A 116,529-nucleotide genomic window follows, 5' to 3' on the forward strand; every position below is an offset into this window, starting at 1 on the left:
GACTAGGGGCTCTACAGTGAAATAAAACAATAACTAACAGAAACAGCGGAAGACAAGGCATATTGACATTAGAGAGAGGCATGTGTTGCCGAGTGATCATAGGGTCTAATGAGCAGCAATAGGTGAGTCTGAAAGCTGTTCGGTAGTCACCACTATGCGTGGCGAGCGGGAGGCACGGCATTCAGAAAGCTAGCAGGTCGGGGATAGCAGAAGGGTCTTTGGTGACAACGCAATGGAAAAGCCTGTTGAAACCACATCGGACGATTACGTCGGCAGACCAGTCGTGATCGATCGGCGGGGCTCCGTGTCGGCAATAAATGGTCCAGGCCAATTGGCAAAAGAGGAATTGTAGCCCACAAATTAGCGGGTATACCTCTTTGGCTAGCCGGGAGATGGGCCTAGCTCAAGGCTAACTGGTGCTTGCTTCGGGACAGAGGCGTTAGCCAGCGGTAGCCACTCGATTGCAGCTAGCTAGCTGCGATGATCCTGGGTAATGGCCCAGAGCTTGAGGCAGGACTCCGGTGATGTGGTGGAGAAAAGCAGTCCGATATCACGCTTTGCAGACTGGCAGGTATCGACCGAGCTAAAGCTGGCTGGTGACCAAGCTAAAGGTGAAGTCTGCCAGCCATGGCTAACAGTGATTACTAGTTAGTAGCTAGTTAGCTGGCAAGCTGCTGATGGAGGTTCCAGTTATAACGTATAAAAATAGCAGATCCGTACCACATTGGGAGGGGAGTTTTGCAGGAAAGTATATTTAGATAATTGAGAATGTTTGGGATGGTCTTGTTTGACGTGTACGGCAGCGGTTTCCAGTTCCTGCCAATATCCAGCAACATCACACAGCCAAAATCAACAGCCTGATCGACTCTATGCGAAGGAGATGAGGGAAATGGTAGTCACACAAGATACTGACTGGTTTTCTGATCCATGCCCCTACCTTTTTTTAAGGTATCTGTGACAAACAGACCTAATTATTTATTTAAATTGACTGATTTCCTTATATGAACTGTAACTCGGTAAAATCTTTGTTGCATGTTGTGTTTATATTTTTGCTCAGTAAAGTTGGATCGGTACTTGAGGGCTGAGTCCATGATAATTCTGTGGAGCAGACCTAGCTGAATTTATAATACTATTTTTTCCACAGATAGCCAGCATAGCTGCTTAAAATGTTGAACCACCAGATGAGCGTGAGGGGTAGTTTAAGTACAATACTTACAAGCTGGTTTTGGCTGGTCTGTAGCTTATACTTGAGATGTTTGGGGTTGCTGGTGAACCATGATGTGCAGGCATAATCAAAGTGACACTGGACTAGCGCACTTGCCAGAGTCCTTAGGGTATATATAGCTAGGTTTCCATCCAATGGTGACAGATTTGCATGCGAATATTCAAAAATCTGCATAAAGATAATACCCACTCTGGTATTGGCACGTGCGCTCGAGCCAACAGCTTGCAGATACAGTGTGGGTATAACCTACATGATGAGATTATTATGGACACTTTGTCCATAATAATCTCATCATGGACACTTTTGTTCATAATAATCTCATCATGTAGGTTATACCCACACTGTATCAGCGAGATCATTTTTATTTGTAAAACGGCAGCCATCGATCATCATGTCACCAGAATAAGACTCTCAATATTTATTGAAAGGAGCATCAAGCTCATCACCATGCACTTTCAACACCCTGTGAAGTTCATCATAATTTATTTAATCAAGCCTAATAAACAGCATGCTTTAACATGATGTTGTGACATGTTTTATCCAACATGTACAGTTAAAGTCGGAAGTTTACATACACCTTAGCAAAAATACATTTAAACTCAGTTTTTCACAATTCCTGACATTTAATCCTAGTTAAATTCCCTGCTTTAGGTCAGTTATGATCACCACTTTATTTTAAGAATGTGAAATATCAGAATAGTAGAGAATGATTTATTTCAGCTTTCATTTCTTTCATCACAATCGTAGTGGGTCAGAAGTTTACATACACTCAATTAGTATTTGGTAGCATTGCCTTTAAATTGTTTAACTTCGGTCAAACGTTTTGGGTAGCCTTCCACAAGCTTCCCACAATAAGTTGGTTGAATTGTGGCCCATTCCTCCTGACAAAGCTGGTGTAACTGAGTCAGGTTTGTAGGCCTCCTTGCTCACACACGCTTTTTCAGTTCTATTTTCATTTCATCAGACGAGAGGACATTTCTCCAAAAAGTACAATCTTTGTCCCCATGTGCAGTTGCAAACCGTAGTCTGGCTTTTTTATGGTGGTTTTGGAGCAGTGGCTTCTTCCTTGCTGAGCGGCCTTTATATATAGATACTTTTGTACCTGTTTCCTCCAGCATCTTCACAAGGTCATTTGCTGTTGTTCTGGGATTCTTTTGCACTTTTCGCACCAAAGTACGTTCATCTCTAGGGGACAGAACGTGTCTCCTTCCTGAGCAGTATGATGGCTGTGTGGTCCCATGGTGTTTATACTTGCGTACTATTGTTTGTACGGATGAACGTGGTACCTTCAGGCGTTTGGAAATTGCTCCCAAGGATGAACCAGACTTGTGGAGGTCTACACATTTTTTTCTGAGGTCTCGACTGATTTCTTTTGATTTTCCCATGATGTCAAGCAAAGAGGCACTGAGTTTGAAGGTAGGCCTTGAAATAACCTCCAGAGGTACACCTCCAATTGACTCAAATTATGTAAATTAGCCTAACAGAAGCTTCTAAAGCCATGACATAATTTTCTGTAATTTTCCAAGCTTTTTAAAGGCACAGTCAATTTAGTGTATGTAAACTTCTGACCCACTGGAATTGTGATACAGTGAATTATAAGTGTAATAATCTGTCTGTAAACGATTGTTGGAAAAATTACTTGTGTCATGCACAAAGTAGATGCCCTAACCGACTTGCCAAAACTATAGTTTGTTAACAAGACATTTTTAGAGTGGTTGAAAAATGAGTTTTAATGACTCCAACCTAAGTGTATGTAAACTTCCGACTTCAACTGTATTTTCCTCACATAGAAAGGTTGGATGGAACCCTGGTTAATGTCAAGCCATTTTGAGGACGCTGGAATTATATTTTGGACAAATGTTCACATGCCTATAGGAGACTTATAGTACATTTTAAAAGTTAAATGGCGCTTGGATTGGAGAGGAAGCAGAGCACATCTCAGTATCAAAAGTAAAAACACTGCCAGATTGACCTGCTACTGTGCCTTTCTAGACCTTATGAACTGTCGAGAGTAGACCACAACTGATCCAAATGGAATTAAACATTCAAATCACAGGGATTACTCATTGTTATTCATGACATTTTCACTGCAGCCTAGAGTAGAATGTTGTACTCCCTTGAAAATAATAAGGCAATTGTTCATTGTATTGTTGTAGGCTAGTCTAGGTAGGGTTATTGTATTGTCCCTAAACAAGATATTCTATGGGAGCTTTTTGAGCTGCATGTCTCATGTCTTCAATGTTCTTTCATGCGCAATGCTGCACCTGGGCTTTCCACTGCCTATCAGCTATTCCTATTTGTTCTTGTGGATTCATATTGAAAATGTATGCAGCTTTTAATTTATTTTATTTAACCCTTATTTTACCAGGTAGGTTGACTGAGAACACATTCTCATTTACAGCAATGACCTGGGGAATAGTTACAGGGGAGAGGAAGGGGGATGAATGAGCCAATTGTAAGCTGGGGATGATTAGGTAACCAGGATGGTATGAGGGACAGATTGGGAATTTAGCCAGGACACCAGGGTTAACACCCCTACTCTTACAATATGTGCCATGGGATCTTTAGTGACCACAGAGAGTCAGGACACCTGTTTAACATCCCATCCGAAAGACGGCACCCCTACACACAGGGAAATGTCTCCAATCACTGCCCTGGGGCATTGGGATATTTTATTTTAGACCAGAGGAAAGAGTGCCTCCTACTGGCTGTCCAACACTACTTCCCAGCAGCATCTGGTCTCCCATCCAGGAACTGACCAGGACCACCCTGCTGAGCTTCAGAAGCAAGCTAGCAGTGGGATGAAGCAACTGCAGATTGGCCGATGTGGTTTGATTGCTAGTTAGCCTATTGCAGATCTGGACAAATGATCCATCTACCACTTCCGTCATTATGAATGGTGGATAGAGGGCAGGATAGACAGAATTGACACTATATTGACCTGTGGTATTGTGAAAGTTAGCAGTCGGAAAAGTGTGGCGCATAAGGGAAGTACCAAAACACCTTGATATAGGAGAGGCGCATGCAAGCTGATGCGTAAATTCAGCTAGGATGCAAGAAATTATATAGTAAAACCTGCAAAAGAGTGAATGTAACCAGGGGGAAAAAATGTAATACCCTCCCGTGCACAATAAAAAAAAACACACAACCTTGCCGAAAGCAACAATAAAAAGTTTGCCATCCCTTCCCCCCAGTAAATGTCGAACTGTCCCTAATTTGTAAATGAGCTTCATATCACCTATCATAACCCAAACACATTAATCCTGTTTTTGTTGTCATAAACAAACAATCCATCTCATGTAGAGAAACATGTGTGTTTTTACCTAGCCAACTGTGTTTAGATCAAAGAATACTTCAAGAGAGAGAACTTCGAAGAAGGAAATTCTAACGTGTACCGAATTTGAGACTCACTAGTCTAAACCATTGTAACCCGGATGTTAATACTGCGTAGTGTACCGGATGTTCTTTCATTTTAGCTGAGAAACGAAAATGGGCATGCTAATTGTTAGCCTCGTGAAAGAGTGTGAAATTATACACCATAATTGTGTTTTCTGATCTTGAAGGAGCTAGTTAAGCGTTCAACCAAAAACGTTAAGTAAGTATCTACGGTATTTCCAGTTAAATTACTTTGAATCAAGGTATTAACTCAAGGAAACGTAGCTAAGGTAAGCATCAATAGTCAGGTAACGTTATCTACTTTGCTAAAGTTAGCCAACTAGCATAAGCGACCTAGTCCTTGTTAGCTAACTAGCTTTTTTGAAAAACTAGTTAGTTACTGGTGGTGTCGTTTATTTTATGACTAAACATTTTTGTAGTATTTTGTTGTGTGTAACTGAAATATTTAGCTAACTAACTAGTTTATCTAAATTGAAACTAGTTGACGTAGCTAACTTTAGCTAGCTACGTTTTCACAATAACAAGCTGCTTATTTGTAGCAAGGTGGCTAGCCAGTTAGCTGCGTGGTTTAGCCAGCTAGCTAGGGTTAGCTAGCCATTTAGGGTTAGCGACAGTCAACAATGTCATCATGTAGGTAGCTAGTTAGTAATCTAGCGTTCGCTAGCTGGTCATTACTGTTTACAACAAGCTACGCTAACTTCCCGACTGTTGTGATTAGTTAACAGTAGTTTAGTTGAGGAACGCCTCAATCTAGCCAGTTCTCCGAGGCGGAGTTGAGTATTGATAACTGGTAGCGCAATTATCAACATTGGGTCACCATCAGTCGATACTTGAAAACATGTCAATTCTGAAAACGCTTACATATACCTATGTTTGTCCTGTACAACTGCAGTCCTTCCGCGGGGTAACAGTTACTGACATTCATACTTTTAATAAAAACTTTGATTCCCAACCTTTTTCGGTACATTTTGCTCTGCCCAGGGTACCCTTGAAGTACCCCCTCGTGTGCACTTTACCAATGGTCTCATGAGTCTTCAAGTACCCCTAGGTGGCCTAGTACCCCTGGTTGGGAAACACTGGAAAACAACAGGCGACGTTTCCCTCATTTTGTGTTGCTCAACTGGAGACCTAGCGGCCGTGACTGACGTACTACATACGCTGATATTCAATTGGCACAAGGGCATTCCCGCTGAGTTGAACTCCAGGGAAAATTCTGTATTTGCGTTCAATAATAAAAATACATAAATCAAATATTTCAACACATAGTTACAGGTAAGCGTTTTTCAGTTAGACATTCCAGCGTGTCTTTTGCAGTCACTTTGCGTTTATGAAAATATACATTTCATAAGGATGTGGTAGCCTAAACCTACTGGTGATGTTAAAACTAAAATGTACAAGGTAATTTCGTCAAAGTTGTGAGGCTCATCAGTTGCTTATTCAACATATTTGCAACCACTTCACTCAATCCCGTTTTAAGTCTCCCTTCCCAGCAGTTATCCATTCCCTGAGACGAACCAGAAATATTCCCAGATTTTCAAAAAACAGCCAAACTGTGGTCTCTCATTTCTGCATCACCAAATTTAGCGCGAGGCAAAAGAGTAGGCTAGGTGCGCTTCAATTGCTCGTTCAGTGCAGCAGACTGCAGTGGTGCAGCGCTTCCGATGTACCACTTTAGTAAAAGCTGAATCAGTCTTCGAAGATATCAATGATTAATTAGTATTTTACGTAACCAAATATAATAGTATAACGTTGCTGTTACACCTAAAACACCACAATGTCTAAAGAGATTTTAGGATGATAGGCTAAATGTAAAAACATTTTAATAATAAATCTCATGCGGCCACAGTGCGAGCTACTAGGCAGACTTCTTTGATTGAAACAGAATACCAGAAGGGTATATAGTTTAACACCATCTGCTCTAATGTATTCACGAAACAGCAATTCAAGAACATCTAAATCTATATTCCCAATGAAACTGATTGAGATCAAATGATTAGAATGCAGACACATTTTTTTACATTTCACTGGTAAAACCAGAATTATCATTCAAGATTGACATTGATCATGCCATGGTCTATTTTGAAATTTGTTATGCCCAATTTGGTGTTTGAGGGTAGCCTATTAAAAATAGAAATTGTGGGCATATGCACAGGTTGCAATTGAAGGATGCATTTTTATGCATATTCTATAAATATATTCAATAAGCTACATTTGTTGGTACAACCTTTAAGAAATTATGATGAAGCCATTAACATTTGGCAGGGGTGTGCTACCAAATGTTTGTATTTATGTAAGCTCACACTGTCCTGCAAAATCATCCTGTTGTCCCGCATTTGTGTATTTTAAATGTGGTTACTTTAGGTGTGAATAGTGTTTTGTCCATCCTTTTCTTGTAGGAAAGCAGTTGAAGTATTCAGACACAACACAGAAGTTGTTGGGATCGTCCACTCCTAACACAGTGATGACCTCACAGCAGCATTCCCTCCCCAATGCAAACGTCAACCCTCCCATCCTCGTCCCCCAGAACTCATTAGCTCACCAGGGTAGGCCTCACATTCATCCAAACCAGCTGGACTCTACTCAGAGTAGTGCTGCGGCGCACCCTGCCTCCCACACAGGTCTGATGGGTGGTGTGGGTTCCTCGTCGGTGGGGACCTCCAGCGGAGTGGCAGTGAATAGGGGCACGTTGGCCTCCTGCACTAACTCTGCCTCCTCAAGGACGCCCTCGTCAGGACGCTTTGAACCCTGGCCCGAGGAGGCCGTAGACAATGCTTACGGCTTGTACTCACTGCACCGCATGTTCGACATAGTGGGAGCCCAGCTCACGCACCGCGACGTGCGAGTGCTCTCATTCCTGTTCGTGGATGTTATTGACGAGTATGAGCGCGGTGGCATCAGGAGTGGCCGGGACTTCCTGCTAGCTCTGGAGCGCCAGGGGCGATGTGATGAGACCAACTTCAGACACGTCCTGCAGCTGCTTCGCATCATCACACGGCACGACCTGCTGCCCTACGTCACACTCAGGAAGAGACAGACCGGTAAGTGTTGGTTTCCTTCTCAAACTTTGCCTTTTTCAGGCCCACTGTCATTTTATTAAAAATATGAAAGACCAAACTACATGTAATGGTGTTGAGACAGAGAAACGTAGATTCCCGATCTGCAAAATGTTATGTTGTCAATCTCCTAAATGTTATTCCGATTTTTTTTTTTCCCCTCCACTTCTCGCCATCTTGAAAACACACTTTCTAGTCCCTTAGTTAATAATTGAGAGTTTACATTAAATTTGAAATTAAAATTGAAGTACACTGCTCAAAAAAATAAAGGGAACACTTAAACAACACAATGTAACTCCAAGTCAATCACACTTCTGTGAAATCAAACTGTCCACTTAGGAAGCAACACTGATTGATAATACATTTCACATGCTGTTGTGCAAATGGAATAGACAACAGGTGGAAATTATAGGCAATTAGCAAGACACCCCCAATAAAGGAGTGGTTCTGCAGGTGGGGACCACAGACCACTTCTCAGCTCCTATGCTTCCTGGCTGATGTTTTGGTCACTTTTGAATGCTGGCGGTGCTTTCACTCTAGTGGTAGCATGAGATGGAGTCTACAACCCACACAAGAGGCTCAGGTAGTGCAGCTCATCCAGGATGGCACATCAATGCGAGCTGTGGCAAGAAGGTTTGCTGTGTCTGTCAGCGTAGTGTTCAGAGTATGGAGGCGCTACCAGGAGACAGGCCAGTACATCAGGAGACGTGGAGGAGGCCGTAGGAGGGCAACAACACAGCAGCAGGACCGCTACCTCCGCCTTTGTGCAAGGAGGAGCAGGAGAAGCACTGCCAGAGCCCTGCAAAATGACCTCCAGCAGGCCACAAATGTGCATGTGTCTGCTCAAACGGTCAGAAACAGACTCCTTGAGGGTGGTATGAGGGCCCGACGTCCACAGGTGGGGCTTGTGCTTACAGCCCAACACCGTGCAGGACGTTTGGCATTTGCCAGAGAACACCAAGATTGGCATATTCGCCACTGGCGCCCTGTGCTCTTCACAGATGAAAGCAGGTTCACACTGAGCACGTGACAGACGTGACAGAGTCTGGAGACGCCGTGGAGAACGTTCTGCTGCCTGCAACATCCTCCAGCATGACCGGTTTGGCGGTGGGTCAGTCATGGTGTGGGGTGGCATTTCTTTGGGGGGCTGCACAGCCCTCCATGTGCTCGCCAGAGGTAGCCTGACTGCCATTAGGTACCGAGATGAGATCCTCAGACCCCTTGTGAGACCATATGCTGGTGCGGTTGGCCCTGGGTTCCTCCTAATGCAAGACAATGCTAGACCTCATGTGGCTGGAGTGTGTCAGCAGTTCCTGCAAGAGGAAGGCATTGATGCTATGGACTGGCCCGCCCGTTCCCCAGACCTGAATCCAATTGAGCACATCTGGGACATCATGTCTCGCTCCATCCACCAACGCCACGTTGCACCACACTGTCCAGGAGTTGGCGGATGCTTTAGTCCAGGTCTGGGAGGAGATCCCTCAGGAGACCATCCGCCACCTCATTAGGAGCATGCCCAGGCGTTGTAGGGAGGTCATACAGGCACGTGGAGGCCACACACACTACCGAGCCTCATTTTGACTTGTTTTAAGGACATTGCATCAAAGTTGGATCAGCCTGTAGTGTGGTTTTCCACTTTAATTTTGAGTGTGACTCCAAATCCAGTCCTCCATGGGTTGATAAATTGGATTTCCATTGATTATTTTTGTGATTTTGTTGTCAGCACATTCAACTATGTAAAGAAAAAAGTATTTAATAAGATTACTTCATTCATTCAGATCTAGGATGTGTTATTTTAGTGTTCCCTTTATTTTTTTGAGCAGTATATTTTAAGTCACTAACCAAAAGCCTTCATGTGCTTTACCTTTCAGTGTGCCCAGACCCAGTGGATAAGTACCTGGAAGAGACGTCGGTGCGTTATGTGTCCCCCAGAAGAGGAGGAGAGGGCAGGGAGGCTGCACCCCACAGAAGGACAGGTGAGTTTGGCTCTGCATGTATACAGCTACATACTTCAGTATACTGTATGTAGTCTGTGGACACTGCTTCAAATGAGTGGATTTGGCTATTTCAGCTACACCCGTTGCTGACAGGTGTATAAAATTGAGCACACAGCATGCAAACGCCATAGAAAAACATTGGTAGTGGAATGGCCTTACTGAAGAGCTCAGTGACTTTCAATGTGGCACCATCATAGGATGTCACTTTTCCAACAAGTGAGTTAGTCAAATTTCTGCCCTGGTAGAGCTGCCCTGGTCAACTGTAAGTGTTGTTATTGTGAAGTGGTAACGTCTAGGAGCAACAAGGGCTCAGCTGCGAAGTGGTAGACCACAAAAGCTCACCGACTGGGACCGCGAAGTGCTGAAGCATGTAAAAGTTCTGTCCTCAGTTGCAACACTCCCTGCCGAGTTAAAAACTACCTCTGGAAGCAACGTCAGCACAAGAAGTGTTCGTCAGGAGCTTCATGAAATGGGTTTCCATGGCTGTGCAGCCGCACACACGCCTAAGATCACTATGCGCAACACCAAGTGTCGTCTGGAGTGGTAGCTCTCCACCATTTGACTTTAGAGCAGTAGAAACGCGTTCTCTGAAGTAAAGAATCGCTTCACCATCTGGCAGTCTGACGGACTAATCTGGGTTTGCAGATGCCAGGATAATGCTACCTGCCCCAATGCACAGTGCCAACTGTAAAGTTTGGTGGAGGAAGAATAATGGTCTGAGGCAGTTCATGTTTCTGGCTCGGTCCCTTAGTTCTAGTGAAGGGAAATCTTAAAGCTACAATGACATTCTTTGTGGCAAAAGTTTGGGAAGCCCTTTCCTGTTTTCAGCATGACAATACCCCTGTGCACAAAGCAAGGTCCATATAGAAATGGTTTGTTGAGATCGGTGTGGAAGAACTTGACTGGCCTGCACAGAGGCCTGACCCCAACCCCATCGAACACCTTTGTGATGAATTGGAACACCGACTGCGAGCCAGGCCTAATCGCCCAACATCAGTGCCTGACCTCACTAATGCTCTTGTGGCTGAATGAAGGCAAGTCCCCGCAGCAATGTTCCAACAGCTAGTGGAAAGCATTCCCAGAAGAGTGGAGGCTTTTACAACAGCAAATGGGGGGGGGGGTGCAATTCCATATTATTGCCCTTGATTTTGGAATAACATGTTTGACGAGCAGGTGTCCACATACTTTTGGTGATGTAGTGTATGTGTGTTGGGGGAATTAATAGAATTGTTGGAAATAGTGACATATTTACATCTGTAAATGTCTTTGCCCCCCCCCCCCCCCCCACTCCACTAACAGGTCCCCAGCCTGTGATCTGCTGTTCTCCATCGGGGACCCAGGTGGGCCCTTCCCGCACCAAGCCAGGCCCCCCATTACCCAGCCGCAAAAGAAAGAGGGCCTACGCCACAGGAGACTGCAGGGAAAAGCAAACCTGTGGTAAGGGCATTTTGAGTGTGTATGAAAGCACGAAGAAAAATAATTCTTAAGTAACTTTATGCTTTCAAAGGTTGTATCTACTTTTTGTCAGTTATTTCATGACAATGAATGACAAAGGACTTGGCTAAAGCACATGCATACAGATCTGCGCCAAATTATACAGACGCTGATTAAAAATGAAAGATTGCGGCATGATTCATTGACAGTATAATTTCCAATAGACGGCACACCTCTTCCTCTGTGTCACCCCTCCCCTTGCTCTTCCCTATTCACCCCACAACCCTGCAGACATCCGCCTACGAGTGCGCGCTGAGTACTGCCAACATGAATCAGCTCTTCTGGGAAACGTTTTCTCCAACAAGCAGGAGGCTCTGGAGAGGCAGTTTGAGAGGTTCAACCAGGCAAACACTATCCTCAAGTCCCGGGACCTGGGCTCCATCATCTGCGACATCAAGTTCTCAGAGCTCACCTACCTAGATGCTTTTTGGCGGGACTACATCAACGGCTCCCTGCTGGAGGCCCTGAAGGGCGTCTTCATCACAGACTCACTCAAACAGGCGGTGGGCCATGAGGCCATCAAACTCCTGGTCAATGTGGATGAGGAGGACTATCAGGCTGGCCGCCGCAAGCTGCTCCGGAACCTGGTCACAGGAGTGGGGGCAGGGTCTGCAGCTGAAGCCGCAGCCGCACTTGGAGGGAGCAGAGAGACTCCATCCTAGAAACGCATGCGTCTGCTGCTTTTAGCAGAGGGGGAACCCGTGTCCCAAATAAGAGAACTTGACTTCATGGTGAGGACAGGAGCAACAAAAGTGAAAAGGCTGTTCTGTTTCAGGAAGAAGTGTGAGGGAGAATGCTGGGTGCCCTGCCCTTTCATCTATGAAGGGAATGTGAAATAAAAGTGAGCCAAAGCAAGTGAGTCAGCAGATGTGGAACACAGACTGAAGAGAAGTGTTTTGAAAGTTGAAGGGTTTTGTTCTTTCTGCTGGAAGGACAATGCTAATATTTTCTGCTGGAAGGACAATGCTAAAATGTTCTATTTGTAACTTGTGAGTTGACTATAAAATCAGATTTTACATTTTCTTTTGGTATCACACATCTCTTTCCCAAAAAGTGTTCATGAAATGTCCCCTTGTAGACTATTACTTCACATGGCTATAAACAGGCAAGTCACTGTTGGGACATTTTGCATTTTGTTTATTGCCAGGCTAGGACAAAATCCTTGTAAGCCAGAGACATTACCATCATATAATTATTTGGTAGTAAATAAGTCTGAATTTTTCTCAAACTGCTGGTAGCTTGTTGTCAAATGAACAAATATTGTGAACCAAATCAACAAGAATGATTCACAATATTTGTTCATTTGACAACAAGGTACCAGCACTTTGAGAAGGAAAAAAATATTAACCTTACCGAGAGGTGTCAGAAGTGCTTGAAAATTGTTTCAACACAAACATACATTCAACAACGTATAGAATGCAGTTATATATATATATTTTTTTAAATGGTAAGTCATGTTGAAGTCATTTTGCTCCCTAAATACTGTATCTGGGCAATTCCACGGTAGCAGTAACACAGACTCCGGTGTTTCACTTTAAAATGTATGCCAAACAAAAACCTATGATTGCAAAGTTAAACAAACCATACAACTCTATGCACAATAACTTGTTTTAAACATTTCCACAGAATATTGCATATGCCAAGTTTGGTAACCGAATGACAGCATAAACCGTCATTCTGTTACCAAGCTTTGCATTGGCACTGTTCTGTGTTTTTGTAACATTTTCAGTAGGAATTGTAAAAATATGCATAGAGTTGTAAGGTTTGATTGCAAAGTTAATCATTTGGTTTTTGTTTAACGTACATTTAAAAAGTCTCAGTAGCTTTGTTTCCATCAACTTGTCAAGTGAATTATATATTTTGTTCTGTCGACATTTACAAAGTTTGCATAGAAAATTGTTGCGACAATTGCCTGCTATGGTGCATTTCCATTTAACTGTTGTGTGTAAAAAAAAAAAAACAGCTGGGCGTAATGACGGCACATGGAGGAAAAAAGCCTGAAAGTGTTGAATAAAAATGAAATGGGTGAAGTGTTTCCATTATCCATTTAGGCAAATTGCGCGTGAGTAAATTGGCGACAGCCTGTATGCCCTCCCCGCCATCTGTTTCATGTCTCAGGTAGACCAAGTTATCTGGATACAATGCAATAGTTGACTAGTATTTGCCGTAGTCTTTGTTATATTTATATATTTTTTGGGGTACATTTGACCCCTTTTTCATAATATCCAATTGGGAGTTAGTCTTGCACCGTCGCTGCAACTCCCGTACGGACTTGGGAGAGGTGACGGTCCAGAGCCCTGCATCCCCTGAAACACAACCCTGCCAAGCCGCACTGCTCGCTTAACCAGCCGCACCAGTGTGTTGGCGGAAACACAGTCCAGCTGACGACCGCAGTCAGTGTGCATGCGCCCGGCCCGCCACAAGGAGTCGCTAGAGCGTGATGGGACAAGGATATCCCGCCGGCCTAACCTGGACGACGCTGGGCCAATTGTGAGCCGCCTCATGGGTCTCCTGGTTGCCTTCGACAGCCTGGGATCGAACCCAGGTCTGTAGTAATGCCTCTAGCGATGCAGTGCTTTAGACCGCTGTGCAAATCGAGAGGTCTTATTTGCCATATTCATGGTCCGTGCCATGGTGACTCCTGTAGATCTGTAATAATTGGATGGTGAAACTTGCATCCAGCCAACCAGAAAAGCAGGGCGAAGCAATTCAGGGAATTTTTATAATTGAAAAATAGATTTAGCAAGCAGTAGGCATTTACAATGAAATGTGGAGTGGAGCTATATAGTTACGTGATAGCACATGCCCGCATACATTCAAAATTATTCGGCAATCATAATTTATTTGAAAAACGTTCTATAATGTGTCGCAACAAATAAAGTTAGACGACAGAAAAATCCACCCATGTCGAACGGATAATAATTCTCATATCTGCCGTTTCCATTACACGTGGCACATTCTTTTGATGTGACATTGCAATGTAAACCTGCCTCGTGTCACTTTTACCGTACTGTGGAATTGCCCGTCTACTCTCCCGTATAAAACATTGTTAAATTGTATTCAGCCATGGCTCAGATTTCTTACTGATTTGTATGTCAATATTTGCATTTAATTTGAAAAAATGCTACATTTATTCTTTCTTTAAGCAATTGTTTTATTATCGTTATATTTGTGAGAGGTGAAACCGCTCTCTTCTAAATCCACAAATCCACTGCCTCTGTTAAACAGTGTATACTGTGTACATCTGTTACGTTGAACGGATGTTCACTATCCAGAAGATTCCTCCCACATGAAAAGGTAATATAGTTAAATCTAGAGTGAAGTATCTGTAATTTTTGTATTCCCCTCATTTTTTAATTTGTTGGTAAATGAATGTTATAGCCTACAAGATGAGCATTTTTCACACTTTTGCAGAGCAGCAATTAATTTTTTTTATGGAAGATGAAACCACTATCAAAAATCACTCTTGATTTTAACTCTAGTTAATAAAATGATCAGTGACATTCCCCTTTATATGGTCATTTAATAAAATAGCTAGTCCTAATTGGTGCTAAAATCTAATCTTGGTACATAAAAGGTTCTGTCTGGTAGTTTGAAGTAAGAACGCCAGACATTAAATTAGGATTGTTTAGCAATATGACACATGCCATCTTTAATTTTAGTATCAGTTTTACTGCTACCTTTTCTTGCTTTTAATAGGAGAAAAAAAACATTTAAAAGGAATTCTAACCAAATTATCTTTAGATAGTTGTATAAAAACGTCCCCTCGGCCAACTGAAGTTATTGAGGAGTTTGCCATACCAACCCTTGGGCACATGTCAGAAAAGGACACACCACACTTTAAAGCCACTGTTACGATGGGATATGTTTTCCTAATGGAATATAGCAAAGTTGCAAAGTGGTATCTATTGTACACAGTGTATAAAAAAATTAGGAACACCTTCCTTATATTGAGTTGCACCCCCTTTTGCCCTCAGAAGAGTCTCAATTCGTCGGGCATGGACTCTACAAGGTGTCAAGCGTTCCACAGGGATGCTGGCCCATGTTGACCCCAGTGCTTCCCACAGTTGTGTCAAATTGGCTGGATGTCCTTTGGGTGGTGGACCATTGTTGATACACACGGAAAACTGTTGTGTGAAAAACCCAGCAGCGTTGCAGTTCTTGGCACCTACTGCCATACCTCATTCAAAGGCATGTCTTGGTATGTCTTGCCCATTCACGCTCTGAATGTCACACATACACAATCTATGTCTCAATTATTTCAAGGCTTAAAAATCCTTCTTTACTCTGTCTCCACCTCTTCATCTACACTGATTGAAGTGGATTTAACAGGTGACATCAATACGGGATCATAGTTTTCAGCAGTATTCACCTGGTCAGTATGTCATGGAAGGAGCAGGTGTTCCTAATTTTTTGTACACTCAGTATATAGGTTCTATATTCGTTTTTAAACATCTGACTTAAGATAGATTGCATGTCTGATCATGATCCCCGGAAACTTGAGACAACTTTTGTAACCTGTAGATAATTCGTTAGGTTATATTTAATTTGCTTTGCAACTTTTTTAATGCATTTTTCTTGCGTAGTGCAAGCAAATGGGACTGTTCTTAAATTGGAGAGATGTGTATTGTCAATACCATACAGCTGATGGGCACTTTATTTTTTAACTGTTTAAAATATTTAGCTGTACCACACAAACATTAGTCAACTCCACCACTCAGAAATCTAGGACATAAAAGCAAAAAATGCATCACATTGTTGTGTCGACCATTTTATTTTGTAATTATTTTGTGTTGACCAAGAAAGAGATTGTGGTATTATGTGAGTATGAACATGGTTATAGGTGATTGGTACATTTTAATGTCTGTAAAAAAATAAATAAAAAAGTTATTTAAAAATCTATAAAGATGTTTGTTGTATTAGCAATATTGTGACATTGACAAAATTGCATTGATTTAACATTTGCTAAACTGCTGTTTTTATTTTATTACAAGAAAAAGAGTGATTGATTAATCATCTATAGTCTCATTTTGATCAAAAGTTTCATGCCCATTTGTCTTGTAGTGGATTTCAATTGCACCAGATAATTTGAATGTACTGTCGAATGTAAAACAAATTCTTCAGAAATTACTCCAGTTTTTCCTTTTTCTTTTGGCAAAGAGCCCTGCCTAAAACCTTGCAAGTCATTAGCGTTAGTAACAGGACAGAGACTACAACAGTCAGGAGAAGTACCAGCACATCCACATTGTGGTAAGCATACCAGGGCATCTTGTAGGACTCAGTGCGCAAGTGTGCTGCACCCTTGTGTCTCATAGCAAATTCTAGCCAGAAGATGGCGTTGTCCATTGGTTTGAGCGGTGTATCATGGTGGAGTTTTGACATCCTGCGCATATTGTCTCTATAGGGCTTACTCTCGTCCAGGATGTCTGTCAGTGTCTGTGTCATAGGTTCCACCTTTAGGGCCGTCACCTCGAGAACCTTCGCCACACCCCTGGTCTGTAGACGCAGCATGTTGTCAAACTGGTCAAAGATGAGAGGAAGGCCTAACATGGGAACCCCATGGTAGATGGCCTCATAGATCCCATTGGTGCCCCCATGTGTCACAAAGGCTCTTGTTTTGGGATGGCCCAGTAGGTCGTTCTGAGGCAGCCAGTTCACCAACAGTGTGTTGTTGCCTAGAGTAGAGGGCTTCTCTCCCGTGTGTCTCCACACCACCTTCTGAGGCAGGAGGGCGAAGGCAGCTGCAATGACCTCTGAGATCTCCGGTAGGAGGCTACCCAGCAGACTCCCCAAAGACATGACCACGACCCCATGTTCCCCCGAGCTCTGCATAAATGCCTCTAACTCTGCGGGCAAAGGCTTAGAAGGCTTACACTGGAAGCCCCCCATGTAGACCACGTTGGGCATGGTGGGGCGTGGGAACTCGAACACAAAGTCCACTCTCATCAGCCATAGGTCAGCCCCCTGAATGAGAGAATAGATGTTGGTGTTTGGATCGATGAATTTGTTGATCACACCCTGGTATAAGGGTCTTGTTATGCCATAATCAATATAAAGAGCGATTCCATAATGCAAGAAGTTTTTCAGTTTGTTGGCAAAGCTCATTTTATCTGTGACCAGTGACCCGATAGTTGGTATGTAAGAAAGGGGCGAAGGTGCAATTGCAAAGTGTCCCTCTGCATTAGTGATCCAACGAACGTTAAGCACAATAGGAAGACCCAAGTAATTCCCTAATACAACTCCTCCTGCAAATCCAGGATCAGTCAACATTAAATCAAAGTTGGCTGCCTTTAGCTTCTCCATTAATTGTTTGTCCTCCATGGCTAAGAGGGCCATTTCAGCACTGCCGCGATGGGCCTCCTCCAGCAAATTAATAGTCTCCTTCTGTAGCTCAATGAAGGACAAAATGGAGCGCTCTCGTGTCCATATCTCCAGGCTCCTCTTCAGGAAGTATGCCATGTACTGTGGGTCCTCCAGGTTGCTGGCCCCGGGCACCGGCACTGTGACGGAGGAGTAGTGGGGGGCGTGTTCAGGGACGTACCAGCTGGTGGACGAGCGGACCACCGTTAAAGAGTGCCCCCGCTGGTGCAGCTCTCGCAGGAGGATGTCCATGTTGAGCCAATGGCTGCCGTCCACAGGGTACACCAGGATGTTGCCAGCATGGCTCTGAGCTGGGAACACCCACAGGAGACAGGTCAGGAGGAAGAGAGCAGGATGTGGAGGGAAGCAAAGTGGGGCTGCAACGGTGACTAGCATGGTTTGTCTGGAGAGGACAAAGAATGTAACAAATAATGTTGCTTTCTGTGTTTGAACAGTCAAAGTGTTTTCATCCACCCCCCCTCCCACCACACACACACACACACATTAAGTAATGTGACTAGTTGTTTACTATCTCTAACATGAATTCAATGCATTGGTTGCATATGTTCTTTTATCTTTTAGCTACATTGGTAACAGACTGCCATTGATAAAAAGATAAATCAGTGCGATACTGCAACTTTAAGATTGCCCAGCAGAAGAGGATATGAAGCAAGCTAGGCAGATATGTTGGTAAGTGAGGCCATTATTGATAATAAATAGTGGTTAGGCCAGACAAAATTGATTCATTGTTTAACGGATTTAACCACCCAGAAAATTGAGGCAAGCGGGGGAAAAAAAAAAACTTTAAGTGGATAAGGAATAACTTTACCACATTGTCCTAGGCACTTGTGCAGGCTCTAGGCCTAATGTGAGCTTCAAGAGTTATATTATTCCATGGGAAAACCTACACTATTTTTCTTAAAAAGAATGCAGATGTTACAATGTTGTTATAACCATGAGAAATGAAACACAATGGGAAGTATAACTTGTAACAGTTTCTTTATTCCTGATTATAAAAAGTGCAATCCAATCTCATAATTGAATGTGATGTATAGGGCAATAGAGTAAACTATTTCAAAAAATCTAATTGCAGAATGATTGACAATAAATGTGTAATAAAATAAATGTTTATGTATAATAAGTTAATTACCTGAATGCATCTCTATAGCCTATAGGCGTTAACAAAATATTCATACAAATATGATTAGGCCTGTCATAGACTAGGTCTTGTAGAAAGAGGGTCAATCAAGTTAGGTCTGCCAAATTAATGTAGCAATGTAAAAAAAATACACATATCCAGCCGTAGAGTATAACCTATCATCATCAAAATACATTTTTTTGTTTATAACATGCACAATTAGAAGCATCAGTCTATATAGAGCAAGCTTGACTAAATTCGAGCCCAGTAACTTTGCTCAACGCATCCTCCTTCGATTGTCTCGTCTGGCTGCCACGAAAAGGCCCCACCTTGGAGACCGTAGATCACATCATTGTGGATCTGCGCAAAGCGTGTGTGCACTTCAAACGCGTTCCGTCTTGGTGTTATCGGTTGACCTACTACTACTGGTAGTACCGGTAAAATTTAAGTTATGAATCGCAAATCACCATACAGCTAACACACTTAGATTTCATCAATCAATTTGACTTCAATTTGGTTGTCCAAAATACTATCAGTCCAAAATACTATCAGCTTGCACTGCGTCTTTGCTGATGAATACCCTGATCTCTGGCCAGTCAATTGGTTCAATGACATTGTTGTTTCGTCTATTAATCACTTCTAATATATCTGAAAATGATGCATTAACCATGCATTTAACCGGCTGTTTGTTTATAATGAGGGACGTCCCACGTTTAACCTGGACACATAAATAGTAGGCATTTTGCGCTGGCTTCAACCAGTTGCATTTACTTCAATACAACACCTAGGAAGCTCATGGTTCTCACCCCCTTCCATAGACTTACACAGTAATTATGACAACTTCCGGAGGACTTCCTCCAACCTATCAGATCTCTTGCAGCATGAACTGACATGTTGTCCCCTCAGTCAAAGGACCAGAGAACGAATCTAGTACTGAAAGCATAAGCTACAGTAGTTGACTCAAAGAGAGAGAAAGACAATAGTTGAACAGTTTTGAACAAATTAATTTCTTCCAAAATGAAAGACAAGAAGGAGAGAGAGATTATTATTATTTTTTCACTTTAAGTTTCACTTACTTAGCTAGCAAATGCAGCTAGTGAGTTTAGCCTACTCAAGCACCCTGCTCAAACAGAGGGATGCTATGTTAGCTAGCTGGAAATGACTATCCAACACAACACTGGAACTCCTCCAAGTCAAGGTAAGCTTTTGGTTTGACTAATTTATTGCCACTGGGGCCCGCCGGTGTAAGTGCTAAACTACTTACTGACTACACTAACGTTACTGCATGATCATAGCGGGTTTACTAATGCATTAGTTGTATTAGCTATGTTGACTATGACGTTACTTTAGCTAATATGGTGACAACGATGTAGGATGTGTGTAGAGGTTAAGATATGGTTTGGCTTGGAAAGGTTTTTTGCCTGGTCACGTACAACTGATGTGTTGTGGGTTGAAATCCACAAGCAAAGGGAAAAGGTGAGAGGAGGAGAGCGCATAGATGCGAGAAGGAATACAACATGGCTGCTATGAAAGTGAACTGTGTTTACACGTGATCAGGGGTGCATTCATTCCGCTGATTCTGTTGAAAAACTTTTCTTTAACAGAAGCAAATGGAACAAAACAGGAATATACATACCTACATTTGTCCAATAGTAACTCTGGTTTGCAACTGTTGGACTAATGATTACACCCTAGATCAGCTAGATGCAGGCAAGAGTGTGCAAGGCAGTATTGAATGTGTCACTGTCTGTCCATGTGTCACTGTCTGTCGCCTCAACATTTTCTCTCAACCTGTGTGCACCTACGTTGTAAACTTTCATTCATAGGCTAGGTTGTAGAAACTTCATGATGGGTATTGAGAAAATGTGAGTATCATGTAGTAGCCTTAATCTATCGTAGTTAAATTGAACTGGGTGAATGGAATATGAATGACAGTCATCCAATATGCTGTAATAGAAATAAGGCCATGCTCATGAAAAATATATATTGTCCTCCCTCATCTTAAACTGCACTGACTGCCACTGTTGTAGTCATGGTGTACACTTGAACCGAAGTTGGATCCCTCCCTTCACCTGACACCAACCTTTGTGTGAGCCACAATGGACATGGCCAAACAAGTTTTTACAAGATAATGGACTTTTATGTGATGATATACACTGCACATAGATATCTCATTCAGTGTAATCAGAATTTAGTTGTTTGAGGGAGGGGAGAACAATGTGCTCATAAATGTGAAGCTCTTTAGGCTTGAGGATGTTATGTATAGGTACCAGTAGACCTTTCTGTTACTCATTTGCAGAAAATCCTAACATTTTGCATCCACTTGTGTAACATAACTTTCCCTGAACCCAAAGTAAGGGCGGCTCTGCAAAAAGCAGGGGTTGGACCACATTTATTTTAAGTTATTTGATACAGTATTATGGATATTATTTTTCAAAGAACAGAATGTAACACACACACATACTATACCAAAATATAAGGCCACATCTTACCTTGGGTAGGAAGATATGATGAGCACCTTGTTGAAAGTGGCCCCAAAGAGCCCCTTTAAGTAAAAGAGTACTTTGAAATAGGGATGAATATCTCCAAGGCAAAGAAAAATGCAATCCTATCAGTGGCTGTTTCTTCGCTACTGCTCAACACAGTTTTTCAGAGACTACTACACCAAACATATATGCCGCACTTTGACACACCACAGGAAAAGTACAAATGAACTTTGACCCAGATTTCTGACATTGTCTGGGCCATAGCCAAAGGAGAGAAGTTGTGCCTGATCTGAAGCATGTGTTCTGGAATACAATGCCTGCCCCAAAAACAGATTATGTACAATTCATTCACAATGACTCAGCCTCTCATAATCCAAAAACAATGTGATCGTGAAAAGTGCAAGATATGAGATTTATTCCCATGCAAGCATATTCATTCATAATTAAATATTGTTTCAAAACCAATAGTAAGAGCATTAGCAGTTATATGATCTCTAAAGGGGAATTATATATCTAACACGCAATTTGCGCATCACCAGTTAGAAAACAACTTTGCATAGAGCTTTTTATGACGGGTTTGAACTGAGTTATTGCGGGTGGCGTAATTATATACACTGCTCAAAAAAATAAAGGGAACACTAAAATAACACATCCTAGATCTGAATGAATGAAATAATCTTATTAAATACTTTTTTCTTTACATAGTTGAATGTGCTGACAACAAAATCACACAAAAATAATCAATGGAAATCCAATTTATCAACCCATGGAGGTCTGGATTTGGAGTCACACTCAAAATTAAAGTGGAAAACCACACTACAGGCTGATCCAACTTTGATGTAATGTCCTTAAAACAAGTCAAAATGAGGCTCAGTAGTGTGTGTGGCCTCCACGTGCCTGTATGACCTCCCTACAACGCCTGGGCATGCTCCTGATGAGGTGGCGGATGGTCTCCTGACGGATCTCCTCCCAGACCTGGACTAAAGCATCCGCCAACTCCTGGACAGTCTGTGGTGCAACGTGGCGTTGGTGGATGGAGCGAGACATGATGTCCAAGATGTGCTCAATTGGATTCAGGTCTGGGGAACGGGTGGGCCAGTCCATAGCATCAATGCCTTCCTCTTGCAGGAACTGCTGACACACTCCAGCCACATGAGGTCTAGCATTGTCTTGCATTAGGAGGAACCCAGGGCCAACCGCACCAGCATATGGTCTCACAAGGGGTCTGAGGATCTCATCTCGGTACCTAATGGCAGTCAGGCTACCTCTGGCGAGCACATGGAGGGCTGTGCGGCCCCCCAAAGAAATGCCATGACTGACCCACCGCCAAACCGGTCATCCACAACGTTCTCCACGGCGTCTCCAGACTCTGTCACGTCTGTCACATGCTCAGTGTGAACCTGCTTTCATCTGTGAAGAGCACAGGGCACCAGTGGCGAATATGCCAATCTTGGTGTTCTCTGGCAAATGCCAAACGTCCTGCACGGTGTTGGGCTGTAAGCACAAGCCCCACCTGTGGACGTCGGGCCCTCATACCACCCTCATGGAGTCTGTTTCTGACCGTTTGAGCAGACACATGCACATTTGTGGCCTGCTGGAGGTCATTTTGCAGGGCTCTGGCAGTGCTCCTCCTGCTCCTCCTTGCACAAAGGCGGAGGTAGAGGTCCTGCTGCTGGGTTGTTGCCCTCCTACGGCCTCCTCCACGTTTCCTGATGTACTGGCCTGTCTCCTGGTAGTGCCTCCATGCTCTGGACACTACGCTGACAGACACAGCAAACCTTCTTGCCACAGCTCGCATTGATGTGCCATCCTGGATGAGCTGCACTACCTGAGCCACTTGTGTGGGTTGTAGACTCCGTCTCATGCTACCACTAGAGTGAAAGCACCGCCAGCATTCAAAAGTGACCAAAACATCAGCCAGGAAGCATAGGAACTGAGAAGTGGTCTGTGGTCACCACCTGCAGAACCACTCCTTTATTGGGGGTGTCTTGCTAATTGCCTATAATTTCCACCTTTTGTCTATTCCATTTGCACAACAGCATGTGAAATGTATTGTCAATCAGTGTTGCTTCCTAAGTGGACAGTTTGATTTCACAGAAGTGTGATTGACTTGGAGTTACATTGTGTTGTTTAAGTGTTCCCTTTATTTTTTTGAGCAGTGTATATTTATTTAGTGTTTTCCCCCTGCTTTATTCTCTCATTTACATAATGCATGTGCATGAATCCTAATTTAGAATTGGGTCCTTAGTGAAAAGGGAGTTTCCTTTTAAGGTGTAACCTTTTGAGATTTTGACCCCACCCCACTATCTATCATGAAACAGGTCTACCCCTCAAGGAATTGAAAGTGGGAAGAGGAAAGCACCTTGAACATACTCATTTGGCTCTGAAACAACCATTTTCCAATTAAATTCATTATTCTTTCCAAAGCTTGTATTCTGTTTTGATAAACAGTGTGTTAGTCTTATTCCCAGAGAAGTAGCCATCATGTGGTTTCTTCAAATAGTAATCTTCACGGGTGTTATATAACGTGTGTTCAGTGATAAATAAATGCCACCTTTTGTTAGATATCAGTTTTTTTCTTTGTCGGAATCAGGTGGCACACAACAATAGGTAACAAAATCTGTCTATAAAAAGGTTCATACATGACAATACACTCATTCTCAATGTTGATCATGACTCTTACACCCAAGCGCAAGTGGTACCTAGCATTTGTGATAGCAGGTGAGCAAATTGTATTTTAACAATACCATTTATTAATATTTATGTTAACTATTTATGAATGTGTTTGTCCCATATGAGCAAATAGTGTGTTTCACAAAATACTTAATGCAAAATTCATATTTTGTGTACTACATGTATACAAAGGGCTCTAAGATTTCATGTAGTAGTTTTGTGCATAGGTTCTCAGCAAATAAAAATGTATATAATATTATTGGGTTAATCCACAATAGTGACTCTACTCACGAACATTTCCATTGTATAAATATCCTATTGCTTTGCGAAAGTTCAGAAACAGCACTGTGAGGTACAGTGAGGGAAAAAAGTATTTGATCGCCTGCTGATTTTGTACGTTTGCCCACTGACAAAGAAATGACCAGTCTATAATTTTAATGGTAGGTTTATTTGAACAGTGAAAGACAGAATAACAACAAAAATATCCAGAAAAATGCATGTCAAAAAATTTATAAAATGACTTGCATTTTAATGAGGGAAATAAGTATTTGACCCCTCTGCAAAACAACCGGCTGTCATAGGGTGGCGCACAATTGGCCCAGCCTCGTCCGGGTAAGGGGAGGGTTTGGCTGGGGGGTCTTTACTTGGCTCATTGCGCTCTTGTGGTGGGCCAGGTGCCTGCAGGCTGACCCCGGTCATCAGTTGAACAGTGTTTCCTCCGACTCATTGGTGCGGCTGGCTTCCGGGTTAAGAAGCGTGGTTTGGTGGGACATGTTTTGGAGGACGCATGACTCAACCGTTTTCTCCCCGAGCCCTTTGGGGAGTTGAAGCGATGCGACAAGATTGAAAAAGGGGGTAAAATACTAAAACAATTGAAGAGGGCAGTCCATTAGCGCAGACAAAGGATATCAAGGATCTGGAAGGATTCTGTATAGAGTAATGGCATAAGATCCCTCCCGGTGTGTTCTCCAACTCATTAACCATTTTAGAAAAAGGGTCAGTGCAGTTATCCTCCCAGAGTGAGGTATTGAAAGGTATTGACCTTTTGAGAGAAAAAAAGTATTACTTGTTCAACAAACTCTCTTTCCCTGAGCAGTTTTATTAGTATAAAATAATATAATTTCAAAGAAACAATATAGCTCAGTATCTTAGTTATTTATTTTATATAGTCATTTTTGCTCATCTTTATCAAGGTTGTCAACAATTTTGGAACCCACTGTATGTAACCTTAAAAAGTGCTATATAATAAATAAATCTAACTGTGTTTTAAATTAGCTAAAGGTTGCAGTGGCTGTGTTAAAGAAAACTGAAACATGGATTACTTTCACGATCGTCGTAATGATTGGACCAAGGCGCAGCGTGAGTAGCATTCCACATTATAAAATGATTAGCATTTTAATGAGGGAAATAAGTATTTGACCCCTCTGCAAAACATGACTTAGTACTTGATGGCAAAACCCATGTTGGCAATCACAGAGGTCAGACGTTTCTTGTAGTTGGCCACCAGGTTTGCACACATCTCAGGAGGGATTTTGTCCCACTCCTCTTTGCAGATCTTCTCCAAGTCATTAAGGTTTCGAGGCTGACGTTTGGCAACTCAAACCTTCAGCTCCCTCCACAGATTTTTTATGGGATTAAGGTCTGGAGACTGGCTAGGCCACTCCAGGACTTTAATGTGTTTCTTCTTGAGCCACTCCTTTGTTGCCTTGGCCGTGTGTTTTGGGTCATTGTCATGCTGGAATACCCAGCCACGACCCATTTTCAATGCCCAGGCTGAGAGAAGGAGGTTCTCACCCAAGATTTGACGGTACATGGCCCCGTCCATCGTCCCTTTGATGCAGTGAAGTTGTCCTGTCCCCTTAGCAGAAAAACACCCACAAAGCATAATGTTTCCACCTCCATGTTTGACGGTGGAGATGGTGTTCTTGGGGTCATAGGCAGCATTCCTCCTCCTCCAAACACAGCGAGTTGAGTTGATGTCAAAGAGCTCCATTTTGGTCTCATCTGACCACAACACTTTCACCAGCTGTCCTCTGAGTCATTCAGATGTTCATTGGCAAACTTCAGACGGGCATGTATATGTATTCTTGAGCAGAGGGAACTTGTGGGCACTGCAGGATTTCAGTCCTTCACGGTGTTGTGTGTTACCAATTGTTTTCTTGGTGACTATGGTCCCAGCTGCCTTGAGATCATTGATAAGATCCTCCCGTGTAGTTCTGGGCTGATTCCTCACCGTTCTCATGATCATTGCAACTCCACGAGGTGAGATCTTGCATGGAGCCCCAGGCCGAGGGATATTGACAGTTCTTTTGTGTTTCTTCCATTTGCGAATAATCGCACCAAATGTTGTCACCTTCTCACCAAGCTGCTTGGCGATGGTCTTGTAGCCCATTCCAGCCTTGTGTAGGTCTACAATCTTGTCCTTGACATCCCTGGAGAGCTCTTTGGTCTTGGCCATGGTGGAGAGTTTGGAATCTGATTGATTGATTGCGTCTGTGGACAGGTGTATTTTTTACAGGTAACAAGCTGCGGTTAGGAGCACTCCCTTTAAGAGTGTGCGCCTAATCTCAGCTTGTTACCTGTATAAAAGACACCTGGGAGCCAGAAATCTTTCTGATTGAGAGGGGGTCAAATACTTATTTCCCTCATTAAAATGCAAATCAATTTCTAACATTTTTGACATGCGTTTTTCTGGATATTTTTGTTGTTATTCTGTCTCTCACTGTTCAAATAAACCTACCATTAAAATTATAGACTGATCCTTTCTTTGTCAGTGGGAAAACGTACAAAATCAGCAGGAGATCAAATACTTTTTTCCCCCACTGTATATGATTACTAATATCCTGGTCTACTTTGCTTTCCAATTAATCTGTTAACTAAAAGCAAATGAGAACTGAAACACGTCTGTGTCCATCTCTTATCAACTCACACAGACACAGGACTTTTGACATAGCAATACAATATATCATCTTTACCTCATTGTATGTTTATCATTATTTTCCACTCATGTAGTTGTTTGCACCAATGAAGGAGCATCTCGAGTTCTAGATAGAAGTAAGTATAGTGAAGCAGACTTGTAATTCTTTCTGTTATTAAGTTTAATCTTAATAGAAATACAAAATTATATGTACAGTGCCTTGCAGAAGTATTCACCCCCCTTGGCGTTTTTCCTATTTTGTTGCATTACAACCTGTAATTTAAATTGATTTTTATTTAGATTTCATGAATTGGACATACTGTACACAAAATAGTCCAAATTGGTGAAGTGAAATGAAAAAAATAACTTGTTTCAAAAAATTACCTTCAGAAGACACATAATTAGTTAAATAAAGTCCACCTGTGTGCAATCTGTGTCACATGATCTGTCACATGATCTCAGTATATATACACCAGTTCTGAAAGGCCCCAGAGTCTGCAACACCACTAAGCAAAGGGCACCACCAAGCAAGCGGCACCATGAAGACCAAGGAGCTCTCCAAACAGGTTAGGGTCAAAGTTGTGCAGAAGTACAGATCAGGGTTGGGTTATAAAAAAAATATCTGAAACTTTGAACATCCCACGGAGCACCGTAAAATCCATTATTAAAAAATGGAAAGAGTATGGCACCACAACAAACCTGCCAAGAGAGGGCCGCCCACCAAAACTCACGGACCATGCAAGGAAAGCATTAATCAAAGAGGCAACAAAGAGACCAAAGATGCTCCACAGCGGAGATTGGAGTATCTGTCCATAAGACCAATTTAAGTCGTACACTCCACAGAGCTGGGCTTTATGGAAGAGTGGCCAGAAAAAAGCCATTGCTTAAAATAATAATAAGCAAACCCATTTGGTGTTCGCAAAAAGGCATGTGGGAGACTCCCCAAACATATGGAAGAAGGTACTCTGGTTAAATGAGACTAAATTTTGAGCTTTTGGCCATAAAGGAAAACGCAACGGAATGATGGATGGTGCTAAATACAGGGAAATTCTTGAGGGAAACCTGTTTCAGTCTTCAAGAGATTTGAGACTGGGACGGAGGTTCACCTTCCAGCAGAACAATGACCCTAAGCATACTGCTAAATCAACACTCGCATATTTTAAAGGGAAGCATTTAAATGTCTTGGAATGGCCTAGTCAAAGCCCAGACCTCAATCCAATTGAGAATCTGTGGTTTGACTTAAAGATTGCTGTACAGCAGCGGATCCCATCCAACTTGAAGGAGCTGAAGTAGTTTTGCCTTGAAGAATGAGCAAAATCCCAGTGGCTAGATGTGCCAAGCATGTAGAGACATACCCCAAGAGACTTACAGCTGTAATTGATGCAATAGGTGGCTCTGCAAAGTATTGACTTTCGCTCAAGTTTTCAGTTTTTTTGTCTTATTTCTTGTTTGTTTCACAATAAAAAATATTTTGCATCTTTGAAGTGGTAGGCATGTTGTGTAAATCAAATTACACAAACCCCACAAAAATCTATTCTAATTCCAAGGCAACAAAATAGGAAAAATGCCAAGGGGGGTGAATACTTTCGCCAAGCCACTGTCGTTCCATGATGGCAATCGTACACTGTAGTTCCTATATATGTTACTATCATATAAATACCCAGTCACTTAATGTGGGACTTAACAAAACAATTATTTTCCAGCCTCCACAGTCAGTGCTGGAGGAGTACGTTTAGTGGATGGCCCAAACAACTGCTCTGGCAGGGTGGAGGTGTATTATGCAGGCCAGTGGGGTACAGTGTGTGATGATGACTGGGACCTTCTGGATGCCAAGGTAGTGTGTAGAGCGCTGGACTGTGGGGTGGCGCTGGAGGCCCTGGACCAGGCTCACTTTGGCCAAGGCAGGGGGGAGATCTGGCTAGATGATGTGGAATGTTCTGGGAATGAAGAGGCACTGCTTGGCTGCAGCTCAGATGGACTGGGGTCACACAACTGTCGACATTCTGAGGATGCAGCAGCAATATGTGAGGGGCAGTCAGGTAAGTGTGTGGTTGAATTTTCTTAGAAGATTTATCTAAACTGCCAATACCAGCCAGGGGCTTGTGTAATGCTACCATTTCTCCTCTCTCTCTCTCTCTCTCTCTCTCTTTCTCTCTCCCTCTCTCGCTCTCACTCTCTCAGGTCCATCCCCTTCAGATTTCCATTGTGAGTAATTAAAAAATGATTCCCCAATGGGCACAGACATCAATTCAACATCTATTTCACGTTGGTTTAACGCAATTTCATTGTAATGATGTGGAAACAATGTTGATTTAAACAGTGTGTTCCCAGTAGGTCTTTACTTTATGTTTCAATTGCAGAAAACCTCACTATATGCAAAGAAATTATGGTCACATCAGATATCCTGTATATTCACACGTCATGAGAAGAAACCCCTTACTGCAAGGATATATCGACAGATTTTTCACCTTGTCAACTCAGGAATGAGAACCACCAACGCTATTACCGGCTTGGCTACCTACCGCCTTTGACCTTTGACAATGGCAGGTGCTGTCTATCTCTTCAGCAGTAGTTGAAGAGGAAAGATTCAAATCTAATTTATTGGTCACATACACGTGTTTAGCAGGCCGCTAAGCAAGGAAGAAGCCACTGATCCAAAACCGCCATAAAAAAGCCAGACTACGGTTTGCAACTGCACATGGGGATAAAGATCGTACTTTTTAGAGATATGTCCTCTGGTCTGATGAAACAAAAATAGAACTGTTTGGCCATAATGACCATCGTTATGTTTGGAGGAAAAAGGGGGAGGCTTGCAAGCCGAAGAACACCATCCCAACCGTGAAGCACGGGGGGTGGCAGCATCATGTTGTGGGGGTGCTTTGCTGCAGGAGGGACTGGTGCGCTTCACAAAATAGATGTTATCATGAGGGAGGAAAATTATGTAGATATACTGAAGCAACATCTCAAGACATCAGTCAGGAAGTTAAAGCTTGGTCGCAAATGGGTCTTCCAAATGGACAATGACCCCAAGCATACTTCCAAAGTTGTGGCAAAATGGCTTAAGGACAACAAAGTCAAGGTATTGGAGTGGCCATCACAAAGCCCTGACATCAATCCTATAGACAGTTTGTGAGCAAAACTAAAAAAGCATGTGCGAGCAAGGAGGCCTACAAATCTGACTCAGTTACACCAGCTCTGTCAGGAGGAATGGGCCAAAATTCACCCAACTTATTGTGGGAAGCTTGTGGAAGGCTACCCGAAATGTTTGACCCAAGTTAAACAATTTAAAGGCAATGCTACCAAATACGAATTGAGTGTATGTAAACTTATGACCCATTGGGAATGTGATGAAAGAAATAATAGCTGAAATAAATCGTTCTCTCTACTATTATTCTGGCATTTCACATTCTTAAACTAAAGTGGTGATCCTAACTGACCTAAGACATGGACTTTTTACTAGGATTAAGTGTCAGGAATTGTGAAAAACTGAGTTTAAATGTATTTAGCCAAGGTGTATGTAAACTACTGACTTCAACTGTATATGTCAGAGTGGCATTGGACTAAGATACAGTGACATAGTATGGAATACAGTATATACATATGAGATGAGTAATGCAAGATACGGAGATATTATTTAAGTGGCTAGTGTTTCACACCTCAAATGTGCTAGTGATGGCTGTTTAGCAGTCTTATGGCCTTGAGATAGAGGCTGTTTCAGTCTCTTGGTCCCAGCTTTGATGCACCTGTACTGACCTCACCTTCTGGATAATTTTGGGGTGAACAGGCAGTGGCTCGGGTGGTTGATGTCCTTGATGATCTTTTTGGCCTTCCTATGGCATCGGTGCTGTAGGTGTCCAGGTGGGCGGGAAGTTTCTCCCGGTAATGCGTTAGGCAGACCGCACCACCCTCTGGAGAGCTTTGCGGTTGTGGGCCGTGCAGTTGCCCTACCAGGCGGTGAATAAGCCCGACAGAATGCTCTCAATTGCACATCTGTAAAAGTTTGTGAGGGTTTTAGGTGTTAAGACAAATTTCTTCAGCCTCCTGAGCTTGAAGCGGCGCTGTTGCGCTTTCTTCACCACACTGTCTGTGTGGGTGGACTATTTCAGTTTGTCAGTGATGTGTACGCCGAAGAACTTGAAACATTCCACCTTCTCCACTGCGGTCCCGTTGATGTGGATAGGGGGGTGCTCCCTCTGCTGTTTCCTGAAGTCCCCGATCATCTCTTTAGTTTTGTTGACGTTGAGTGAGAGGTTCTTTTCCTGGCACCACACTTCCAGAGCCCTTACCTCCTCCCTGTAGGCTGTCTCATCGCTGTTAGTAGTCAAGCCTATTACTGTTGTGTCGTCTGCAAACTTAATGATCGAGTTGGAGTGCATGGCCACGCAGACATGGGTGAACAGGGAGTACAGGAGGGGGCTGAGCACCCACCTTTATGGGGCCCCAGTGTTGAGGATCAGTGAAGAGGAGGTGTTGTTTCCTACCTTCACCACCTGGTTCAGACCCATGGCCTCGAGCTTGATGATGAGTTTGGAGGGTAATATAGTGTTGAATGCTGAGCTATAGTCAATGAACTGCATTCTTACATAGTTATGCCTCTTGTCCCGATGGGACAGGACAGTATGCAGTGTGGTGGCGATTGCCATCTTGAAGCATGTAGGGACAAGAGACTAGGATAGGGAGAGATTGAATATATCTGTAAACACACCAGCCAGCTGGCCTGCGCATGCTTTGAGGACGCGGCTAGGGATACCATCTGGGCCGGCAGCCTTGCGAGGGTTAACATGCTTAAATGTCCTACTCGTGTCGGTCATGGAGCAAGAGAGCCCACAGTCCTTGATAGTGGGCCGCATCGGTGTCACTGTATTATCCTCAAAGAATCGAAGAAGGTGTTCAGCCTGTCCGGAAGCAAGACGTCGGTGTTCCTGGTTTTCTTTTTATAATCTGTGATTGTCTGTAGACCCTGCCACATACGTCTTGTGTGTGAGATGTTGAACTGGGTCTCAACTTTGTCCCTTTACCGATGTTTAGCCTGCTTGATTGCTTTGCAGAGCGAATAACTACGCTGTTTGTATTCTGCCACATTCCCAGTCACCTTGCCATGGTTAAATGCGGTTCTTTGCACTTTCAATTTTGCGCGAATGCTCCCTTCTATCCACGGTTTCTGGTTGGGGTAGGTTTTAATAGTCACAGTGGGTACAACATCTCCTATGCACTTCCTGATAAACTCATCCACCGTATCGTTATATGTGTCGATATTATTTTCTGACGCTACTCTGAACATATCCCAGTCCGCGTGATCAAAACAATCATGAAGCATGGATTCCGATTGGTCAGACCAGCGTTGAATAGTCCTCACGATGGGTGCTTCCTGTTTGAGTTTCTGCCTGTAGGAGAAAGATGTAATCGTGGTCTGATTTGCCGAATGGAGGGCGGGGGAGGGCCTTATATGCATTCTGGAAGGTAGTATAGTAATGTTCGAGAGTTTTAGCAGCGCGAGTACAACAATCAATATGTTGATAGAATTTCAGGAGCCTTTTCCTCAAATTTGCTTTTGTTAAAATACACCGCTACAATAAATGCAGCCGCAGGATATGTGGTTTCCAGTTTACATAAAGTCCAGTGAAGTTCTTTGAGGGCCGTCGTGGTATCAGCTTGAGGGGGGATATAGACCACTGTGGCTACTCTTGAGGAAAATTATCTCGGGAGATAGTACCGTCAGCATTTGATTGTGAGATATTCTAGGTCGGGTGAACAGAAGGACTTGAGTTCATGTATGTTATCACGGTTACACCATAAGTCGTTAGTTATGAAACATATACCGCCACCCTTCTGCTTCCCGGAGAGATGTTTGTTCCTGTCGGTGCAATGTACTGAGAACTCAACTGGCTTTACGGAGTCAGACAGTATGTCCCGAGAGAGCCATGTTTCTGTGAAGCAGAGTGTGTTACAATCCCTGGTGTCTCCCGCCTTGAGCTCATCAACTTTATTATCCAGAGATTGGACATTAGCGAGTAAAATACTCAGGAGCGGTGGGAGGTGTGCAGAAGACCGCCTCGAGTACCTTAATTACTCTGGGGAGAGCAAACAAAGGATCTGCTCCATGCAAGTCGTAATCCTGGTCGTAATGCTGGAAGTTCTGGTGAGTTACCGCCGCTCTAATATCCAATAGTTCTTCCCGGCTGTATGTAATGACACAAAATAATTCCTGAGCTAATAATGTAAAAAATAGTACATAAACAAACAAAATGCTGCAGAGTTTCCAAAGAGCTAGTCGCGATGCTGCCATCTCCGTCGGCACCATCATAACACCATACCATACTCTCTCTCTCTCTCTCTCTCTCTCTCTCTCTCTCTCTCTCTCTCTCTCTCAGGTACGTACCCTTCAGATTCAGATTCCCATTGTGAGTAATCTACAAATTATTCCTTACTTTGTTTCAGTTGCAAAACAAGTCATAATATGTATTTGTAAAACAAAAAGTCGGTGCCCGTTACGCGTTTCTCCCTTTCCCTTCCTCTTAACTCAAACAGCTGACTTGACAGTGCGCCTAGTTGATGGTCCCAACCGCTGCTCTGGCAGGGTGGAGGTCTACCAGGATGGGAGTTGGGGGACAGTCTGTGATGATAACTGGGCTTTGCTAGATGCCCAAGTTGTATGTAGGGAGCTGAGCTGTGGACCAGCCACAGAGGCTCCTCACCAGGCTCACTTTGGTGAGGGGAGTGGCTCAATCCTATTGGATGATGTGGCGTGCATGGGAAGTGAGGGATCTTTACTGGAATGCAGCTCAGGAGGGATAGGAAACCATGACTGTGGCCATGATGAAGATGCCAGTGTAACTTGCATGATGGGTAAGTCTCAGTCTACAAATACAGTAGACAAAAATAGTTTATGTTCAGATGAATTAAGGATAATTTGAGACCTGTTTTTCACAATATCTCACTCTCATTGTCAATGTCCCTTCTCCATATTTTCCTATTTTCATAACTTCCAATTCAAGAACAAGAAGACCCATTTAGAAACAGTAAGATCAATTCCATACAACTATATTATAAGTGTGTCATGGGGGGCAGGGTGTGTGATGACTGGGACGTGAGCGCTGCTGACAGCTCCACTGTATGTGGGCAATTTTTTTATTTTATTTAACTAGGCAAGTCAGTTAAGAACAAATTCTTATTTACAATGACGGCCTACCTTGGCCAAACCTGGACGACGCTGGGCCAATTGTGCACCGCCCTATGGGACTCCCTGTCACGACTCCTACCGAAGGTGGCCCCCCCTCCTGCTCGGGTGGCGCTTGGCGGTCGTCGTCACCGGCCTACTAGCTGCCACTGATTCCCTTTTTGTTTTGCCCCCTTTTCGTTATTAGGTGCACCTGTTCTTAGTTGGGCTGATTAGCGGGCTTTATTAGCCAGTAGGCCCGCCTGCTCTTTGTGCGGGATTATTTTCATTGTATGCTGTGCGTGGTTACACGCTGTTTGTTGCACATTTTCAGTGGTGCGTATGTTTGCGCAAGCTGTGTTTTGTCCCTTGTGTTTGGGGCACTTTGTTTTGTAGAGCTAATACCCTGAATCGCTGTTTTCCTGCACTTGATTCCTCGTCAGCAAACACCCATGCCTTACACTCCCAATCACAGCCGGATGTGATACAGCCTGGGTTTGATCCAGGCACTGCATCTCTTGCACTGAGATACAGTGCCTTAGACCTCTGTGCCACTTGGGAGCCCTTAGGATGGCACCGGATGGGCCGGGTTTGGTATGGGAGGTGGTATTCCCATTCTGCTGGAAAACATAGCCTGTGTTGGAACAGAGGACTCTCTCTTTGACTGCCTCTCTGATGTGATAGGTCAGTACAACACAATGCATTCTGAGGATGCGAGTGTGGTCTGCTCAGGTGAGATTAAATAGGAAGTTCCGTATTCAATTGTTAGATGGTTCCTGACCCTGAAAGTAGTTTATGGGCCAGGATAAATTGTAATTCATGGTTCAGTTTTCTTTTAACAGCCATGCCAAACTTCAGGTAATTTAAGGCACAGGTAGGTTTATTTATATATATTGCACTTTTCATGGTTATATGCTGTGGGGTCTGAATTTATTGACACCCTTGATAAAGATGAGCAAAAATGACTGTATAAAATAAATAATTAAAATACTGAACTAAATTGTGTGCTCAGAAAAATTGGGAAATTATATTATTTATACTAATAAAATTGCTTAGAGAAAGCGATTTTGTTTAACAAGTAATATTTTTTTCTCTCAAAAAGGTAGGGGTCAAAATTATTGACACCCCTGTTTTCAATACCTTTCAATGCCTCACCTTGCGAGGATAACAGCACTGAACCTTTTTCTAAAATGGTTAATGAGTTGGAGAACACATTGGGAGGGATCTTAGACCAATCACCATACAGAATCCTTCCAGATCCTCAATATCCTTCATCTGAGCTTATGGCCTGCCCTCTTCCATTCAAACCACAGGTTTCCAATGGCTTTCAAATCTGGAGACTGAAATGTTGATTTTGTGGCCAATAAACAATTTCTTTGTGGATTTTTATGTGTGTTTGAGATCATTGTCTTGCTGGAAGATCCACTTGCGTCCTGGTAGAGGCAACCAGGTTTTTGTCTTAAATGTACTGGTATTGGGTAAAGTTCCTGATGTCATTGACCTTAACAAGGGCCCCAGGACTAGTGGAAGCAAAATAGCTCCATAACATAAAAAATACACTACCATATTTTACAATAAGTTTGGGCTTCCTTTCTGCTCATGCATTTTCATTTCGACGCCAAACCCCACCACTGGCGTGCATGTCCGAAGAGCTTTATTTTCATGTAATCCAACAAATATTAACACCTGGAGTTTGCTAAACGACATTGGCACTTTGATAAGAACCGGTGCTTTGGTCAGATGACATGAAAATAGAGCTCTTTGGCCACACACCAGTGGTGGGGTTTGGCGTCAAAATGAAAATGCATGAGCAGAAAGGAAGCCCAAACTTATTGTAAAATATGGTTGTGTATTTTTTATGTTATGGGGCTATTTTGCTTCCACTAGTCTTGGGGCCCTTGTTAAGGTCAATGGCAAATAATCCTGCAGCAATAGGAAATGTGAATTATTATGTGCATTATACTTAATTTTCATTTTTGTACAAATTGTTACATATTTCGTAACGGCAAATCAAGTCTGAAATTTCAAAGTGAAAATTGCAAACTTCAGAAGCCTTCTTAAACCTCAAATAAACTACAAGTTCTAAATTGCCTGCATTGCAGGAAAGTTCTCCTACAACAGGGTGATCAAATTAAGATCCTTTTCCATCTACAAAGTTTTCAACTCAACGACAGTCCCACACCCTGTCATGTTCACAGTTCTACCTGTCATTTATAGATGGTATTTCCAGAGTGCGTCTGGTCAACGGTCCCAACAACTGCTCTGGTAGAGTGGAGGTGTTCGACTCTGGCCAGTGGGGTACAGTGTGTGATGATGACTGGGATCAGAGGGATGCTCAGGTGATGTGCAGAGAGTTGGGCTGTGGAGAAGCACTTGAGGCCTTTGGATCTGCCAGGTTTGGAAAGGGCAGTGGCTCCATCTCTCTGGATGACTTGGCCTGTTCTGGCTCTGAAGACACTTTGCTGCAGTGTCCCCACAGTGGCCTGGGTAACCATGACTGTGGCCACCATGAAGATGCAGGAGTCACCTGCACTGGTAAGATAAATGTTTGTGGCAGGAAGTTTATACATCATTATATTGTATATGTTGGTAATAGTAGTGTTACACTGTAAAAACCAAATTCTACAAGAGGTATTTCTGTAGACATCCAGCCAATAAACTCCCTGTGGACCATCTTATTCTCTTTTTGCAGTATTGGCTCGATCTAATATGGTATCTTACTTTATTAACGGGCTCAAAACCATGTATAAAAAAAACCTAGCGCCATATTCACTAATGATGTCCTTTAAAAATAATTCCTTCAGTGTAGAGGAACCAGTCAAGTTTGCAGTATTTTATCTTTGCTTTTTGCAATGTTTATAAAGCTATTGTATATGCAAAGAAAAACAAAATGCAAAATGCAAAATTGATGAAACATGCACTCACCTCAGTATTGTTTGTTAACCCAATTGTTACTTAATAAAGCAGAACAGGGATGCACCTAATCTCTAATCAAACCACTTAGTAAATGGAGTTAACAGTTATCTTTGTTTACAGGTCCTACAGAGAACAACAGCATTTTCAGAGTGCGTCTTGTCAATGGTCCAAACAACTGCTCTGGTAGAGTAGAGGTGTTTCACTCTGGCCAGTGGGGTACAGTGTGTGATGATGACTGGGACCTGCTGGATGCCAAGGTAGTGTGTAGAGCACTGGGCTGTGGGGTGGCACTGGAGGCCCCGGACCAGGCTCACTTTGGCCAAGGCAGGGGGGAGATCTGGCTAAAGGATGTGCAATGTTCTGGGAATGAAGGGTCACTGCTTGGCTGCAGCTCAGATGGACTGAGGTCACACAACTGTGGACATTCTGAGGATGCAGCAGTGATATGTCAGGGGCAGTCAGGTAAGTGAATGGTTGAATTTTCTCAGACAACTTATTTAAACTACCAACACCAACCAGGGGCTTGTGTAATGCCACCATTTTTTCCTCCCTCTCTCTTTCTCTCTCTCTCTCAGGTCCATCCCCTTCAGATTTCCATTGTGAGTCATCTAAAAATGAATTACCACTGGGCACAGACGTCAATTCAACATCTATTTCACATTGGTTCAACGTAGTTTCATTGTAATGATGTGGAAACAATGTTGATTTAAACAGTGTGTTCCCAGTGGGTCTTTACTTTATGTTTCAATTGCAGAAAACCTCACTATATGCAAAGAAATTATGATTCACATGTAATGTGAAGAAACCCCTAACTGACATAACCAGTTTGCCTCAGTGCAGTTTGTGGTCACTTATCACCATAAATCTGAGCATTGTTTATGGTAGGTATATTTTAGGTTCGAATAAGAGATTTACATTTACATTTTAGTCATTTAGCAGACACTCTTATCCAGAGAGACTTACAGGCGCAATTAGGGTTAAATGCCTAGCTCAAGGGCACATGAACAGATTTTTCACTTAGTCGGCTCGGAGATTCAAACCAGAGACCTTTCGGTTACTGGCCCAAAGCTCTTAACTGCTAGGCTACCTGTCTCCTTTGACCTGGGGCCTGTAATTCAGCTGGCAGGTGCTGTCTGTCTCTCAAGCAATAGTTGAAAGGGAAATATTTAACACCATACGACATTCTCTCTCTCTCCCTCTTTCTCTCTCTCCGTCTCTCAGGTCCATCCCCTTCAGATTCAGATTCCCATTGTGAGTAATCAAAAAATTATTTCTTACTTTATGTTTCAGTTGCAAAATGAGTCATAATATATATTTGTAAAAAAAAAGTTAGAGCCCATTACACGTTTCTCCCTTTCCCTTCCTCTTAACTCAAACAGCTGACTTGACAGTGCGCCTAGTTGATGGTCCCAACCGCTGCTCTGGCAGGGTGGAGGTCTACCAGGATGGGAGTTGGGGGACAGTCTGTGATGATAACTGGGCTTTGCTAGATGCCCAAGTTGTATGTAGGGAGCTGAGCTGTGGACCAGCCACAGAGGCTCCTCACCAGGCTCACTTTGGTGAGGGGAGTGGCTCAATCCTATTGGATGATGTGGCGTGCATGGGAAGTGAGGGATCTTTACTGGAATGCAGCTCAGGAGGGATAGGAAACCATGACTGTGGCCATGATGAAGATGCTAGTGTAACTTGCATGATGGGTAAGTCTCAGTCTACAATTACAGTAGACAAAAATAGTTTATGTTCAAATGAATTAAGGATAATTTAATACCTGCTTTTCACAATATCTCACTCTCATTGTCAATATTCCTTCTCCATATTTTCCTATTTTCATAACCTTCAATTCAAGACCAAGAAGACCCATTTAAAAACAGTAAGATCAATTCCATACAACTATATTATACGTGTATTATGGGGGGCAGTGGGGTACGGTGTGTGATGATAACTGGGACATGAGCGCTGCTGAAGTGGTCTGCAGACTGCTCCGCTGTATGTGGGCTATACAGTGGGGGGAAAAGTATTTGATCCCCTGCTGATTTTGTACGTTTGCCCACTGACAAAGAAAGGATCAGTCTATAATTTTAATGGTAGGTTTATTTGAACAGTGAGAGACAGAATAACAACAAAAAAATCCAGAAAAACCCATGTCAAAAATGTTAGAAATTGATTTACATTTTAATGAGGGAAATAAGTATTTGACCCCCTCTCAATCAGAAAGAATTCTGGCTCCCAGGTGTCTTTTATACAGGTAACAAGCTGAGATTAGGAGCACACTCTTAAAGGGAGTGCTCCTAACCGCAGCTAGTTACCTGTAAAAAAGACACCTGTCCACAGACGCAATCAATCAATCAGATTCCAAACTCTCCACCATGGCCAAAACCAAAGAGCTCTCCAAGGATGTCAGGGACAAGATTGTAGACCTACACAAGGCTGGAATGGGCTACAAGACCATTGCCAAGCAGCTTGGTGAGAAGATGACAACAGTTAGTGCGATTATTCGCAAATGGAAGAAACACAAAAGAACTGTCAATATCCCTCGGCCTGGGGCTCCATGCAAGATCTCACCTCGTGGAGTTGCAATGATCATGAGAACGGTGAGGAATCAGCCCAGAACTACACGGGAGGATCTTATCAATGATCTCAAGGCAGCTGGGACCATAGTCACCAAGAAAACAATTGGTAACACACAACACCGTGAAGGACTGAAATCCTGCAGTGCCCACAAGTTCCCTCTGCTCAAGAATATATATACATGCCCGTCTGAAGTTTGCCAATGAACATCTGAATGACTCAGAGGACAGCTGGTGAAAGTGTTGTGGTCAGATGAGACCAAAATGGAGCTCTTTGACATCAACTCAACTCGCTGTGTTTGGAGGAGGAGGAATGCTGCCTATGACCCCAAGAACACCATCTCCACCGTCAAACATGGAGGTGGAAACATTATGCTTTGTGGGTGTTTTTCTGCTAAGGGGACAGGACAACTTCACTGCATCAAAGGGACGATGGACGGGGCCATGTACCGTCAAATCTTGGGTGAGAACCTCCTTCTCTCAGCCTGGGCATTGAAAATGGGTCGTGGCTGGGTATTCCAGCATGACAATGACCCAAAACACACGGCCAAGGCAACAAAGGAGTGGCTCAAGAAGAAACACATTAAAGTCCTGGAGTGGCCTAGCCAGTCTCCAGACCTTAATCCCATAAAAAATCTGTGGAGGGAGCTGAAGGTTTGAGTTGCCAAACGTCAGCCTCGAAACCTTAATGACTTGGAGAAGATCTGCAAAGAGGAGTGGGACAAAATCCCTCCTGAGATGTGTGCAAACCTGGTGGCCAACTACAAGAAACGTCTGACCTCTGTGATTGCCAACATGGGTTTTGCCATCAAGTACTAAGTCATGTTTTGCAGAGGGGTCAAATACTTATTTCCCTCATTAAAATGCTAATCATTTTATAATGTGGAATGCTACTCACGCTGCGCCTTGGTCCAATCATTACGACGATTGTGAAAGTAATCCATGTTTCAGTTTTCTTTAACACAGCCACTGCAACCTTTAGCTAATTTAAAACACAGTTAGATTTATTTATTATATAGCACTTTTTAAGGTTACATACAGTGGGTTCCAAAATTGTTGACAACCTTGATAAAGATGAGCAAAAATGACTATATAAAATAAATAACTAAGATACTGAGCTATATTGTTTCTTTGAAATTATATTATTTTATACTAATAAAACTGCTCAGGGAAAGAGATTTTGTTGAACAAGTAATACTTTTTTTCTCTCAAAAGGTCAATACCTTTCAATACCTCACTCTGGGAGGATAACTGCACTGACCCTTTTTCTAAAATGGTTAATGAGTTGGAGAACACACCGGGAGGGATCTTATGCCATTACTCTATACAGAATCCTTCCAGATCCTTGATATCCTTTGTCTGCGCTAATGGACTGCCCTCTTCAATTGTTTTAGTATTTTACCCCCTTTTTCAATCTTGTCGCATCGCTTCAACTCCCCAAAGGGCTCGGGGAGAAAACGGTTGAGTCATGCGTCCTCCAAAACATGTCCCACCAAACCACGCTCTTAACCCGGAAGCCAGCCGCACCAATGAGTCGGAGGAAACACTGTTCAACTGATGACCGGGGTCAGCCTGCAGGCACCTGGCCCACCACAAGAGCGCAATGAGCCAAGTAAAGACCCCCCAGCCAAACCCTCCCCTTACCCGGACGAGGCTGGGCCAATTGTGCGCCGCCCTATGACAGCCGGTTGTGATACAGCCCGGGATCGAACCTGGGTCTGTTGTGACATTTCTAGCACTGTGGTGTAGTGCCTTAGACCGCTGTGCCACTCGGGAGGCCCTGCCCTCTTTAATTTAAACCACATGTTTTCATGGAAAATGTTGATTTTGTGGCCAATTAATCATTTCTTTGTGGATTTTGCTATGTGCTTGGGGTTATTGTCTTGCTGAAAGACCCACTTGCAGCCAAGTTTCAGCCTCCTTCAGAGGCAACCATGTTTTTGGCTAAAATGTCCTAGTACTGGGTAAAGTTTCTGATGTCATTGACCTTAATTCACAAGGGTCCCAGGACCAATGGACGCAAAATAGCCCCATAATTTCAAAGATCCTCCACCATATTTTACAGTCCATACTGTATGGGTTATTTTCTGCTCATGCATTCTCATTTCGACACCAAACCTACCACTGGTAGGTTATTACATACAGCCGGGAAGAACTATTGGATATCAGAGTTGCGGTAACTCACAAGCACTACCAGCATTACAACCAGGAATACGACTTTCCCGAAGCGGATCATTTGTTCAAACCACCCAAGGCAATTGAACTGATTCCAGAGAGCGACCCAAAACAACGCCGGTGAAAAAGAGGGACTGGAAGTGGTCTTCTAGTCCAACTTAGGAGGAGCGCACACCACCCACCGCTTCCGAGTATATTACTCGCAAATGTTCAGTCCCTGGATAACAAAGTTGACGAGATCAGGGCAAGGGTTACTTTCTGAAGATACATCAGGGATTGTAACATACTCTGTTTCACGGAAACATGGCTCTCTCGGGATATACTGTCGGAGTCGGTCCAGCCATCTGGATTCTCAGTTCATCGCACCGACAGAAATAAACCTCTCTCCGGGAAGAAGAACGGCGGGGGTGTATGTTTCATGATTAACGACTCATGGTGTAATTGTAATAACATACAGGAACTCAAATCCTTTTTTTCACCCGACCTAGAATACCTCACAATCAAATGCCGACCGTATTATCTCCCAAGATAATTATCTTTGGTTATTGTCCCAGCCGCGTATATCCCCCCTCAAGCCGATACCACAACGGCCCTCAAGGAACTTCACTGGACTTTATGCAAACTGGAAACCATATATCCTGAGGCTGCATTTATTATAGCTGGGGATTTTAACAAAGCACATTTTAGGAAAAGGCTACCTAAATTCTATCAGCATATCGACTGTAGTACTTGCGCTGGAAAAACACTCAACCATTGTTATTCCAACTTCCGGGATGCATACAAGGCCCAACCCGCCCTCCTTTCAGCCAATCTGACCACAACTACATTTTGCTCCTCCCTTCCTATAGGTAGAAACTCAAACAGGAAGTATCTGTGCTAAGGACTATTCAACGCTGGTCTGACCAATTGGAATTCATGCTTCAAGATTGTTTTGATCACGCGGACTGAGATATGTTCTGGGTAGCTTCCGAGAACAATATTGACATGTACACTGAGACGGTTACTGATTTCATCAAGAAGTGTATAGGAGATGTTGTACCACTGTGAATATTAAAACCTACCCTAACCAGAAACTGGATAGATGGCAGCATTCGCACAAAACTGAACGTGTGAACCACAACAAAGTAGTGATTCCCTCGGCAAAGCAATCAAACAGGCAAAGCGTCAGTATAGAGACAAAGTGGAGTCGCAATTCAATGGCTCAGACATGAGACATATGTGACAGGATCTACAGACAATCAGACTACAAAAGGAAAACCAGCCATGTCATGGACATCGACGTCTTGGTACTGGACAAGCTAAACATGTTCTTTGCCCGCTTTGAGGATAACCCAGTGCCACCGACGCGGCCAGCTACCAAGGAGTGTGGGCTCTCCTTCTCCGTGGCCGACGTAAGTAAGACATTTAAACTTGTTAACCCTCGCAAGGCTGCCGACCCAGATGGCATCCCTAGCCATGTCCTCAGAGCATGCGCAGCTGGCTGGTGTGTTTACGGACATATTCAATCTCTCCCTATCCCAGTCTACTGCCCCCACATGCTTCAAGATGGCTGCCATTGTTCCTGTACCCAAGAAGGCAAAGATAACTGAACTAAATGACTATCGCCCCATAGTACTCACTTCTGTCATCATGAAGTGCTTTGAGAGACTAGTTAAGAATCATATCACCTCCACCTTATCGATCACCCTAGACCCACTTCAATTTGCCTACCGGCCCAATAGATCCACAGACAGTGCAATCGCCATCACACTGCACACTGCCCAATCCCATCTGGACAAGAGGAATACCTATGTAAGAATGCTGTTCATTGACTATAGCTCAGCATTCAACACCATAGTACCCTCCAAGCTCATCATTAAGCTCGAGGCCCTGGGTCTGAACCCCGCCTTGTGCAATTGGGTCCTGGACTTCCTGACGGGCTGCCCCCAGGTGGTGAAGGTAGGAAACAACATCTCCACTTCGCTGATCCTCAACACTGAGGCCCCACAAGGGTGCTCGCTCAACCCCTGCCTGTACTCTCTGTTTACCCATGACTGCGTGGCCATGCACTCTTCCAACTCAATCATTAAGTTTGCAGACGACACAACAGTAGTATGGTTGATTACCAGCAACGACGAGACAGCCTACAGGGAGGAGGTGAGGGCTCTGGGAGTGTGGTGTCAGGAAAATAACCTCTCACTCAACGTCAACAAAACAAAGAATATGATTGTAGACTTCTGGAAACTTCAGAGGGAGCACCCCCTATCCACATCGACGGGACAGCAAAGGAGAAGGTGGAAAGTTTTAGGTTCCTGCGTACATATCACTGACAAACTGAAATGGTCCACCCACACAGACAGCGTGGTGAAGAAGGCGCAACAGCGCCTCCTCAACCTCAGGAGGCTGCAAAAAATTGGGTTGTCACCTAAAACCCTCACAAACTTACAAAATTGAGAGCATCCTGTCGGGCTGTATCACCGCCTGGTACGGCAACCGCACCGCCCACAATCGCAAGGCTCTCCAGAGGTTAGTGCGGTCTGCACAACGCATCACCGGGGGCAAAGTACCTGCCCTCCTGGACACCTAAGGCACCTGATGTCACAGGAAGGCCAAAAGATCATCAAGGGTAACAACCACCTGAGCCACTGCCTGTTCACCCAGCTATCATCCAAAAGGTGAGGTCAGTACAGGTGCATCAAAGCTGGGACCGAGAGACTGAAAAACAGCTTCTATCTCAAGGCCATCAGACTGTTAAATAGCCATCACTAGCACAGAGAGGCTGCTGCCTACATACAGACTTGAAATCATTGGCCACTTGAATAAATGTAACACTAGTCACTTTAATAATGTTTACATATCTTGCATTACTCATCTCATATGTGTATATACTGTATTCTATTGTAACGGCCGTCGAAGGGAGTAGACCAAGGCGCAGTGTGTTTAGTGCTCATCTTGAATTTTAATGAAGAAATAGAACACTTACAAAAGAAACAAAATGACAGCCAATAGTTCCGTCAGGATTCCAAACTACTAAACGGAAAACAACCACCCACAAAACCCAAAGGAAAACAGGCTGCCTAAGTATGGCTCCCAATCAGAGACAACAATCTACAGCTGTCCCTGATTGAGAACCATACCTGGCCAAAACAAAGAAATACAAAACATAGAAAAAAGGACATAGAATGCCCACCCTAGTCACACCCTGGCCTAACCAACATAGAGAATAAAACCCTCTCTATGGCCAGGGCGTGACATCTATACTATCTACTGTATCTTAGTCTATGCTGCTCTGACATTTCTCGTCCATTTATTTATATATTCTTAATTCCATTCCTTTACTTAGATTTGTGTGTATTAGGTATTTGTTGTGAAATTGTTAGATATTACTTGTTAAATATTGCTGCACTGTCGGAACTAGTAGCACAAGCATTTCACTACACCCGCAGTGACATCCGCTAAACACATTTTATGGGACCAATAAAATTTGATTTGATTTAATTTGGTGTGCGTGGCCAAAGAGCTCAACTTTCATGTCATCCAACAAATGTAAACACCTGGAGTTTGCTAAACGGCATTGGCACTTGGATTGGAACCGGTGCAATGGTCAGATGACATGGAAATAGAGCTCCTTGGCCACGCACACCAGTGGTGGGGTTTGGCCTCGAAATGAGAATGCATGAGCAGAAAAGAACCCCATACTTATTGTAATATATGGTGGTGTGTTTTTTATGTTATGGGGCTATTTTCCTTCCGCTGGTCCTGTGGGCCTTGTTAAGGTCAATGGCAAATAATCCTGCATCAACATGAAATGTTAATTGTTATGTGAATTAGAATTAATGGACATTTTTGTCGGGGTTGATACATTTTTCATAAGGGAAAATCAAGTCAGATTTCAAAGTGGAAATTACAAACTTCAGAAGCCGTCTTAAACCTCAAATACACTACAAGTTCTAAATGTCCTGTATTGCAGGAATGTTATCCTACAACAGGGTGATCTAATTAAGATGCTACATCTGTATATTTTCTACAGCTCAACATCAATCCCACCCCGACATCTTAACAGTTCTACCTGTCATTTATAGATGGTATTTCCAGAGTGCGTCTGGTCAACGGTCCCAACAACTGCTCTGGTAGAGTGGAGGTGTTCGACTCTGGCCAGTGGGGTACAGTATGTGATGATGACTGGGATCAGAGGGATGCTCAGGTGATGTGCAGAGAGTTGGGCTGTGGAGAAGCACTTGAGGCCTTTGGATCTGCCAGGTTTGGAAAGGGCAGTGGCTCCATCTCTCTGGATGACTTGGCCTGTTCTGGCTCTGAAGACACTTTGCTGCAGTGTCCCCACAGTGGCCTGGGTAACCATGACTGTGGCCACCATGAAGATGCAGGAGTCACATGCGCTGGTAAGATAAATGTTTGTGGCAGGAAGTTTACATATCATGATATTGTCTATGTTGGTAACTGTACTTACATTTGTGGCACAAATCCTATTCAAGTCATGGTACTGATATTCAAATTTTTCCCACATCATGTTCAAATCATCTATAGGTGACTTTGTTGATTTTCACAATACATTTTAGATACTTTCGGATGATTTGGACATGATTTACAAAAAATGTCGGTGCCAGGATTTGGATTGGATTTGTGCCACAAATTCTAAAACATTAGCATTTGTAAAACAAGGCCAGGGAAATTAACCAAAGCATGGATTTCTGTCAAACCTTGTCCGTAGACTGTTTACAGGGTAAAGAAACCAATGTAATGTTGTACTATGGGTGAACTATCCTGTTAAGCAGAAATCCGTCAAGAAGTTGTTGCTAGCTCATACGTAGATGCTGTGTAAAAGTCTGTGTGAAAAGTAATAATTTTGATCATTTTAATATGTGGTGACCCTGTGTCAATGTTTCACTGTTTTTCTAATTTTAGGTTCTGCTTCCGGGGCCTTCTGAAAGCATGTACTGTAGAGCTCTCATCCATCCAGTCTAGTAGTAACAATGGTCAACCATGTACATTCGAATTCTATTTCTATGATACCAACTCTCTCCTCCTGGGACATACTGGTGTGCAAATCAAACACACTTCTAAAAATACAGTGCGGAAAACCATTATCTGTAACAATTGAATTCTGACCAGAGGGTATTTTCTTGCTTTCAGCAGGGAATGTGGCGTCCAACTATTTAAAATCCTGCCTCATGTATCATTCATAAAAGCCCTCTTTAATGACACAATGCCAAGAAGGTTGCCGTGTCAGTTTCCAGACTGAGAAGGTGAAGACAACCCAGGCCAGCCAAGCACCAAAGGCCTTCTAAATTTGAACTCCAAAATAATTCAAATGCAATCACATGAGGTATAAGATTAGTATGCATAAGATGTTCAAAATTAGTTGTATAGTGTTGACAATACTGTAACTTCAATTAGGAAGTGAACTGAAATACAATTCCAAAAAATCATCAGCGAAAGTAATGGACAATTTTTTATTAATGGTTTTAATTTCAATTCATTACATGATATTTAGACATTTAAAAGTTTGTGTTGACATTTTTCTAGTTCTACTAAACTTTGTATTTGTTATGGCCTTTGCATAGTTTGCTTCCTACAAGTAACAGGATCTTGAGTCATATTACCAGGCTAGTGTACTGTGAATTATTATAATTCACTCTATCTTGGATTAAATCAAAGTAATGAATACTGTATTGTTCTTCCAAGGTATTTACCATTTCTTTATTTTCTTTGGAATTTTACACATATATTCACAAAGTTGCAAGAATAAGTTCACCTGCTAAATTCCTCTCCATCCACTCCATCAATAGAGAGCAACAATAGGTCATTGTTAGATGATCAAGGTATCTAATTAAGCTTTACAATATAGGCTAACTTGAACATTAGACTTTTCCCAAAATATCAATAGGAATATATTTTTCAAAGGCATTTCTATTACATTCTTTCTTTATTGTCCTCCTATTTCTCACCCACAATCACCATAATGGTTTCACATTGTCACGTTAGGCTTATGGGAGGTGCACTGCTGTTTAATGAATAAACATTAGTCAGACAATCACATTTATGACATGAAAGAGGCCCAGCAACTCAGCGCTTTTCACAGGGTGAGCCTTAATAATCTCTATTTACATTCTGAATATGCAATCAGGCAATTCCATTTTATGCCAGAAGAGGGATACATTCCAGGTGCAGTATGCTAGAGCCGGCAGATCTCAGTTCACATCTGCTACAGGATTTCAAATTAATGAATTGATTGTGTAAATTGTTGTTTGGGCGTTGCTTAAAAAAAGATGGTCTCTTTTTATAGAGGGATGAAGAGACCAAGTGTATGCCAGACTCATGCAGGTGAAGGTCATGGACTCAATAACTTCCTTCCTCCTTCCTCTTCCTTCTTCCTCACCCCACTCCTGTGTTGGCACTGGGCTATGTTTTATTAATGGGGAAGTTGCTGGCTACATGGCTACCTCTATAATTAATGTAGTTTAGCATTAGAAGGCAATGTGTTCTGGGGAGAAGGACAGGAAAAATCTGATTAAGATGAATGGACAGTGCATATCATTGAGACCAGAGAAACAACCTGTCATTTTGTCTATGTGTAGTAAACTACGTAACACTATATGCTCTGATTGTCTATTACATGTTCTGTAGACAAAATGCTTAGCTAATTATTATGATGATAATAAAAACATTTGATTGTGATGAGGCAACATAAACATGTGACAGAGCCGTTTTCAATGTAGGGCTATCAAGTAGCTTATATAGGCCTACCTACCTCCATGAATTGATGAAAGTCATTCTGATTATTATTTATTCTATGATGATTTGATTATTATTTTTTATTATATTGACATTTTGTTTTACCAATGGTTGTCTAAAGCTCAGACAGTCTATATAGGGATATTAGTACCAATATTCTGGACTAACGCGGTTGTAAAGTCTGGGTGAGCAAGGGGAGGGGTTGCAGGGAGGGATAGCTAGGAGCGTCAGCTCGGCAGTCGCAGCATCCATCCACCCCTCCCACTCTTACCCGTCGCATAGAACAGCCCATTTTAATGTTGCCATCATCATAGGACGAGTGCGGTAAGCGAGGAATCGTTTCAGCATGTAGACCAAAATTCTTGCTTACCAATTGGAGCTTATGCTGTATTATCAATTAGACGAACAAATTACAGCAACGAGAATAATTGGGACCAACGACCAGAATAACAGTAATAATATCAAATAGCTACCTGCGGTCCTCAACCGTTAACTTATGCAAACACGCTAATATCTGCCTTCCATCATATCATTTTATTCCGCATTAGAGGAATTCCACATAGACGTCTGCACAATTCGGTGCTATACATTGTTATCTCCTGACCAGAAACAACAGATGGAACACCACGTCGGTATAGTCTACATCCTTCAAACGTTTTTGTCTGTCGGATATGAAGTAAATTTAAAAGTAAAGAACATTGGATTTCCTCTTTTTCTAAACTCTCCTTTGACGTCCTTGGACATGGCCGGGTGAGTATTTTTATCTCAGTTCAATGGTGTTCTATCATTATGGTGGACTAAGGATAATATGGCATCAAAATGCCTCATGATATTGGAGTGACCTGTGAAAATGGCGAATATTTGCACCATTTATTAGACCTAGGCCTATTATTATAGCCTATACCTTTCTCGGTAGAACACTGGTATTGATAGCAGTCATCCAAAATATTATGGTACAGGTAAGCTATAAGAATGAGATAAAATGTATTAATGAATCCAATATAGTGAATTGGCTACGTTATCTTTATCAATACGAGATGCTATAAAACATTTATTTGTCAGTTATTACAGGCAATTATAATTGATTACCGGGTAGACTAGGTAGGCTACATTAATGTTGTGGGCAACAGGAATAGATTATTATTCATGGTAGGGCAGCACTGCCATCTAGAATATATAAAATCCCGATTTGGCGTATTCTGGGAATAGGGTATAGGCCTACCGGTCACTTCTATGACTTATATGAGTATGCCGTTATTTTATGTCTGAATGAGTCAAATCCGTGCACAGAGATAAATTATTCCGCAAATGAGCCAGTCAACACGGTTATAACCTTGTAGTAGGCCAGCTCACAGATTAAATGTAGCACATTCACTCGGGCAAAATTGTATAATTGACCCACCATAAAGAAACACACTATGTTCCAATCGTTTTTTTCCATGAGGTGCAATTCCTCTAAAATCTGTTGCCTCGAAAATATGTTCTCATTCATATTAGGCCCATCATATCCCCATTCACCTCTGGAAAAACAATTATAAAAATTATTAATATAAGGAAAGGTGTTATTTCCCTACTTTAGTGTTCATTTCTATCGTAAGGGATGGATAACGCTGACATGAGAGAGAATTTGTGCAGACCAAGGTTAACACTGATATCTGAAGGTTACAAGTAAAGGGCATGGTGGATTTTGACAATGTACTAAAACATGCTCCGTCTTGCAAGGGAAATTGATGATTTTTTAAGTTATGATATATAAACACATATGTTTCCATTCACTTTTTGATACTGTGGAAATATGAAAACATCTTAATAAAGCCTAATGCTTCGTGCCACGATGGAGGCAATTTTCGCCTCGCATCACTCGGAGGAGAGTATCCTCTGTATCCCAGATCGCTGAGCATCATGGCTGTGCGCGTCGCCTTGGTAAAAGCCCATTCTAGACATGGATTGGCTATTTCCATACAAGCGTCATGACGCTCGTTCAGGAGACTGTACTGTGATAACAAATATATTCTGGAAATGTGTTTAACCTTAAAAATGTTGTTGGGATTTTGATGATTCCTGGGCCCATATAGCAAGTATGGGTGGAATAGCATCAAGGGAATGCAATTCACTGTTTGAAGATGAGGAAGAGAGGGGTTATTATGCGAAGGTCATTATACAATACTCAGAATAGTGTAGGTCTGATTCATTACTTAAAGGCTTGTAAAATTCACGATGAGACAAAATAATCAGATAATTCCATGCACACCTTCAGATTATTTACAAATGCCTATAAAACATTGAATAGGGCCTAAAACGTATAAAATCATAAGGAAATGTACACATTTCTTTGTAATGATTACAATTTGATGCCACGATTCAAAGATGTAACTTAGAGTCATAGATAAATAACATTATGAAGATATTGTATATTTGCATGGGTTTTCATCCCAATGCCTTTCTCCTCCTACTTCTAGTATGAACATTCATTACGGTTAAGTATGTTCCCCTGATCAGAGAGCCAACCCGCTACTAAGCAGTTAGAGAGGCCATAACATCCTAAATCAATAAACTAAAAATCAATAGACTTTTTATAAATAAATTATGTCTGTTTTTTTGTTTCGTTTGATTTGTGTCCCAGTGAGGGAGGGGGTGGGATTGCAGCAACTCCTATTGGCTCATTAATAATTCTCTTTGGTGCAAATTATAGATCACATTTTTATGACAGAGTGAAATCCTGTCATGATGCTGAAATCCTTACAATCTGAGAGTTATTTTCAGACTTGGGTTTATAGTAGCAAATGTTGACAACTCAACATCTAGATAGGGTTTAATGATGTAAGAATATTCCCTACAAAACCCATCTTCTCCATCTTCTACAGCCTTTAGGTGAATCCTACACTCCACCTGCGAAAGCATCTTTCTCTTCACCTCCAAACGCTTGAGCTCTTCTTTCTGTTTCTCTCCTTACAAATATCTGTTTCTATGGATTGGTATCCCCCTTATCATTTTGTTTGATTCTCTTTTCTCTTCTGGGGTTGTGAGACAGACCAGATTAAGGTCTTTGGTGGAATAAACCTCCGTCAAATCACGCGACAAAAACATTTCCAAATGTTCTTCCACACATGCCCTGATATGGAGAATCATAGAAGGGGCAAAGGAGGGAGTGGCATGGGGGAACATTAATCTAAAAATCACATAGTCAAGCATTTCCTACCCTGGCATATCCTGGCCTATCCTGGCCTACCCTGGCCCTTTTCAAAGAAGTCCATCAGAGAATCATTGTTTTTTGAAGAATCAATATACTTCTATTACCACACATAATCATGGGGGACTTAGCCAATAGTTCGGTGGAGTTCAAACCCAAGAAGCGAGGTAGTGGAGGGGGAACAGAGGTCAACCATGCAGGGGACTTTGGGGCCACCCTGGAGGACCTGCGGGACCTTATGGAGCTGAGAGGTGCAGAGGCCATTCAGAAGATCCAGGAGAACTACACGGACACAGAGGGCCTCTGTCAGAGACTGAAGACCTCCCCAGCCGATGGTGAGAGTCTCACTCAGACACACCACTCTCAATGACATACTTCACTGGAAACATACAATGCACTTTATTAGTCTACCTTACTAATAAAATTCAAACTAATAGGTCAAATCAACTGGATTTTTTATGAACAACCAGTTGATGATATTTTATGCTATAGCGCCACTACCATCGTGTTTGCATAGATGGTTTCTACCAGATGTCCTCATTTGTACTGTCCTCATCCGCCTGGTTTTCTATCTGTATTTGTGCATTCCCAACTCAGTCTGCCCGAACAGGCTTTCATGTTATGTTGCTAAGCTACAAAAGCATCAGCAATCTGGTGGGTGTGAGGCAGAGAGACAGACACCTCCTCTCATTCATCATGGCCTCCTGCAGCAAACATAAAATAGGCCTGAGGAGAGATGCTCAAACCACTATTTGAGCGGTTAATGTTTTCAGCATATTGCTATATTTTCACCATTATAGTTTAAAATGAGGTAATTTGTCACTTTTTAGATGATGTTAAATTATACAAGCGCCTATGATTCAACAAACTTCTAATATCTGCACACTTTTATGATGATTACAAACTATTTTTATAATTCAGTAGAGATAAATGTAGGCTGTTTCAGTTAGAGAGATGAAGGGGAATTTGTTCATGAACCTTTCATTACCATGGCAACTGTGAGAATATTGTCTGAATGAGTAAAATGTGACTTTTCACAGAGAGTCAGATGAATTATTAATTTGCATATCTCATCGCCCTGAAATGTTCCTACTCACATGTCTTTTTATCACCAGACTGTTTCACACATCATTTCTGAACTCGGTTATAGTGCGACTACATTTTGACTACCCCCCAAATGGGATTGGGTGAAAGAGAGAGAGAGAGAGAGAGAGAGATGGCTGGGTTGACAGTAGCAGCAGGTGATGTTTGGCAGGGGAGCACATGAGGTGGGTGTGCCAGAGCACACACCCCACAGAGAAGCAGACACACACTGACTTAGCCATCTGTGCCATTCCCACCCCATCTATCTCATTCTACTAAAAGAGCACCCAGCACCCAGTGTCAACACTCAAACATTTATATGTCTGTTATATGATTCATGTGAGTGAGTCTATTGCAATGTATTTTTACAGAAGTAATTGAAAGATGGTTATGCTGTGTTTTGTCTGCTCTAATGTAGACATTTTGAAAGTATTTTATTTTAATTCTCTGTCATAATGCCTACACAAGGCTGTAAGAAACATGGCCTAAACTGTAACTATCTCAAGTTCTATGACCATGTCCTATATAATGTAGTGACTGTTTATGACAACAGTATTTCACATGGCCAGTTTCTAATATGAACCTATTATGAAGTGTTACAGACAAATTCTCTGAAGCATGATGAGCTGAAACGGATTCAGATTCATGGCAGAGACCTGCAATTTGACAAATGTTTGGTCTATGTAGGCATCCTGATAGAACATCCAAATAACGTTTCCCTCTACAGTAATCTTCAACAGTTTCTTAGCTACCCACTTACCTACTGAATTCACACAAGAATCTGATAGTGTTTTAAATTAAATCCAGTGAGGTGGATGAAGGGATGCCATGCATCATGTTCAGTAGCAGCATTCCCTGTCCTCTCTAGGCCTATCGGACAACCCGTCAGACCTAGAGAAGCGTGGCCAGGTGTTTGGCCAGAACTTTATCCCTCCTAAGAAGGCCAAGTCGTTCCTGGAGCTGGTCTGGGAGGCCCTACAGGATGTAACTCTCATCATCCTAGAGATAGCTGCCATCATCTCCCTCGCACTGTCCTTCTACCAACCGCCTGGAGAGGAGAGCGAAGGTAGGTGTGACTGACTGTCCAGGTATAAGACTTTGGCCTTCCGCATGCCTTAATAAAGCATTAATGAGCTAAAGCCTAGGCATTAGCTATGGGAGTTAACACAGGTTTTCAGTTCTCTCAGTTAAGGTAACTCATCAGGTGAGCAGAGTTCCCGCTTCCCTCACTTCTCTGCCCTCTCTCTCTCTCTCTCTCTCTCTCTCTCTCTCTCTCTCTCTCTCTCTCTCTCTCTCTCTCTCTCTTTGCCCTCTCTCTCTTTGCCCTCTCTCTCACCTCCTTTCTTTCTCTCTCTGCTCTATCTTTCTTCCTATTTCTCTCTCTCTGCAGCGTGTGGGAATGTGGCATCCGGTGCAGAGGACGAGGGCGAGGCGGAGGCTGGCTGGATTGAGGGCGCGGCCATCTTGCTGTCTGTCGTCTGCGTAGTGCTGGTGACGGCCTTTAACGACTGGAGCAAGGAGAAGCAGTTCCGGGGGCTGCAGAGCCGCATTGAGCAGGAGCAGCGATTTGCCGTGGTGCGGAATGGCACCGTCATCCAGATCCCTGTGGCTGAAATGGTGGTCGGGGATGTGGCCCAAATCAAATACGGTCAGTCCAGGATCAGGAGAGGTCCCCTGATGTAGTATACCTGGTTGGACAATCTATGTAGCTACCTGTGTATAATGCATTTGTAGTTCCTTTTTCTGTATCTTACCGAAAGTCTATTAAGAATCAAACATTCATAACAGCTCAACCATAAATGCATAAATAATACATTAAACATATCTGGTTTTGTGTAGATTTCTATTAAGCAGTCATAACGATGTTTGGATCCTTATAATTCCTTATAGATCCTTATAAGTCTCTGGTCCCTTGTCTCCTGCTGCTTCCGCTCCCACACAGGTGATCTCCTGCCTGCTGATGGGATACTGATACAGGGCAACGACCTGAAGATCGATGAGAGCTCGCTGACCGGAGAGTCTGACCATGTAAAAAAGTCTGTTGACAAGGACCCCATGTTGCTGTCTGGTGAGTTGTTTGCATATATTCAGTAGTCATGTTACAGTCGGCTGAAAGAGGCCATGCCAGGGTGTTTGCCTCTGTGCCTCTGTGCAGTGTGTGTGTGTGTGTGTGTGTGTGTGTGTGTGTGCGCCCCCCCCCAATGCAAAATCCCACTCATCTGACTGTAAGAAAGCTTATTGCCTACTGCCCAAAGAGAGGGCAAAGAGGGGTAGGCTATCAGCTGATCACAGAGATAGTAGATTATGTAAACCAGCTAGTTAGCTAGCTAGCTAGTTAGCTATGCTGTTGAAAAAATCGAACTAGTCTTTGACCCGTGATTGGAGTTTGTTGTGAAGCTGACACCTGCCTCTTAAGCCTACTAACAAATTGAAACCTTCCCTGTTCCTGACCGTGATATGACACATGCAACTCAAAACAGAGCCACTACTTACACTACCGTTGGGCGCGGGTAGCTTCTGCCTGCAGGATGAGTGCTGTCAGTGGGCAGAGGAGCGGGGGAGGGCGACTTTGTGTCTCTGTGTGCTGGCTGCAGTGCCGAGAGGGGAAATCTCATTGCCTCTCCCAGTGAGAGAGCGACTCCTCCCTGTTCCCTGGAGCCTGACAGGGCTAATCGGATTGTAGCCCCTGGTCAGCATCCTGAGCACCGGGTCATGAATCCATTAGACCCACAGGGGACCCTCACTCATCCTCTACCCAATAATGATACTCGGAACTGGACTCTGCTACTCACTCCATAGGTCCACTAGGCTAGGTCTATGCAGAGATCTAAAATAATCACGCTGTTGTGATGGTGATGTAGCCGCCTAATCCACATTGATGATGGAGCAGGCTAATCCACATTGGTGATGGAGCAGAATATCAAATATTGAAAGTATTCAGCTGCAGGTTCAAAAATCTCTGAAACTGGAAACACTTATCTCCCTCACTAGCTTTAAGCACCAGCTGTCAGAGCAGCTCACAGATCACTGCACCTGTACATTGCCCATCTATAATTTAGCCCAAACAACTACCTCTTCCCCTACTGTATTTATTTATTTATTTTGCTCCTTTGCACCCCATTATTTCTATTTCTACTTTGCACTTTCTTCCACTACAAATCTACCATTCCAGTGTTTTACTTGCTATATTGTATTTACTTTGCCACCATGGCCTTTTTTGCCTTTAACTCCCTTATCTCACCTCATTTGCTCACATTGTAAATAGACGTATTTTTCTACTGTATTATTGATTGTATGTTGTTTTACTCCATGTGTAACTCTGTGTTGTTGTATGTGTCGAACTGCTTTGCTTTATCTTGGCCAGGTCGCAATCGTAAATGAGAACTTGTTCTCAACTAGCCTACCTGGTTAAATAAAGATGAAATAAATAAATATGTATGATGTGATTTCATCAATCAATATACACAATTCCCTTTTCTTATCATTGATTGTTTTTTTCCCCAGTATCTGTTACACTTACCTCTTGAGGTGCTCATACATCACTTGATGTTTAGGCCACCACACATTGGATGAATGCAAACTCTGTAAATGCTGTGGAATTTTTTATTTATTTATTTTATTTATTTCACCTTTATTTAACCAGGAACGCCAGTTGAGAACAAGTTCTCATTTACAATTGCAACCTGGCCAAGATAAAGCAAAGCAGTGCGACAAAAACAACAACACAGAGTTACACATGGGATAAACAAACGTACAGTCAATAACACAATAGAAAAATCTGTATACAGTGTGTGCAAATGAAGTAAGGAGGTAAGGCAATAAATAGGCCAATAGTGGCGAAGTAATTACAGTTTAGCAATTTAGACTGGAGTGATTTCTGCAATTCGTTCCAGTCATTGGCAGCAGAGAACTGGAAGAAAAGGCGAACAAATTAGGTCTTGGCTTTGGGGATGACCAGTGAAATATACCTACTGGAGCGTGTGCTACGGGTGGGTGTTGCTATGGTGACCAGTGAGCTGAGATAAGGCGGAGCTATACCTAGCAAAGACTTATAGATGACCTGGAACCAGTGGGTTTGGCGATGGATATGTAGCGAGGACCAGCCAACGAGAGCATACAGGTCACAGTGGTGGGTAGTATATGGGGCTTTGGTGACAAAACGAATGGCACTGTGATAGACGGCATCCAATTTGCTGAGTAGAGTGTTGGAGGATAATTTGTAAATGACATTGCCAAAGTCAAGGATTGGTAGGATAGTCAGTTTTATGAGGGTAAGTTTGGCAGCATGAGTGAAGGAGGCTTTGTTTGCGAAATAGGAAGCCGATTCTAGATTTAACTTTGGATTGGACATGCTTAATGTGAGTCTGGAAGGACAGTCTAGCCAGACACCTAGGTATTTATAGTTGTCCACATATTCTAAGTCAGAACCATCCAGAGTAGTGATGCAAGTTGGGCAGGCGGGTGCAGACAGCGATTGGTTGAAGAGCATGCATTTAGTTTTACTAGCATTTAAGAGCAGTTGGAGGCCACGGAAGGAGTGTTGTATGGCATTGAAGCTCGTTTGGAGGTTTGTTAACACATTGTCCAAAAAAGGGCCAGGTGTATACAGAATGGTGTCATCTGCGTCGAGGTGGATCAAAGAATCATCTGCAGCAAGAGCAACATCATTGATATATACAGAGAAAAAAGTTGGCCCGAGAATTGAACCCTGTGGCACCCCCATAGAGACTGCCAGAGGTCTGGACAACATGCCCTCCGATTTGACACACTGATCTCTATCTGAGAAGTAGTTAGTGAACCAGGCGAGGCAGTCATTAGAGAAACCAAGGCTATTGAGTCTGCTGATAAGAATGTATCAGTTCCAGTTGAAATACATTCACTTTACTTGTTATGACCATTTACATGCTGTGGTTTAGTGCACAAGTTCATAACAGTCCCAAGCCATTACATATGTAAGCAATCATCAACATCAAACATATTTAGCAGTATGCTGAGCTATTCCACTCCCTGGTATTAGGCAGTGTGAACAGTGTTATTGAACAACCCCTGGTCTCTTGTGATAAAGTATTTTAATTAATGGGAACATAATGGAGCTCTGCTGTACAAAAGTAATTAGATCACCGGTCAGTAGGAGAAACAGAGGAAAGTGACCTTACTCAGTGATTAAAAACACAAACTACAGTAGCTCCAGAGTCGAGCTTGTCACTCCAGGAATGAGAATAGGCTTTTAGCTCTCAGCGAAGATGACGTCACTATGTAATGTGAACTTAGCAGTCCACTATGTTTACATCATAGAAATAAACACAGATTTTTCCACAATAACCTTCTTTGAACAGCATATTGATTGCAAACAATATTAATGGAAATTCTCCCTTCTGTTTGAGGTGCGACATGATTAATACTGTGCATTCGGAAGTATTCAGACCCCTTCACTTTTTACACATTTTGTTACGTTACAGCCTTATTCTATAATGTATGAAATTATTTTCCCCCTCATCAATCTAAGCACAATACCCCATAATGACAAAGCAAATTTATTCAAAATAAAAACAGAAATACCTTATTTAAATAAATATTCAGACCATTTGCTATGAGTCTCAAAATTGAGCTCAGTTGCATCCTGTTTCGATTGATTATCCTTGAGATGTTTCTACATCTTCATTGGAGTCCACCGGTGTTAAATTCAATTGATTGGACATGAGGTCCCACAGTTGATAGTGCATGTCAGAGCAAAAACCAAGCCATGAGGTCGAAGGAATTGTCTGTAGAGCTCCGAGACAGGATTGTTGTCACGACTGTTTAAAGGATCGGACCAAGGCGCAGCGTGTTTGTAGTTCCACATCTTTATTAATCCGTGAAACGTAATGCAATACACCAAATACTTGAAATAACAAAACAACAAACCGTGACGCAGAGAGAAAACACACTACTCAAAATAACAACCCACAAAACCAAATGGCAAAACCCCCTACATAAATATGATCTCCAATTAGACACAACGAGAACCAGCTGCCTCTAATTGGAGATCATCCCAACAACCCCAACAGAGAAATAGAAACCTAGAAAAACAACATAGAAACAGAAAACACGAAAACCACCCAAAAACACCCCCTGTCACGCCCTGACCACTCTACTATAGAAAATTACATCTTACAAGGGTCAAGACGTGACAGTACCCCCCCCCCCCCAAAGGTGCAGACTCTGACTGCAACCAAAACCCCACCCCCCAAAAAAACACAAAACACAAAGGGAGGGTGACAAATGTCTATGGCGGCTCTAGCGCTAAACCCAGAACCTTACTATTCCTCCGATCCTCCAGCAACGGAGGTGGCTCCGGTTCAGGGTGTAACCCCCGTTCCGCCCGCAGATCCCTCCGCTTCTGTAACACCGGCCCGTGGATCGTTATCGGAGGAATCGGACTGTAGATCATTACCGGAAGCTCTGTGCTGCAGACCGCTGCTGGAAGCTCCGGACTGAGGAGCGTAGCTGGAGGCTCCGGACTGGGGAGCGTCGCTGGAGGCCCTGGGCTGGGGAGCGTCGCTGGAGGCTCCGGGCTGGGGAGCGTCGCTGGAGGCTCCGGGCTGGGGAGCGTCGCTGGAGGCTCCGGGCTGGGGAGCGTCGCTGGAGGCTCCGGGCTGAGGAGCGTCGCTGGAGGCTCCGGGCTGAGGTCCGTCTCAGTAGGTTCCGGACTGTAGGCCGTCTCAGTAGGTTCCGGACTGTAGGCCGTCTCAGTAGGTTCCGGACTGTAGGTCGTCTCAGTAGGTTCTGGACTGTAGGCCGTCTCAGTAGGTTCCGGACTGAAAAACGTCGCCGGAAGCTCTGGACTGGGAACTGTCGCCGGAAGCTCTGGACGGGGAACTGTCGCCGGAAGCTCTGGACGGGGAACTGTCGCCGGAAGCTCTGGACGGGGAACTGTCGCCGGAAGCTCTGGACGGGGACCTGTCGCCGGAAGCTCTGGACGGGGAACTGTCGCCGGAAGCTCTGGACGGGGAACTGTCGCCGGAAGCTCTGGACTGGGATTGTGCACTGGAATCCTGATGGGTGGTACTGGCATGGGTGGCGCCAGACTGATAACCCCCACCTCAGGACGAGTGCAGGGAGCAGGAACAGGACACTCCGGACTGGGCATGCGCACTGGAGGTCTGATGCGTGGAACTGGCCTAGGTGGCGCCAGACTGGTAACACGCACCTCAGGGCGAGTGCGGGAAGGAGGCACAGGACGTACTGGGCTATGGAGGCGAACTGGAGACCAGGCATGCTGAGCAGGCCTACTCCTTCCTGGCTGAATGACCATCTTCCCCCCGACACCGGTGAGGAGCTTGCACCGAGCGCACCGGGCTGTGAGTGCGTATGGGCGATATAGTGCGCATCACACCATAACCCATTGCTCGTTCATCCACTCGCTCCTCAGCACGCCCGCTCCGCAGCGCTCTTAACGCCATTACCTCTCTCTGGAATCTTGCGTCGAACTCCGCGCTTGACTCCCTGACTGGCTCCGGTTCACTCCACAGCTCTCCTCAGTAAGCATGGGAAGTTTGCTCAGGACTCCCCTCTGACATTGCCAAACTCCTCGTATGCCCCCCCCCAAAAAAAATGTGGGGGCTGCCTCTCACCCTTGCCTCTTGGTGGATATAGCGCCTCGTAGTATCGTCGCTCCCTTTTTGCTGCTTCAATTTCCTCCCTCAGGCGACGATACTCCCCAGCCTGCCTCCAGGGTCCTTTCCCATCCAAAATCTCCTCCCAAGTCCATTCCTCCAGATGCTCCCTACCACACTGCTTGGTCCTTTTGTGGTGGGTTGTTCTGTCACGGCTGTTTAAAGCATCGGACCAAGGCGCAGCGTGTTTGTAGTTCCACATCTTTATTAATCTGTGAAACGTAATGCAATACACCAAATACTTGAAATAACAAAACAACAAACCGTGACGCAGAGAGAAAACACACTACTCAAAATAACAACCCACAAAACCAAATGGCAAAACCCCCTACATAAATATGATTTCAAATTAGAGACAACGAGAACCGGCTGCCTCTAATTGGAGATCATCCCAACAACCCCAACATAGAAATAGAAACCTAGAAAAACAACATAGAAACAGAAAACAAGAAAACCACCCAAAAACACCCCCTGTCACGCCGTGACCACTCTATTATAGAAAATGACATCTTACAAGGGTCAGGACGTGAGAATTGTATAAAGGCACAGATCTGGGGAAGGGTACAAACAATTTCTGCAGCATTGAAGGTCCCCAAGAACACAGTGGCCTCGATCATTCTTAAATGGAAGAAGTTTGGAACCATCAAGACTCTTCTTAGAGCTGGCCGCCCGGCCAAACTAAGCAACGGAAGACGGAAGCCACTCTTCAGTAAAAGGCACATGACAGCCCACTTGGAGTTTGCCAAAAGGCACCTAAATACTCTCAGACCATGAGAAACAAGATTCTCTGTTCTGATGTAACCAAGATTGAACTCTTTGGCCTGAATGCCAAGCGTCACATCTGGAGGAAACCAGGCACCATCCCTACGGTGAAGCATGGTGGTAGAAGCATCAAGCTGTGTGTAGGGGGGGGGGGGGTTCAGTGGCAGGGACCGCAAGAGTAGTCAGGATCAAGGGAAAGATGAACGGAGCAAAGTACAGAGAGATCCTTGATGAAAACCTGCTTCAGAGCACTCAGGACCTCAGACTGGGGTGAAGGTTCACCATCCAACAGGACAATGGCCCAAAGCACATAACCAAGACAGCGCAGGAGTGACTTCGGACAAGTCTCTAAATGTCCTTGAGTGGCCCAGCCAGACCCTGGACTTGAACCCGATCAAACATCTCTGGAGAGACCTGAAAATAGCTGTGCAGCGATGCTCCCCATCCAACCTGACAGAGCTTGAGAGGATCTGCCGAGAAGAATGGGAGAAACTCCCCAAATACAGGTGTGCCAAGCTTTTAGCGTCATACCCAAGATGACTCGAGGCTGTAATCGCTGGCAAAGGTCCTTCAACAAAGTACTGAGTAAAGGTTCTGAATACTTATATAAATGTGATATCTCCGGGGGGGGGGGGGGGGGGGTTGGCAAAAATTGGCACAAATTTCTAAAAACCTGTTTTTGCTTTCTCATTATGGGGTGTGTAGATTGCTGAGGGAAAAACAAACAAATAATTTAATCAATTTTATAATAAGGCTGTAACGTAAAAAAAATGTGGAAAAAGTGAAGGGTTATTCCCATGTCTATTTAGGAATTTCATCTTTGTATCCCTTTAGGAACTCATGTGATGGAAGGCTCAGGAAAGATGCTAGTTACTGCTGTGGGGATCAACTCTCAAACTGGAATCATCTTCACTCTACTGGGGGCTGGAGAGGGGGAGGGGGAGGATGAGAAGAAAGACAAGAAAGGTAAGATAATAAGACAGGCTGAAGGTGTAATGTCATTAAGATGTTCGGTATCATTTTTGTGAGTATGAAGCAAATATAGTACATTTGAAACGCAATACATATACCAGGGATGCTTAAAATGGATATGAAGAGTTTCATTCCAAAACGCTATATATCCATTTTCAGAAATGTTAGTAAATTAGCTGAGTAGAGAGAATGATTTATTTCAGCTTTTATTTCTTTCATCACATTCCCAGTGGGTCAGAAGTTTACATACACTCAATTCGTATTTGGTAGCATTGCCTTTAAATTGTTTAACTTGGGTCAAACATTTCGGGTAGCGTTCCACAAGCTCCCCACAATAAGTTGGGTAAATTTTGGCCCATTCCTCCTGACAGAGCTGGTGTAACTGAGTCAGGTTTGTAGGCCTCCTTGCTAGCACACGCTTTTTCAGTTCTGCCCACACATTTTCTATAGAATTGATGTCAGGGCTTTGTGATGGCCACTCCAATACCTTGACTTTGTTGTCCTTAAGCCATTTTGCCACAACTTTGGAAGAATGCTTGGGGTCATTGTCCATTTGGAAGACCCATTTGCGACCAGGCTTTAACTTCCTGACTGATGTCTTGAGATGTTGCTTCAATATATCCGCATCATTTTCCTTCCTGCAGCAAAGCACCCCCACAACATGATGCTGCCACCCCCGTGCTTCACGGTTGGGATGGTGTTCTTCAGCCTCCCCCTTTTTCCCTTTTTCCTCCAAACATAACGATGGTTATTATGGCCAAACAGTTATATTTTTGTTTCATCAGACCAGAGGACATTTCTCCAAAAAGTACAATCTTTGTCCCCATGTGCAGTTGCAAACCGTAGTCTGGCTTTTTTATGGCGGTTTTGGATCAGTGGCTTCTTCCTTGCTGAGCGGCCTTTCAGGTAATGTCGATATAGGATTCGTTTTACTGTGGATATAGATACTTTTGTACCTGTTTCCTCCAGCATCTTCATAAGATCCTTTGCTGTTGTTCTGGGATTGATTTGCACTTTTTGCACAAAAGTACGTTCATCTCTAGGAGACAGAACGCGTCTCCTTCCTGGGCGGTATGACGACTGCGTGGTCCCATGGTGTTTATACTTGCGTACTATTGTTTGTACAGATGAACGTGGTACCTTCAGGCGTTTGGAAATTGCTCCCAAGGATGAACCAGACTTGTGGAGGTCCACAATTGTTTGTAGAAAGTAGATGTCCTAACCGACTTGCCAAGACTATAGTTTGTTAACAAGAAATTTGTGGAGTGGTTGAAAAACAAGTTTTAATGACTCCAACCTAAGTGTATGTAAACTTCCAACTTCAACTGTATATCGTTTTGCAACAAAACGTATTTTAATATGAGACCAGTGATATTTTACATATCCATAAGCATTCACTTCTGATGAAAAAACACAAATGTGAAAAATTTGTGCATATAACGTTTTGGAAATGAAATTTTCATATATACTTGGATGTATTTACATATGATTGACTCACAATGTCTGTTTCTTATACTATATATACACAGACAGATGTATATAAGTATCATGCATTGGCAGTTTCAATAGGTGTGTTGAAGAGATGAGCTGTGTCATTCAAGGCCTGATGTTACTTCTGCTTATGAGAAAGAGAGAGCAGAGCATCTCTGAACTGTACAGTGTGCATTTACAGTACATGGGCAGAGACTTTTCTCCCTGTCTCCCTCTCCTTGATATGAAGAGTGGTAGCTAGCTGCTTAATAATTATATCTAAAAGCATAGGAGTCTCCAAAGCAATCAATACTTGAATGGAAAGAGGGAGAGCAAGATGGAGATGGGGTTACACAGAGGGGGAAGCCTCTGGTTAGGACGAAGCTTCACAATAAAGACCACAGAAAGACATGATGCAATGGTTTACTTATTTGCTGCTCCTGAGGTCTCATACATTCATTTTTTTTCATTCCTTGTTTGTTGTTTCTGTTGCTCATCCTTTTTACTGTTTTGATTGTTTTTGTTTCTTAATTTGATAAAATCTCTTATTGTCCCTGTCCCTATCTCAAATCCCAAACCACTATCTCATCAGAGGGCAATAATACCCCTGCAGTCGAAGCAAAACAGATCAGCATCACGAATGGTAGGTGTTTCCCCTACTAGACTAGTTAGATTGCTGAAGGGGTTTGCTAGAGATATTCCATGGGACTCCCATGGGAAATTGTGGACCCCTAATGTAATTGAAAAAAAATAACAAACTGTAAAATATTTTGAAAAGTAAGTTTAACATGTTGATATAAGTCATGGCGATTTCTTCACACGTTTCTGTCACTTTCATTTTGTCTATTCATTTTCCCATTCGATTTTTACTCCTTTAGGGGGGTTAAAATGGGAGCAATGTTTGCCTCCCATGCAGCAATATGTCTGTCACATTCAGCTGTATCAGTCTAGATATTTCTCTCTCTCTCGCCTAATCACAGGCAAGCAAGATGGGACACTGGAAAACAATCAGAACAAAGGTAAGAAACAGGGGGATTCCAAGGCAGAGGAATCATCCATCATTTCAAGTAGGCTACTTTATGTCAATCCTTTGCGGAACTATGCAAACAACAGATGGCATGAGGTAATAATTTATACAAAATATTTTAAAACATTTTACTTCTCAAATAAGATGGAAGCAGTAACTTGATTTATGTTACATGTTACAGTTGCATACTGTAGCTGTAGAACCCACCTGGGGGAAGCATGGCAGCCATTTTACACCGAAACGCCCACTACACCTCTTGGCTTTTCTCTAACCATCCTAACCACTCCCTAACTTTGTGACAACCCCCAACCTTAGCCAAGAAACAGGATGAGGCTGTTGCCATGGAGATGCAGCCCCTGAAGAGCGCTGAAGGTGGGGAGGTGGAAGCGGAGAAGAAAAAGGGCAACGTGCCTAAAAAAGAGAAGTCTGTGCTCCAGGGCAAACTCACTAAACTGGCCGTGCAGATCGGGAAGGCAGGTGAGGGCTGACTCTAAACGTTCAGCGTTCATAATACTTTTTTTTGCTGGCCTGCTTATTCACTCTGACTTGACCTATGTATGCACAAGGTTGGCTAGCAGTGCATACTCTGCTACCGACAAACTCTTCACATTGTTCTTTGATCTAAGTAGCCATGTCTGTGTGTCTGTCTGTCCTCTTCCTCAGGTCTGGTCATGTCAGCCATCACAGTGATCATCCTGGTGATGTACTTTGTGATTGAGACCTTTGTTGTGCAGGGCCGGGAGTGGCTCACTGAGTGTACCCCCGTCTATGTGCAGTACTTTGTCAAGTTCTTCATCATCGGCGTCACAGTGCTGGTGGTGGCTGTGCCTGAGGGGCTGCCACTGGCTGTTACTATATCACTGGCCTACTCTGTCAAGGTAAGGGTAATAAACTGTGTGTGTGTGTGTGTGTGTGTGTGTGTGCGTGTGTGCGTGTGCGTGTGTGCGTGCGCTGCTGTAGACATTATGTGACAATCATGTTAAATCGTGTTTTTGCTCGAATATCCCCCATATGGCAAAATCAAGGCACGATTACACTATACTATATATTGTACATGCAGCTGAATTGTATTGTAGTTTCTCAGGTGGAGGCCTAACAGTAAGATCCCTCTCCGTCTGTTTCCTCCTCCTTCCCTGTAGAAAATGATGAAGGACAATAACTTGGTGCGCCACCTGGATGCCTGTGAGACCATGGGCAATGCCACGGCCATCTGCTCCGACAAGACAGGCACCCTCACTACCAACCGAATGACCGTGGTGCAGGCCTACGCGGGCGACCAGCACTTCCACAAGGTCCCACACCCTGACCAGATGAATCCTAAAGTGCTGGACACGCTCGTCAACGCCATAGCTGTCAACAGCGCCTACACCTCCAAGATTATGGTGAGAGGGTGGATTATGAAAGATAGATAGATACCTGCACATTGTTGAATGCTCCCACATTTTTATTGTGGATAATGTCTGTAATGCGGAATGGTAAAGGGACACAACTTTATCTTTTCTGGTTATTTTCTGGTTAACTGGCAAAGACATTTACATCTTTATTGGCCATTTGGATGGAAATGTATTTTGTTCATGTTAACACAATATATATAAACCATTCATAGAATTCAGAATTTACATTCAAATTTACATACAAATGCGCATTTTGCTCAGTCTCCTATTCTGTCTTTTTCCTTCACACCTATTGAGCAGAAACATGGTATCTTCATCTTTTATCCCTTAGCCCCCGGATAAGGAGGGAGGCCTACCCAAGCAGGTGGGCAACAAGACAGAGTGTGCCCTGCTTGGCTTCATCCTGGACCTGAAAAGGGACTATGCCCCTGTGAGGGAACAGATCCCTGAGGAGAAGCTCTACAAGGTCTACACCTTCAACTCTGTGCGCAAGTCCATGAGCACGGTGGTGCAGTTGCCTGATGGATCCTTCCGCCTCTACAGCAAGGGGGCCTCTGAGATCCTGCTCAAGAAGTGAGTCTGACTCTCAGGCTGGAGACGGCCTGCCTTGTCAGCCTGCCTTGTCATGAAAAGTAGTTTCCCTGTGAATCACACATACAAATAAAGGGCTCTATTCAATCAGTGTTGCTGAAGCTTGATAGAATTGTAAAGGTAAATTCCGATTGAGCCAACATATACAGCATTTACTGTGAATGAAGTCTCCTCTAACGCGGGAACATTGCCTTTAAATGTTAAATCACGCTTTAATGCGGAACCTCCGCAATACGGATTGAATAAAGCCCAAAGTTGGATTTGATAGAGGCTACAGCTTTGATAGAGAAAGGGGTGGTAGGGGCCTCAAGATAAAGTGGGCCTTGATTGAGAATTGATGATCAAAACAAAATGACAAACATTAATATTGTGCCCTAACATACAGAGCATCTGTGTCCTGACTCTCTGTCTGTCAGATGCTCCTCTATCATGGCTGGTGGTGGCGACCCACGGGGTTTCCGCCCACGGGACAGGGACGAGATGGTGAAGAAGGTGATCGAGCCCATGGCCTGCGACGGCCTGCGCACCATCTGCGTGGCCTACAAGGACCTGCCGGCCAGCCCTGAGCCCGACTGGGAGGACGAGGCTGGCATCGTCAGTGACCTCATCTGTATCACAGTGGTGGGCATCGAGGACCCTGTCCGCCCAGAGGTAACCAAGACCTTACGCAGAGGGATTCTCTATTGGGGTGCATTTGTTTTCACAGATGTAGGTAGATTTGGAGTGGAGTTTTTCCACAGGGATGACAATTGCCTGTTTCTTGCTCTTCATTTCAAGTGGATAATTCTGTTGAAAAATGTCTAAATAAGAACTTGTAAAAACCTAGGATTAGAGTGGGGAAAAGCAGGCCCTTATGGAAGGGCAGGCACAGTAGGATGACACAACAGGTTTTGTTATGCTGTAGGTATATAGTTATAGGTATTCTAATCTCTCATGGACAGACGCACATAACATAAATGGCACCGTAGCATCTGTCAACAGACTGTGGGATGCGACAACTAACGAGGAACTTTGTTCCAGTGCCTTGATTTTTTGTCACTGATCATTTTGACAAATCACAATGTTGCAAGATTTTAATTCTGGGTTTCCAAATGATAGGTTTTGTTATAGTTGTAGGTTTAGTAAATATTCAATAATTGCTCTGTAGTATCATGTACATCAGCTAGTAAGAGGGTGTGCCAAGGCTTTAGCAAAACTTTGGTGTCTTTTCTAACCAGGTCCCAGATGCTATCAAGAAATGCCAGCGGGCCGGTATCACCGTGCGTATGGTGACAGGTGACAACATCAACACAGCGCGCGCCATCGCTGCCAAGTGTGGCATCATCCAGCCTGGGGATGACTTCCTGTGTATAGACGGGAAGGAATTCAACCGACGAATCAGAAATGAGAAAGGAGAGGTAGAATTCATCATTCATGTATTGTTTGATACTCTTTTACTGACAAAAAATGCAAGTGCCCTGACTCAATTCATTAGCTTCTATAACTCAGTGTTACAAGACTCAACAGTTTCTGTGGATACCCCTATAATACAGGCTTTATTTCTTACAGGTTGAGCAGGAGCGCATTGACAAGGTTTGGCCCAAACTAAGAGTTCTGGCTAGGTCCTCACCTACAGACAAACATACACTGGTCAAAGGTGGGTCAGAGATACTCCACTCAAAGCTACAGTACTATTTTTGTAAACAGATGGTAAACCATGCAGCTGTATAATTTCCAATGATAACTTTCTCTTCCTGCAGGCATCATAGACAGCACCGTACTGGAGCAGCGGCAGGTAGTGGCAGTGACAGGGGACGGAACAAATGACGGACCTGCCCTAAAGAAGGCCGATGTTGGCTTTGCCATGGTGAGTCATCTAAATGATGATTATGATGATGATGATGATGATGATGATGATGATGACACACATCTTTAGTAATTTTAGTACATTTGGGGAGATATTAAATCCCATACTTAACGCTAAATTTCACAAATTATAGTTACATAGGCATGGTATGTACTTTAGTATTGTTACATTAGTACTTACAGTACATTACTACTATGTAACTATCATGCACAGGGATTACTGACATGTATTGTTTTTTTTAATGTGAGACCTGTAAATACTTTTCAAAGCAGTGTACATTTAAAGTGGCTCTTTTTTGTGGCTCTGTGTAGGGCATCGCTGGTACTGACGTAGCCAAGGAAGCCTCTGACATCATCCTGACTGATGACAACTTCTCTAGCATTGTGAAGGCGGTCATGTGGGGCCGCAACGTCTATGACAGCATCTCCAAGTTCCTCCAGTTCCAGCTCACTGTCAACGTGGTGGCTGTCATTGTGGCCTTCACCGGCGCCTGTATCACACAGGTACTCACTCCATCTCCCACTCTCGCACTCCACACCACACCACAATTCACTGTTGTGTAATTTCCAAATGGACCACTTACTGTAAGTAACTCACTAGGATATGGTCAAAGATGTACACTACTTTTCAAAAGTTTGGGGTCACTTATACATTTCCTTGTTTTTGAAAGAAAAGCAAATTTTTTGTTCATTAAAATAACATAAAATTGATCAGAAATACAGTGTAGACATTGTTAATGTTGTAAATGACTATTGTAGCTGGAAATGGCTGATCTTTTATGGAATATCTACATAGGCGTACAGAGGCCCATTATCAGCAACCATCACTCCTGTGTTCCAATGGCACGCTGTGTTAGCTAATCCAAGTTTATCATTTTAAAAGGCTAATTGATCATTAGAAAACCCTTTTGCAATTATGTTAGCACAGCTGAAAACTGTTGTTCTGATTAAATAAGCCATACAACTGGCCTTCTTTAGACTAGTTGAGTATCTGGGAGCATCAGCATTTGTGGGTTCGATTACAGGCTCAAAATGGACAGAAACAAAGACCTTTCTTCTGAAACTCGTCAGTCTATTCTTGTTCTGAGAAATGAAGGCTATTCCATGCGAGAAATACAACGCTGTGTACTACTTCTTTCAAAGAACAGCGCAAACTGGCTCTAACTAGAATAGAAAGAGGAGTGGGAGGCCCCGGTGCACAACTGAGCAAGAGGACAAGTACATTAGAGTATCTAATTTGAGAAACAGATGCCTCACAAGTCCTCAACTGGCAGCTTCAATAAATAGCACCCGCAAAACACCAGTCTCAACGTCAACAGTGAAGAGGCGACTCCAGGATGCTGGCCTTCTAGGCAGAGTTGCAAAGAAAAAGACATATCTCATAAATAAATCAAAATAAAAGATTAAGATGGGCAAAAGAACACAGACGGACATTCCAAACATGCTTTAAAGCAAAATGATCTCTCCCTACCTCTCTTTGTCTCTCTTTACCTGAACAGAGGAACTCTGCCTAGAAGGCCAGCATCCTCTTCACTGTTGACGTTGAGACTGGTGTTTTGGGGTGACCACAAACTTTTGAACGGTAGTGTAGGTAACGGTCTACAAACATTCCAAACAAGCTTTAAAGCAAAATGATCTCTCCCTACTTCTCTTTCTCTCTCTTTGCCTCTCTGCCTCTCTCCTTGTTATCTCTCTCTCTCTGCCTCGTTCTCTCCCTCTTCCTCCCTCTCTCCTTACCTCTCCTTCTCCATACCCCCTCCCTCTCTCTCCCCCCTCCAGGACTCTCCCCTGAAGGCTGTCCAGATGTTATGGGTGAACCTGATCATGGACACCTTTGCCTCCCTGGCCCTAGCCACCGAGCCGCCCACTGAGTCCCTGCTCCTGAGGAAGCCTTACGGCCGCAACAACCCCCTCATCTCCAGGACCATGATGAAGAACATCCTGGGTCATGCCATCTACCAGCTCACCATCATCTTCACCCTGCTGTTCGCAGGTACGCACAAGGGAGGAGGAGGTGGGAGGCTGGAGACTAGGGGGGAGGGTAGGGGCCTGCAGGTGGGGGTGGGGGACGGAGACTGGAGATGGGAGCAGGGACAGAGACTGGAGATGGGAGGAGGGACGGAGACTGGAGATGGGAGGAGGGACGGAGACTGGAGATGGGAGGAGGGACGGAGACTGGAGATGGGAGGAGGGACGGAGACTGGAAATGGGAGGAGGGACGGAGACTGGAAATGGGAGGAGGGACGGAGACTGGAGATGGGAGGAGGGACGGAGGCTGGAGATGGGAGGAGGGACGGAGGCTCGAGATGGGAGGAGGGACGGAGGCTGGAGATGGGAGGAGGGATGGAGGCTGGAGATGGGAGGAGAGACGGAGACTGGAGATGGGAGGAGGGACTGAGACTGTAGATGGGAGGCGGGACAGAGGCTGGAGGTGGGGGATGAGGAAGGGTAGGTAGGTAGGTAGGTAGGTAGGTAGGTAGGTAGGTAGGTAGGTAGGTAGGTAGGTAGGTAGGTAGGTAGGTAGGTAGGTAGGTAGGTAGGTAGGTAGGTAGGTAGGTAGGTAGGTAGGTAGGTAGGTAGGTAGGTAGGTAGGTAGGTAGGTAAAGGCAATAGTGAGAGACAAAAGGTTGAGGAAAAGCAGTCATGGAACTGTAGTGCTCTATTTAGCTCGTAGCGTTTTACATTATCATTTAGTATACCTTTGCTTGGAAGTAGGAAGTATATCTTTAACCACATGTGACTCTATTGTCCACTTATCTTTTTTGTGTTCCTCTCCATCTCAGGAGAAAAGATCTTCAATATTGATAGTGGACGCAATGCCCCTCTGCACTCTCCCCCCTCCGAGCACTACACTATCATCTTCAACACCTTTGTGCTCATGCAACTGTTCAACGAGATCAATGCCCGCAAGATCCACGGTGAAAGGAACGTTTTTGATGGCATATTCCACAACCCTATTTTCTGCAGTATTGTGCTGGGGACTTTTTTAATGCAGGTAAGAGGACCATAAGCGTTTACTTCTTATACGTTCAGGTATAGGCAACATTGATGGGGGTGATGGCCACAAAAAATCTGAACTCATCATGAGGGGCTGTAGTTGCTCACAGGTCTACGTACCCATATCCATACCCCTCTGCTATTCTAACTCGCAACAGTAAATTCAGACCCCGCATGAGTTCCGAGGGCTTTCAAAAGGGGAGCATGCGGCCCACAAGCCGCCAGTTGCCCATCCTTGCTTTACATTATAGCAATACTAGTAATGTTATTCAACCATGTCATATACTGTACATAATAATCATTACTACTTAATTATTGTCTCACAGGATATGTTATGCTGACCAATGGCAACCACTTTTTGTGATCAAATCTCTCTCGTCCTGTGTCTTGTTCTGTACAGTTTGTGATTGTGCAGTTTGGGGGGAAACCTTTCAGCTGCACACCACTCAATGTGGAGCAGTGGCTGTGGTGTCTGCTCGTGGGAGTAGGAGAGCTGCTGTGGGGACAGGTACTTATGCTGGAGTTAATGTGTAAATGTGTTACCCAAACTGTGGTTCTAAAGTGGTTTTGTGTCAAGAACCAATTAAGGTCTTTGACATAGACAAACCCACATATCCATAACCTAGTCATAGTTGGCTTTTACACAAGAAGGAGTGCCTAACATGCTGACCAGACTGCAGTTGTTTTTGTCCACCCACACAAGACGCAGAAGAAGAAGAAGCCTGAAGGAGGAGAGATTCCTAGAAATTAACTTGGTTTACCCTTTTATCTATAGATTAATTGTCGGAGTAGAGGACCTTGTGTATTTCAGGTAAAATAACAACCCAATGTTTATATCCCAGGACAAATTAGCTAGCAACAGCAAGCTAGCTAGCTAGCTAAATTGCCATAAATGTTTAATGCTTTTCAACCTGTCTCCAAACTAATATAGTTGGTTCAGAGTTTGTTTTGATATTTCAACCTGCGTGTCCTGATTGTGTCTGGTGGACAAAATCAACATGCGCACGATGGCGCACGCAGACGTCTGGTCAGCATGTAAGACCCACCAGACCGAAACCCTTTGTTTTACAAGTTGTGTTCTTGTCCTTGTCAACTAACACTGACCCTGACCCAAACAGCTCATCACCACGGTACCCACCAGCCACCTGCCCTGTCTGAAGGAGGCGGGTCATGCGCTCGGTAAGGAGGAGATGATTGATGACGACATGGCAGATGATGAGCAAGAGATTGACCATGCCGAGAGGGAGCTGCGTCGAGGGCAGATCCTCTGGTTCAGGGGCCTCAATCGCATTCAAACTCAGGTACAGTGCATTGGGCTCCACAATTCCCTGTCCCTTGTCTTTCTCCAACAAGGGCTGTAGTATGTACTGTACTGTCCTATGAAGAGCAGGCCTTTTTGCTTGTTTGACTCATCTCTGTTGATTTGTGTCTCTCTTTATTCACCTTTTGATGCCTTAATTCATTTCACCACAATTAATTCCTTGTTTTTTTATATGATATGAACACAGTGATATGAACAGCGTAAAACATGCACATAATATTCTCATTCCAAAAAGTTATATTTTATGCAATCTTATTTAAAATACAATAGGTTTGGATCATTCTGTCAGATACCAAAGACGTTTTCCTATACAGTACCTTCAGAAAATATTCACACCCCTTTACTTTTCCCACATTTTTTTTTGTGTTACAGCTTGAATTTTGTGTGTCTTCCCTACACACAATACCCCATAATGTCAAAGTGGAATTTTGGTTTTATATATTTTTTTGTATTAATTAAAAATGAAAAGCTGAAATATTTTGAGTCAATAAGTATTCAACCCCTTTGTTATGGACTCCTAAATAAATTCAACAGTAAAATTGTGCTTAACAAATCACATAAGTTGCATGGACTGTTCAATATTATTATGTTCAATAATAGTGGTTAACATCATTTTTTATGACTACCCCCAGCTCTGTAATCCACACATACTGTACAATTATCTGTAAGGTCCCTCAATCAAGTAATGATTTTTCAAACACAGATTCAACTACAAAGACTAGGGAGGTTTTCCAATGCCTTGCAAAGAAGGGCACCCAGTCACTACAAAGATACAGGCATCCTTCCTAACCTTCTTTCCAGTTGCCTGGAGAGGAAGGAAACCGCTCAGGAATCTCACCATAAAGCCAGTGGTGATTTAAAAACGGTTACAGAGTTTAATGGTTGTGATTGGAGAAAACTGAGGATGGATCAACAACATTGTAGTTACGCCACAATACTAACCTAATTGACAGAGGGAAAAGAAGGAAGCCTGTACAGAATCAAAAATATTACAAAACATGCATCCTGTTTACAACAAGACACTTAAGTAAATGTGGCCAAGAAATAAACTTTTTGTCCTGAAAACAAAAATAGAATATACCTAAGCACAGGCAAAATCCTAAAACCTGGTTCAGTCTGCTTTCCAATGGACACTGGGAGACAAATTCACCTTTCAGCAGGGCAATAACCTAAATCACAAGGCCAAATCTAACCAAGAGACTTGCTAACCAAGACGGCATTGAATGTTCCTGAGTGGCCAAGTTACAGTTTTGACTTAAATCGGCTTGAAAATCTATGGCAAGACTTGAAAATGTCTGTCTAGCAATTATCAACAGCCAACTTAAGAGAGCTTGAAGAATTTGGAAAAGAATAATGGGCAAATATTGTACAATCCCGGTGTGCAATGCTCTTGAAGACTTACCCAAAAAGACTCACAGCTGCAATCGCTGCCAAAGTTGTTTCTAACATGTATTGACTCAGTGTTTTATTTTGTATAAATGTTCACATTTTTCTTCCACTTTTAACATTACAGAGTATTTTGTGTAGATTGATGACAAAGCATTACAATTAAATCCATTTTAATCCCACTTTGTAACACAACAAAATGTGTTGTGTTACAAAGTTTCAAGGTGTGTGAATACTTACTGAAGGCACTGTATTTATCGATAGGACAAACATCATTATTTATATTGTTGTAACCTATAAGAGTAATTTTGATTCCATTGCATGTTCAGATTTCTCACTATAATACTTTTTCTCCTTCTTCCTCATGTCATTGCTATTATTACAGATTCTGTCATTATTTTTGATGTATCCTTTGTTCATTGTTAATCAATCCTAAAAACAAGTATATGAAATATTTGACAAGAGTTGTAATTGTTGTCTTTCTTGTACACACACCAACATCTAGATGAGACAGAAAAAAATGACCAGTCCATATTTTGAGGGCAACATCATTGATAAAAACAGAGGTCAAAATTGGATTACGATTGTCTATTAAAATGCCTTTTTGTATCTAATACATGCTTTGATACCTCCATAGTGGAACATGACCTCCACAAAACTACAAGTTCTACTATACCATCCCTTTAAACGTGATTCATTCTGTGTGCTGGTTCCCTCCAATATGCATCCCAGGGCCCCTTACCAACTGACATGAGTTACTGCAGGACTGTCATGTCCTCTCTTTAATATCCTCTCTCTCTTCTCCAACAGATGGAGGTAGTGAGTACCTTCAAGAGAAGTGGTTCCTTTCAGGGTGCTGCGCGACGTCGCTCCTCAGTTCTCAGCCAACTCCATGACGTAACCAATATTTCTACTCCCACTCACGTAGTTCTCTCCACTGCCAATGCAACTGGTGCGCCTGGGAGTGAGTTTCTGCCATCCATTAACGGCACACAACAAAAAACAGTCCACTCACCATCATCAAAATGAGCATGTTGAAATGCACCTTTGCCTGCCCAGAAATGCAATTAAGCATCAAAGATACGTGTTTGTCTATGTGCGTGTTTGTGTGTTGGGGAGTGGGGGAGCCAAAAATGAGGCGCCTGACCCACTGACCTTTTCATTTGACTTTTTGTTGTTGTATTAGTTGTTAATTTAATATTTCTTTACATCCTTTTCACTACTACCTCATGATCTTAGTCCAGGATTCAATCAGAACCGTGTTAGCCGACAACCGCATGACTCTTGTTCGAGAGTCAGGCTGCATACTCGTTTGTCTTCATAATTCAGTATAGACTACTTCATTTCTTCAAACATGATCATTAGCTGGCCAGCAGTATTTAATGAACGCATAAAGAATATACTTTTGTGATATATTTTTTTTATGTGTGAACATTTTATAGTCCTGAATGTTTTCTAATTTATGCTTTTCTAATGCACAAATAAGGAGAACGTAGGCTATGAATTTCGTTGAATGATTTTACATTTGAGTGTCATTCTTTTTATCATTGATATAGTCTACACATTAAATCACCGTTTTGAACTACTAATGCGGTAGGGAAAGAAGGGGTGGGTTGTGACAATGACCACAAGAGCAGCAGCTTACTAATTTGACAGCTCATACCCCAGTCATACCTCCAACACCGCCTGAACAAGAGCCATGCGTTTGTCGGCTAACACGGGTTACCCTTAATCTGATTTAATCCTGGCCGTAATCTATTTCTTTATCTTGCTGCTTTGTTTGGCTTGACACAGTCTGTGATCAATTGTGTTTCAAACTGCCCAGAGAAGACTGTCTGTATGCTCCTTATTTTCAATGAGATCGACATTTTATTCAGAGCATTACAATGACGCAGCCATGCCAATTTCTGAGATGACAAACCAAGGTAAAAAGGGACACACAAAAGAAAAATAGTTACATGTATTTTCCAGTGTGTGCACTTCTGGAAAGTTGTAAACCTTCGAGTATAACCTGCAACAGTGACATTTCTGAGATATCCGTTTTTGGTCACCTTACCAATAAAACAATTTCTCTGTCCCTAGGTTTGATCAGACTGCCAAATAAGGATCTGCAGTGTTGCTTTGTACAAATAACTACCCTCATTTTACTTGGTTTCTTTCGTTCTCTCTCGTTGTAGGTTCTGCATCTCGTGAAGGAAGACATTTTTATTCCTTTCTATTTCCTAACATTGGCCTACTTTTTTGTGTGTTTTTTTGTCAGGTGTAGATGATTAAAAGACTAATTGTGATTTGATTGTGATTAGATCTTCCTGAGCACCTCCGGTGGTAGTCAAGGACCCATTGTATCTGGATATCAATCAAGTGTAAACAGATCTGGATGGTCAAACCATTTAAATCATCATTATATCGGCCACTAAAATCATTGACCGCTAGCACCATTGACTTATAGCATCAGTAATCATCTTAAAAAATAAACTAATTCATATTATTGTGAAAGAATGTCTGTCAAATAATTAGCATACAGGAAGGCACCAGGAAATCTGGTCAAATTGTGGACACAGTTGACGGATAAGAGACACATTTTTACACCATGTATAGACACGACAAACATTGATCAGATAGTGATCCTATTGATCAGATCACAAAACCCACATGTTAGCGCAAGGTGTAAACCATGCAAGAGACAGGATTACGCATCAGACTAGATTGTATTTCGATGTGTAAAAGGTGTGATCTGGCTGTTTTTCTTTCCTTTGATCTGTCGACTTTGAAGGAGGTTAATTTGGATGTATGTGGTGTAATTGGTATAATGCAATATCCATGCATTCAGCCAACCAACCCACATAAAAAAACAGTCCCTCAACTGTTGTGCATTTTGCCTCATCATTTCCCTTGAGGACTTCTTTATTTATGTTTCTCATTTATAAACAGCTTCAGATTTCTTTGTCTATAAGGAAGATTAGTAGACATCTGAATGTAGGAACTCTAACTTCTAACTCTAACTATAGAAGGAATTTGCGTTGATCCAAGCAATGTAATTTACTTATTATTTTGCTCTTCAGCTTTATAGGTACTTATCGTTTCCCCTTAATGTTCTTTACTTTCCGGACGCTGTGGTTGTCAGTTCAGTGTTCATAGGTAGCTCTCTATGGGCTGAATCCTAACTTGAGATCCATACGTGTACAACACTCCAAACACACTTCCCAAATTAGGAGTCTGACCTATATGTTTATTACCACAATATCTGTTTTCCTTGTCCTATGTTTCTGTTTCTATGTTTTTACTCCTGTCCTATGTTTCTCATGGCTTTATGAAGACTATGAATCACACTCAAATTAATTTGATCACTAGCTGAATGTCTTGGTTTAGAAAAAGGACTCATGAAGAAAATCCTAAATGTTGTGTCAGGGTTGGGATCATTTCAACTGAATTCAATTCAGGAATGGAATGTACATTGATGTACATTGATGGATGGTCCATTATCTTCACTGAGAATTGTTTTATCAATTCATGAATTTAATTTCCTCTTTGTTCCCTGAATTGACCGAGTGGAAATGAATTGAGCCCAACCTTGACTATCATTAATACCTGTCTGTCTGTCCTCCCCTCCAGCATCCTCTCTTCCTTTGTCTAGTGTCATTCAATATGTCTGGAGCGTCCATGGGATTCAACCTCCACCGCAGAAAAACAGGCATTCTCATTTTTTTCTCAAAGTTAGGTGGCCCATTTAAAAGAAACCAAGTGAATACATTGACTTGAATAATATTTCATTTTCAACAGCTGTTTGGTATTGACCATTGTGGGACCTATACTCGAAAGTTTACAACTTCCGCAAGGGGACATTCATTCAGAGGGTACCTAAGAATGATCTGTTTTTCTAAATAATTTACTTAATGGAAACAAACAGCTATTAGGAGAGAAAAAGAATTAGCACAAGTCAACCTTAACCTTGTCTCTGTGTTGCCTCACTCCCTCATCACAACATGGTTATTGGGTCATGTCGCTTCTTGTCCAAGATCTTTGTGGTCATTTTCAGAGGTAGAATGGGTATTTTTTGGTTGTGCTTGCTACAAAAGTTGGTCTTTTTGGATGTGCTTGCTGAAGAAATGTTTTTTTTTTATGGCTATGCTTGCTGGGGGAATAAACAAACAAATCTTATTGTTTGTGCATGCTGAAGTACAGTACACTGAGCAAACAGAATTCCTAATGCTCATCCATAACTCTGACTTTCGCGCGAATCCCTCTTTTTAAATCAATGTATAATTTAAACAAGAGTTACTTGCATGTACACTATATATACAAAAATATGTGGACACCCCTTCAAATTAGTGGATTCAGCTATTTCAGCCACACCCGTTGCTGACAGGTGTATAACAGCAAGCACACAGCCATGCAATCTCCATAGACAAACATTGGCAGTAGAATGGCCTTACTGAAGAGCTCAGTGACTTTCAACGTAGCACCGTCATAGGATGCCACCTTTCCAGCAAGTCAGTTCGTCACATTTATGCCCTGCTGGAGCTGCCCCGGTCAACTGTAAGTGCTGTTATTGTGAAGTGGAAATGTCTAGGAGCAACAACGGCTCAGCCGCGAAATGGTAGGCCACGCAAACTCACAGAACGTCACCGCCAAGTGCTGAAACGCGTAGCGCATAAAAATTGTCTGTCCTTGGTTGAAATTCTCAGTACCGAGTTCCAAACTGCCTCTGGAAGCAACTTCAGCACAAGAACTGTTCATCATGAGCTTCAGAAAAATGGGTTTCCATGGCCGAGCAGCCGCACACAAGATCATCATGTGCAATGTCAAGCGTCGGCTGGAGTGGTGTAAAGTTTGCTGCCATTGGACTCTGAAGCACTAGAAACACGTTCTCTGGAGTGATGAATCACACTTCACCATCTGTCAGTCCGATGGACTAATTTGTGTTTGGCGTATGCCAGGAGAATGCTACCCGCCCCAATGCATAGTACCAGCTGTAAAGTTTGGTGGAGGAGGAATGATGGTCTGGGCTGTTTTTCATGGTTCAGGCTAGGCCCCTTAGTTATAGTGAAGGGAAATCTTATCACTACAGGATACAATGACATTCTAGGTGACTCTGTGCTTTCAACTTTGTGGCAACAGTTTGGGGAAGGCTCTTTCCTGTTTCAGCATGACAATGCCCACGTGCCCAAAGCGAGGTCCATACAGAAATAGTTTGTTGAGATTGGTGTGGAAGAACTTGACTGGCCTGCACAGAGCCCTAACCTCAACCCCATCGAACACCTTTGGGATGAATTGAACTGCGAGCCAGACTTAATTGCCCAACATCAGTGCCTGACCTCACTGATGCTCTTGTGGCTGAATGGAAGCAAGTCACCGCAGCAATGTTCCAACATCTAATGGAAAGCTTTCCCAGAAGAGTGGAGGCTGTTATAGTAGCAAAGGGGCGCCAACTCCATATTAATGGCCATGATTTTGGAATGAGATGTTCGACGAGCAGGTGTCCACATACGTTTGGTCATGTAGTGTATCAAGTTAAGATTCAGCCCGAAGTGTCCATCGCAACGTAATAGTTCACATACTTATTTGCTTTACATCAAATTCTCCGTGGGAATGAATGTATTATTATGATTTGATTATACTTCACAATATGCACATCTCTTTACAATTTAGGACCAGTCATAGTAATTGCAGGAACACCTTATTTATGTTTTCCTCATTAACAATATTAAAGTCAACTTCACCATAATGCCTTTAAGACCTATGTTGAGTTCTGTGTGAATGGGTCCTGACTTTGAGTGGATGAATAACCCATCATTTGTTATTATTTTTGTACAGGGACAGGGGTACACTCTTAGAAACAAGGGTTTCAAAATAGTTATTTTGCTGTCCCCATAGGAGAACCCTTTTTGGTTCTAGGTACCACCCTTTTTGGTTCCAGGTCAAACTCTTTTGGGTTCCTTGTAGAGCCATCAGTGGAAAGGGTTCTACTTGGAACTATAAGGGTTCTACCTGGAACCAAACTGGGTTATTCAAAGGGTTCTCCTATGAGGACAGCCGAAGAACCCTTTTAGGTTCTAGATAGAAAAAAATGTGCTAAGAGTGTAAGTTGTGGCTGGACACAGAAAAACTGGTGGTATATCATACATGTTTCACATGCTTATTATGTGACTATGAGAAAAGGTTTTGATACATTTGTTCTGACATTGGAGGTAATGATTTGTTGTACAACACTTGCAATTCCAGTGTGGTGACTATTGTGCCTTATGAAATACAACCATTGTCTACTATATTGACATGTTTGTACTGATCTGGTTGACTGTATTAATGTCCTTAAATCTAAAACACCCGACTTGAGATATACCCAAAACAACTTACAAAGTACATGTTCAAGATATTCAATAGAAAGATACATTTCACTTACAATAATTATTTAAAAAAGTTGAACTGATTACTTCACATACACTGTTATTACTGTGGCTGGTCTGTATTGTGGATGATTTACCCTTTGCTTTACTGGTAGCAGGTAGCATTATGGCTAATTGGACATTGCAACAGTCAATAGATACAGTAGCTCATTCAACTGCGCCCATAAGCATTTTCTTCTGCATCAAGACAATCTCATGCACGACCACATTGAATGTGTTTTTTTTTTACAGCATGGCAGTAAATGAGGCTCTCACATGATCAGCCTGTCAGCATGTCAGTTGTTGTTTGGTTTGCAAACTGGTCTCAATCCCATGCTCTGTGTTCTAGTTGTTTCACCTGTCCCGTATGTACGTTTTATAGCTCTGTACAAAAAGGTTTCTATATGTGTGTGCGCGTGTGAGTGTGCGTGTGTGTGTGTCAGACAATGTTGTACATCCATCAATGAGTATTTGATACATTTAAAATGTCTTATATTGAACTGACAACAGCAACTTTGATTTTTCATTATTTAAGTTACCTTTTTATTTGTTTTACTTCCACTAAATTGCTTTAAAGTTATAGAGTATTCCCAAACGGACATGTACATATTGTACAAGTACAGTAGGCTTAATCCGGTCAGTGAGGCATTTCAATTCATAGGTAATTGATTGCCTTTAAAGAGACTATACAGAAATGTTGCATCTGGGCATGCTCCTGAACAAAAGGGGTCCCCTAAATCAGGGTTTTCCAAACTCGGTCCTGGAGGGGGAGGGGGGGGGGGGCTAGTTTGGGAAACCCTGCCCTAAATGGAAAAAAATAATATCTAGGAATTACCTCAATGGACAGAAAGAAGCACGCCTGCCCATACCCAGGCAAACCTACAACAATAAAACTTTTCACTAAGAATTTAACTAACATTAAGTGGAATTTTCAGAAGAATCAAAAGTTGTATCTTTTCATAACAACTTTTTCAGGTAAGTTTAGTCAGATAAATCTACCACTGTGACGCTTTTTAAATGCTAAATCTCTCTCCACTTGTTTGTCCCATCTATTCCCTTTTCCGTTCCGCATTTTCCCCCTTGTATGACCATTATTATACCAAACTCAACATAGATCCAAGTGGTGAAAGCATTCCGTAGTCCACTTTATGATGGCATTGAGAAGCCGGAATCCAAGAACTCCATCCACGACTTCATGGCACACCCGGAATTTCTCATCAATGACTCGGTCCACAACATCCCCTTGATTGACGAGACAGACATTGAAACCGAAGAATCAGAGCGCTCAGACTGCAACAACGTTCGCCTGGCTCTTCGTCAAGCTCCTCCCCTTGCCAAGCCCCCTCAGCCACCCTCTCGCCACCGCTCCGCCTCCCGTCCCGCCCCCTACCGCCAGCAGAGCCTCCCCGTTACACTCAACTGCAACAACAACGCCACTGCTGCTGCTGAGAATGGAGATCATCTGACCCCAAAAGATGCAAGACTACCAGCTGCTTCTCTCTGCCGCCCCGCCAGCCCATTGCACAACGTGGAGACCTGTTTATAACTACGATCTGGGGACATGGTTGATAAGAAGGGAGAGGAAACACCAATGACGTTGATGGACATGGATGTAACCCAACAAAGAGGGAATGAAGATGAACTGGACACGGAAAGAGAAAGCATTACCTGGAAATGACATTGTATAGACCGATGGTTTTATGGATTGTTTCGTTGCCCGACCTTTCCCCCCACAGCCACTGCTTTTAGCCTGCACTCTCTGCTTCAAAGCACTCTCAAATCCTCTCAAAAAGCTCCACAGTCCAACGATGCTAACCCCACCAGACTCTGATAAAGACACTTTTGAAATGTATATCTAGGCACGCAATAGAGGAGTGATTGGTGTAGTAGAGACAAGAATGAACTGGAATTGATTATTTTCCTTTTGATTGAAATGATGAAAGACTCAATGGAAAGTGAAATGGGGTTAATTCATTCGGCTTTTTAAAAATATTATTGTCCAAATTATTACTGTTGTTATTACTACTGCAATTACTACTACAATTATTATATTCCAGTTAATGATGCTTCATTGATTAGCTTTATCTATCCATGTATGTATGTATGATGTATGTTTGTGTGTATTGTTTGTTTGCTTAACTGCTGTATTTGTCTCCTTGTATTTCTGTTTTTATATACTCCTTCTGGTCATGTCCTTCTTTTCCTTTTCTGTGTTTACATGTGTTGTGTATGTCTTGAAAAAGAAAAAAAGAAATATAACTATAGAAATACATTTATAAACACATACAACAACTTCAAAACACAAAAAGGTAACAATATAGTACATCTGCTATTAAAACAAAGTCACAAATTAAAAGTAGTACTCATGGTTTTGGTTCTTCTCTTCATGTAGATATGTCTTGAATTAAGTTATTCATTTGGACACTACCATGAACAGAGGGGACAACTTAACTGAGTATTCAAAATATTAAGTTGCGCATAAAGATTAAAGGAATTTATTTAAGTGATTATTTTATTAATCCCTGTTCATTCTCTTTATTTTGGTTTTTCATAACATAAAATGAAAATGAAATTATTACTTTATGTACTTTAGAATCTATGAAACAATATCAGAGTGTATGTTGTATGTATTTCTACTCGACTATGCTTTAATGCTGTCAACTGTGATCAATAGTGACAGCTTTCACAGGGGCACAGATAGATATCCATTGAATACATCTTTACTTTTACGTTTTACTTACGCTTCTACACTACATTGTTTTAAGAACATTTTAGTTTTTTGAATGATGCAAATAGGATGTCTCCCAGCTTTGTGGAGAACTTATTAAAGCCGTCTGAAAGTTTATATTTCAGCAACCATGAGAAATAATTCCTTATATCACAGTGTATGTTCGCAGGGAGTGATGTGGTTACAATAGAAGTTGGACAACTGAGGTATCTGTAAGGTGTATTAACATTGTTTCTGATGTGAGCCACAATTGATGCCAATGCTGTTTTGCACTAGTCTGCCAAGCTACTACTGTCAACCCACAACATCCTAGGTAAGTGTAAATTCATGAACATTTATTTTAACAAACTTCCTCTTTAAAGTCCAAGAGAACACTGTAACAGACCTACCAGAGCACTGTGTGGCAGTATAATGACCAGGTGGTTGATTCCGCTTCACCATGAAAACAACACAAACAGGATGACTGCCAAGGTATGATAAAATACTTTTTTAATACCTTAATCTGTGTTCTCCATATAGCAAAACTCACGTTGGTTTCATACTGGTCGGTGATTCAAACTTTACAATAGAAACCAATCACTTAGAAGAATGGTATTGGTATTTTTCATTATAAACATAATAATCCTAAATGGCCAATAGTGTTACCTTAAATTGTTTGGTACAAACTTGATAAATCATTGAACATTAAGCCAAAATGTAGATTGTTTAAACCATTTGTTTGTGTCTCTGTCTCTCTGTTCTATCTCTGTTCTTCGTACTCAGTGTCTGTCTCAAGGCTGACTGTCCCAGAGCTGCTGTCGGAGCAGGGTGAGGTGGTTGTGTCGTAGCGTGCGCAGCTCTGTGAGTCTCCCCAGCAGGCGAGCGAAGCGCTGGGCTCCCTGAGGGCCCTGGGCTCCATACCGGGCTCCGCACACCCTGGACAGAAGCTCCATGGTCAGCTCCTGTAAGCTCTCCACACACGCCACCGCCCGCAGCAACGCTTCGTCTGCTAACAGAGCCAGATGACAGAACGACATAGAGTTGGTCGTCACTATCTGGCCAAGCTAGAGGAGATATTCAGACACTCTTGGAGGAAAATGATAAGTCAATAAAAAGTGTGTCTTTATCAACTAAATATCTTGTGTTATAGTATTTAAAATAAATTAACAAATACATTTAGCCTTTCATACAGTAATGTGTCAGGCATAGAGAGCCAGTCACCTGAGCATAGCAGTGCTGTAGCAGTGAGCAGGGCATATTCAGCCTCCGTCACCCCCAATGCAGCCATGCTGTGGAAGAAGTTGAGCACCGGTCCTAGCAGGTCCTCATTGACTCCTGCACACAGACACACTACCTAAGACTCAACATGGAAGGAAACAGGACAAAACCCAATTTCCCTTATTATTCACTGTACGCTTCATTTTAATATCTTTAAAGGGATAGTTCACTATTTTGAAATTATAGCATATTTTCGACCCACCTGGGGTGTTGTGGTTTCATCCAAACAGTTTTTAGGTTTTTTTGCCTGTTATTTATCAAAGTCCAGATTCTCAGGCTAGGATTTTTAAAGCCTGTAACAATACTAGTGGAAAATAAGATTAAATGTCAAAAACTAAAATCGATTTTATCCCTTTAACTTGAACCTCTCTTCAAATAGTACTGTAAATAAAGCTCGTAAAATGGGATACTATGGTGGTGAGTTTACTGTATTTAGATAGGACAGTGTGCCTTACCTGAGTTTACAGGGCCGGTCCCACTATGAATGTTTTCTTTGGACTCTAAGGTTTTCAGCCAATGATGAGTTGAGATGTTGAAAGGTTGTAGTGCTTGTAAAATAAAATAAAACAATGAGCTCTCTGGCAAAATCGGCCCGGTTCCATTTCCATCACTAGCTCCTACCTCTTTAGTACACAGTAAATCAAGGAGAGTTGGAATCATAGTGTTCACTGGAGTTATCTTAACCCTCAACAGAGTGATTTGCTCCCTGGAGTGATAACTGGTGTTCATTTGGATGTGTACTTTTAACTTCATTAAGAGTAACCAGAGAGAGGGATTGATATCTATGGAGGATCCACAGCCCCCTTACATTGCTTTGGAGTACAGTGCAAGAAGTGCTATATTCACTGTTAAAGTTTTCTACCTCGTTTTTTTTTTACCACATTTTCAGAGTTGATTCAGCAGTGTTCATTTCCATTAACTCTCACGGGGGGGGGGGGGCTTCATTATATTTCCCAGCATGCTCTGTTGCGGGTTGATTTTTAGAATTATTTATTTCAATATCTGTGTTTTCGCATGTACTTTGATTGTTATTGATCTTATGCTACACAAAGATACATAACTTACAGTTTTATAAACAAATCTAATCCGTAAGAGGTTACTGAGATGGTTGTTCCAGTTTAGGTGATCTAGGTGTTCTCAATATACTCAGTCTTTACTCTGACAATCATTCTGAATGCAGGTTGCGGGTGATGAAAAGATCAAATTGTTGGATAGCCTTGCTAGAGATCACTAGACATCACTTAGCAAGCCAGCATAACGTAATCATTTACTCTAAAGGCACACTGGGAAATATGCAAATAAGGCTTTACACCCTACAGTAAAAGGTAGTGAACTGCTAGAGTAATGTACTCTGATGGAGTTGATTGTTAATTTAAAACACATAAAAGTGTGACATGGCATGTAGTTACATTTAATCAACTCTGAGAGTTTAATGTGATTGGATATGTACTCTATTTAGTGGACATGTACAAAACAATTGTCATCTACCCCATGACCAGGTTGGTTTTAACAAAAAATCTGGTTGGAACCATTAACCCCCAAATGGTGTTGAATGTGACTCCAAGGGAGTTAAATGAACTCTTGTAATTGTACAGTGTAGCATGCTGAAATGGAGCCAGGACAAATGAGTCAGACACCCACAAACCTCATGGTGGTGTGGTGGTGTCAATACCTGGGCTAGAGGCTGCTGGGTTCTGTGTGAACTGCTGAGCTGATAGCAGAAACATGACTTCCACAGATGAACTAGAGAGGAGGGTGGTCTGGTCCGAGCAGTCCAGGAGCTCAAAGCCTACATGGACACCAGATTAGTTTACACTACAGGAGGTATCAGACACAGAGTGGCCTCAGAAAGAGAAACAGGGCTGTTTTATTTATTGTTTATTTAACTAGGCCAGTCAGTTATGAACAAATTCTTATTTACAATGACGGCCTACCTCGGCCAAACCCTAACCCGGACAACGCTGGGCAAATTGTGCACCGCCCTATGGGACTCCCAATCACTGCCGGTTGTGACACAGCCTGGAATCGAACCAGGGTCTGTAGTGACACCTCTAGCACTGAGCTGCAGTGCCTTAGACCGCCACGCCACTCGGGAGCCCTTTTGATTTTGATTTTGATATGAAAACATATGGTAGGTGAAAGCAACATTGTGTAAGCTTAGCAGGTATTTGCTTTCCATATCACTGCAGAAACAAGGAGAGAAAGCTTATGTATGAGGTGTGGCCCAACTCACCAGGTACACTCTTGGCGAACTGCAGCAGCCTCTGAGAGGGAGGGCATGCCATGTCTGTTAGTCTGTCTCCACCAACCTCTGTACAAGTCCACTCAAACACCTGCAGAAAGAAACTGCCTGAATAAGCTCTCAATGAGATTAGTAGAAAAATGACAACATATCTTTAAAATCTCAATCCACAGATAACAGAATTACTATTCTTATCAGCGACCCACCCTACAGTGTGTAGTGTCCTGCGCACTGTACTGCCGATGAGCCTCCACCATCCTGTCCAGCACATGCTTCTGTTCTACTGACAAATTTGCAGACACTACCTGTTACAGGAAAAAATTCATTACAAACAGATCATTTGATGGCTGAGTGAAATTACCCCACTGGGTACAGACGTCAGTTCAACGTCTAGTTTTGATATACATTTGGATGAGTTGTAAAAAAAAATATGTCACCATGTCATTGGATTTAGGACACATTATGCGAGTCTGTTGCAAAACGTTTCTTAAACAGAAGCAAAAGGAACGAAACAGGGAGGGACCTACCTGAATTTGTCTAATATAAACTCTTGTTTTGCTCTATTGGCTTCCGTTGGGTTCTTAAACGGTAAACTGTTTCCGTAATAAATATGCCCCAGTTTTCCACACTGATTTATCGTCATCACATTGAATGTTTTTTGGTTGAAATTAAGTGGAAACAACGTTGATTCAACCATTGTTTGTCCAGTGGGACCATTCTGACACAGACTTGGAGTATAAGCAGGGTCGTATTACAGGGCACCCCAATAAGAAATCAATCAAAAGTGTTACAGGCTACTGGTCCAGCCTACTATTAAGAGGCCATTCCAAAGACCTATGCAATGTTAAAAAAAATTGATCTGGGACATCCCCCTGATGGTCCCAGAACTTAAACAGGAAATCCAAGAAAGTGATCTGGGAGAGATCCTATGAACTATGAACTGGGAGAGAGCCTATGAACAAAAGTAAGGAACAGATCTGTGGTTCTCCACTGATACAATACATCTGACAAGATGATCATCCAAGGGTCTGTAACTATCTAGACCCTTGGATATTTGATCTTGGGGTATCTTTCAAAAAGCGTCAAGCTACAATGTCCTTGCCATTCAGAATATCCAAGAAAGTTAACACAATAGCGAAAGGTCAGAAAACTAGAGGAGAAGGTTTGAATGTAGGAGGAAAGGAAAAAGTGATGTACCTGTCCTGGTAGCCTGCTGGTGGAGCTGACTCGCCTGCTCCCCATGTTCTCCTCCTCCTCAGGCCCTCCTCCTCTGTGTTTGGTCCCCTTCCTCAGCCTCTTGGACTGGCACTGCACCTCCGTCAGCAGACCTGGCAACACAACTGCCTCTGTCAGACTCACATAGGCAAATATATTTTATTTACTTATTGTTTATTTATACAAGGGTATTGAGATCATACACATTTTCCCAAGGGATCCCTGTACAAGGTATTTTGGTTGTCTTAGCAATTAAATGAAGTCCGCCTGGCTATAAATTGGAGATATGAAGATTCAAGATTCAAGATCTTATTGTTAGCTTACTCTGCCTCTCTTCAAATTATTGACATTGCTTTCAGCTAAATACAGTTTCAAATATCCCTACAGACTTTTTGATATGGTATGTTCCCCTCACATTCAGCCAGCATGCCCACAGCACGACATTTCTGTAGACGGCAGTCCTGGCACTTTCTCCGCATGTACATGTCCATCTCACAGCCTCCGCCACTTTTACACCGGTACACTGCTTTCTTCGTCACACTCCTTCGGAAGAAACCTGAAACACAGGAGTATAACCACCTCTAGTTGGGGTCCATTTCAATGAAAGTTTTTTTAATTTAAATTCAAACCCCATATTCAGACAGATACCGGAAGTGACGGGCTCTGTGATAAACTTTCAGGTTGACCCCACAAATGTTGTTGTAAACTTTGACATAAACACTGCCTCCCCTACCTTTGCAGCCTTCACAGGTGAGGGCGTTGTAGTGGTAGCCAGAGGCTTTGTCCCCACACACCACACACAGCTCATCCTGGCCCCTGACCCTTCCTCCCGGACCCAGCCTGGTCCTCTTGACCAGGGACAAACCTCCCCCACCTCGCCCCTTCCCCAGGCTTCCACACTGGGGCTCCGGGCTGGGCTCGCAGGGAGTGTCCAGGCAGTGGGGGCTGTAGGGGTGGGTGGAAGGTGGGTGGAAGGGCTGGGAGGACGGCGGTCCATAGACGGAGAACTGCACATTGATGGGGCTGTACTGCTGCTGGCTGAAGGCTAGGCCCTGTAGGTCTGGTTCCTGGAAAGGGTAGCCCAAAGGGTCCCCCAGCACATCTGTGTGATGAGGAAACAACACAAAATAAATGGATTTGGTGCTTTGATCCTGAACCCACCGGTTAAGTTTAAGTGCCCCACATGGGTGGACCTGGGAACATCTAGTGGCTAGCAAAGAGGGTCCACCAGAGCCATTATCCCAGTCACACTGGTTTCAAGTCAAAGTGCATCACAAGAATGTGATCCTTGTCCACCATCTTACGGGATTCATGCATGACTTAATGTCTTTTATTGGTCCTATGGGACATAATAAAAAAACGTCAGAGCAAGACCTTGTGAACCAGTTTGGACTGTGGAAACAGGATGCAGCTAAGAGGTTACAGGGGCATTTTACCATTTACATATTTTTATAGAGTTTTATTCAGTATTTTATTGCCGCGTAGATTGGTGTCTGATGATATCTTATGAGCGTAGCGGGGGGACCGGTGAAGCATTTAGCAAATTCAAGTCCCGTCTCCACAGAGGGAACATGTGTCACCACTGGTCACAGATCAGCCCTAAATCAGTCACTCTGATCAGAAGGATCCACTTCCATAAGCTGAGTCTCTTAGTGTTTTATTAGTTCAGATAAGAACTGAAATAATGAGAAGTTATTTATTTTAAGCACAAAAAAAATGGAATGATTAATGTCCATCCTTTCTCAAAATGCATCAATAGTACTGGATGTATAAGTTACATTGTACTCAGGTGCACATCGAGTGTCTTCATACCATATCAGCCTGGATATTCATCCATCGCTATGAGCTCTTAAGATGTCCTGAGATGTACTGAACACCACAGTGACCTCTGGAATCCAACCTATGACCCTTCCTTTCTGAACAACAACACTCACCCTATCCTCAGCCACAACCCGCCTCACCCCTTCTCTTCTAGAACCTTGACTCTCTCTATTTTTCCTCCCCTCTATCCTTCTCTCTCTCTTTCTCTCCATCACCACTTTCCTCACTCATCCCGTCTTTCCTCTACGTCTCACAGATGTTTCCTGTCCTGGCGAGGATGGAAGTCAGTACTGAGTTCGTGCTTGCGTGACAACGCTGTGGTGAGCTCTGTTTGTAAACCGTTTCAGCACTATGTAAACACCCAGGCCTCCCTCCCTCTGTCCCACGCACACTAACGCTACCCCCCATTATGTAGCCATATCATATCCACCCCTCAGCCAGGAGAGGAGAGGACCACAATGTGAAGAAGCCACATAATTAGGGTTAGGTCACAACACTCCACTGCAACCATTATAAATAGGCCCTAGTTCCAATGCAAATTCTTTGTTAGCTAACATCCTGTGTACTGGAAATGTGGCAGGCTATCCTGTAAGTATTTTTCCATTCAGATTTTTTTTATAAAAACAGTTGTTTCTAAATGTATAAGGTTACGCCCACACTTTATGTATTCTTGCAAGTCTCCCCCTCTAATCTACAGGCCTATGGCACTACAAATGATAACAGAAAAGCAACACACAAACTAAAGCAGAACAAAGGAAGCATAAACATATAATATAAATAAAATATAAATGTATAATCATGACATTTTGATTTGATTAGGTCATCACCATACAATTACAGAGTATGTATCAGGATACATTGTGTTTGGATCAGCACACCATCAAATCGGACTAGATTGCTTTAGTATAATTGCAGAGTCCAGATAAAAAGAGTCCCTCACCGTAGTACTGCAGAGGCTCGGTGATGCCATATCCATCAGAGGCAGAGAGGTAACCACCGGCAGACATGGTCATCTCCGACTCACTCCACTCTCTCATCTGGACAGCTGATCCACAGTCAGTCTGTAGGAACACCCGCTTAATCTATCAACACACATACGGGGAACCACACATCTGAGGAATCTGCAACTCTCCAAACATTTCTTTATATCCATGCTGACGACAGGTCTCCTCAGTCTCCTAGCTGTGATATCATTGCCTATTTTAAGCTACCCTCTGAGATGCAAACCTAAAGGTTACTCTTGTCCACAGTGAAGGCGTGCAGCTGAAGTCTGTGGCAGTGCGATGGATCTCTGCTCCTTTGGGAGGCATCAGGGGGAGACAAGGGACAGAGAGGAGAGTGTGAGAAGAAGAGAGAGATTGGACTTATGTCCAAACAGCTGTCCTGGCTTGGAGTTCAGAGGAAAGAGAGAGGTCCTGTCATATGGGGGCCTGTCCCTGGTGGGGAGCTTAGGTTTGGCATGGGTGGATGGATCCCACCCCACCATGGACCAGGAGTTCACAGAGTGGGAACAATGAGTTAGCTGGAGCTGGCAACTCACCGCAATCTTGTCTCTGTACCAACATCACTGGACATGACCAGTGGTCAATCTTTATAATATTTATTATATTTTCCATAAACATCTTGATACCTTAAATACTCTTCCCCATCTACACTATATACTATTAGTATGCTGTAGTTACTCTTCCTGGGTAAGTAGTGTGTGTGTGTGTGGGTGTGCATGCTTGTTGTACGAGTGTGCATGTGAACACAATAGAGTGTATGTGTCTGAGAGTAAATGTACGTGGATATGTGTGTACATGTGTGTGTGTTGTAAGAGTGTGTGTTGTAAGAGCGTGTGTGTGTGAAAGCTCATCTTTGAGGCCCCCAGGGAGTGTTTACTCTGATTCTGTTTGCTCTGTTTGTGTTGCAGTTAATATTTGACACTAGTCAGGTTTTGAGTTTGGGAAACTCTCCCCCCCCCCTCCAAAGTTGACTGGGTCATGTCGAGCCCTGGCGAAAGAGAGAAGACCCTAGATTTGCCCTAACCTCTCCCTGATGGGGTTTGACATGTAGCATGATTCTAGCAAACTAATGGTGTCCTTCCCACCCTGACCCCATTCCTCAACTGTCTAATTACACTGGCCTGTTTGTGAACCAAGCCGACCAACGAGCAGCATTTCATTCAATTATCTACCCCACGTGCTGAGCGTCTGTGCTGAGCAAGCAGTGCAAAGGAGAAGGTACACCATAGGTAGGATGCATATTTACAGTATGCACACATGCATAACATTGAGTATTAACAGTGATAATAGTTATGGTGACTATTTAGTTATGTTTCACTAATTCATGATCGGGCATGCAGTCCTCTGTTCATCTCTAATGGGCGATTCCAAGCCAGGAAGGCCCAAAAATATTTGAAACCCTTTTAAGACCAATGCATGGCCTCTTATAAGACAGTATGATCCCTGAACCGCAGAGGATACAGACAATATCTTGGTGTCATTATCCTCTTTATAGTGTGCTCGAAAATATGGAGTATGTCTAGATTCTGAAATAAAATCACATGGATTTATTCATCATAAAACATATTCATATGAATATCTCAAAGCACCCTTTTCGATTTAGCCAATTTTTGGGACATATTGTTTGGAACAACATAGTCTTCAAACACGTCACACGCCTCAAATTAACATTGTGTCGTCTTTGGATCCAACTAATCTCACTCCATCTGATACCTAGGCACAACTGACTAGCTAAGGCCCCTGATTGAAAGAAATTCCAAATACACTATGTCATTATTACATTTGTTTGAATTTCTTTGTCATTGTACAATTACATTAACAAATCCCAGGAGAGGCTTCTGTTGTCATATTCCTCTGTCATGTGTATTGTTGCATTAGTCATGTCTTCACAAAGCTTGCTATCCCTTATACTGTACTCTACCTCCAAGAGAGTGAGAGAGCATGATAATGGAGGGAACGCATACACTAGAGTGGATGTGGCTGCGCATTCATTAATTTCCCTCATCACAATGAGTGATGGGGACAATTTATTGGAGTGTATACATGTGGCCATGGATCTTCTAGTGTGGCCCAGTTGTCACTGTTGGACAAGGGCCTGAGCATGTACATCCCCAAGGGAAGCTTACTGGAGGAGGAGAAGGAGGGTAAGGGTGGGATAAACACTTTACCCTTGATTCACTCAACGTTTGGACTGAAGGCTGTAAGCACACAATAAATCTCTCTTTCTCTAAACCTCTAGCACATCTTCCCAGCTTGGCTCTTTATCGCTGCACACTGTTTGCTGGTAGCCTGACTCAGATAGCACAGTGTTTACTGATTTAAACAGGAAACTGACGCTTAGATTAGAGTGGCCTTGCAGGGAGGGCCAGGGGATGGATTTGTGGTTAAAGTCCAGTGCTAAAATAGGGGGGGGGGGGTATTTACATCACATGATTTGTAAATACTTGTAAATACTCTAAATGTTACTACAGTTAATGCGAATTGACTAGACCGTTGTTGTGAAATGTGAAAAGGAACATAAATGCTTGCTTAGTACATCACATTTTCACCTCTTGAAGTTATCGCCCTAACTAGATCCAAACAGTTTATAATCTGTTTTAGAAATACATTCTAGGAACGCGAAGCGAGGCGGCCATCTCTGTCGGCGCCGGAACTCTGAACATACTGAACATACAAACATAATATACACAATGATAGCCTTTGATTTCAGCTTATCTGTTGTCGCTTTAGAACGCTTGAGCCATTTTCACTATAGTACAATTGCAGTTTTCAGAAAATGTTTCTCTCTGAAATGGATTCCACGGAATCAAGATTTTAGTTTTTTCCCCCCTACGTACTGTAGATGCAAGCCTACCAACTTAATTTCCCTTATCTATTACTTGTTTGTAACAGCAGGTCTTAAAAATGTTCACAAATGAGTTAGGATACTGTTGTCATGACTAAACGGACACAGAATCAAATCAAAACACTGGCTCGACATTGTGGCAAAAATATTTTAAAAAGTCCAAGTGTAACCACCAAACCTCTCTAACCTATCCAATGTCAGTTCCTTAATGCGTGCATCAATAATGTATTTTTTATTTTTTATTAAGACTTAGTTGGAGTTGATTACCCTTCCAAAGCACACTGTTAAAACTTCTTAAATCTCTCTGTAAGTCTGTAAGATAAGATGCACTATGGCACCTTGGCACTTCATCTATCAGGTAGCAGGTTACTCAGGAGAAGTAGGACAGCTAAGACTCTTCACATCAACAAGACAACTTCACATCAACAATTAACAAGGAACATGATAGTAAAACTACATTTTTCAAATACACAGTCCATAGTAGAGTTTGAATAACGGATCATTTTGAAATAAAATTATAAATATACTCTTCATCGAGTAAAATGTATTAAAAAGAGTGATATGAGCTCACCAGTGGTGGTCTTCTCCTCGTGTGTTGACTTCTGATAGCCTCCTGATTTTTCCTCCCCTTACATTTGTAATGTTGACTGCAGTCCAGCCTCTAGCATCCTACACTTGCCAAACATGCACTCGTACACACACACACACACACACACACACACACACACACACACACACACACACACACACACACACACACACACACACACACACACACACACACACACACACACACACACACACACACACACACACACACACACACACACACACACACACACACACACACACACACACACACACACACACACACACGAACTTTCCCTCTCAATCAAGAGACCGTCACTCACTCATGCACATTACCTTGCTTAGGACCCAATATCAGAAACATTGTATGAGGTGGATAAGGATATTAGATACCATGGATGTCTTTCAAGAAGACAAGGGGCACTCAAAGTAGATTTTGCACAGGTATCTATGCAATATGTTATTATAATGGTCCTTTGTAGCTCAGTTGGTAGAGCATGGCACTTGTAACGGCAGGGTAGTGGGTTTGATTCCTGGGACCATTCATACGTAAAATGTCTGCTAAATGGCATAAGGTTATTATTAAACTGTGTAATGTATGCAATTATTTATAGAAAGGAGTAATGCCTGAAAAAATATATACGCACCTACTACTATGCACTTCTACAAAGGTCACAGTAGGCAAACCTTACAATTTAGCTCAAGTGAAAGCATCACACTTTTCTGAGAAAATGCACACCTTGCTTTGGCCTACTCCATGAGGTGAAATCTTAAACAGTAGTTGATACCTCCCTCAATTAATTGCATTATGTTAAACTAGAGAGTATAGAGGGATATATATGAAGTATGTGGAGCAGAGGGGAATGTGTGTGTGATGGTGTGGGCTCTGGCCCTGCAGTGAGAGAGAGCAGGCTCATTAAGACATTCCCAGTATTGTGTGTTTATAAACAGCCTCTTGTTCATCCCAGTGATGGATGATGGCCCACTATCACTGGCTCTTCCTGCTGCCCTCTGTAAGAAGCCCTGGGACTGCCTAGGAACACAACCTCTTTGCCACTGTTTCACAACCGACTACAACTACACGCACACACACACTCCTACTCCCTCACTGTCACTGCATGAAATCAGCCCCCCACACAGTTCATCTCCTTATAGAACCCATCGTGATAGCTTTGTTCTGACCTTTCCTCCCTCGCCGGGTGGGCCCTCAATGTCACTTATATGTGTGTACGTGTGTGAGGGAGAACGTGTATGTGTGCGTGTGTGAGAGGAGGGTTTCTCAGGGTCAGAATTCCATAACTAGTTTTTTTCAATAACAGGACAGTAATAACAATAACTGCACTAATAAAGAGAAACAACATGGCTGTGTCTTCCAGGAACATTAGAGTCAGTGACAGGTCTACCAGGGTCCCCCAGGGTCTACCAGAGTGTGGAGTGGAAAGGTCAGAGGCCAGCTTGACCTCCACATGACATGATAAATTAAGGTTGAATGTACACGGGATAAAGTCTAGGTTACAGTTGTGTAATATGGTGAAATACATGGTACTATTGAAATACAAGATACTATTGAAAGGGTGCTGCATTGCGTCTAATTCTAGATGTTTGATTATGAATGTCTTAAATATATACTTTATTTTAGTTTTTGCAATCAACAGTAAAATCTACAACATACATTTTTTCTGTTGTAAAAGGACAAGTAAAATCCACATACATATATATATGTGGATTTATACACACACACACACACACACACACACACACACATACATACATACATACATACATACATACATACATACATACATACATACATACATACATACATACATACATACATACATACATACATACATACATACATACATACATACATACATACATACATACATATATATATATATATATATATACACACACACACACACACACAAGTAAAATCCACATATATATATATATATATATAAGTATGTGGATTTTACTTGTCCTTTTACAACAGAAAAAATGTATGTTGTAGATTTTACTGTTGATTGCAAAAACTAAAATAAAGTATATATTTAAGACATTCATAATCAAACATCTAGAATTAGATTCAATGCAGCACCCTTTCAATCTTGTATTTCAAAACAAGGACATTTCTAGTGACCCAAGTGTGTGTGTGTGTGTGTGTGTGTGTGTGTGTGTGTGTGTGTGTATGTATGTATGTATGTATGTATGTATGTATATACACACACACACTTGGGTCACTAGAAATGTCCTTGTTTTGAAATACAAGATACTATTGAAAGGGTGATGCATTGGGTGCTGCATATATATTTCCCTCATTAAAATGCTAATCATTTTATAACATTTTTGACATGCGTTTTTCTGGATATTTTTGTTGTTATTCTGTCTCTCACTGTTCAAATAAACCTACCATTAAAATTATAGACTGATCATTTCTTTGTAAGTGGGCAAACGTACAAAATCAGCAGGGGATCAAATACTTTTTCCCCCCACTGTATATATACATTTGGGTCACTAGAAATGTCTTTGTTTTTGAAAGAAAAGCACCTTTTTTGTCCGTTAAAATAACATCAAACTGATCAGAAATACAGTGTAGACATTGTTAATGTTGTAAATGACTACTGTAGCTGGAAACAGCAGATTTTTTCTGGAATATCTACATAGGTGTAAAGAGGCCCATTATCAGCAACCATCACTCCTGTGTTCCAATGGCACAATGTGTTAGCTAATCCAAGTTTATCACTTTAAAAAGGCTAATTGATCATTAGAAAACCCTTTTGCAATTATGCTAGCACAGCTGAAAACTCTTGTGCTGAATAAAGAAGCAATACAACTGGCCTTCTTTAGACTAGTTGAGCATCAGCATCGGTGGGTTCGATTACAGGCTCAGATGGCCAGAAACAAATAACTTTCTTCTGAAACTCATCAGTCTATTCTTGCTCTGAGAAATGAAGTCTATTCCATGCGAGAAATTGCAAGAAAATTATGATCTCGTACAAAGCTGGGAACTACTCCCTTCACAGAACAGCGCAAACTGGCCCTAACCAGAATAGAAAGAGGAGTGGGAGTCCCCGGTGCACAACTGAGCAAGAGGACAAGCACATTAGAATGTCTAGTTTGAGAAACAGATGCCTCACAAGTCCTCAACTGGCAGCTTCATTAAATATTACCCGCAAAACACCAGTCTCAACGTCAATAGTGAAGAGGCGACTCCGGGATGCTGGCCTTCTACTGAGGAGTATTTCTGTCTGTAATAATGCCCTTTTGTGGGGAAAAAACTCATTCTGATTAGCTGGGCCAGGCTCCCAATACCATGATTACTGTATATATGTGATAACCTTTGTATGCCTGCAATGCGCAATGATGGAAAAATACTGGGTAATGGAGATGTACTGCTTTAGTTCTCAGACTGAGAACTAAAGCACCTGCTGATAGTCACGCAGCCTCAAGGCCGAGATAGTAGAGTGAGAAACCACAGTCTAGACATGTTTTTCTCATCTTAGATACTTTGTATCTAAACCAATGCAACAATGTTACTATATGATTGACGGTAGGTTGTATAAAGAGTGTGGTCTCCTGTTTCGCCACACAGATCTTTACTATAGACTACTGAGGTACTCTGTATGTGAATCTCTGTCTGTAATTGCATTTTATTACTAAAGAGTTTAAAACCAAGGTTCCTGTGTCTGTGTCATCTATCTGGAAGACTGATTACTGAAGGAAACTTACATCACCCCATGCAAAGGACCAACCAACATTTGGCGAGCTTGCCAGGAGTGAGTGACCACCGCGTCTGGATGATCTTCGTCCCACTGTGCAGCGCATCAAATTATAAGGTAAGCAGACACCTGTTAAACCAAAAGTCTGAAATTAGAAAAAGCACTGTGTGGTTGATGACTCATTCCAGTATGTAAGTGGCACCTCACTCATGGGGTTGATAATTACAGGAACAGTCTATTCCTACATATATTTACAAGCCCGTAATATGATGTATATGTGATAAATGACACAGAACCCCAGGTGTAATAGTTAGAAATTCCTGAGGGTCTAATGGAACCTTGTGTGAGGAAATTGGTTATAGATTAGGACGAACCAAGTCAGTACTGAGGTACTGGGTGGCAAGTGATTGAAAGTGTTATATGTACATGGTGTTCTTACCTGAGGGAAGACAGTGGATTTATTTATGGTCACCTTACCTGAGAGAAGGCATTAGTTTAGTTTTGATATATGTAAACTCAGCAAAAAAAGAAACGTCTTCTCACTGTCAACTGCATTTATTTTCAGCAAACTTAACATGTGTAAATATTTGTATGAACATAACAAGATTCAACAACTGAGACATAAACTGAACAAGTTCCACAGACATGTGACTAACAGAAATGGAATAATGTGTCCCTGAACAAAGGGGGGTTCAAAATCAAAAGTAACAGTCAGTATCTGGTGTGGCCACCAGCTGCGTTAAGTACTTATTACATACAGCCGGGAAGAACTATTGGATATAAGAGCAACGTCAACTTACCAACATTACGACCAGGAATACGACTTTTCCGAAGTGGGTCCTCAGTTTGGACCACCATCCAGGACAATGGATCGGATCCCAGTAGGCAACCCAAAACAACGGCGCTGCAGAAGGGGCAGACGAAGCGGTCTTCTGGTCAGGCTCCGTAGACGGGCACATCGCTCACCGCTCCCGAGTATACTACTCGCCAATGTCCAGTCTCTTGACAACAAGGTAGACGAAATTCGAGCAAGGGTTGCCTTCCAGAGAGACATCAGAGATTGTAACATTCTCTGTTTCACGGAAACATGGCTCACTCGGGATACGTTATCAGAGTCGGTACAGCCACCCGGTTTCTTCACGCATCACGCTGACAGAAACAAACATCTCTCTGGTAAGAAGAAGGGCGGGGGTGTATGCCTTATGATTAACGAGTCGTGGTGTGATCATAACAACATACAGGAACTCAAGTCCTTTTGTTCACCTGACCTAGAATTCCTTACAATCAAATGCCGATCGCATTATCTACCAAGAGAATTCTCTTCGATTATAATCACAGCCGAGTATATCCCCCCCAAGCAGACACCTCGACGGGCCTGAAAGAACTTCATTGGACTCTATGTAAACTGGAAACCACATATCCTGAGGCTGCATGTATTGTAGTTTGGGATTTTAACAAGGATAATCTGAAAACAAGGCTCTCTAAATGTTATCAGCATATCAAATGCGCGACCCGGGCTGGCAAAATTCTGGATCACTGCTACTCTAACTTCCGCGATGCATACAAAGCCCTCCCTTGACCTCCTTTCGGGCAAATCTGAACATGACTCCATTTTTTTTGCTTCCAGCCTATAGATAGAAACTAAAAACAGGAACCGCCCGTGCTCAGGTCTGTTCAACGCTGGTCTGACCAATCTGATTCCACGCTTCATGATTGCTTCGATCACGTGGACTGGGATATGTTCCAAATAGCCTCAGACAACAACATTGATGTATACGCTGATTCAGTGAGCGAGTTTATTAGCAAGTGCATTGGTGATGTTGTACCCATGGTGACTATTAAAACCTTCCCCAACCAGAAACCGTGGATTGATGGCAGCATTCACGCAAAACTGAAAGCGCAAACCACTGCTCTTAATCATGGCAAGGCGACCGGAAACATGACCGAATACAAACAGTGTAGCTATTCCCTCCGCAAGGCAATCAAACAAGCTAAGCGTCAGTATAGAGACAAAGTAGAGTCGCAATTCAACGGCTCAGATACGAGACGTATGTGGCAGGATCTACAGTCAATCACGGATTACAAAAAGAAAACCAGCCCCGTCGCGGACACCGATGTCTTGCTCACAGACAAACTAAACAACTTCTTTGCTCGCTTTGAGGACAATACAGTGCCACTGACATGGCCTGCTACCAAAACCTGCGGACCCTCCTTCATCGCAGCCAAAGCGAGTAAAACTTTTAAATGTGTTAACCCTTGCAGGGCTGCCGGCCCAGACGGCATCCCTAGTTGCGTCCTCAGAACATGCGCAGACCAGCTGGCTGGTGTGTTTACGGACATATTCAATCAATCCCTATCCCAGTCTGCTGTTCCCACATGCTTCAAGAGGGCCACCATTGTTCCTGTTCCCAAGAAAGCTAAGGTAACAGAGCTAAATGACTATCGCCCCGTACCACTCACTTCTGTCATCATGAAGTGCTTTGAGAAACTAGTCAAGGATCATATCACCTCCACCCTACCTGACACCCTAGACCCACTCCAATTTGCTTACCACCCCAATAGGTCCACAGACGACGCAATCGCAATCACACTGCACACTGCCCTTACCCATCTGGACAAGAGGAGTACCTATGTAACAATGCTGTTTATCGATTACAGCTCAGCATTTAACAACATAGTACCCTCCAAACTCGTAATTAAGCTCGAGACCCTGGATCTCGACCCCGCCCTGTGCAACTGGATCCTGGACTTTCTGACGGGTCGCCCCCAGGTGGTGAGGTTAGGAAACAACATCTCCACCCCGCTGATCCTCAACACTGGGGCCCCACAAGGGTGCGTTCTAAGCCCTCTCCTGTACTCCCTGTTCACCCATGACTGCATGGCCATGCACACCTCCAACTCAATCATCAAGTTTGCAGACGACACAACAGTGGTAGGCTTGATTACCAACAACGACGAGACGGCCTACAGGGAGGAGGTGAGGGCCCTCAGAGTGTGGTGTCAGGAAAATAACCTCACACTGAACATCGACAAAACAAAGGAGATGATTGTGGACTTCGGGAAACAGCAGAGGGAGCACCCCACTATCCACATCAACGGGACAGTAGTGGAGAAGGTGGAAAGTTTTAAGTTCCTCGGCGTACACATCACGGACAAACTGAAATAGTCCACCCAAACAGACAGCGTGGTGAAGAAGTTGCAGCAGTGCCTCTTCAACCTCAGGAGGCTGAAGAAATTTGGCTTGTCACCAAAAACACTCACAAACTTTTACAGATGCACAATCGAGAGCATCCTGTCGGGTACGGCAACTGCTCCGCCCACAACCATAAGGCTCTCCAGAGGGTAGTGAGGTCTGCACAACGCATCACCGGGGGCAAAGTACCTGCCCTCCAGGACACCTACACCACCCGATGTCACAAGAAGGCCAACAAGATCATCAAGGACAACAACCACCCGAGCCACTGCCTGTTCACCCCGCTATCCTCCAGAAGGCGAGGTCAGTACAGGTGCATCAAAGCTGGGACCGAGAGACTGAAAAACAGCTTCTATCTCAAGGCCATCAGACTGTTAAACAGCCATCACTAACATTGAGTGGCTGCTGCCAACATACTGACTCAAATCTCTAACCACATTAATAATAAAAAATTGGATGTAATAAATGTATCACTAGTCACATTAAACAATGCCACTTTACATGTTTACATACCCTACATTACTCATCTTATGTGTATATACTGTACTCTATACCATCAACTGCATCTTGCCTATGCCGTTCGGTCTTCGCTCATCCATATATTTATATGTACATAATCTTATTCATTCCTTTACACTTGCGTGTATAAGGTAGTTGTTGTGAAATTGTTAGATTACTTGTTAGATATTACTGAACGGTCAGAACTAGAAGCACAAGCATTTCGCTACACTCGCATTAATATCTGCTAACCATGTGTATGTGACCAATAATTTTTGGGGGATTTGATTTGATTACTGTAGTGTATATAGCCTCGCTACTGTATATAGCCTGTCTTTTTACTGTTGTTTTATTTCTTTACTTACCTATTATTCCCCTAACACCTTTTTTGCACTATTGGTTATAGCCTGTAAGTAAGCATTTCACTGTTGTATTCGGCGCACGTGACAAATAAACTTTGATTTGATTTAATTAGTGCATCTCCTCCTCATGGACTGCACCAGATTTCTCAGTTCTTTGGATTTTTACGAATTATCTTTGAAAAATGTAATTTTTTTGCTGAGTTTATAATTGGTGAGATTATAGATTTGTTGTATGAGTTGAGTGTATTTGATAACAGTGAATGGATATATGCTAGTCAATATCAATAATTTCTATGTACTGAAATAAATCTAGTCTGGTATAGGACTAGTACAAAAAGGCATACATTTGCGAATTGCGTATTGGGAAAGACATGTTGTGAGTTTACTCTTCCATTACATCCACAAGAGAGGAGACAGGGAGACCCCTGTACTGAAGTGAAAATACATTTGAAACCAATTGTGGTTATTTACCACACATATGTGGAACCACTTACAGTAGCGTGGTTATTGAATAAATGTAGTGAAACTAAAGAAGAAGAGGGGTTAGAGAAAATAGAACTGGGGTGGGTATATCATCCTATGTTAGGTTCTACTACCCGTATACAGGGATAGAACAGGTTTTTTTTACAGTACCATACAGATAAGTCACTCAGTCCACATTACATAGAACCTGATTAAAACAAAATCACAGGGCACCATGTGTCACACCCTGATCAGTTTCACCTGTCCTTGTTATTGTCTCCACCCCCTCCAGGTGTCCCTTGTTATTCCTGGTGTATATATCCCTGTGTTTCCTGTCTCTCTGTGCCAGTTTGTCTTGTATGTTCCAAGTCAACCAGTGTGTTTTTCCCATGCTCCTGTCTTTTCTATTCTCTTTTACGAGTCCTCCCGGTTTTGACCCTTGCCTGTTTTCTGGACTCTGTACCCGCCTGCCTGACCATTCTGCCTGCCCTGACCTCGAGCCTGCCTGCCACACTGTACCTCCTTGACTCTGGTTTTGACCTTTTGCCTGTCCACGACCTCTTGCCTACCCCTTTTGGATGTAATAAACAGAGGTGTGGACTCGAGTCACATGACTTGGACTCGAGTCAGACTCGAGTCACAAATATGATGACTTGCAACTTGACTTTGACTTTAACACCAATGACTCGTGACTTAACTTGGACTTGAGCCTTTTGACTCGAATTGACTTGACACCCTCTCCAAGCCCAAATATAAAAAATGATGCTATTAAAAAAAGTGTGCAGTGCATCAACTCTTCCTTTAACGGATTACAGTTTGAATCGGACAGCAGCCAATCAGCTGAGAAAAAGTTACGCGTGGCAGTGCAGAGGAACGTCGGCGGGTGAATTTAGATGGAGCCCTTGGAAAGATGATACCCAAAATTATTATTTTCGGATATAAATACTTCGCTGTATCAACAAAAAACTGATTGCAACTTAATAACATGCGTGGAAAAAATGACAGACTGAGGCACAACAACTCCCAACTTTGTTCGACATTTGAAGCTGCACAAAGAACAGTAAGTCGTGGATAATATAGCCGACACCTATATCATTCATAACTTTACTAGTGTAGCATGTTTGCTAACGTAACGCTAAATCAATGAGTCTCCACACAGTCAATCAGTGCGGGAACGTGATCATTGCACCCAAGATTGAACTACAACTGGTTAGGCAGTTGGTAGCCTAAATCCTGCCTGATGTCAATGGCTTTAGGAACAGCAGTAACATATGTTAGCCTACTGTAACCACACACACAGTGTGTGTGTGTGTGTGTGTGTGTGTGTGTGTGTGTGTGTGTGTGTGTGTGTGTGTGTGTGTGTGTGTGTGTGTGTTAAGGTTGGGTGATTGTGTACAAGCCTACATCGCCTGATTGCGCCCCATAGCAATCCTCAATAGTCGATCGCTATGGGGGGGGGCGATCTTTCTCATGGCTACCCATGAAATTCCATGGAAATATAAAGTTTATTTGGAAAGTAATAAATATATTTTTTAAATCATTCATGATTTGCATAAATGTAATATACTAACTATTACTCTTGTTAAAAATATGAAATGGTATTACATTTGGTGAAGAGCACGTTTTGACTTGTTTAGGACTCAAAACTCAAAGTTTAGGACTTGAGACTTGACTCAGACTTGACTTGGGACTTAAGTGCTAAGACTTGAGACTTACTTGTGACTTGTAAAACAATGACTTGGTCCCACCTCTGGTAATAAATATCAAAGACTCAAACCATCTGCCTCCCGGGTCTTGCCTTGTGCCCTTATACCATGACAGATTCAACCAAAGGCAATGCAGAGACAGGTCCCACACCAATTAAACATATTAGTCCTAAACTATTTACAGGACAAATATCCCTGCTTGAAAACCGACCTGGACTGGGTGTTTTGTAAATGGAATAAATGGACAAACAAAGAAGAAAAGTACAGATATCCGCTCACAAGAACATTGGATAAGACTAAGTGTGATGTGATAAGTCACATAGTCAAGGGAAGGCAAGCCAGTAAGAAGAAGAGTAATAAGAATGTTACCATACTGTCAGCCACTATATTGGGACTAATTCGGACTGAAGGACAGACATTTTATGCTCAAAGTCAGTTGAAACAGTTGAAAAGTAAATGGGTGGCGGAACAAGGGAAAAAGAGAGATCCAGGATGTGGGCCGCTTCACCCTACAGCTCCCCCACCTTATGAAGATAAAGAAGGAGGTGTGGAAGTGAGAGAAAGTTTATGCCCTTTAATAGCTACTGGTACAAAGGTAATTATTAAGGGGGAACTAATGAAAGAAGGAGAAGAGGGTGAGAGTATACAAATGGAAAAAAATAATAGAACGAGATGGAGAAAAAAGTTTCAGTAATTGGCAAATTGCGGAATTAGGGTCCCCTGGGTCCTTGTCAACCCCTCTAGGAAACCCAGGCAAAGACAAAGACAGGAAGATTCCGCATATGGTCAGCAGTCCATGTAAGGGCAGTAGTCGACCCTGGGATCCGGAGAAGGACTGGGAAACAGGCAGTAAGAAAAAGATATCATACAAACCAGTGAGAATTGCCAGACATATGATGGAAGAACAAAGTTTGGAACAAGTAAAAGAATACTGTGTTTTCGAATAACAATGGAAAGACTTAAGGCGTAAAGTCTGCGAACACCGAAAACAACTGAGGGAACTACAGGATGACAATTCTGAGGAAAACAGGAGACAATATGACGAACTAAGAGAACAACTCACAGAAGAGGAAAGAATGGAAGGTGATATAGAAGGGAAAATGGAAAGAATGAAACTGGAAGAGGAAACATGTAGATGATATAAAGCAAGAAGTTTGGATGATGACCCAAAGGGCGTGTTCCCTCTAGTGTACAAACAAGGCCCAGGGGGGCAAATGCATGCTGAATACAAGCCCTGGAGTTTTGGAGATATTGCAATTGCTGCTAAATCCCTACCAATAATGTCGAAAGGAGCCGAAGTCTGGATAAGAGAATTTGAAACAAGGCAAGGCCACCAGACCCTATGCCTTGGAGATATGAAGGCAATTTTATCCCGGGCACTCACCCCATGGACAGTTCACTGATGTAATGATCCATTGTGGGTTAATGGCTCAACCCGCTGAGCTGGAGTTAAGCCAGTGCAGACAACACCTATGGGACTGCTTGAGAGATATGCTCCCTACCATGCGAGACATGAGTAGACTATCTGACTATAAATTTGTACCCAACTCAGATTTCGGAGATTGGATAGATAACCTGAAACAGAAATGGCTTGAGGAATTGGGAGAGCGCCATGACCATTCTGAAGCCACAGAGAACATGTTTTATGACAGAGCCTGCCGCAAACTCACAGAAAAAGTATAGATGCAACTGGGGGATGTCGTGGGCTGGAATAGAAAGGCAGGTGGGGAATGCGAGGATTATGAGACACCACTACCAGAACTGGCTTCGTGATAAACAAGCAGAGAAATCAAGAAAACAGGGGCTTGATGGTGCAGTAAAAAAGGCCCAATGGGCTCAATATGAGTAGAGTAATAAAGGAGGTGAGCCTGACATGGTGATGATGAACACTCCTGCTCCTACAGCGTCCCCAAGTGGACCTGTGCCGCAACCACAGCCCATAGTGCCTTTTGTACAATTTCCCCCTCAGCCCTATGGGAACCCACAACCATGGGCCCACCATCACCCAGAATGCCAGCTATGGAATGCTGGGGTGTTGACAATTTGGACACATGAGGAACCAATGTCCACAAAATCCTCAATATCAAGGATGTGCTACAACACCTGGAGTGAACCGAAGAGGGAGAGGAAATTTCAGAGTAGGAAACAGAGGAGGATACCAACAACAAGGTGGATATCAGCAGCAACCCCAAACCTATGGAGGACCTCCCCAGCAGGCACAAGGAGGTTACCAGCCTGGTCCTGGCCACCAAGGAGGAAGCAGAGGAAATCAACCACAGAGAGGGGGAAGAGGAGGTGTCTGGCCACAAGGAAATCAGAAAACCAACAGTTCCTATTTTCCTGACAATCAGCAATGAAGAGGCCCAGACACTTCCTCCAGTGTCCCCAGTACATATTCGAAGATGGGGGAAAAGGACCCAATAATCAAACTTCGGGTACATGGAAGAACTATCCCATTCTTAATTGACACCGGAGCCCACTGTTCTTGCTTAGGTGCACCAGCCTGACCTCTCTGACACTGCCCTGACTGATGCTGACTTTTCGCTGACGGTTCTGCATATATAGATCAAACTACAGGGAAGAAACATGCAGGGTTTGGTATTGTGACAATTGATAGAATCACTCACATACAACAACCATTACCAGATACTTTCTCAGCTCAACAGGCTGAACTTTTGGCGCTAACCACTGCCTGTAAACTGGTAGAAGGGAAAAGGATTACAATTTTCTCTGATTCTGCTTATGCAATAGGGGTTTGTCTCTCCTGGTGTGGTGTCTGAAGGAGTAGGGGTTTTCACAATGCTTGTGTAAGTCCTATTTGTAATAAAACTATGGTTTTAGATCTCTTGGAGGCTATGATGCTGCCCTCTGCTTTGGCTATTGTGAAGGTTGCTGCTCACACTGGGGGGAAAGATTTTGTTAGTATGGGTAACGCCATGGCAGATGAGGCTGCTAAATTGGCTGCCTCAAAGTGTCATAGCCACTCCGTGTTCTTCTCTGCTACTGTTTGGAAAGACACTGATGATTTGGCATCTAAACAGGCTCTGGATGTTGGTTCTCATTTGATATGGCAACAGCGGGGTTGAAAACTTGACCCCGTTTCTAAAATTTGGAGACAGACACTGCCTGGCAGACCGTGTCTGCCAGCTTGTCTTATCGCCTCTGTTTGCCAAGTGGCCCATGGTATGGCCCATTTGTCAAGGGGGATATGATAGAGGCAATTTCTTTGGATTGGTTTTGTCCAAATTTGACTCAGCATGTGAAAAAGTTTCTGTTTCGATGTGCTACGTGCATGCAATTTAACATTGCCAAAGAAACACCTCTGAAACCAGGTCATTTCCCTACGCCAAGAGGACCATTTGTCCATCTTGCCATGGATTTTATAGATCTTGCAGAAAGAAAAGAAAGGAAAAGGTACTGTTTAGTCATTATTGACACGTTCACCAGGTGTGTGGAGGCATTTCTCACCACACACTGTGATGCTAAGACAGTAGCAAAGCTACTAGTGAGGGAGATAATACCTAGATTTGGTGTTCCTGAGGTTTTATCTGCAGACAATGGTACCCACTTCACTGGTGATGTAGTGAAGCAGGTAGCCATAATGATGGGAGTGGACCAGAAGTTTGTGTCCATCTACTACCCCCAGAGTAATGGGGTTACCGAGAAAGCTAACGAATCCATTAAACAAGGGTTAGCTAAGGCATGCCACTCCACCAAGAAATCTTGGGTGGATTGTTTACCACTGATGTTAATGAAAATGTACAGTAGTGTTAATAAAGGCCTGGGGTGCACACCACATGAAATGTTGACAGGAAGACGCATGAATGTTCCCGCACACAGACCCATGACTGACAGACAAATAGACCTCACTCTAGCTGAAGTAGAACACTTGGAGTACATGAAAGAGCTAACTACTATTGTCAGATCTCTCCACTCTCACACTAGGAAAGCTCAGGAGGTACCAGGTAAGGACCCCGACTACCTGCCTGTGGAGGTTAGAGACTGGGTCAAAATCCGGGTCCACAAGAGAAAATTGAACCAGCCAAGATGGATGGGGCCATTCGAGGTAACCATGGCAACACCAACGGTGGTCAGAGTTTGGGAATGGTCCGGCTGACACCACCTGTCCCATTGCCAGAAGGTGTTCAGCCCACAGGAGATGATGAAGCCAGACACAGCCTGAAACAAGAGGCAGAAGCAGATGTGAGTCGAGACCAAAGACTTGAAAAAGATGAAGGGCAAGACCAAAGCCCTGAAGAACCAAGTGTTTTACATGATCAGCAAGGTTATGTTGTAAATAAACAAACCCTTAGGGGGTATAAGAGAGGGAAGATGACAGCATGTGGTTGTTGGTGGTTGACTGTGTTGGCTCTATCCACACTACTTGTTTGTGTGGGTGAAGCCAGCCCCGTCAACACGTGGGTTAAGTTTGTTCAAGACTTAGGTAGAAAAGTGTCCCCAAACGGGACTGCGGTGTTAATTTTGTCTAAATCCAAATCCATGAGAGAATTGTTTGGTTCAATGAGTAGACCAATGGCAGAGACAGATCAGGCCTGTGGACCAAAATCCTGCTTGATATGTCTAAGCTCTCTAATACTCTCAGCCCTAGTGACGATGATGTTCTGACCAGAATGGGTAAATGGTTCACTGGGAAATTTGGAAATGTTATGGACCAGATTTTAATGGGTATCTTATCATTTGTAGTTTCTGTGTTGATAGGCTTTTGCTGTGTTTTGATTATTTGTTGTCTTGGTAAATGGGCAGTGAAGAAGACCATGTCTGGTTTAATGGTATTGGCTTTACCTGCCTCCTATGATAAATACTATGATGCCACTGGTGTTGACCCCCCAACTATGACCCTCTTGCTTGCCCAACTGACCCAGAGGATGATTACTATACTACCTATATGTGAATGGTTAAAAGTTCCAGATGTCTAATGTCGATTTCTGTACATGGTTATATGAGACTAGGTAGCCTGAAAGGGGGGAATGTTGGGGGTTACCCTGGGGGTCGGGTGTGGGGTTACACCAATACCATGATTACTGTATATATGTGATAACCTTTGTATGCTTGCAATGCGCAATGATGGAAAAATACTAGGTAATGGAGATGTACTGCTTTAGTTCTCAGACTGAGAACTAAAGCACCTGCTGATAGTCATGCAGCCTCAAGGCCGAGATAGTAGAGTGAGAAACCACAGTCTAGACATGTTTTTCTCATCTTAGATACTTTGTATCTAATCCAATGCAACAATGTTAATATATGATTGACGGTAGGTTGTATAAAGAGTGTGGTCTCCTGTTTCGCCACACAGGTCTTTACTATAGACTACTGAGGTATTCTGTATGTGAATCTCTGTCTGCAATTGCATTTTATTACTTAAGAGTTTTATACCAAGGTTCCTGTGTCTGTGTCATCTATCTGGAAGACTGATTACTGAAGGAAACTTACATCACCCCATGCAAAGGACCACCCAACACACCCTTTGTCTTGATGACAGCTTTGCACACGCTTGGCATTCTCTCAACCAGCTTCATGAGGTAGTCACCTGGAATGCATTTCAATTAACAGGTGTGCCTTGTTAAAAGTCAATTTGTGGAATTTCTTTCCTTCTTAATGTGATTGAGCCAATCAGTTGTATTCTGACAAGGTAGTTGTATACAGAAGATAGTTCTATTTGGTAAAAGACCAAGTCCATATTATGGCAAGAACTGCTCAAATAAGCAAAGAGAAATGACAGTCCATCATTACTTTAAGACATGAAGGTCAGTCAATGTGGAAGGTTTCTGCAAGTGCAGTCACAAAAACCATCAAGCACTATGATGAAACTGGCTCTCATGAGGACCGCCACAGGAAAGGAAGACCCAGAGTTACCTCTGCTGCAGAGGATAAGTTCATTAGAGTTACCAGCCTCAGAAATTGCAGCCCAAATAAATGCTTCACAAGAGTTCAAGTAACAGACACATCTCACCATTAACTGTTCAGAGGAGACTGTGTGAATCTGGCCTTCAGGGTCAAATTGCTGCAAAGAAACCACTACTAAAGGACACCAATAATAAGAAGAGACTTGCTTGGGCCAAGAAACAGAAGCAATGGACATTAGACCAGTGGAAATCTGTCCTTTGGTCTGATGAGTCCAAATGCTCCAGGCGGTGTAAAGGCTATTTGACCAAGAAGGAGAGTGATGGAGCGCTGCATCAGATGACCTGGCCTCCACAATCACCTGACCTCAACCCAATTGAGATGGTTTGGGATGAGTTGGATCGCAGAGTGAAGGAAAAGCAGCCAACAAGTGCTCAGCATATGTTGGAAGTCCTTCAAGACTGTTGGAAAAACATTCCAGATTAAGCTGGTTGAGAGAATGCCAAGAGTGTGCAAAGCTGTCATCAAGGCAAGGGGTGGCTACTTTGAAGAATCTAAAATATAAAATATATTTTGATTTCTTTAACACTTTTTGGTTGCTACGTGATTCCATATGTGTTATTTCATAGTTTTGATGTCTTCACTATTATTATACAATGTAGAAAACAGTAAAAATAAAGAAAAACCGTTGAATGAGTAGGTGTGCGCAAACTTTTGACTGGTACTGTATATACACATTGAGTTCGAAATGTTTTTAGACCCCTTGACTTTTTCCACATTTTGTTACGTTACAGCCTTATTCTCAAATTGATTAAATAAAAAAAATGTTCACCAATCTACACACAATACCCCATAATGACTAACAAAAAACAGATTTTTTAGAAATGTTTGCAAATTTATAAAAGATTTTAAACAGGAATACCTTATTTACATAAGTATTCAGACCCTTTGCTTTGAGACTCGAAATTTATCTGGTGCATCCTGTTTCCATTGATCATCCTTGAGATGTTTATACAACTTGATTGGTGTCCACCTGTGGTAAATTCAATAGATTGGACATGATTTGGAAAGGCACACAACTGTCTATATAATGTCCCACAGTTGACAGTGGATGTCAGAGCAAAACCAAGCCATGAGGTCGAAGGAATTGTTGGTAGAGCCCCGAGACAGGATTTTGTAGAGGCACAGATCTGGGGAAGGGTACCAAAATATTTCTGCATCATTGAAGGTCGCCAAGAACACAGTGTGGCCTCCATCATTCTTAAATGGAAGAAGTTTGGAACCACCAATCAGGGGACAAGGGCCTTGGTCAGGGAAGTGACCAAGAACCCGATGGTCACTCTGACAGAGCTCTAGAGTTCCTCTGTGGAGATGGGAAAACCTTCCAGAAGGACAACCATCTCTGCAGCACTCCACCAATCAGGCCTTTATGGTAGAGTTGCCAGACAAAGCCACTCTTCAGTAAAAGGCACATGACAGTCCATTTGGAGTTTGCCAAAAGGCACCTAAAGATTCTCAGACCATGAGTAACAAGATTTTTTGGACTGATGAAACCAAGATTGAACTCTTTGGCCTGAATGCCAAGTGTCACATCAGGAGGAAACATTGCACCATCCTTACGGTGAAGCATGAAGGTGGCAGAATCATGCTGTGGGGATGTTTTTCAGTGGCAGGGACTGGGAGACTAGTCAGAATTGAGGCAAAGATGAACAGAGCAAAGTACAGAGAGATCCTTGATGAAAACCTGCTCCAGAGCTATCAGGACCTCAGACTGGGGCGAAGGTTCACCTTCCAACAGGACAACAGGATTCTTCAAAAACCAGGGATGCGACACTAATACATAAGCATTGTGTGGAATTGGAGTAAGTCAGCTAAACCAAACAATGGACGGATCTAAAAGAAAAAGTAAACAAAAGGACGCTACCACAAGTTCAGGTAAGATACTGTATTTATTGTTAGCCCACTTTTACGAATCAGACTCACTTTGAAATGTTAGTTTTCTTGTGTAACAACACAGTGGGGCCTAAATGTATTTGTGACAGAAATGTAAAGCAAACTATCATACATAATAACTAATATCATTTTCTATATTGTCTTGTCTTTAAGGTCCTTTGAAAAAACATAAAAATCAACTTAAAGACGACAAAATGTTGCTACTTGTCGGGAGCGTTTCAAGACTGGAGGCGGACCCCCACTAAGACCAGAGACAGATGAGCTGGGGGACTTGTTGCCCACGATCATTGATAGCCAGCAACCCCTGGAACCCCTGATGATGACAAATTGGACAGTTGAGATGGAAGACCATTCCAATCCTCATTTCGTTGGACACATTCATTTAACATGTGCCATCCCTGTAATGTTGTCAGTCATCTCTTGCACTCCCATAATACAAATTATGTAATGAACTCAACTCTTGAGGAAATAATGTTCTCTAATGCAGTAATATAATCATTTTCTAGAGGCAGATCACCATAGCTTGGAGGGAATAAGCGCAAACTAATGTATTTAAAAGAAGAGCATGATACACTATACATAGAAAGTATGTGGTGTTGGTAAAGTAGGGGTATAGCTTTAAAACACCGAGGTGCATGGTGGGTAATGTAGTAAGGTAACTTTCGGTTTTGATGCAATTGTGTGTGACGGGGATGTAGCCGAACTGTGAGCCACGCTCTTTTTTTCTCCGTTAGCCCACTATTTTATTTTGTCATTCGGACTACCTCAAATTATGTACAAGTTTTAATAAAAGTTAACAACTTCAGTGGAATTCTAGACTAACTCTTCATTAGCAGCGGATAAGATCCCAAATGTGGGAATTACCCCAGAACATCCGTAAATTGCTCAGGCCCTGGAGCTAGCAAGTGAAGGCTCCCCTGAGCCGTCCCGACTACGGTCTGGAGGCGAGGCAGGAAAGATAACGGTGATACCAATGTTCCCTCTAAACTGCGCTCGGGTGCGCAGTTGACCGATACTGCCACGCAGCTCCTCCGGGACTACTGCGCAGAATAAACTGAATATCAGCCACAAAGAGAAGCACGAGATTGAATATCACTCAATTTTCTAGAGCAGTGGTCACCAACCGGTTGATCTCCAAGGCATTCCTTGTCAATCGCCAAACATTTATGTAAAAAGTTGTTCCTATTTTTTTATTCGTCTTGGGCTGTTGACGGTAGGTGCACCCAATTCAGCTGTCATGCGCGGTAGGTAGGGGAACTGTTGCCATTTTCAACCATTGCACGAGTCTGAAGGTACAAACTCTGTTTTCCCGGCGAGCCTGGAGAGCAAATCAAATGCACTATAGGGTTACCCGCCGCTAGCCAATCTGATGGCCCAGATTACGGTGTCTGCAGTAATGTAGCAGGCATAAAAGAAAGCTACAGCAAAATTGATACTGTGAGATTTCAAAACGTTTAAAACGATGACTAGAGAGAGACTGTCAACGAATACAGCAAAGAGCTTCTGTTTTTTTTAGTGAGTTCATGTTTTAGTTCTTACTCAGCATTAGTCAACACTTTTATAAGCCACTTCCTGTTTCCACTCAGCGCTACTACAAAAAGCACGACATTAGTAAAGAATGACTAGGAAAGTGAATATATAGGCTTGCGTTGTCGTTATTATTAGCAGCTTGAGTCTTTTTTAATATCAAGGAATATTTCACTCAGTTCATAGGAGTAACAACATGAATTTGTGCATGAGGCACAAATTATGGGGTGCGACTCATCTTCCAGTTGGTGTCTCTTTTTGGTCAGTGTCAGTGGAGGAAAGGGAGAGCGGAGGGATGTTGCAAGGCGGAGTCTCAATCTGCTGTTCTCCCTCTGCTGAGACTGACCATCAGATGCAGGCACCATCAGCCCAGTAAAATACATTTAAATGTATGCTTCCTCAGCTGTGCATCACAAGTAATACAACAAGTGTGATCATATAGCCTACTTCAAATTTTGAAATATGTTTTGTGAAATGGCCCCAACAACAATGCATTGGCAGGGCAATTCAAGCAAAGCCAATATGCGGTGATAATGTATTGAGCCTATAGTTTACTGCATAAACCTCATTGCTACAGTACTGTTTTTATTCGTTAATGTTGCCGAGGTGTAACAGTATAGCTTCTGTCCCTCTCCTCGCCCCAACCTGGGCTTGAACCAGGGACTCTCTGCACACATCAACAACTGACACCCACAAAGCATCGTTAACCATCGCGCCACAAAATCCGCGGCCCTTGCAGAGCAAGGGGAACAACTACTTCAGGTCTCAGAGCGAGTGACATCACCCGATTGAAACACTCTTAGCGCGCACCACCGCTAACTAACTAGCCATTTCACATCGGTTACACTCACCCCCCTTTTGACCTCTTCCTTTTTCCGCAGCAACCAGTGATCCGGGTCACGGCACCAATGTAACAGTATAGCTTCTGTGTCCTCTCCTCGCCCCAACCTGGGCCCCTCTGCACACATCAACAACTGACACCCACGAGGAATCGTTAACCATCGCGCCACAAAAGCCGCGGCCCTTGCAGAGCAAGGGGAACAACTACTTCAGGTCTCAGAGCGAGTGACGTCACCCGATTGAAACGCTATTAGCCCGCACCACCGCTAACTAACTAGCCATTTCACATCGGTTACATAGGCTTACATTTGTTTACATTTTGACTCAAAGTGATCTTGACTCAGAAAAGGTTGGTTACCCCTGTTCTAGAGTTCTCTGCTAACACTAGCAATGTTTCCCTTTACAGCGCAATTGTGATCGAATCAACGCAATATTAGCCACTTTCAATGCAACATACAGACACAAAAATAACTATGCAAGAGATTTTGTTGTAGGCATAATGCATCGGAGTACGATTCTATTGTATTGACACGCACGACTCAGCCAATAAGAGATCTGTGCCATTTACTTTGAACTGGACTGTGTTTACAGCATAAGCGGTCTTGAGTAGATGCGCTTGTTTTGAGATCAAAGCAAAAGCATGTCACGTGTGTACATTTTGTTCATATCCTTTGGTAGTTAGTGAGTTATTAGTGAAGTTATACAGTGCATTCGGAAGTAATCAGACCGCTTGACTTTTGCCACATTTTGTTACGTTACAGCCTTATTCTAAAATGTATTAAATTGGTTTTTTTCTCCCCTCATCAACACAATACCCCATAATGACAAAGCAAAAACATGTTTTTAGAAATTTTTGCAAATGTATTAAAAATAAAAAACTGAAAAATTACATTTACATAAGTATTCAGACCTTTTACTCAATACTTTGACAGCGACTACAGCCTTGAGTCATCTTGGGTATGACGCAACAAGCTTGGCACACCTATATTTCAGGAGTTTCCCCCATTCTTCTCTGCAGATCCTCTCAAGCTATGTCAGGTTGGATGGGGAGCGTAGCTGCACAGCTATTTTCAGGTCTCTCCAGAGATGTTTGATCAGGTTCAAGTCTGGGCTCAGGCTGTGCCACTCAAGGACATTGAGACTTGTCCCAAAGCCACTCCTGTGTTGTCTTGGCTGTGTGCTTAGGGTCGTTGTCTTGTTGGAAGGTGAACCTTTGCCCCAGTCTGAGGTCCTGAGCAGGTTTTCATCAAGGATCTCTCTGTACTTAGCATTGTTAATCTTTCCCTCGATCCTGACTAGACTCCAAGTCTCTGCTGCTGAAAAACATCCCCACAGCATGATGCTGCCACCGCCATGCTTCAACGTAGAGATGGTATTGGCCAGGTGATGAGCGTTGCCTGGTATCCTCCAGATGTGACGCTTGGCATTCAGACCAAATAGTTCAATCTTGGTTTCATCAGAACAGAGAATCTTGTTTCTCATGGTCAGAGTCCTTTAGGTGCCTTTTGGCAAACTCCAAGCAGACTGTCATGTGCCTTTTACTGAGGAGTGGCTTCCACTCTACCATAAAGACCTGATTGTTGGAGTGTTGCAGAGATGGTTGTCCTTCTGGAAAGTTCTCCCATCTCCACAGAGGAACTCGGGAGCCCTGTCAAAATGACCATCAGGTTCTTGGTCACCTCCCTGACCAAGGCCCATCTGCCCCGATTGTTCAGTTTGGCTGGGTGGCCAGCTCTAGGAAGAGTCTTGGTGGTTCCAAACTTCTTCCATTTAAGAATGGAGGCCACACCGTTCTTAGGGATCTTCAATACTGCAGAAATGTGAGACAGGTGTGCGTCTTTCCAAATCGTGTCCAATCAATAGAATTTACCACAGGTGGACTCCAATCAAATTGTAGAAACATCAAGGATGATCAATGGAAACAGGATGCACCCGAGATCAATTTCAAGTCTCATAGCAAAGAGTTTGAATACGGTAAATAAGGTTTTTATTTGTAGTAAAAAAAAAAAAAAGTGTTTTTGCTTTGTCTTGATTAAAAAAAAATACATTTTAGAATAAGTAACAAAATGTGGAAACGTGAAGGGGTCTGAATACTTTCCAAATGCACTGTATATGAAATTCCCATTTTATGAGTTTGATTATATAATCTTTAAATCCAGTCAAAAACAGTATAGGATATGGAAGGCAGCAAATGACATCACTTTCTCAGCATATCTAGCAAACTATAAATCAGAGTTCCATAGCCATTTTCAGTTGCATAATAAATCAAGTTTTTAAATGAAACCCATTGAGCGTGTGTGAGGAATAAAAACATGTAAATGAAATACACATTCCAGCAAATCA

The 116,529-nt window shown here is 42.8% G+C and overlaps 5 protein-coding genes across 16 annotated transcripts; 3 read left to right on the forward strand and 2 right to left on the reverse strand.

The window, feature by feature from the left end:
- Positions 1–4,667: 4,667 nt before the first annotated feature.
- LOC106566840 (death effector domain-containing protein) lies at positions 4,668–13,195 on the forward strand. Of its 2 annotated transcripts, none has more exons than XM_014135297.3 (5): positions 4,668–4,890; positions 7,018–7,659; positions 9,546–9,650; positions 10,971–11,108; positions 11,397–13,195. In XM_014135297.3, exons 2-5 carry the CDS (start codon positions 7,083–7,085, stop codon positions 11,825–11,827), a joined length of 1,251 nt encoding a protein of 416 aa, XP_013990772.1. In that variant the 5' UTR covers positions 4,668–4,890; positions 7,018–7,082; the 3' UTR covers positions 11,828–13,195. The 2 variants fall into 2 exon arrangements, with proteins under 2 accessions (XP_013990772.1, XP_013990771.1); XM_014135296.3 differs by having other exon boundaries at positions 4,669–4,820.
- A 1,651-nt stretch (positions 13,196–14,846) lies between these two features.
- On the reverse strand, positions 14,847–21,353 carry LOC106566839 (UDP-glucuronosyltransferase 2A1). Its single transcript, XM_045693120.2, has 2 exons — positions 21,156–21,353; positions 14,847–17,928 (listed from the first exon to the last, which is right to left on the reverse strand). The coding sequence occupies exon 2, from the start codon at positions 17,919–17,921 to the stop codon at positions 16,293–16,295; it is 1,629 nt and encodes a 542-aa protein (XP_045549076.1). The 5' UTR covers positions 17,922–17,928; positions 21,156–21,353; the 3' UTR covers positions 14,847–16,292.
- Positions 21,354–23,821: 2,468 nt separating this feature from the next.
- On the forward strand, positions 23,822–46,478 carry LOC106566922 (scavenger receptor cysteine-rich domain-containing protein DMBT1-like). The gene is made up of 10 exons (XM_082959718.1): positions 23,822–23,870; positions 28,443–28,778; positions 33,268–33,585; positions 36,113–36,430; positions 36,932–37,273; positions 38,191–38,531; positions 38,731–38,813; positions 42,779–42,918; positions 45,615–45,932; positions 46,456–46,478. Exons 1-10 carry the CDS (start codon positions 23,822–23,824, stop codon positions 46,476–46,478), a joined length of 2,268 nt encoding a protein of 755 aa, XP_082815844.1.
- Positions 46,479–48,539: 2,061 nt separating this feature from the next.
- LOC106566841 (plasma membrane calcium-transporting ATPase 3) lies at positions 48,540–83,206 on the forward strand. Of its 6 annotated transcripts, none has more exons than XM_014135301.3 (23): positions 48,540–49,035; positions 51,150–51,810; positions 53,427–53,624; positions 53,949–54,206; positions 54,501–54,626; positions 61,810–61,941; positions 64,010–64,060; positions 64,398–64,436; positions 64,760–64,921; positions 65,108–65,322; positions 65,584–65,826; positions 66,170–66,411; positions 66,846–67,080; positions 67,647–67,826; positions 67,978–68,065; positions 68,169–68,275; positions 68,587–68,778; positions 70,054–70,267; positions 71,058–71,269; positions 71,672–71,779; positions 72,390–72,572; positions 74,789–74,942; positions 81,476–83,206. In XM_014135301.3, the coding sequence occupies exons 2-23, from the start codon at positions 51,594–51,596 to the stop codon at positions 81,499–81,501; spliced, it is 3,582 nt and encodes a 1,193-aa protein (XP_013990776.1). In that variant the 5' UTR covers positions 48,540–49,035; positions 51,150–51,593; the 3' UTR covers positions 81,502–83,206. The 6 variants fall into 6 exon arrangements, with proteins under 6 accessions (XP_013990776.1, XP_082816090.1, XP_013990773.3 ...); XM_014135298.3 differs by having other exon boundaries at positions 48,541–49,035; positions 74,789–74,875; XM_014135299.3 differs by having other exon boundaries at positions 48,541–49,035; positions 51,317–51,810; positions 74,789–74,875.
- Positions 83,207–83,561: 355 nt separating this feature from the next.
- Positions 83,562–94,225, reverse strand: LOC106566843 (bile acid receptor). 6 transcript variants are annotated; one of them, XM_014135307.3, is made up of 12 exons: positions 94,045–94,143; positions 90,852–90,921; positions 90,565–90,685; positions 88,537–88,905; positions 88,219–88,359; positions 87,786–87,916; positions 86,795–86,893; positions 86,580–86,679; positions 86,019–86,135; positions 84,802–84,894; positions 84,290–84,403; positions 83,562–84,077 (listed from the first exon to the last, which is right to left on the reverse strand). In XM_014135307.3, exons 3-12 carry the CDS (start codon positions 90,659–90,661, stop codon positions 83,860–83,862), a joined length of 1,479 nt encoding a protein of 492 aa, XP_013990782.1. In that variant the 5' UTR covers positions 90,662–90,685; positions 90,852–90,921; positions 94,045–94,143; the 3' UTR covers positions 83,562–83,859. The 6 variants fall into 6 exon arrangements, with proteins under 6 accessions (XP_013990782.1, XP_013990783.1, XP_013990781.1 ...); XM_014135308.3 differs by having other exon boundaries at positions 90,565–90,706; XM_014135306.3 differs by lacking the exon at positions 90,852–90,921 and having other exon boundaries at positions 94,045–94,225.
- Positions 94,226–116,529: the final 22,304 nt, after the last annotated feature.

Source organism: Salmo salar, chromosome 13 (assembly GCF_965601325.2).
Source record: "Salmo salar chromosome 13, fSalSal1, whole genome shotgun sequence".
Classification (NCBI taxonomy): Eukaryota; Metazoa; Chordata; class Actinopteri; order Salmoniformes; family Salmonidae; genus Salmo; species Salmo salar.

Bases quoted from the DNA above. Each gene is read 5' to 3' on its own strand.
- LOC106566843 (XM_014135306.3), bottom strand. From the start codon at position 90,661: ATGAGAGAGTGGAGTGAGTCGGAGATGACCATGTCTGCCGGTGGTTAC. The intron at 86,894-87,785 runs GTACATCACTTT...TTCCTGTAACAG, and splicing joins CCAGCAGGCTACCAGGACAG to GTAGTGTCTGCAAATTTGTC. The intron at 84,404-84,801 runs GTAAGGCACACT...GTCTGTGTGCAG, and splicing joins GACCGGCCCTGTAAACTCAG to GAGTCAATGAGGACCTGCTA.
- LOC106566839 (XM_045693120.2), bottom strand. From the start codon at position 17,921: ATGCTAGTCACCGTTGCAGCCCCACTTTGCTTCCCTCCACATCCTGCT.
- LOC106566840 (XM_014135297.3), top strand. From the start codon at position 7,083: ATGACCTCACAGCAGCATTCCCTCCCCAATGCAAACGTCAACCCTCCC. The intron at 9,651-10,970 runs GTGAGTTTGGCT...CTCCACTAACAG, and splicing joins TGCACCCCACAGAAGGACAG to GTCCCCAGCCTGTGATCTGC. The intron at 11,109-11,396 runs GTAAGGGCATTT...ACAACCCTGCAG, and splicing joins CAGGGAAAAGCAAACCTGTG to ACATCCGCCTACGAGTGCGC.
- LOC106566841 (XM_014135298.3), top strand. From the start codon at position 51,594: ATGGGGGACTTAGCCAATAGTTCGGTGGAGTTCAAACCCAAGAAGCGA. The intron at 54,627-61,809 runs GTGAGTTGTTTG...GTATCCCTTTAG, and splicing joins GGACCCCATGTTGCTGTCTG to GAACTCATGTGATGGAAGGC. The intron at 65,323-65,583 runs GTAAGGGTAATA...CCTTCCCTGTAG, and splicing joins CACTGGCCTACTCTGTCAAG to AAAATGATGAAGGACAATAA.
- LOC106566922 (XM_082959718.1), top strand. From the start codon at position 23,822: ATGACTCTTACACCCAAGCGCAAGTGGTACCTAGCATTTGTGATAGCA. The intron at 23,871-28,442 runs GTGAGCAAATTG...ATTATTTTCCAG, and splicing joins CCTAGCATTTGTGATAGCAG to CCTCCACAGTCAGTGCTGGA. The intron at 42,919-45,614 runs GTGGGCTCTCCT...TGTCATTTATAG, and splicing joins GCGGCCAGCTACCAAGGAGT to ATGGTATTTCCAGAGTGCGT.